This window comes from Oncorhynchus kisutch, linkage group LG15 (assembly GCF_002021735.2).
Source record: "Oncorhynchus kisutch isolate 150728-3 linkage group LG15, Okis_V2, whole genome shotgun sequence".
Lineage (NCBI taxonomy): Eukaryota > Metazoa > Chordata > Actinopteri > Salmoniformes > Salmonidae > Oncorhynchus > Oncorhynchus kisutch.
Window position 1 is genome coordinate 59300201 of NC_034188.2, and position 138485 is coordinate 59438685.

Sequence of the window (138485 nt, forward strand, 5' to 3'; positions counted from 1 at the left end):
TTAGATTTGGGGTCATGCTCAGGTAAAACAATTTGGCTAATCTATACTTGCATATTTCCAAGTCCTATTCTTGAAGATCAAGGGGTATAACATTTATTGGAATGACTGGAATTCTGATAGACTTTGGTTTTTAATGTAAAGATATAATTTAATCATATTGTTATTATTATATGTAGTAGAAAGCAATGGGTTAGAAGAAGCCTACATAACCAACTCTTAAAGTAAAATTTAACATCCATATATGGACAGCTATATAAACTTGAACATTGATTTATCCGGGAATATGTTGTTAAATTGGTAACGTACATTTCTAAAAGTTACTGAATGTAATCAGATTACGTTATTGAGTTTGGGTCATCCAAAAGTCCCGTTACTGATTAGTTACTAGTTACTTGTCCGAAATGGTAAAGGATTACATTTATAAAGTGACGTACCCAACCCTGCGGATTGACCGTGCAATTTGATATGTGCACTAATTTAGCGATGTCATCATATTCCCAAAAGTTTATAGTTTAAAGTAGACAAACAGTCATTAGCACCCTTTCTACTTTTTGCGTTACAAAATTTGGGAGGCGCATGGCATGGTGGTGCTCGATTTGGCCTCTGCAAGCCTCCGGATGCGCCACGATTACATCACACCCTCCATTTGCAGCCTCCGGATCTTTATTGTTTAAAGCATAAATTGGGTTTAGCAGCAATGCGACCGAGTGTCGGAGGTGCCCCTCATGAATAGGCTACATCTGTCGGTACAAAGTATCTATTCTAAGTTCAAGTCATGACTGAATAGCCTACAGAAGGCGACATTTCAGAGGTAAGATATAGCCACACTTCATCTTTAAGAATACTGTCCAGTTGACAAGTTAAATCTAAATGGTTTATGATTGAAACCACTTCCTGGTTGTGCCCTAACTGACGGGCATTTACCTCAAAGAACTGAGAACTGAGAAAATACGAGGTCAAATAATGACTTTAGTGAGCTTCAGGTCTGAGTTCCCGAGTAGGAATTTCGAGTTGGATGACTGTTTCAAATCGATTTCAGAGTTTTGAGCTCCCAGTTGTTCTGAACACGGCATTAAACACGTGTGGAACAAAACACACATGTAGCCTGAGAGTAGGCCAATTGGGTCGTTTTATTAAGACAATTTACATTGATTCAATGATAATGACAATAATATGAGTGTATGATAAACATGTTAGGTTCTGTTTACTGAGTTGGCAGCGTTTCCTATCACTAAAAGTAGGGCTATGTGAATGATCGGATCTGCCAATGGATCTTAATGATGGATCAAAGATGATAGCTCTAGGGTCCTTGCAATATAGGATCATTCAAACTTCAAATGTGGTACGGTAAATGTAGGGGTAAGGTAATTGCGCAAACTGTAGTCCTGGAATGGCGATTACAGTGCACAAAACATTAGGAACACCTTCCTGATATTGAGTTGCACCCCTCACCCGGTCAGTCTATGTCAAGAAAAGGGAAGATATTCCTCAGTGCAGCTCGATTCATGGCATAATCAAGTGAAATGTCTCCCTCTGGTGTTTGAAAGAAAATCCCACATCTGCATTGGTATGAGTAGAGGCTATTCTAATTAGTAGTGTTTTATTGAATGTAAATTATATAAGCTATATTATAGTATTTTAAAGGCTACTTGAGTAGGCTTTCTAACTAGCCTACTTATATATCTATATATATATGAAGGGCACATGGCCAGTGAGTGAAATAATTAATGTATGACAATATTTGTCATAAATTTAGGCCTCATAACATATTTTTGCCTCTAGTGACGTTCAAGCTTGATCCGGAGAAGATGGCAAGCAGCTCCGAATGTAAGTGTGTTGAGTTTGCGGTAGTAGACAAGGAGGACATCTTTTTTCAAGGTAAAGTGGTGCTTTAAAAGGTTGACTGAACTTTGTTTTTTTATGTCCACACGTGTAAACTACCAATTTAAATTCTTATTATTTTAAAATGTGAATAATGTTCAAAGCTTTGTCAGAGATGTCACCCTCTGCTCCTTGTGTCTTTGTGTTTTCTTCATGTTATCTGTGTGGACTGATTCCCTGTAAAGTTGAACACGACGGTAATATACATTTCTAACAATTACTATTACAAGTTACGTAGATGTGGCTCGTCTTACCTAGACCATGTGCTATTTAGTTCCAGCTGAAAACATAGAATGTTAAAGTAACTGTCCAGTGAAAATCTCACATTCTGTTGGCTCATACCCAAATAATGTTGTTGACTCATGCTATACTCATGTTTGTGGCCAAAGCATACATTGGAGAAAAAACACTTCAAAAACCACACCTCAAACTTTTATCTCAAACAGAACATTTAAAAAATGCCTTCTATTTCCTCATAGAGGATGATGCCATCAGAGATGCTGTATATAATGACGAGATGGTCTTGTCGCCACCCTAACAATGGGAGTCATTGTCCTAAAGGTGGGAAGGCAGGCGGTCTGCTTATCGCTGTATTCCCACGTGGACAGATTTTGACGGGAGTGACTCTTTTCGCTTAGCCTCTTCCTCTCTGATGTCATCCTACTGAGGACCGGTATATGCCCATACCATTCTGTTGTTGGTGTACGCCCACACCATTCCAACACAGATACGTTGCTTTTTAATATACTTTAAATAGTTTTTCTTTCAAATAATATTAATGAACTCGTATTGTAATTAATTCTAGGTCATATTTCATATAAATCTGAAAACACTGGACAATTACTTTAAAACATGTACACCGAACACCTTAATATTGAGTTGCACCCCCATTTTGCCCTCAAAACAGCCTCAATTTGTCGGGTCATGGACTCTACAAGGTGTCGAAAGCATCCCTGTGGAACGCTTGACTCCAATGCTTCCCACAGTTGTCGAGTCGGCTGGATGTCTTTTGCAGTTCTTGACACAAACCGGTGCGCCTGGCACCTATTACCATACCCCGTTCAAAGCCACTTAAATCGTTTGTCTTGCCCATTCACCCACTGAATGGCACACATACACAATCCATGTCTCAATTGTCTCAAGGCTTAAAAAACCTTCTTTAACCTGTCTCCTCCCCTTCATCTACACTGATTTTTGAAGTTGATTTAACAAGTGACATCAATGAGGGGGTCATAGCTTTCACCTGGATTCACCTGGTTAGTATGTTTTGTATACTCTGTGTATATCACACTGTCAAATGTTTTTTGTTGGGTTCACACATTCCCTTCTCGTCTGCAGATTTAGAGTCGGATGATTTTCAAAAGGAGACTAGAAAATGCTTCCAAAAAATGATCCAAATCAAGAACAACCGATTCCTGGTTGTAGATGAAGACGTTCTCAAGTTTAAAGAGCGGAATAAGGAGCAATGCAAAGCAGGTAAATGTACCTAGTGAACCCAATTTGCCGGGGTTAAAGTTATCCATCACTGTGAAGGATTTCTGTCATATGGAATTGGCCACTCACGGTTTAATACATGTACAAAATGATGAGAGTGGAGTCTTGAATCTCGCTCATTTCAAATCTGCGGTGTTGCTCGTGGCAACTTCCTTTCGCTGAGTCTACCTCTAAGTTTAAGTCATGGGATTTTGGGGGGGGCTTTAACCCCTGAATCTGTGTCCAGTAAACTGTCCCTCAAAGTATAATACAGAGATTAGGCTACTGATGCGCTTGCTGCATATCACAACCCCGTGCATCAGGGAAGATCAGGTGACATCCATATGACTAAAACGTGCAAAAGTACTTTACGCATATTTGCTGCAAGACATATTTCCCTCTGTTGGCTGCATATTTTTTTCTTATCTGGTTTCTAGATGATTGCCGGTTCAATATCCAACAATATAAAAACAATGACATTTCCAAGGCCAGTGGAATTGCTGTTATTCTCTCTGTGACATCACCTTGTAAGCAAACGTACATGGTGTGCTGCAAGAATGGGGACCAAAAAGGAGTTTCTGCTAAACCACTGGTAAGCTTACATCTACGTTACATTTAACGTATGGCTTAATTTCACATTTTACAGCTGAACTTTCCACAAAGCAATAGACACCCTCTGTAGTCTCTTTAGCCTTAGTTTGGGGTTGGGTTCAGCAATCGTTCCAAGAAAAACAAAAATCGGTCTTCTCCTTATGAGATAAGATCAGGAAGTACATTCCCACTTAATAGTTTCTCCCTGCTGAATACAACCCAGGTGTGATTATTACTGTACCTTCATATCAGCTGTTCGCACAAACAAAGGTAACCCCCTCCCTCTTATTTCCCCCCAGGAGCAACCTTTGCCTGACCAAATTGGCTGCTCAAAACATGAGGCTGTGTTCTTCATGGAAGTAATTCCTGGTACATCTCAGTACAGATTTAAGTCATCGCTGCGGACTAGTTCATACTTGAGCTTTGAGGCTGGACCAGATGCAGAGCTCATAAAGTTAGTTCTCAGGGAGGTGCCTCAGGATGTTGTGGATGAGAACACTATTATGCGCTTACAGCCATGTTGAGTTTATGGTTCTTTTGTTAAGCCACTGTAAATACTCAGTGTTTATAGAATAGAAGTTATTGGTCCAGTTTATAAAATTGTTTTTTTGAAATGCTTAAATACCCATTATAGAGTAGTAGTATACACTTAAGTTCGATTGCTTAGTCATTCTGAACAGTTACCAGACGCTGTTTCTACCTGTGCGTAGTCTACCGTCCTCTGTATACGCTCTGTATTAAACTGATTTAATACATAATCAAATCCGTATCCACATTAATTCTGAAGAGGCTTAAGGTGCATTTTTCTTCCCAAAGCGAATTTGTGATTAACAATCTGAACGGATTGGTGATGTATAAATCGACAACAATTAATAAACAGACGACACAGCTGGATTTCCAAAGCCATTTCAGCTTTTAGACATTTGAGTAATATGAGAACAAAGACATATCTTCATCTTTCTTAGATCTTTAACAAGGACAACACTCCCAACAGAACAAAAACAAAGCTCTGCCATTTTGACCAAGTGCATGCGCCCGCTGTTGACTTCACTTAATATTTGATGCTAGCTGTACTCAACTTGACGCTTAGCAGCTGTTCATACATAAACACACTTGATCAGATAAATGGAAAGTGAAATTCCTGCCAACAAGATTGCTAAATACTCAGGCAAGAGTATGATGCCAGGCACAGCTGAGAAAGTAAATTATGCACATTACAAAACCAGGATATTGTCATAGGATAATTATTGACTGACTAATTTAAAACCCGGCCTGGTACAGGAGGAAGTGCAATGGTGTACAGATCAGTATGGCTACTCTTCTACATGCTCCTGGGATGTGATCAGTGAGGTGAAACGTTCAGAACATTGCAGTTAGACATTTAATGAATAGAGCTGTGGTGATGCCCAATTCCACATGACAAATTAAATCAATTACACAAAATGCATCTCTCAATGTTCTATAACGTTGCACCCTTTCTGAACAGACCCCTGAAGTCCAGAACAGTATGGCTATGGGGTTGAAATACTGCCAGTGGTCACATCCATTTGCTCATGTCAATCAAACCAGACCAGCAAGGTCGAACAGACTAAATGTGTGGCACTAAGCTGACTGCAATGGTCTTAAGGGCACTAGCTGGTATTTACAGACTGGTGACAGACACAAAACATACCACAAATAAGAATGCAATGTCTACATAATAAGTTAAGTTAGTACAGAAGAGATGAGAAGTCATTTGCCATACTGGAGCTTAAATTCAGGTCAAATATGTAAATCACTGTGGCTACTTCCCCAGATAATAAGCAACACATAAGTGTTTGGAATATTAGCAGTTGATAACAGGTGTGCACTCAGTGAGAGGAAGCTAGAAATGCATTGAATAAACCTGACAATTCCCTATTCTATCTACATAAGATCATCACATCTGTTCTACAAAATGCATTTCTATCTAAGTGTTCTGTAAAATTGCACCCTCCTTAACAGGCACCAGGTAAATGTTAACCGTATAACATTTAACCAACTGCAGCATGTGTATGCGTGTTTGGTAGGGGTCAGGGGGACTATTTATTTAGTTTAGTCCACATAAATCAATAGGAGCAGATTATTAACATGCCAAAAACAGATCTGTTGATGCCCAACACAAAACCTCCAGAACTTACAAGCAAAAAAAAGTTAATTCCTACCCCCCCAAAAAAAAAATCCTGACTCAACATGATTTACGACACATGTGAATCACTGGTAATATTGTGAAATTATATATTTATAGAAATGTACATATAATCCCTTGAATGTTCACAATCATACCAGAACAAGACGGCTGATATCCCAGTGCCCACGCCACGCCACCCATCCCAAACCTCCAAGCCTCAATCCATTCATTCATTTGCTCCATAAGAGGGCCACCGCTTTGCAAATGCCTACATCGTTGTAGTTGAAGTAGCAGAGACCGGCAAAGGTGACAGTCGACAACAGGAAGAGGCCTGCGTTGACCATCTTGATCTTCGGTTCTCCGTGAACGTAGTCCGTTAAGACTTGTCCAATCCCCCTGGAGAGAGAAGACAATACAAGAAATGGATGAAACTGCTTAAAACCACAATATTACATAATAGCCAGTGATGTATGGCCAAAATAAAAAGGAATAATAGGTGGGTAAACTATAATCGTGGTGAGCAAAGTAACGCTCCATATACCTTCAATGTATTTTTGCGCAAAAGGTGGGTAAACGCTAGGGCAAAATAGAAGTGGCTAAACAGCGTTAACCAATGTTCCCTCTATTATTTTGGGGCACTGAGCAAATTTCAGGTCTGTTGATTGCAAACTTGAACGTGTTTACTGTGAACACAGAGGCTGTAGCTGCTTTAATTTACATTTAGCGGTGGCCAAGTAGGCTACTGTGACTATTTGATCATAATGTAGGCCTACCAGTGTGGCCTACCATCAAAAACAATGGATGAAACAACATTTTAACATTGAAATAGAACCGCTATCACTCAGCCTACAGTAGCAGACAATGTGTGATGTTCAATGTAGACCTACATTCCACGAGACTGTTGAAAAAAAACATGCAGGGCTTGACATGAACCTTTTTTATCCACTTGTCCGTCAGACAAGGAAGTGACTGAAAATGTTGTTTGATGCAAGAAACCACTAAAAAAGGTAAAAAGCATTATTATTCCAATACCATTATTTTAGAGAATCAGACAAATTATGCTATCCTCTGCCTACTTAGCTTATTCAAGCTGGTTTTCAAATACAACACTGCCCCTTTAAGACAAAAAAGCTCCTTATGACTCGTTTTTCAATATATGTCTAGAAATGTACAAGTTTGGTGCTCTTGTAGAAAGCAATCAATCCCCTATTGCTGACTACAAATTATCTATAACTGGGATAACTCACTAACTAGCAAAGGATATGAACAAAATGTGCATATGTGGCTACATGCAGCTCTCGCTCTGATCTCAAAACAAGCACATCTACTCACGACCGCTCATGCTATAAACAAAGTCCAGTTCAAAGTAAATGGCACAGATCCATATGGCAATGGGCTACTTGCATATAGGCCTACTGCAGCTCCAATTGTTTATGCCGCACAGGTCTGTGTAGAGTACGGGCTGAGTAGTGCGTGTCAATGCAATAGAATCTTAATCCGATATGTTCTGTATACAACAATCTCTTGCATAGTTGATTTTGTTTCAGTATGTTGCATTGAAAGTGGCTAATATTGCATTGATTCTATCACAGTTGCCACAGTAAAGGGAAACATTGATAGTGTTAACAGGGAAATCTCTAGAACAGTGGTCACCAACCTTTTCTGAGTCAAGATCACTTTGAGTCAAACTGCAAGACGAGATCTACCGCAGAGATAAAAAAAAAAAAGCTGACTTAAACTTAAGCCTATGCAACATTAACCAATTAAAAACAGTACTGTGGCAATGAGGTTTGTGCAGTAAGCCATCACCACATTGGCTTTTCTTGAATTGCTCTGCCAATGCATTGTTCTTCGGTCATTTAATGTATTTTTATATACAAACATTTGAGGTAGGCAATATGATCACACATGTAATTGATCAATTGTTGTATTACTTGAGGCACAGCTGAGTGAGAATACATTTGAAATGTTTTGCTTATTTTTATTTTCCTGGGCTGTTGGTACCTGCATCTGATGGTCAGTCTCAGTGGAGGAAAAGAGCAGCAGACTAAAGGTCCGCCTCAACATCCCTTCGCTCTCCCTTTCCTCCACTGACCAATGGTATGTCTTCCAGCTGAGTTGAGTGAAGTTTAATCTCGTGCTTCTCTCTGTGGGCTGATATTTCTTCTGCATGCACTCTCGGGGCTACTGAGCGTAGCTTAGAGGGAACATTGGCGTTAACCCTCCACTACACCACTGGTTATAGCCATCCTAACTTCATAGTCATGATGGGACATAGTCCTGACTTCATAATCATTGGCTTCCCCAGGGTAATGTTTTGCAGAGGGAAGTGGACAAATGCATAATCTGAATGACTGAAGACCCACCAAGGAGCCACCAAGTCCTTGAGGAACACACCAATAGCTCAAGGAACCATCATGCAACCTTAGTTAGGCTATTCTTTGTTTAGACTACAGAGTGGGGTGTCTTGTTCTGTTTATGTAGCCCATGTGAAATGGCAAGCGAGTTAGCAGTGTTCAATCAATGACGCCGCTCTGAGACATAGAAGTAGTCGTTTCCCCTGCTCTGTAAGGGCTGCGGCTTTTGTGGAGCGACAGGTAACGATGCTTTGTGGGTGACTGTTGTAAATGTATTCAGAGGGTCCCAGGTTTGAGCCCAGGGCGGGGCAAGGAGAGGGACGGAAGTGTGACAGGTTAAAGGAAATAGTCATAGCCTGTTATACATCAAAAAGTATTAGTAAGTTCATAGTATGTGAGGATCTTAAAACATCTAAGGTTAAAAAGATGCATTCAGTATCAGTTGATAAAGATTGATAACATTCATATAATTGTGTTAAAGTTCAAATCTGTCAAAGGGTACGAATTGTGAGAGTAATGTGTAAATGTTATATTGATTACTTGATTTTGTAGTGCCTAAAAGTGTTAATCTGTGATCTACGAAATGCTCTTAATCTATGAGACGGAGATCGATTGCTCTAGTCTCCACCCATATTCCTGGGGAAAATCGCAGTCTTTTTCTCATTCAACTAAACGTTAAATTGAGAATACAACACCGTATCACTCTCGTGATTATTTCTCCCCTGTTTTCAGGGGCGTAACATTTTTGGAGGCTCCGCTGAGATTGCTGCTCAGATGTCCAGTTTCCACACCCTGGTCGCTGAATTCCGAGCCAGCTAAATCTCCACATAACAACTCAGGCAGGCTGCAGTGAGGAAAGTGTTGCTGTTCGAGGGAAGTTGGAAGTTAGTGGTTAAGTACGTGTCAACTGAGGCCATTGATCGACCATCAGAGACAGTAAGGACCATCTAATTCAGAGTCAACTCCTGCACAGTAAAAGTTCCTCCTGTTCTGTCAACATGACAAGCGCCTTGGAAGAACTACAGGAAGAGGTAGTAGGAGAATTGCACACCCTGACTAAAGACAAATTACTAGAGATATGTGATTTCCTTGAAATATCAGGCGAACAGAGAAGAGATGTTAAAGACAAATCCCGCATATCATTAATGACTCGCATTATGATGTTCCTTGGAAGAGAGGAAGTCGCAGAGTTAGAAGATGGCGGCATGTCGGAATTGTTGCTACTTAAAGACGAAATGACAGAGATGATCAGTGGCAGAGATAACAAAACAGGGCAAATTGACCATGATATTGAACCAGCCGGAACACATCACAGAATAGAAGAACTGAGAACTGTAACCCCACAAAAAGGGGTGGGAATTGAGCAGATTATTGCAGCCAAAGCCAGTGATTCTCTGCGTCAGCCCCAACACCATGCCAATCTTCAGGGGAGCGTGCCTCTCTCACCCAATGCACAGCCCAGCTCATACTGGCGCAAAGAGTTAAAAATTTCTGGTCAGATAGGTGAACCGGGCCAGAAAGAAAAACTGATTTTTTCCAGCCTTGTCCATCAGATTGAAAATGGACTTAACAGAGGATATCCTGAGGTAGAAATAGTAGACGCAGTAGTCAGGGCTATTTCTCCAGGCTCACAGCTACGCAGCTACTTGGAAGGTAAACCCCAGCTAACTCTTCCCACACTTAGATGTATCCTGCGTTCCCACTTCCAAGAGAAGAGTGCAACAGAGCTTTACAAACAGCTAGCTTCAGAAGCACAGCATAGCAAGGAGACCCCTCAAAGTTTCCTGATGCGCGTTTTAGATTTGAGGCAAAAAGTACTGTTTGCATCCCAGGAGTCAGAATCAGGGCTTAAGTATGACCCTGCTCTAGTCCAGAGCATGTGTTTTCACACAGTCCTTACGGGTCTCCAGAGTGACAGTATCAGGCTTGACATGCAGCCTCTCCTGCTAGAGAACAAAACATCAGATGAGGTTTTGCTAGAGAAGCTTAACATTGCTTGTGCTAATGAGATAGAAAGACAAAACAAAAAGCGGTTTAATGCCCCACAGCCTGCTACAACTGTAAGTGTAGTCCAGTTAGAAGATACGCCATCTGCAAAGTGTCCTGTGAAGGAAGCCAAAACTACGATACCCGCAGGACTGTTAACAGAGTTAGCTGAACTTAAGACAGGTGTAGCTTCTCTAAAAGGTCTCAGTGCAGAGATTGCTCAGATTAAAGAGACATTACAGCAGCCTGTTTCAGTCACCGCCTTGTGCCTATGCCCCACCCCCAGTTAGGAGGCCAAATAGGGACCCCCAGCCACCTGTTTCCCAGCAGCAGTATTACAGCAACTACAGTCGGTCCCAAGCACCTGACCCTGCGCAGCATCAATATGCACCTAACCGGTATACCAACCACTCTGCTCAAGCTCCAAGGAGGTGTTTTGTCTGCCAGCAGGCCAGAACAGATGCACGCTGCACACACTGCTTCCGATGTGGGAGTGGAGAACATTTTCAAGCTGGATGTAAAATCCGGGGAGCCAGACCATCAAGGGAGGCCCCTTTAAACGGAAACGGGTTACCGCTGAGGGACGAGTGTTAACCGTAGCTACCAAAAAGTCCCAGGAATGTGCAAATTGTGCCAGAGAAGATTCATTTGAGAACCTGAAACAATGTTCATCATGTAAAGAGACACTGTACTGTTCCAAAGTATGTCAAAACCAACATTGGACTAAACATAAGGAAAAATGCACTCACCTGAAAATTGACTCTAATAGTGAAAGGTTTTCCTGTACAGAGGAAAATGCCCACTCCTTACCATCCCTAGCTCAAGGTTGCCACCCCCGTAAGGTCACCTCGCTAGTAGGCAGACAGTGCCTTATTGAGTGTCACCTGAATCGCCACCACCTCCAAGCTCTATGGGACACAGGCTCTCAGGTATCGGTCATTGATGAACGATGGAAAGAGGAATCTCTCCCAAACGCAAGGCTGAGAGATGTTTCAGAAATTCTGGACTCACCTGATGATCTAAGGTTGACTGCAGCAAATGGGACTGAAATGCCGTACCTGGGATGGATTGAAACAACTTTTCGGCTAGCCTCTGAAACTGACCAAACAAAGGAACTGATCATCCCGGTGCTGGTAATGAAAGGCTGTCACCTATCACATCCCATCATAGGTTTCAATGTTATCGAGCACATCCTGACAATGACCGAAAAGACTAAACGATACAGTACAGTAAAAACAGCTTTCCCAAGCCTCAATAGAAACAAGGTGAGAGCTTTTATACAGGCTGTTAGCGCAGAACAGACAGATGAATACGCAGTGAAAACCAAGAAAGAGAAGGTTGCTGTACCAAAACACAGTAGCATTCAGATTGAGTGCCGTGTAGCTTCCCAGCCTTTCAAAGATGACATGACAATGCTTTTCCAGCCAGACCTGAACCCGCAGTGGCCAGATGACCTTGAGTTCTTTGACACACTAGTCAGAGTCAGGAAAGGTGTTTTTCCAGTTATCCTGCTTGATGTCTCTAACCCCACTGACCATGACATTGCCCTACTAGGACGCACAATAATCGGTACAGTACAAACCATTATGACTGTGTTACCTGCCCAAGTCTTTGAAAAAACTGTCACCTCAGCCACAGTGAATCACACCAGCGTTCGAACCCCATGTACTGCTACTGAACAGTGGGATCCACCAGTAGATTTAACTCACCTAACCGAAGAACAGAGAGAGGTTGTTAGGCAAATGCTTAGAGAAGAGTGTCACTCCTTCTCCAGATCAGACAATGACATTGGCTGCATTGAACGATTGAAAATGACTATTTCTCTAAAGGACTCTGAACCAGTAAAGCGCACATACATGTCAGTGCCCAGGCCACTGTATCAGGAGATGAAGGGTTACATTTATGACCTCATAGTCCAGGGCTGGGTTAGGAAGTCAAACTCTTCATATTCTTCACCTGTCGTGTGCGTTCGTAAGAAGGACGGGACCCTCCGGTTGTGTATAGATTACAGAGACCTGAACAGAAAGACACATCCCGACCGCCAGCCCATCCCTCGGGTCCAAGATATCATGGACAGTTTAGGTGGTAATTCCTGGTTCTCCCTCTTAGATCAGGGAAAAGCGTATCACCAGGGGTTCATCTCTGAAGAAAGCAGACCACTGACAGCATTTGTGACACCGTGGGGACTCTATGAGTGGATACGTATGCCATTCGGCCTCATGAACGCTCCTGCAGCTTTTCAGCGGTGTATGGAGGAGTGTTTGGAAGGGCTCCGGGATAACATCTGCATTCCTTATCTGGACGACACGCTAGTTTTCAGTAAAACATTCGACAGCCATGTGAATGATGTGCGAAAAGTTTTGCAGCGTCTCAGAGAGTATGGCATTAAACTCAAGCCAAGTAAGTGTGATCTCTTTAAACCCCAGGTCCGTTATTTGGGCAGAATAGTGTCTGCAGAGGGCAGCCGAGTTGACCCAGCCGATTTTGAAGCAGTAAGAGCATTGAAAGAAATCAGACCAGAGACTGTGGGCCAGCTCAGAAAAATGCTTGGTTTACTCACTTACTACAGACAGTACATCAGACTTTTCTAGGAGTGCCTAGAAAGCAGATTCAGAGAAATTACCTGACCACCCACGGAAAACAAAAACAAAGAAAGTAAGTCATGTGGTGCCCTCAAACAAGCCAATCCTGTGGACTGACCAGCATCAACAGGCACTTGAACAGCTGATTGAGTGTTTGCTTCACCCACCAGTTTTAGGTTTCCCTGATTTCACTCAGCCATTTGTTGTACACACTGATGCGTCACACCAAGGCTTGGGAGCAGTTCTTTATCAAAAGCAAGAGGGGAAGCTTAGGGTCATTGCTTATGGCTCTCGAACCTTAACAGCAGCTGAGAAGAACTATCACTACCACTCGAGCAAGCTAGAATTTCTAGCTCTAAAATGGGCAATCACTGATAAGTTCCATGACTATTTGTACTATGCTCCGACCTTCACTGTATACAGCGATAACAACCCGCTCTGCTACATTCTGTCTACTGCAAAACTGAACGCAACCACTTCCAGGTGGGTTGCAGACTTGGCTGATTTCCACTTTACAATAAAGTACAGGCCAGGCAGAGAGAACGGTGATGCAGATGCTTTGTCAAGGATGCCACTGGATGTAGAGTCACTGATGAGAGAATGTTCTGAGGAGCTTCCACCAGACACCATCGCCGCCACGATACAAGCAGTTGAGGTACAGAAAGAGGCTGTTGTACCTTGGTCATTTTCAGCTGCATCTATGGCAGTATCAGCTGAAGGTGAGACAACCACTGCAACAACCAGCTCGATCCCAAAAGATGGGATAAGAGAAGCACAAGAATCTGATCCGGTCATCCGTCCTGTGCTCAATTTCAAATTGTCTGGTTCCAAACCGCCAGTTAAAGAGCAAAAGAAATTCAGTCCAAAGACAAAATGCCTATTCAGAGAATGGGACAAATAGACAGTGATGGCATTCTGTACAGAATCACTACAGCCCGCAAGCAGTTAGTTCTACCAGAGCAGTACAAAGGTAAAGTGATGGAAGAGTTGCACAATAACATGGGACACCAAGGTACTGACCGCACTGTATCACTAGTACGTGACCGCTTCTTCTGGCCATATATGCAATCTGACATCGAGCACTATGTGACTAAAACTTGTAGCTGTGTCAAGCAGAAAATGCCAGCCCATGCAACAAGAGCTCCTCTGACAAACATTGTGACAACACAGCCATTTGAACTGGTATGTATTGACTTCCTTCATCTCGACAGATGCAAAGGGGGATATGAGTACATCCTCGTGATTGTTGATCATTTTACACGGTTCACTCAAGCCTACGCCACCACATCAAAGTCAGGTAAAACTGCTGCAAATCTCATCTTCAATGACTTTGCCCTGAAGTTTGGGTTCCCGTCCCGCATCCACCATGACCAAGGGGGAGAATTTGAAAATCAGTTGTTCCATCAGTTAAAGAAACTCAGTGGCATGGCGGGGTCCAGGACAACACCCTATCACCCGATGGGAAACGGTCAAGCGGAACGCATCGACAGAACATTGTTGCAAATGTTAAAGACACTAACTGAGACACAAAAGTCAAATTGGAAGGAGTCTCTGAACAAACTGGTTTATGCCTATAACTGCACCCGTTGCGAAGTGACTGGCTATTCACCATTTTATCTTCTGTTTGGGAGATCACCCAGGCTTCCAGTTGATATGCTCTTTGGATTGTGCACAGAGGCAGGTTCCAGTAACCAGCGAGAATACGTGGAGAACTGGAAACGAGGGATGGAAGAAGCATACGCCATTGCAAATGAAAATGCTCAGAAAGCCGCTGAAAGAAGTAAGAAGTACTATGACACTAAAGTTAGGAGTTCAGTGCTACAGCCTGGCGAGCGAGTTCTGATTAAAAACCTGACACCAAGAGGAGGACCAGGAAAACTCCGTAACTATTGGGAAGATACAATTCACACAGTGGTGAGACAAATGGGTTCAGACCTGCCGATTTATGAATTGAGACCAGAAAAGGGTAGGGGACGCTCCAGGGTCCTGCACAGAAATCTGCTCATGTCCTGTGACCACTTACCTTTTGAGACACAACCAGAAATGACCAAAGTGGACAGAAGTCAGAAAACGAGGAGACACCAGCCTGCATCACAGACTCTAGATTCTGATGAAGATAGTGGGGATGAATATGACCTTCATCATGAGCCGCTACAGGTTCCCACATCTCCTACAGTACCTGAGGAGAGGAATGCTGAACCAGCGAGAGAGTGGGAACACAGGCCCCCAACAGTGAAACAGACAGTTGCAGTGCCAGTCCCTGATACGCTACCAGCACAGCTTCTTGTTGAAAAGCGTCTGGAGGAGACAACAACAGTTAAAGACCTGCCTGCTGAGGAGAGTAACTTGCCTGCTGAAAATTTGCCTGATGATCGTCCACCAAGTGCCTTTCCTTCATATACTGATGCTGCTGAACCTGAGGAACCAGCCTACCAGCTGCCACAAAGAGAGAGACACCCTCCAAGACGTATCACCTATGATCAGCTTGGTATCCCTTCCTGCTACAGTATACAGCCACAGCCACAGTTGTTCCCTGTCTACTCTGCACCAGGACTGGTTCCATGGCTGCCATCACTACAGCAATGTTACTTTCAGCCACCTTACATGTATGGGCTTCAGCAAACATGAGACTACAGAGTTGACATGTTTGACCATGGACTACTGTCTGATTTCACAGACTGTCAAAAGAGACAATTTGCAGACTATGCATATAGATCATTAAAATTGATGGACTGTTGATCAATTGTATGAGAAAATACTGCTTATGTTATATAGCTGGTCAACAGATATGGACTGTGAATATAACTTGTTAGTTATATTTGAACTGTGACCCTTGACCTCTGCTCAAGTACTACCTTACAGAAGAGGATTTTCTAGGTCCAGTGCATACGGACTGTTGAAGAAGACAATGTTGGTAATGTTGGGACAACATTTATTGTGTCGGGGAGAGTGTGACAGGTTAAAGGAAATAGTCATAGCCTGTTATACATCAAAAAGTATTAGTAAGTTCATAGTATGTGAGGATCTTAAAACATCTAAGGTTAAAAAGATGCATTCAGTATCAGTTGATAAAGATTGATAACATTCATATAATTGTGTTAAAGTTCAAATCTGTCAAAGGGTACGAATTGTGAGAGTAATGTGTAAATGTTATATTGATTACTTGATTTTGTAGTGCCTAAAAGTGTTAATCTGTGATCTACGAAATGCTCTTAATCTATGAGCCGGAGATCGATTGCTCTGGTCTCCACCCATATTCCTGGGGAAAATCGCGGTCTTTTTCTCATTCAACTAAACGTTAAATTGAGAATACAACACCGTATCACTCTCGTGATTATTTCTCCCCTGTTTTCAGGTACTTTATTGATGAAAAAAATAGTAATTTAAATGTTATAACTCACTAACATGTCAAGAGTGTTTAAGGTGTGTCTTAGTAACGTTTTGAGGAGTTTAGAGTTAAGTTTGAAGAGAGTAATATTAGCCCTGCTCGGTTGAAGTGAAGAATAGCATCGTACTGAGAGTAGCTGCCATTTTATGTCGATTGTGAATGAACATGTACGTTGTTAATAAGATATTTTGCTGTGTTATTTGTATAATGGTTTTTCTGTTGTTTTGTAATGTGTTACTTTTGTGAAATTGATTCAACTAAACGTTAAATTGAGAATACAACACCGTATCACTCTAGTGATTATTTCTCCCGTTTTCAGGGGCGTAACAGAAGCAACACCATTACATTGAGAACAAACAGAACTGGAAGCATTAAGGAATGAGAAAGGGTGAATTCCTTGAATGATGCCTAAAGGGATAAGCCAATGTACAAAGCAGTGGCCTTGGAGGACAGAGTTTCGTAGGCGTACTCATAGTGTTCCTCAGTTAACTGGACAATGGTGCCATTTGATGACTCCAGTTCAAATAGTGGCACTCAAACATTAGCAAGTAAGGCAAGTTCAATAGTACTGAGCTCAGTTTAAAAAATGGCTTCATCATAGTCCAAGGCACTTAACAAAAGTAGCACAAATGGAAAAGCCACTGTGTATTACACATGACCAGCATTCTTATGTGTAATCTTGATGTTTAAAAAAAAATTATCATATGAGTGTGCATTTCAACTCCTCAGCGACAAGTTGGCAACAAGTTTGACAACTGGGAACTAGCTGGTTTTCATTAGAGGGACATGCCTTGAGGATATCCAAGTACCCAAAATGAAAAACTAAGGGGTATTAACACCACACATAACTAGGATTTGTACTTTAAACCTGCCACTTATTTAGTCAGTGGTCTAGCAATGGCATAGTGCTCCAGGGAGACATTTAGCCCACCTCTTCAAAAATCTAAAAGCTCTCGTAAATGAAATTAAAATAAATCCTAAGAACAAAACAGTTTTTGCATGAGCAGAAATGTAGTGGACATAGACTTGGTTGGTTATCCCAACCACTTGCCTACTCTATTCTATTCACCATTGTCCTTCATAAAAGCTTCCGACTAGTCACAACCCAAGTCATTTTCTCAAGCTGAAAAACTATGGTCTGAGCTCATTCGGAACACGTACAACAATTTTAGTCCGGAAAGGATAGTTTGTGGAAATATGAAAGTAAAAATGTTTAAGCAGAATAAGGAAGTGAGACAACTGGCCAGTGCTCTTTAAACCAACAAATCATTTGAGGGGAAACTCGTCTTACCAGTGGCCATGCAGGGTGAGGGCGGCAGCCAGCGAGTAGTCAACAGCAGGTCCGGGGAAGTAGTAGGCAGCAGGCCCCATGGCCAGCAGCAGTACGCTCACCACACGCTCTCCTGTCCAATGCAGGGAGGCAGCTTTGGACACTGAGGCGGCTGCAAAAGGGCAAATACAAAACATCCAATCATACATCCACATGCAGAACTAACCTCTTGTGGAGAGAGGGGGTCATCATTTAAAGACTCATCATTGAAAACAGTGTATTTACATGTATTTTATAACCCTTTAGCCAGATAGAGATTTATAGTTGGCCTGACATGTTTTTTGCACATAGAAGCAATTACGTTTGTCTATTAGCCTACGGATTTTTGTTGTTGCGTTTAACAATTATCCCAGTCAGTTTGTAACGGAGGTTTATATCTGAGGTTTTAATTTACAAACATGCTCCAGTGGAGGCTGCTGAGGGGAGGACGGCTCATAATAATGACCGCAAAGGAGCAAATGGAATGGCATCAAACACATGGTTGTATGATGTACTTGATACCATTCCACTGATTCCGCTCCAGCCATTACCGTGAGCCCGTCCTCCCCAATTAAGATGCCACCAACCTCCTGTGGCCCGCTATCATAAGTTGTTGCTTAGGTTCTCAAGTTTCATGGTTCACTAGATATCACAGTTCAAACATCATGCCACATGTTGGCTAACCTTGTTCTGAGAAAATAATCCAAATGGATTATCCTTGATGTTTCTACAACTTCATTTGAGTCCACCTGTGGTAAATTCAATTGATTGGACATGATTTGGAAAGGCACACATCTGTCTATATAAGGTCCCACAGTTTACTGTGCATGTCAGAACAAAAACCAAGCCATGAGGTCGAAGGAATTGTCCGTAGAGATCTGAGACAGGATTGTGTCGAGGCACAGATTTGGGGAAGGGTACCAAAACAATTCTGCTGCATTGCAGGTCTCCAAGAACACGGAGGCCTCCATCATTCTTAAATGGAAGAAGTTTGGAACCACCAAGACTCTTCCTAGAGCTGGCCTTTCGGCCAAACTGAGCAATCCGGGGAGAAGAAGAACATAAGAATTTGTTCTTGACTGAATTGCCTAGTTAAATAAAAAGGGCCTTTGTCAGGGAGGTGACCAAGAACCCAATGGTCACTTTGACAGAGCTCCAGAGTTCCTCAGTCGAGATGGGAGAACCTTCCAGAAAGACACCCATCTCTGCAGAACTCCACCAATCAGGCCTTTATGGTAGAGTGGCCATGACAGCCAGCTTGGAGTTTGACAAAAGGCACTTTAAGGACTCTGACCATAAGCAACATCATTCTCTGAACGAGATTCTCTTTGGCCTGAATGCCAAGCGTCACGTCTGGAGGAAACCAGGCACCACTCATCACCTGGCCAATACCATCCCTACGGTGAAGCATGGTGGTGGCAGCATCATGCTGTGGGGATGTTTTTCAACTGCAGGGATTGGGAGACTAGTCAGGATCGAGGGAAAAATGAACAGAGAATAGTACACAGAGATCCTTGATGAAAACCTGCTCCAGAGAGCTCAGGACCTCAGACTGGGGAACTCCCCAAATAAAGGTGTGCCAAACTTTTAGCGTCATTCCCAAGAAGACTTGAAGCTGGAATCACAGTCAAAGGTGCCTCAACAAAGTGCTGAGTAAAGGGTCTGAATACTTATGGAAATGTTTTATCAATTTGCAAAAATATATTAGCCTGTTTTTGCTTTGCCATTATGGGGAGGGGGGGGGGGGGAAGAACTATTTAATACATTTTAGAATAAGGCTATAATGTAACAAAATGTGGGAAAAGTAAAGGGGTCTGAATACTTAACGAATGGACTGTATGTACCAAATACACAAACAACATGTCAGTGGGGACATCACTAACCGGCTCCCTGCCAATAAATGACTTAACCCCCTCTCTCAAATCCTTCTCCCATGAGACAGCATACAAGAGCTCAGCATACAAGAGAGAGCAAAATAAATACTTGAATCGCCTTAGTTGTAGGGCTGTAGGCTCTAATACTTATAATATAGGCCTACCACTATCCCCCTCCATAACAAGTATCCTAGCCTGAACATTGATTACTTTAAGAAGTCACAAAAATCACAAACATACAATTATTATTAATCTTTGAGTGCCACAGGCAAACTTTAGGCTATCGGCAAAGCTCTTATATTGTGGAAACAAACCATAGAGAGATGAGGATCCGTGAATCGTAGCAGTCAACGGGTAGGGACAGTCCTGGTCCTTTTGCTGTGCAACCAGGGTTCGAGAGAGGAGAGAGCTACGATAAAACAGAGCTGTGGGGAGAAGACGAGAAATCAGTGTCATGAACAATATTTCAACTAAATCACAATATTTACTGTTCAATTATAAGTATGGTTTTAAATTATGGCAAAGCAACGTAAACCAATACAGCTTAGGCTATACTTTAATGTAGACAGTTGTTCACACGTCTCGGTTCCAAAATGTGAATATTATTACACATAGGCCTTTATAAATCAGAGGAGGCGTCTTTCTTTCCTCAAACTGTAAGGAGTATCATGAATAAACCATTCCATTATTGTAGTTGTCAGCAATCACAGGTAGCCTATCTGGTTTATACGTTTTTTAGGGTAACTTGTTTGTGTGAATTGTGTGTCTTGGGAGTTGTTAAAAGTAGTATAAGTACAACTAGAGGTCAAATATGGTAATGTCAGATATTCGACGAACTGAAGTATAGGCAGCCAAAGACCATATACTGTAGGAGTATGGATGAATTGGATTCATGCCACAGTATGTGGGATTGATAAGGGAAGAATAGCCTAACATGTATATAGAATATTTTGAAAAGTGATAGATTATGTTGAGATGGCCTTAATTCATAACAAGCATGAGGCCTAAAACTGATACGAAGAGTTTAGAATCGAGGTTGATCATTTTAGCTGCTTCAGGCTATTTTACAGGATGCGGAAACAGATCCGATTCAATGCAGTGACGCCAATAATTGACTCCAGTGACAGCTCGCGCAGGAAGCCTAGCGGTTAAGATCGTTGGGCCAGTGACCAAAAGATCCCCGAGCCGACTAGGTGAATTTGAAAAGTCGTACCATGCTCATCCATCAGCTAAACATTACGTTAGCTGGCTAGCTACTAGCACATTACAATGTGTAACGTCACTTTTGGCAACAATCAGTAATAACAACAATCTGAAATACACACATGTGGAATTAACATACAGTTACACACAAAGACACTTACGTTTGACACCTCTGTGACAGACAGAACTTATCCTGACGATGGCCGCCATGACAATTAACCAACCAAGGTCACACAACTTACCCGGATGTAGTTGCTGTTTTGTCCACTGCTGATGAGGAGTATTTGAGCACAGGGTGATAGTCGACTGTGGATGCTTTTTCTTGTTACTCTCATGTGCCACATAAACTGCATTTTAATGCAAACAATGATGCAATGTTTGATTGATCTTGGTTTAATAGGCTATTTCCAATAATAAAGTATAAGAAACATACATCAATTTTGAGCAAACGTTAGGGGCAATGTTGATCTGCAAAAATAGAAGACTGCACATTGCTATATGTTACCAAATGTATTATAACAATTTCGGTAAATGGGATGGGGCTAGAGAAATTTAACCACTCTCAAATTCATAGACAGAGATATGGTAGCAAGGAATGACCATCCATGATTTCAAAGGTATAGTTTTAACTATGTTTTGAGGCTATAGTGTCTGATTACATTTACTTTGTTTACAAACATTGGAGTAAAACAAGCTCATATTTTGGGTTCTGATGGGGTACAACAGTTGAACTAAGCTAATGAGGTATTTATAAATTACATTCTTAAAAAATCTATTGGTACACCGCAGTACATCATTAAATTATAAATCAAAAAATGGATATAACAACTGCAGATTACCCTTTTAATCTGAATAGATAGCAGTGATTATATTAAAGGGATAGTTAACCCAAATTAAACAATGGCATATTGGTTTCCTTACAATTTAAGCAGTCTATGGACAAGGTACGACGGCAATCAATGCTTTGGTTGTGTTTACCTGGCTACTGTTTCAATAAAAAATAAAAATAAAGCATTTGTGGCACAAATCCAAAGGAAGTCAATGGTACCTATTTTTGCATTTCCGTCCTTCATTTCCGTCCTTCATAAATCATCTATAAGTGACTTCATTGAGTTACACAATCCATTTTGTGATACTTTAGGTTGGTGCGTGAAAATTCAGTGGTGTAAATACTTAAGTAAAAATACTTTAAAGTACTACTTAGGAAGTTTTTTTTTGGTATCTGTATTTTACTTTCTTATTTATATTTTTGACTACTTTTACTTCACTACATTCATAAAGGAAATAATGTACTTTTTACACCCATACATTTTCCCTGACACCCAAAAGTATGTAGCAGGACAGGAAACTGGTCCAATTCATGCACTTATCAAGAGAACATCCCTGGTCATCCCTACCGCCTCTGATCTGGCGGACTCACTAAACACACATGCTTCGTTTGTAAAATGAGATCTGAGTGTTGTAGTGTGTCCCTGGCTTATGTAAATACATTTTAAACAACCAGAAAATTGTGCGATTTGGTTTGCTTAACATAAGGAATTTGATACTTAAGTATATTTAGAACTAAATACTTTTAGACTTTTACTCAAGTAGTATTTTAATGGGTGACTTTCACTTTTACTTGAGTAATTTTCTATGAAGGTATCTTTACTTTTACTCAAGAATGACAATTGGGTACTTTTTTCCACCACTGTGAAAATGCGAATATATTGTAGGTTCCATTGACTTGCATTGAATTTGTGCCTCAAATGCCATATCTTGTCCAAATACTGCTTACAGTGTAAGGAAACCAATATATAATTTGGGTGAACTTTCCCCTGAACAGAATCTATCCATTAGATTGCATGTGTGTATCCTATTATTAAAACGTTCACATTGTTTTATTAATGGTGCAATATGCAGAAAATGCTCCGCCATTTCCTGTTTGAATAGTTCCCCTAATTTCATGTGACAAAAACAAGCAAGTATAGTGTAGAGAATCATTGTACCATCTAAACAGCTGTGAAATATATTTTCCATATCCAAAAATATTGTATTTTCAGCTGGTTGAATCTGGTGTATAAAACCAAACGTAAAATAGCAAAAACAAAACTTTAGAAGGGGAAGCATAGGAATATCGCACACAGAACAGATATACCGCTTCTTAGACTTGCGTTCAATGAGAATTATATATCTATAACTCACAATTCTATGTGAATTTGGTCAAGTAGCCCAAAAGGTTAGATATTGTGGCTTTAGAAAAAATGGGTTGGCCTTACATAAAATAGAGGCTGAACATTGAAAATATTGGAGAGTCATGACTCATGTGTTAGTCAATTATCTTCGTAATAGAGCAAACCCACAACAAACCACTGAGCAACAAACGCATAAGCCTACAGAGAAGGTCATTATCAGCTCTACCGGTTGAATTAACCCGACTGTAACCAATCCTAGGTACTGTAATGGACGGCTTTGATTTAAATTCGTCAGAAAAGGCTGATGCTTCAGAGCTCCAAAGGATGATCGCAATTGAACAACAGAAAGCGCAGTTTCAGGCCCAGGTAGATAGCTTCGCTCCATACATCAGAAGTTATGCTACGAAGTTAGCTATCCAACTAAAGCTAGGTACATTAACTATTCTGAACTGTATCTTGCATTTGATTTTTTATTATACAATTAAATGTGTTCTCAGAATGGACAAACCGGATTGCGAGTTGATTACGGAATCTTCTATTTATGTTTTGAGTTTTGAGATCTCCACATGGAAGTTGACTTAGCTGATTCATTGCTTCTTTTGACTAACCGGTTCACGCAGATGGTGCAGAATGGTACCCATTGATGGGAGCTGGACAATGAGAAATAGGCTATAATGTTTTTATTTTGTAAGAGAACTGTGCATTATGTTTTCCCTTATGCATCGAACCCATAACAGCATTGCCTAAAATGATGATATGCCACAGTACAATTATTCAACAGGTAGGCCTAAATTGGACATGCTAGAGAATCAAAGTATTTGGTTGCAATACAGCTTTATTCAAGTTAAAAATAACTTTAATAAAGTTAGGCCCAAGAACTACACCTACACAGTGCTACTCATAACATCTCTATAACATCTGTGTGACAACATCATTTGACATAGTTATTTTGTACAATACTGTAGGCTATTTAACAAAGTTGCCATTTTAAAACAGTACACACAAAAATAACAGGTTCGAAAGGGAAAAAAAGTATGAACATTGTGCCCTGAAGAGGACTTGTAAAATAGGCCAGTAAACATTTTCAGTTCTGCTGAACATTTCGTCAACACTCCTCTCATCATGTTGTGCCATTCATATTGAGTAGAGCAGAACACATGAATACTACCGAATGCATCATCAGACAGTACTAATAATGTTTTATCAAAATAAATCGTTTTTGGTTTGGCCATTGGATTTCGTCATTTAGTTTGTCAACATTCAACCTCTCAAGCTATTCAAAATAAAAATGTATGTGCCCAGGCCCCAGATGTCTATCCTTCCAGGTTACTGATGTTCCTGGCTGCCCTTAGTGCAGAATTCATGGCAGTCTCAATCCAAGCATGAGGTAGTGCCGTGTGCTCCCCAGCAAAGTGGACCCTGCTCTCATTCCTGAACAGGTCCGAGGCGTAGTCCGTCTGCTGGTAAGGTGTGTAAAGGGCAAAAGCCCCCAGGCTGAAGGGATCCAGCCCCCACTTCTTCACCAACCCTCCAGTGCAGAGAGGTCGTATAGCCTCCCCATGGATCTTAACCAGGTCATCCATCACCAAGGCCTTCAGTTCATACTCGCTGACCCCCTGGAACAGAGTGGAGTCATCGGAACAGGTGTAGGATGCAAGGAGAGCCCCCCCAGCCGTGCCTGGGAAGCTGTGGCTAGGGTAGTAGATGAAACGAGAGGGGAGATCCGTGATGCTTTTCCCCCCTTTGATACCATCCTTTTCCCAGAATCTCTCACTGAAGCTGAGGACCACCTTGGTGGAGCTGGCGTAGTGCACGGACCGCAGGGCCTCCATCTTCTGGGGTGACAGCGGGGGTTCCATGAAGAGGGTGGCCTTTGCTGTAGCTGTCACCAGGGCATAGTCGACTGTGAGGTTGGTCAGAGAGGATGGATCATGCCAGTCCTGGTAGGATACGGTCACATTGCTGCTGGTTTGACTGATGAGTCGGACCTTGGAGTTGAGAAGGATAGTGCAGTTGAGGGCCTGGTAAAATGCCCTCTGTAAATGGTCAAACCCATCAGTGATCTCGTAATAGCTGAAAAACAGAACATTCCACTTCTTTAATACACTACTTAACAAACACTAGATGTAGGACGGGGTGTCTAATTTGATTGTACATGCATAGTGGTGTTCTTACACAGTGTTGTCATTGATATCCGACTGAATATACAGCATCTCAGTAAGTGATGCGTAGAAGAGGCTGTTCTCATTCAGGATATCTCCAATCATGCGCAGGGCACCACGACTCAGGTTCCCCTCATTCACTAGATACTCCTGTCAGAAAACACTCATTAAAATGGCTGAATAAAGATATTTAGATACATTTGTTCCCATTTCTAGTAAGGAAAGTGGCAAAGTGCCTACCAATTTAGAGTCTGACAATAATCCTGCATCTTGTCTGATGGTTACCTATAAGCAACCAAGTGTTTTCTTACCTTAACTGAGTACGAGTCATATTTTCTCAACATGGCCTCGCAGCCAGCTGTCTTCATATCATCCCTTATCTACAACAAATCATTTATATAAACATTTGTTATAACTGTTATGTGACACATACCTGTATATAACAACATTTAACATTACACAGTGTTCCACCACAGGAGTCTAAACATGCTGATCAGACCACGTGCGTCCATATGCGCCGTCTAATTTAAACATTGGGTTGTTATTTTACCTGAAATGCACAAGGTTCCTCTACTCCCGACAATTAATCCACAGATAAAAGCGTAAACAGTTTGTTTCTAGTAATCTCTCCTCCTTCCAGGCTTCTTCTTTGGACTTTATATTGCGGTTGGCAACCAACTTTATGGTGCATTACCACCACCGACTGGAGTGTGGACCTCAGTTCATCTTTCAATCACCCACGTGGGTATATGCTCCTAAAAACCAATGAGGAGATGGGAGAGGCGGAACTTGCAGCGCGTCAAGTGCCACAAATAGAACCAAGTTCTATTTTAGTGCCTGGCTACACAGATGTTCTTTGACGTGCGCAAGCTGTGTGGGTGCAATGATTGAATAATGTGTACATTTATTTTGCAACACGAATGGTGGGAGCCCCCCCTCTCTTTGCACACACCTTCCACAGGGCCAAGTCAAAGAGCTGACCAGCCGATTTTCCCCTTTCCTTGTCAGTCAAGGGATAGTTCAGCACATCTGGGTTCTCTTTAACTCTGTATGTTTTCTGCAGCAACCCGTTCACATGGTAATATGTGTTGATGTCATCCTGGATAAATGGATTCAGTCCAAGGCCCATTTTTGATGAAAATGATAAAATAATTCTGTTGAATTAAAAATGCCATAGTTAACATTGTATTGATGGTTAAAGTACACTTGCTATCATTCTTATGCAACTCTATAGGACATGCACCAGTATCTGATAATGATTCATTTGAGATAGGATGCTTGACCTCTTTTGAACAATAACATGTGAAGACAGGGGATAAGAGGTAGCTACTTATTTCATGTGATAGGACAACAGGCCTTACTCACTTGTGAAAGCTAGTGATCCTCATAGCACCCAGCTCTGCATACCATCCCTCTCTTCTATTTCTGTAGGTCTCCACCCGTCCTCCAATTCGATCACTTGCCTCTATTAAAGTCACCTTGTCCAAAAAAACAAACGCTATCAGTTTCCCCATTTTACTCTGTAGGTCTATTGTTAGTCATAACCAGATAATTATAATACTGACACTAAATTCCTTTCTCACTATGTCAATCATAAGTAAATTAGCATATGTCAATGATATTAATTGTGTTGACATTGATACAGTAAATTATACAAAAGATACCGTACCTTGTGCCCTGGCGTCCTCCAGAAACTTTGCTGCAGTCAGTCCAGCAATACCACCACCGATGATGGCAATATGATGGGGTGTCTTTGTGAAGGGAAGACCTCTGTCCACAATTTCAAGGAGTTCGGCATAGTCTGAATCTTGCAGGCACTCAAAAAGAGGATCCTCAATGTATCCATTGACACTGAAAACTATGATCACACCTATAGCGACAGGAACTAGAAAAGAGCAAAAGTAAATGTTTAATGGGCCTTTATGCTTACAATATAAAAAAAACATGTACAAATTTATTTTTAAAAGGGCTACAGAGGGATATGTTATTAAAGTAGATGCAACATACATGAATGGCATACAATCTGCTGGGCTATTCTTATTTCCACCCAAAATCACAAAACAAGACCGAGAATGACTTTTAGAATGTTCCTGAACATCCCCTCCACTACTTTCCAATGATTTGTAGGAATTCAACAACACATTTTTACAAAAGCAGAAGCTATTGTTTTGCAATTATACATAGAGGATCACATGTTTATTTGTATTTGCATTGCCCCATAAGGTGACGCAATACTTGTTATTTTGATTGTAGAGTCAATGTATGTCTGGACTCCCTGAAACAATGCATTTTTACAAATTCTTCAAATAAACAAAAATATAGGCTATGAACTTTGAACACAAGTCAACTTGTCATTATAACTAAGCTAAAGTAAGATGTGTTTAATAAAAAGGAAAATACTTACAATATTTGCACAACGCCACATAGGGTATCATCTTGACTCCTAAGCCCAGAGTCCTTGCTTTCCCTTTTCTAGTGATGCTCACGCCCACCGGAGAAATAGAAACCTAAAGCAAAACGTGGAGGCACGTACTGTAGCCTAGATAATGTGATTGACTTTGTTTTACTAATATTATATATGTTATATAATATTGAACCCCACCAATATTAAGTTACACTTTTGTTTTCGTTGCTTATTAAATTAAGAACATTAACATTAATTTGCGAATCATGCATATCATAACGACTTACCTTAAAACACCTATATATGAATAAATCATTAGGTCTACAGACAAACTGAGATACAGGTAGGCTACCTTCATTGGAGACCACTCACCTTCATCAAACTTATCAAAAGCGATATGCATGAATGAAACAAATATCTGTGAGCTATATAGTTTAGCTATATTACTTAGCCTAAATATTTTCTAGTATTCTTACAAGTTGGCGTCTCACCATGAAAGACTGGAAATCACACATGGTATGTGTGAAATTGCACCCAACGTATGTTAATGAGTGACCTATGTGGGCTCCTGAGGTCGAAAATAAATATTTTCCGACACCGGCTCGAGATTCAACCACACTGAACAAATTAGATTAGTGAGGTTTACTATTCACCAGCATACCTCATTTCCCCCTTCCCACCAACATAATATATGTTTTATAGTGCATCATTTTTAGTGTCACCTGAAGTGCACCTTGCCAGAACGTCTACTCACCTTAGTGTGATGTCAAATGATAAGCCTGTCTTCGTTTATAGTGCAGGAGGAGTGCAATCGAAAGTAAACGTGAAGGTTTCAAAAGGGTTACATCATTGGAATTCCTTTGTTTCCGTTAATTGAGAATTGGATACATATCAAAAGCCGCTTGATAAAAGCCTTTCAATTCATGTGATGTAAACAGGCAGCAACACATTAACTGTAATGCAATGGATGTGCTCCACAATGCACCTTTCACCATGCATAATAACCTGATTGCTATATTACTCTTTATAACAAAAATGATAAACAGAAAAAGAACAAGACGAAAGTAAATGTTTCCTACTTCCTTGACTGCATTAATGATGCATCCCAATGGCACCCTATTCTATACATTGCGCTTTGAGTCCTGGTCAAAAGTAGTGCACACAAGTTCCATCCGAAATTTGACTTTAACCCAACCCTTCCGAAAGACACATATACAGGTTTTGGAGAGGTGCGGGGGGCTGCTACCGTGGGCAACGGGAAGCTGTTGTTGCCTTGGTCAAGGGTACAACGGCAGGCAATGGCATTTAGGATTTGATACCAGCAACCCTCCAGTTGCCAACTCACTTCCCCCAATATTTTTCCCGTCGGTATGGATGCAAAGACTGACCATCCATTATATCAAAATTATAGTTTTAATATGTTTTGAGGCTATACAGGGTTTGTTTACATTTACATTGTTTATAAACATTTCTGTAAAACACGCTTATATTTGGGGTTTTGATAGGGTACAATAATTGAACTAAGCGCATTAGGCCTTTATAAGTTATATTCTTCAAGAATCAATGCGTTTATTTCCAGTGGTGTAAAGTTAAGTAAAAATACTTTAAAGTACTACTTAAGTAGTTTTTGGTGGCATCTGTACTTTACTATTTATATTTTTGACTACTTTTACTTCACTAGATTTCTATAAAAAATAATACACTTTTTACTCCATACATTTTCCAAGACACCCAAAAGTACTTGTTACATTTTGAAAGAATCCAAGTCCACTTCCTGCACTTATCAAGAGAAAATCCCTGGTCATCCCTACTGCCTCTGATCTGGTGGACTCACTAAACACAAATTAATGCTTAGTTTGTAAATTATATCTTAGTGTTGGAGTGTACCCCTGGATATCCACCAATATATATACACATATTTATTTTATGTTTTATTATTGTGCCATCAGGTTTGCTTAAAATAAGGAATTTGAAATTATTTATACTTTTACTTTTGATACTTAAGTATATTTTAGCAATTGCATTAACTTTTGAGACTTAAGTATTTAAATATAATTAAATGATTAAATTAAATGAACTTAGAAAAACATCAGCCACTTTTTGCATTAGACTTTTACTCAAGTAGTATATTACTAGGTGACTTCCACTTTTGCTTTAGTCATTGTATCTTTACTTTTACTCAAGTATGACAATTGAGTACTTTTCCCACCACTGTTTATATCATTCATTTCTAAGTTCACAAATTGATGTAGCCTTCAAGGATTCTAGATTTAAGCATTTCCTACGCTACATTGTGCCACATTGACGTTCTTTGTGGCATATTTTTTTCAGGTTATCTGAGCAGCCGCTGAACACTAGAATAGATTCTTTCAACAGCCAAAGTAGAGCCACATGCCAAAGTAGAGTCAAATCAAATCCAATGTATTCATCACATACACCGTTTACAGCAGGTATAAAAGGTGCAGCGAAATGCTTATGTGCTAGCTCCCTCAACAATGCAGTACATTAATCAATAATAATGATGAAAATAGAAAAGTAAAAATAACATGTAGTGGAAGTAATAGAATATGTAGTGTGCTGTATTTACACTGTATTTACACATAGAAATTGGGTAGTGGAATCAATAGTATATATCAGAACAGCACTGTTGATCTACAGTTGAAGTCGGAAGTTTACATACACTAAGTTGACTGTGCCTTTATTAAACAGCTTGGAAAATTCCAGAAAATTATGTCATGGCTTTAGAAGCTTCCGATAGGCTAATTTACATAATTTGAGTCAATTGGAGGTGTACCTGTGGATGTAGTTCAAGGCCTACCTTCAAACTCAGTGCCTCTTTGCTTGACATCATGGGAAAATCAAAAGAAATCAGCCAAGACCTCAGAAAAAAAATTGTAGACCTCCACAAGTCTGGTTCATCCTTGGGAGCAATTTCCAAATGCCTGAAGGTACCACGTTCATCTGTACAAACAATAGGACGTAAGTATAAACACCATGGGACCACGCAGCCGTCACACCGCACAGGAAGGAGACTTGTTCTAAAAAATCCAGACTACGGTTTGCAACTGCACACGGAGACAAAGATCGTACTTTTTGGAGAAATGTCCTTTGGTCTGATGAAACAAAAATAAAACTGTTTGGCCATAATGACCATCGTTATGTTTGGTGAAAAAGGGGGAAGCTTGCAAGCCGAAGAACACCATCCCAACCGTGAAGCACGGGGGTGGCAGCATCATGTTGTGGGGGTGCTTTGCTGCAGGAGGGACTGGTGCACTTCACAAAATAGATGGCATCATGACAATGGAAAATTATGGGGATATATTGAAGCAACATCTCAAAACATCAGTCAGGAAGATAAAGCTTGGACGCAAATGGGTCTTCCAAATGGACAATGGCCCCAAGCACACTTCTAAAGTTGTGGCAAAATGGCTTAAGACACCAAAGTCAAGGTATTGGAGTGGCCATCACAAAGCCCTGACCTCAATCCTACCGAAAATGTGTGGGCAGAACTGAAAAAGCGTGTGCGAGCAAGGAGGCCTACAAACCTGACCCAGTTACACCAGCTCTTTATTTATTAATTAATTTCACCTTTATTTAACCAGGTAAGCTAGTTGAGAACAAGTTCTCATTTACAACTGTGACCTGGCCAAGATAAAGCAAAGCAGTGCGACATAAACAACAACACAGAGTTACACATGGAATAAACAAGCATACAATCAATAACACAATAGAAAAATAAAGAATGTCTATGTACAGTGTGTGCAAGTGGTGTGAGGAGGTAGGCAATAAATAGGCCATAGTAGCAAAGTAATTACAATTTAGCAGATTAACACTGGAGTGATAAATGAGCAGATGATGATGTGCAAGTAGAGATACGGGTGTGCAAATGAGCAGAAAAGTAAATAAAAACAATATGGGAATGAGGTAGGTAGATTGGGTGGGCTATTTACAGATAAACTATGTACAGCTGCAGCGATCGTTTAGCTGCTCAGATAGCTGATGTTTAAAGTTAGTGAGGGAAATATACGTCTCCAGCTTCAGCGATTTTTGCAATTCTTTCCAGTCACTGGCAGCAGAGAACTGGAAGGAAAGGCGGCCAAAGGAGGTGTTGGCTTTGGGGATGACCAGTGAGATATACCTGCTGGAGCGCGTGCTACGGGTGGCTGTTGTTATCGTGACCAGTAAGCTGAGATAAGGCTGAGCTTTACCTAGCATAGACTTGTAGATGTCCTGGAGCCAGTGGGTCTGGCGACGAATATGTAGCGAGGGCCAGCCGACAAGAGCATACAGGTCGCAGTGGTGTTTGGTATAAGGGGCTTTGATAACAAAACGTATGGCACTGTGATAGACTGTATCCAGTTTGCTGAGTAGAGTGTTGGAGGCTATTTTGTAGATGACATCGCCGAAGTCGAGGTAGGATAGTCAGTTTTACTGGGGTAAGTTTGGCTGCATGAGTGAAGGAGGCTTTGTTGCGAAATAGAAAGCCAATTCTAGATTTGATTTTGGATTGGAGATGGTTAATAGTCTGGAAGGAGAGTTTACAGTCTAGCCAGACACCTAGGTATTTGTAGTTGTCCACATATTCTAGGTCAGAACCGTCCAGGGTAGTGATGCTAGTCGGGCGGGCGGGTGCGGGCAACGAACGTTTGAAAAGCATGCATTTGGCTTTACTAGCGTTTAAGAGCAGTTGGAGGCCACGGAAGGAGTGTTGTATGGCATTGAAGCTCGTTTGGAGGTTAGTTAACACAGTGTCCAAAGAAGGGCCCGATGTATACAGAATGGTGTTGTCTGCGAAGAGGTGGATAAGGGAATCACCCGCAGCAAGAGCTATATCATTGATATATACAGAGAAAATAGTCGGCCTGAGAATTGAACCCTGTGGTACCCCCAGAGAGACTGCCAGAGGTCCGGACAACAGGCCATCTTCACCCTAGACCACAATATGTCACCTTTGTTTAAAAAAAATCTTGAATGAAATGAGAATTTATTGGCTAACCTTGACATCAATAATTCGTTTTTATCTTTAACCCTACTCTGTAAGTATAGCAAAAACCTTGAGCAACATTTTTTTTGCAGCAGTTTGCTTCTCACTCGTTTTTAGATAATGTCAGGCCCTTCTAGCTGGTCCATTTAGAAAGGTTGTGTCTACGTGGAGTACACCTACGACTGGAAGTGACTTTTCGTAGCAGGTTATGAGAGGATTTTAGCTAACTCTAACCAATGACCCTGTATCATGGGTATGACAATTACTTTATACTGTTCTAATTAAGTTGGTAACCAGTTTATAATAGCAATAAGGCACTTCGGGGGTTTGTGGTATATGGCCAATATACCACTGCTAAGGGCTGTGTCTTAAGAACAGCCCTAGTCGTGGTATATTTGCCATAAACCACACTTCATCTTGCATTTTTCCTTAATCATAGTAGTCAAATCAAGTTAAATCGACATGCATTGATGGAAAATGATCTGGCGAGTTTAGTAAAAGGAAATTATATTTGATATTTTCTTGCGATATATTCTGAAACTCTGAATAATCATTATTTTGATGGAAAACTGAATTTTGCATCTTAGTCCACGTAGTTACAAATTACATCGATATTCCTTCTTTATTCGCTCCATAACGTTATTGAAAAAGGAGTTCATTGGATAAATTTGGCAACACCTCTCTTACTGCGCCCCAAGAAATGTGTCAGTTGAAGCATCATTGTCTAGAAATACTAGCTAGACCTGGCAACCCTGGTCAAGGGATACAGGAAGTAAATAAACTAATGCCCGAGCTGTCAAAAAAAGACAAGACGTTGCCTGCTTCTTGCAAGTGATACAGTTGCCATGACCGCTTGTATAATTTTACTTGTCGTACTTTCAGAAACATACAGCTAGCTACATTGACTAAGGTAAATTCAGCTTGGGTAATTTAGCCTAAAGTAATGGTCGTGGGGCGGCAGGGTAGCCTAGTGGTTAGAGCGTTGGACTAGTAACCGAAAGGTTGCAAGTTCAAATCCCCGTGCTGACAAGGTACAAATCTGTCGTTCTGCCCCTGAACAGGCAGTTAACCCACTGTTCCTAGGCCGTCATTGGAAATAAGAATTTGTTCTTAACTGACTTGCCTAGTTAAATAAAGGTAAATTAAAATGGAATGCTTGGCTAGCAGCTATTAACGTTAGTTATAGCAAGCTAACGAAAGGAAAGGCAACCCGACATCATATCAATAATGTAATATAACATATGATCAGTTCATTGTAAAGTCAATGTGTCATTACAAAATCGTTAGATGAAACAGTTTCACTTTTACATAGCAACAAGCTAGCTTAGTACAGTACCTAGCTAACGTTAACTAGCTAGCTAGGTCCACTCCACTGCTGCTAGCCTGAGCTACTCAGCTAACTTAGCACCGGTAGCTAGCTAGCCAGGTTGCAGGGAAGAAATTAGTTTATCACAGAGAATAATTAACTAGCTGTCTATTCACATATGTGCTGCCAGCTAAATCATGTGAAATAAATGTCACGTTACTTATAAGATTTTTTTTTTTACACTGAATATAAAAGTCATATGAAGAGCCATGACTCACACTCAGTCGGAGACTTTTGGTCCAATTCAGTAGACCACGCCGGAGCCAACTGGGCTTTGGAGCTCTTCTGACATGGCTGATTCTCTTCCATTGACTGTTAAATGTATGGCTGCTGTGTGTCTTCACAAGCCTCCTGAGGGGCTGGCTGGGATCTCAGGCTGTGCTGGACTCCAACAGCGCTGTTCACCAGGAGAGGTTCATCACATTGGAAAGGATCCCTCCTTCGCCTGAGAGTGAGCGGCAGCTAGACCACTATATACAGACCACTGTGCACAAGATCATCCAAGACTTCCTCCTGGTACTGCATAGTGTCCTCAGAGTGGGACTTTCAGGTTGAGGTGCAAAGTGCCATGTACTCCATGGCAATGGCTCTGAAGTGTCGGTCAAGAAGAGTGGACCGTAAGGTCCTGGCTCAGGGGGTTTTGGACCTGTGTGGCGGCCACCTTCAGAGTTACCTGAGAGCCAAAGATGTCATGGCCTAGCTGAAGAAGCAACCGGATGGAGAGAACAGCCTCTGGAAAGCATACTCCCGGGTCTGCACACCTCACCTTGCTGTGAAGAGCTCGGCCATGGAGGTGAACTACACCAGGGCTGTTGTTGACCTGCTGCTGCATGTCCTTGTCCCTCTGCCTCACCTGGAAACCCGAACTGGAAGGTTTGTGGTCGGAGAGCTCATCACATGCAATGTCCTTCTCCCCTTCTTTACGAAACTATCGGATCCTGGCTGAACCTGTTAATCTTTGCAAGCCCCCTCTGCAGACCTCCTCCCCTATGGTGCCCCTGCCCCCCTTCAGCTTCAAGCCCCTCAGCAGCCGCGAAATCCCGATCATCATCCAGAACCTCCACATCCCCGGGACCATCATGGCCAAGGAGCACCGTCACACCGGCTCGCACACTCTCTACACGGTCAAGGTGAGTTATTATTGCAAGGTGACTCTGTTTGTTGTTTGATGTATGGAGAACATGACATGTTTTTGGTTTGAAAAGGCTAGGTTACATATGTATCTTCATATAGGCTACTGAAACATAACTTGTCTTTCAGGATGAAACAGCAATGGACTCTGATAACCCAGGGTCTATCCAGCCAGTTGCCTATCACACTGTCAACCGGCGATATAGTGAGTTTCTCAACCTACAGACCCGCTTGGAGGAGAAATCAGACTTGCGAAAACTCCTCAAAAGTAAGTATTGTTATCTGAACAATGACAGGCGTTTTAGTTCCATGTGTCATGTGGAACTAGACTGGGTGTCTTTCGTACAGCTTCTAACTGATCTTATTAACATGGTTTAGATGTGAAAGCACCAAAGAAAATATTTCCAGACTTGTCGACCAAGTGGAACGGGGGTATCCAGGAGTCATCAGGCCAGGTAGTCCTGAGTAATAATCCTAGGGCTCAGGTCCTCCGGGAGAGGAGAGAAAGAGAGAGAAAATTAGAGGGAGCATACTTATAATTCACACAGGACACCGGATAAGACAGGAGAATTACACCAGATATAACAGACTGACCCTAGCCAACCGGCACATAGACTATTGCAGCATAGATACTGGAGGCTGAGATGGGTGGGTCGGGGGACACTGTGGCCCTGTCCGACGATACCCCCGGACAGGGCCAACCAGGCAGGATGTAACCCCACCCACTTTGCCAAAGCACAGACCCCACACCACTAGAGGGATACAAAGTTACTACCCAGAGACACAGCTGAGTATAACCCACGAAGATCTCTTCCAACGCACAGGAAGATCACGTCTGTGACTCAACCCACTCAAGTGGGTCCCTCTCCTAGGGATGACATGGAAGTGCACTAGTAAACCAGTGACTCAGCCCCCCCCATAATAGGGTCAGAGGCAGAGAATCCCGGTAGAGAAAGGGGAGCCGGCCAGGCAGAGACAGCATACCAGACTGTTATATGAAGGGAGGGCCAGACATTCAAATGACCATTTCCTATTTTACTGGCCACATTCTGTTTGGTGGCTGGGTGTAAGCCTATAATTTCGAAATCAAAGAATCTATTTCTGGAACTTGACAGTAAATCTGTCATTTTAGTGATGCCATTTCATCAAGAATATGCATTACGAAGTTGAGACAGCACTTGCTCAAGGATTCAGTAGTTGAGTTGGCAGACTAAAGGCGTCCAAATACATAAGTTCAGTTTGCTCTGTAGTTAATTTGGATGTTTTTGGAGTGGAGGTCTTAGTCGTGCTATTTGACATCTAACTAAGATGTTTGAATGCAGTATTTCTCAAGTGAAAAGATGTGCATGAAAAGTAGTCGTCTGTCGTTGAATGACAACACTTCATTGAAGAATCCCTACTGTTGACCAATCACCAACAAAGGGACATAGACTTCGGCTCCCAAACTTCGACAAGCCTCAAGAAAACATTTTGTGTGCTCAAACAGTAAAAAAAAACTCCTGCCGAACACCAAACGAACCAAAACGTCGCAAAATGTTGTCATAATATATGCACAAACTGTTTTGACTGGGAAGCATGCATTAAAGCTTTAGAGATGGACTTGATCTTTTGCTACATAAACTGACGAAGCAGATGCTGGTTTACCAAGGCGGTAAACCAAAAGTAATCAGATTAAATTACAAATTTTGACAATTATTTGACTAATTACTTTAATTGTGGTGTAATCTGTAATTACATGTTTCAAGTAATTTGTCCAAACCTGAATATATAGACCTGTGTTTCCATGACATAGACTGACCAGGTGAAAGCTATGATCTCTTATTAATGTCACCCATTAAATCCACTTCAATCAGTGTAGATGAAGGGGAGGAGATGGGTTTAAGAAGGATTTGTAAGCCTTGAGACAACTGAGACATGAATTGTGTATGCGATCCACCAGGGGGTGAGGTGCCTTTTGAATGAAGTATGGTAGTAAGTGCCAGGGCGCACCGGTTTGAGTGTGTCAAGAACTGCAACACTGCTGGGTTTTGTGGGAATCATTGGAGTCAACATGGGCCAGCATCCCTGTGGAGCAATTTCCACACCTTGTAGAGTCCATGCACCGACGATATGAGGCTGTTCTGAGGGCAAAATGGAAGGTGTTCATTGTGTTTTGTACACGCAGAATATGTATAACTGAGCAACAGGACAAGTACATTAGATTAGAGTGTCTAGTTTGAGAAACACAAGTCCTCAACTGGCAGCTTCATTAAATAGTACCCGCAAAAAACAGTCTCAACGTCAACAGTGAAGAGGCGACTTCGGGATGCTGGCCTTCTAGGCAGAGTAACTCTGTCCAGTGTCTGTGTTCTTTTGCCCATCTTTTCTTTTTATTGGCCACTCTGAGATATGGCTTTATCTTTGCAACTCTGCCTAGAAGGCCAGCATCCCGGAGTCGCCTATTCACCGTTTCTTTCAAAAGTGACCCCAAACTTTTGAGCACAAGTGTGTATATATATACAGTTGAAGTCGGAAATTTACATACACCTTAGCCAAATACATTTAAACTAAGTTTTTCACAATTCCTGACATTTAATCCTAGTAAAACGTCCCTGTCTTAGGTCAGTAAGGATCACCACTTTATTTTAAGAATGTGAAATGTCAGAATAATAGTAGAGAGAATGATTTATTTCAGCTTTTATTTCTTTCATCACATTCCCAGTGGGTCAGAAGTTTACATACACTCATTTAGTATTTGGTAGCATTGCCTTTAAATTGTTTAACTTGGGTCAAATGTTTCGGGTAGCCTTCCACAAGCTTCCCACAATAAGTTGGGTGAATTTTGGCCCATTCCTCCTGACAGAGCGGGTGTAACTGAGTCAGGTTTGTAGGCCTCCTTGCTCACACGCGCTTTTTTCAGTTCGGCCCACAGATTTTCTATATGATTGAGGTCAGGGTTTTGTGATAGCCACTCCAATACCATGACTTTGTTGTCCTTAAACCATTTTGCCACAACTTTGGAAGTATGCGTAGGGTCAATGTGCATTTGGAAGACCCATTTGCGACCAAGCTTTAACTTCCTGACTGATGTCTTGAGATGTTGCTTCAATATAGCCACATAATTTTCCATTGTCATGATGCCATCTATTTTGTGAAGTGCACCAGTCCCTCCTGCAGCAAAGCACCCCCACAACATGATGCTACCATCCCTGTGCTTCACGGTTGGGTCATTATGGCCAAACAGTTATATTTTTGTTTCATCAGACCAGAGGACATTTCTCCAAAAAGTACAATCTTTGTCCCCATATGCAGTTGCAAACCGTAGTCTGGCTTTTTTTTATGGTGGTTTTGGAGCAGTGGCTTCTTCCTTGCTGAGCAGCCTTTCAGGTTATGTTGATATAGGACTCATTTGACTGTGGATATAGATACTTTAGTACCTGTTTCCCCCAGCATCTTCACAAGGTCCTTTGCTGTTGTTCTGGGATTGATTTGCACTTTTCGCACCAAAGTACATTAATCTCCAGGAGACAGAACGGATCTCCTTCCTGAGCGATATGACAGCTGCGTGGTCCCATGGTGTTTATAATTGCGTACTATTGTTTGTACAAATGAACGTGGTACCTTCAGGCATTTGGAAATTGCTCCCAAGGATGAACCAGACTTGTCGAGGTCTACAATTTTTTTTCTGAGGTCTTGGCTGATTTCTTTTGATTTTCCCATGATGTCGAGCAAAGAGGAATTGAGTTTGATGGTAGACCTTGAAATATATCCACAGGTACACCTCCTATTGACTCAAATTATGTCAATTAGCCTATCAGAAGCTTTTAAAGCCATGATATAGTTTTCTGGAATTTTCCAAGCTGTTTAAAGGCACAGTCAACTTAGTGTATGTACTTCTGACCCATTGGAATTGTGATACAGTGAATTATAAGTGAAATAATCTGTCAAATAAATTGTTGTAAAATTGACTTGTGTCATGCACATATCCTAACCGACTTGCTAAAACTATAGTTTGTTAACAAGAAATTTGTGGAGTAGTTGAAAAACAAGTTTTAATGACTCCAACCTAAGTGTATGTAAACTTCCGACTTCAACTGTATACACACGCACAGTACCAGTAAAACGTTTGGACACAGCCTACTCATTCCAGGGTTTTTCTTTATATTACTATTTTCTACATTGTAAAATAATAGTGAAGACATCAAAACTATGAAATAACACATATGGAATCATGTAGTAACCAAAAAAGTGTTAAACAAAGTAGCCACCTTTTTCCTTGATGACAGCTTTGCACACTCTTGGCATTCTCTCAACCAGCTTCATGAGGTAGTCACCTGGAATGCATTTCAATTAACAGGTGTGCCTTGTTAAAAGTTAATTTGTGTAATTTCTTTCCTTAATGCGTTTGAGCCAATCAGTTGTGTTTTGACAAGGTATCTGGTATACAGAAGATTTCCCTATTTGGTAAAAGACCAAGTCCATATTATGACAAGAACAGCTCAAATAAGCAAAGAGAAACGATAGTCCATCATTACTTTAAGACATGAAGGTCAGTCAATGCAGAAAATGTCAAGAACTTTGAACGTTTCTTCAAGTGCATTCACAAAAACCATCAAGCGCTATGATGAAACTGGTTCTCACAAGGACTGCCACAGGAAAGGAAGACCCAGAGTTACCTCTGCTGCAGAGGATACGTTCATTAGAGTTAATTGCACCTTACATTGCAGCCCAAATAAATGCTTCACAGAGTTCAAGTAACAGACACATCTCAACATCAACTGTTCAGAAGAGATTGCGTGAATCAGGCCTTTATGGTCGAATTGCTGCAAAGAAACCACTACTGAAGGACACCAATAATAAGAAGAGACTTGCTTGGGCCAAGAAACACAAGCAATGGACATTAAACCGATGGAAATCTGTCCTTTTGGTCTGACAAGTCCAGATTTTTGAGATTTTTGAGATTTTTGGTTCCACCCGCCATAGCTTTGTGAGACGCAGAGTAGGTGAACGGATGATCTCCATGCTCAGCAAATGTGGGAACTGCTTCAAGACTGTTGGAAAAGCATTCCAGGTGAAGCTGGTTGAGACAATGCTAAGAGTGTGGAACTAAAATTAAATATATTTTGATTTGTTTAACAGTTTTTTGCTTACTACATGATTCCATATGTGTTATTTCATCGTTTTGATGTCTTCACTATTATTCTACAAAGTAGAAAATAGTTGAAAATAAAGAAAAACCCTTGAATGAGTAGATGTGTCCAAACTTTTGACTGGTATTGTATATATATACACAATATTTAATGATGAAATTCACTTGACATTTATGTGAAATGGGTTGTGAAATGCATTGTTATAGAAATAAAGTTTGATTCCATTCAAACGATTGTGTTACCTGCTTTTGTGTCTGTTTTCAGGTCCTGGCTAAGGTTCTCCAGTAAATCACCCCAGTCCTTAATGTCTCTGACATGAGGTCTAAAGTGCTATACTGCTTTGATGAGGGGAGCACAGTAAGTACTGTGCTTTGCTGTGGTCTCTTGACTACAGTGATGCCTGTCGCATTCAATTCTGTTATCAGTATTTTTACTCCTTAAACCCATGAATGTTTATGTCATGCTTCTCTTTTTGCAGGGGTTTAACAGCTTGTCAGTAGCTGGTCTAGAGGCCTTCATCAAGGAGCGGGAACTTGCGGTGATGCAGAGGCTGAGAGGGAAGGCAGTCCAGGCCTCAGAGGAGAAGTGGGAGGCCCACAGAATAATCTACCAGGTACATCCATTCAAGATTCTGGTAAGGACTGCAAGAAATGTGGATTGTTTTAGTAGTGGTGGATGGCTAAACTTACATGACCACTCACAATATTGTTAATTGGCCCATCAGTTCAAAACAGGAACTAAGTTCTTACATCAATCTTGGCTCGTGATAGTGGATGTTTGCGTCATGACTGCTTCCTGTTCTTCCCGACAGTGTCTGTCTGTGAGTCATTTATTGTGAAATGCTGTTTTTTTACTGTACTTTTTCATAAAACCAGGATTTGCTACTTTTCTTACTTAGTTTAAGTTCCGTGACTGGTCCTGTCTATGAATGTGTAGTGTTTTGGAAGGGGAACAGCACAGAAGGTTAAGGTCCTCTAACTGGTAAGATATTTTATGTCTCCAATCCAGTGAATGGGTGATCCCATTGACTTCATATGGAAACAATCTCCCAAGACTTGACATTGGAATGAATATGTCCCTTTTATTTGAATCCAAATAGCTGGGGCTTCATGTTTAAAGTCTGCTCATTGTCTTGTCTGAAGGAGACGTGTTTCAGATGTGGGCCAGACTTTGATGGTGAGCTGTCTGGCTCCCTCTCGCTGACCAGACAGGTCTGAAACATCCTGTTCCAGATCTCTCCTGAACATTTCAAGGGTGAAAGGTAAACAACCTGAATGCTGTGACCAGCATACTCCTGAAGTACTATAATGTCACCACTAGAGGGAAGTCTTGGCAAACATTTGATGGGGGTATTTAAAAGAGAAAATCTTTTATTGTCTATGCTGAGAAATCTTTCCAGGAGCAAGAGGTTACAGGTTGTGTCAATGTTTGACATTGTGCGGATCATAGGTTTTTCTTTTTTGACAGATTCCCTCTGACAATTTTTTTTCAATAATGTTGAAGCCATACAATAGATATCTAACACTTACATGAGGCTTTATTGTTTTGAGATTTTCAAATTTCATAGCCAGAATGCTAGCCACAATGCTATTTAGTATTTTAAATGATTTTACTTTGGACCACTGCTAATGCATGGTAAATAGTGATACATAAACAAGGCTTCGAGCCTATGGTTTTAAATGTGCTTGTTTTAAGCATGTATGCTACTTAGTAATGTGCGTGTCATTTACTTGTGTGTGTGTCATTTACTTGTGTGTTTTGTGGCACTGTCCACAGTGGTGGAGACGGCCCTAGCTGACTTGGCCCTAGCTGACTTGGCCCTAGCTGACTTGGCCCTAGACATCATGTGTCTGCTGATGAAGGACCAGTGGAGCTGGCTGTGCACCGACAACATCCCGGAAGACTATCCTATCCGGCTGCTGTTTGGAACCCTCATGGAACCCTCATTGACAGGTACTGTACTAAGGTCTATGGCATGGACCATAGAAATATAATTATTACTCTACTCCATTCTATTTCTATGGCATGGACAGCCATAGAACACATCTGTCACCACTCACCAGTCAACACTGACCTCCCATATCTTGTACACTGTATATCAGAACATATGGAAATTAGGAACCTAATCATTTTGAAATGTGATATTTTCAGAACATTGACAGTGTAGGTGGATTTAATTTAGATTTACTGTGCACCCAAACTCGTATTATAATTAAGCAATTAGGAAAAGGCTTATGTGGATACAGTATTGTTCCAGTATTATTTTGTCCAACAACTAAGGTATCTTACATATCTCAAGGAGTTTATAAAAGGGGCCAATGTGGTTGTTGTGGTGGTTTCTGCTGAATAACTGGAAACTGTTCGTCTATTGTGCAAGAGCACAATCTCTGTCCTTGTAAAGAATTTGCACCTGAGCGATGTTATGTACTTGGCTGTAAGGAACGTCTGGTCAGTAGTTGATGCCAGAGCATGTGAGCGGAGTTGAGCGGTCGGAAATCCCACTCATCGCTCACGGGGAAAACCGCTCCTCGCTTCACAGGAAGAAAAACTGCCAAACTGCTCCATTCATTAAAATCACAATTGAAACAACAATATTTCTGTGCCGACCTGGACCTATCATTTGGTTGTGAAGTATTGAAACCAAACCATCAGATCAGAATGAACAACAATAATAGGTGACAGTAAAAAGCACTCATAATTTTAAATAGGCTAAATGTTGCTTTAAACAACAACACTCTAAGTAGGTCAGGAGCCAGACAAAGAAGGAACCAAAGAAGGAACCAAAATGATTATTATGACTATTATTATTATTTCAATTATTTCAAGGCTATAGCCTACAAATAAATACATGGTGGAGCATTGGCGAGTGCAACACACTAGGCTGGCATGAACATTAAGCGCTCAGCATTTAAACAACATTTTGGTGTATTTATCTATAAATTGAGCATATGTGAATCAAAAAATGCCTTATTAGGCCTTTGAAATCACTTTTAGAAACACTAGTTTGGCCAGAGTCTTTGGCTGATGCGATGGTGCCTGGTGAGCAGGCCAGCAGTGGAGAATATCCCCTCCACACTTGCAGAGCCACGGTGGACGCTAACACCCTTCGGGCCTCTCTTGACAGGCTGGGCAGAGATGCAGAGTTGTCATTTTTGTATTTTTTTTATACTCTAGGTAGGCCTAAAGATTTTTAGGCAAAATAACCTCATCAAAACCGAAAGCCCCTTGCAAGAGGTAATATGTCAGCAGGCCTATTGGGCCAAAATCAATGATAGCCTATTGAATAGATAATTGAACGAAAAGGATAAAACTTTTAAGAGATATGATTTTTTTTGTTTAAATACACTACCGTTCAAAAGTTTGGGCTCACTTAGAAATGTCCTTGTTTTTAAGGAAAAACAAAAAAAAATTGTCCATTAAAATAACATCAAATTGATCAGAAATATAGTGTAGACAGTTTATTTATTTATTTTTTAAATGTATTTTTCTCCCCAATTTCGTGGTATCTAATTGGTAGTAGTTACAGTCTTGTCTCATCGCTGCAACTCCCGTACAGAATCGGAAGAGGCGAAGGTCGAGAGCCATGTGTCCCCTGAAACACAACCCAACCAAGCCCTACTACTTCTTTACACAATGCCCATCCAACCCGGAAGCCAGCCGCACCAATGTGTCGCTGACACCTGGCGACCGTGTCAGGGTGAACTGCGCCCGGCCCGCCACAGGAGTCGCTAGTGAACGATGAGACAAGGATATCCCTGCTGGCCAAACCTTCCCTTAACCGGACGATGCTGGGCCAATTGTGTGCCGCCCCATGGGCCTCCCGGTTGCGGCCGGCTCGACAGATCCTGGACGCGAACCCAGAATCTCTAGTGGCGATGCACTGCGATGCAGTGCCTTAGACCTCTGCGCCACTCGGGAGGCCAGTGAAGACATTGTTAATGTTGTAAATGACTATTGTAGCTGGAAACGGCAGATTTTTTGGGGAATATCTACATAGGCGTACAGAGGCCCATTATGAGCAACCATCACTCCTGTGTTCCAATGGCATGTTGTGTTAGCTAATCCAAGTTTATCATTTTAAAAGAATAATTGATTATTAGAAAACCCTTTTGCAACAGCTAAAAACTGTTGTTCTGTTTAAAGAAGCAATGAAACTGTCCTTTAGACTAGTTGAGTATCTGGAGCGTCAGCATTTGTGGGTTTGATTACAGGCTCAAAATGGCCAGAAACAAAGATCTTTCTTCTGAAACTCATCGGTCTATTCTTGTTCTGAGAAATGAAGGCTATTCCGTGCGAGAAATTGCCAAGGAATTGAAGATCTCGTACAACGCTGTGTACTACTCCCTTCACAGAACTGCGCAAACTGGCTCTAACCAGAATAGAAAGAGGAATGGGAGGCCTCAGTGCACAACTGAGCAAGAGGACAAGTACATTAGAATGTCTAGTTTGAGAAACACTGGCACCTTCATTCACTAGTACCCACAAAACACCCGTCTCAACATCAACAGTGAAGAGGCGACTCCGGGATGCTGGCCTTCTAGGCAGAGTTGCGAAGCAAAAGCCATATCTTAGAGTGGCCAATAAAAATAAAAGATTAAGATGGGCAAAAGAACACAGACACTGGACAGAGGAAGATTGGAATAGCCTGGTTCCTTTCTAGGTTTCTTCCTAGGTTTTGGCCTTTCTATGTAGTTTTTCCTAGCCACTGTGCTTCTACACCTGCATTGCTTGCTGTTTGGGGTTTTAGGCTGGGTTTTTGTACATCACTTTGAAATATCAGCTGATGTAAGAAGGGCTATATAAACACATTTGATTTGATTGGAAAAAAGTGTTATGGACAGTCTAATCTAAGTTTGAGGTGTTCGGAACACAAAGAAGAACATTCGTGAGATAGAAAAAATGAAAAGATGCTGGAGGAGTGACTCCATCTGTCAAGTATGGTGGAGGCAATGTGATGGTCTAGGGGTGCTTTGGTGGTGGTGAAGTGGGAGATTTGTACAGGGTAAAAGGGATCTTGAAGAAGGAAGGCTATCACTCCATTTTGCGACGCCTTGCCATACCCTGTGGACGGCTCTTAATTTGAACCAATTTCCTCTTACAACAGGACAATGACCCAAAGCACAGCTCCAAACTATGCAATAACTATTTAGGGAAGAAGCAGTCAGCTGATATTCTGTCTATAATGGAGTGGCCAGCACAGTCACCGGATCTCAACCCTATTGAGCTGTTGTGGGAGCAGCTTGACCGTATGGTACGTAAGAGGTGCCCATCAAGCCAATCCAACTTGTGGGAGGTGCTTCAGGAAGCATGGGGTGAAATCTCTTCAGATTACCTCAACAAATTGACAACTAGAATACCACTGTAATTGCTGCAAATGGAGGATTCTTTGACGAAAGCAAGGTTTGAAGGACACAATAATTATTTCAATTAAAAATAATTATTTATAACCTTGTCAACGTCTTGACTATATTTCCTATTCGTTTTGCAACTAATTTCATGTATGTTTTCATTGAAAACAAGGACATTTCTAAGTGACGCCAAAATTTTGAATGGTAGTGTGTACTTTGCTACAATGACACACTTAGCTAGCTACCCACCTCATTCCTTTCTGTTAGCATGTGCACATAGTAAGTACATCATCATGCTCTCGGGATACGTGTCTTTTCAGTTGTGGACACTACATCACCGCACGCCCTCTCTTGCTCTTGGTCCTCCTGATCTTTGTAAGTCACATTGATTTTGCACCTGTGTGTTTTATCAGTTTCTTTATGAAAATATTTAGCGAACTACATGACAGTAGCTAAAGCAAGGGGCTATAGCAGCACACAAGTACACTACAAATGCATGCTGGGCCGGGAATGCCCTGAGCTGGTGAGGTGAGCTCTACTGGGTACGCTCCACGCCTCACTCCACTCCAGCTCCGCTTACATTCTCTGGTTGGTGCACATATGGGACAGGTATGTTGGCTCTTTGGAGGGTAATCGTTATTTTGGCGTTCTAGTAGCCTGTTACTGTGCATGCCTCGATGTGTGTCACAGTCATTTATTTGGCAGGATAGTCTCAAGCAGAGGGAGATTTTTCTCCAATGACCTTTTGCCTCTCCCCACTGTCCGAGTCTGACATGCTCTCACTCAGGGCCCGCTCTCTCTCTCTCTCTCTCTCTCGCACGCGCACACACACACACACACACACACACACACACACACACACACACACACACACACACACACACACACACACACACACACACACACACACACACACACACACACACACACACACACACACACACACACACACACACACACAGAGTTATAAACGTGTCTGTCATGGTCCCTTCAAATGGCTTCACAATACCATCTGTCAGGAGCTCGTGTTGTAAAAGAATGTTATTCCTTTTGCTCTGAGCCAGATGTTTTCTTCACATTTCGCAGAATCCTATTATTTATTTCACATTGCAAGTTTACAGTGATTTGGAAGAAAAGTAAATATGTTATATTTAATCACTTTGGAAATCAATTCTTTCCAAGTTTCCTCAACCTGCTACTTTATAACCGTCCACTGTGCCTCTGTACCTACAGTAGGCCTATGTTATGCGATTAGTTGCTTCTGTTTCCATTTTTTAGGGGGGAAACTGATTTTGAAACAGTATGTTCTTCTCTGCTGTGATTAATAGGCCTACCAACGTATCCTAAAACTTGATAGACCTAATGATAGTAACTTGATAATGCATTTAATCTGTATTGACATTTATTTATGGAGTCTGTGGATTATTAGAAGCAGTGTTGATAACTTTTCCAGCATTCACAAAGCGTTTCAGAGTAGGAGAGCTGATCTAGGATCAGATCCGACCTGCCTATATAAAGTGCATTCGGAAAGTATTCAGAACCCTTGACTTTTTCCACATTTTGTTATGTTAAAGCCTTATTCTAGAATGTATTAAATAGTTTTCCCCCCCATCAATCCACACACAATACCCCATTATGACAAAGCAAAACCAGGTTTTTATAAATGTTTACAAAGTTATTAAAAATAAAAAACTGAAATATTATATTTACATAAATATTCAGACCCTTTACTCAGTACTTTGTTGAAGCACCTTTTGCAGCGATTACAGCCTCGAGTCTTCTTGGATATGACGCTATAAGCTTGGCACACCTGTATTTGGGGAATCTCAGTCTTCTAAGCAGATCCTCTCAAGCTCTGTCAGGTTGGATGTGGTGTGTCGCTGCACAGCTATTTTCAGGTCTCTCCAGAGATGTTCGATGTAGTTCAAGTCCGGGCTGGCTAGGCCAGGACATTCAGAGACTTGTCCCGAATCCACTTCTGCGTTGTCTTGGCTGTGTGCTTAGGGTCGTTGTCCTGTTGAAAGGTGAACCTTTGCCCCAGTAAAGTCCTGAGCGATCTGGAGCAGGATTTCATCAAGGATCTCTCTGTGCTTTGCTCCGTTCATCTTTCCCTTGATCCTGACTAGTCTCCCAGTCCCTGCCACTGAAAAACATCCCCACAGCATGATGCTGCCACCACCACCATGTTTCACCGTAGGTATGGTGCCAGGTTTCCTCCAGACGTGATGCTTGGCATTCAGGCTAAAGAGCAAAAACTGATCCTATATCAGTATTAACACTCCCACTCTGGGATCAAGCCTAAAGGATGGTGTATAAAAGCTTGACCTAGTTCCATTCAAATAAATATTGGTGATGCTGTGATAATGCTTAGGCTAATTTGTTTTCCTAATGAGATTTTCTCCTCAATGACTCTTGCCGCTCAGACGACTTTTACAAGGGTTTCCGTTCGACGAGAGCTTCGGAAAATATCTTATCACAGGGGCCCCATGGGCTTTGATGTGTGAGCTGAGCATCAACCAGACTGGGATGTGATTGGCCACGAGCTAAATACAGCATTCAAAGACCAATCCTGTTTATGAAGTAGAAGCTTCCTCCTTTCATTCCAGTTCTATGAGTAAAAACTGTGATTCTCTTTAAGATTAAAATAAGGATTTTGATTAATATAATGATAGTTGATAAAGGTATATTTTTTCGGTTATTGAAATTTTGAATTTAGACTCATTAAGCATATTTTCTTGAATGGAAAGTAAGGTTCTTCTGGTGTCATAAAGGTACCTCTGACTCTTGAATTTGATATGTTTCGGTGGCTTCCCTTCTCTGAGAATGCCTTCAGCAACAACTTCACAGAAGTCTGGTCATAGACAAGTATAGCTGACCCTGTACCAGTAAACCCAACATGCGTACAATGTTCTCGGGTTTGTGTGATCTAAGTCACCTAACCCTCCCTAAAGACAGAGGGCCCTGTATTAGTGGCCCCTGTGTTGTTGGTCCCCACTATTTAAAGCATCAGTCTGTCAGCAGAGACCGTCTGCAGAGACCGCACTGTGGCAACCAGTCCTCTCTTCATCTTTTCACACGTTGCTCAGCTATGCTAACTCTACCCTAACAGACAGGCCCTAAGGACCCCCATGCCTCTGGAGATGTCAGTAGAGGCAAACACATTTGGTTTAAATTATCTCACACTTTAAATTCTCTAACACAAGGGAAAGGATTGGCCTCAAGGTTAGCTATTCTAAACAGTTACTAGGCCTATAGCTTTGGCAACTGTTGACTACTGTCTGTATCTGTTCAGGTTTTCAAGACCCTACCGTATTTGATTAAAGATTCACAGTACTTCTCAGTGCAGTGCATCGATGACTTCATTTCAGTAGGAGTATTTGAGTTGTTTAATTACATTTACAATATGAAAACGCCAAGAACGCCACCTATTTAATATGACATAAGCGTTTAGTAAAATGCAAAGGAGATGCAGGCTATGGAAACCCGGTCCATGCCAGTAAACGGCACCGCTTGCATGTCTGCTCTGCTTTAATCAAGAACCACGAGTGATGGAGCCGGCCTCCAACACACAACGTCTGGGTCTGTGTGAAGAATTTGGCTGGAGACTTGCTCTCGTAAATGGGGTACAAGGCATTGGTTAGGGAGATGCATACTTTTATAGACTGGAAACTGGGACAATCATAGATGAAAATATTCACCCTTAGACAGAAGTCTGGAAAATCCACTCGAGGCCAGATTTGTGTCTTTTGTTTGTACATGAGGCATGCACAATCTTCAGAGGAACGGCATCGAAGGAATGACTGAAAACCTTCTCATTGAATAATATTCCTCATATACTGTCCAGTACAGTTGGTAAGAGTGTGGTGCTAGCAACGCCAAGGTCATAGGTTAAATTCTTGCAGGGATCACAAAACACACACATGACATTAAGTGCATACATTTTGTAAGTATTTTTGATTAAAATCATCCTCTTAGTGAGATGTTATATATACTGTATAACCTCACACAGGGAACAGCAGCAACATTTTCTTTAGGCTTTGTGAATGACAGCAATTTCATATGCGCAGATATGTCCTTCACACAAACACTCCTCTAAGAAAAGTGAGTAATGACATAAGCTTTAAATATAACACATTTCCCCGTAAGGTGGTCTCACAGGGTGATGATATGCTTGTTTTTGTTATGTGCAGTATCCTTCAGTCATCAGAGTACTCAAGGGACCATCTTAAGCCAAGGGAATCTGAGATCTGTTTTGCATGACATTGCTCTCAAATTTGTCCAGTTGCATTCCCAAGGTGAGAAGAGGTGTTGACAAATAGGTGTCGGTGTCCTCTCCACTTCCTTCTTTGCATCATATCGCTTGTACTGTTTTCCCATTCTATTTCATTTCCACCCTTTAGCCCCTGTCTTGTCAGTTCAATAAAATTATAGTTTCCTCTTTTTGGTCATTCTGGATCCTACTTCTGACACCTGTAGTTTTAGTTTCGTTTGTGAGACACGGGACTGTTGTCCCAGCATTGAATGTCAGTCTTATTGGCCATGACATAACAGTGATTAAAGAAGTGATGATTAAACCTCCTAGTAGTCAAGTTGGATGAAGTAGCTTAACTTTGGTGCAACCTTTTGCCTGAGCTGAGCATAGTTGATAACATATTCCAGTGTGGAACATTTGCTCTCCCAAGTCCAGAAAATACGTCATTCAGTATTTGGGTAATGCATCGACAGCGTCACCAGCAAGCCAAGTATGACCCTTGACAGAATAGACAAAGTACAGGTGTTCCCTGCGGGAGTAGCACCTGATATACCATACAAGTCCGTCAGCACACTACCTTCTTTCTCAGGGCTTTGAATGGAGCACTTGTTCGTGGTGGAGGTGTGGCGGCTAATCGCTCTGCTGTACGTTTCACATCTTTAACCCTGTTGAGCTTCGCTCCCCTCCCCTCCCTCCCCCTCTGCCTCGCTGCACCTGTCGTGCAATGACACAATTCTTTATTTTTATTCCTTGATTGGAATATGAATACTTTTCATAAACAATGTGAGCCGGGGGCCTCGGAGCCCGATGACAGCTTGATGAAGGAAGTGTAGACTGTGCGTTTTAAACTTGTCAACGGGAGCGTCCCCCCTCTCCCCTGTTCCCTTTAGCCGTTGTTAATATCTGCCCTGGGACCAGCCGTGGCACTGCAGCCGTGGAGCTTTGCTTTCAGCCACGGTGATAGCATGTGGTTTGGCTTTAATTAAAGGAGTTTCAGTCTCTGCTTAATTTAGCAATGACCGCACATGTTCAGGGATGCAATGAGCCTTTGAACTCTCTGGTCAGACTTCCAGATTTAACGATGTCGTTGGCCTAATATGTAATGATAACTTTAAAATAGCAGTGTTGGTGTATTTTCAACACGCTAAACACACACTCACACATTATAATGATCACACTGCATTCTCTTATTTGTTCAATTGGAAAAGGCACGTTTAAGTGCCCTTATTTTCACAATGACACAATGCAGCGCTAGAGACAAATATGATCATTTCGGTAGGCTAATTGCATCTATATATTTCTGGATCCGGCTCTACTTGTTTATGCGTCTTCGACTCAGCCTGGCCTTCTTATTCCACTCCCTCCTCCTGCCTTTAAAGACAGTGTCTGCACTCTGCTGAGGACGAGTCTGAGCACAGCTTGTACAGCCCGGCTCTCCAGCTCTGCTGCCATGTGTGGAGCAGATCCATGCGGTGAGATGTTTAACCATGTCAAATGGGTCATTTGCACTGTAGTGTACAGCAGGGCTCCCCGCCATGTTGAATCCACAGCCAACATCCATTTTCGGAGAGGAACGATGGAATGAAGAATGGTGGACAGGCCCGAAACGTTACAGATGTGTATTACTGTTACCCAATAGTTTGTTTGAATTATTTTTATTGAGAACTTAAAAAAACACCAGCTGTTTCATGGCAATGTTTTTCTGTTGATGTCCTGGCTTGGATTCCGCCTTGTCCCAGAAGACACTTTTTCTTCCTCTCAACTAAAATGTTTCATTAGCCGTTGTCTTTTTGGGGAGGTGTCAAAGCTGATTTTTTTTCATCAGGAGTTAACAAAGTATGAGGCCTTGTTGTTCTTTAATGGTGAAAGCTTTTCATTGACAGCCAGGACGAGTTCAGCTGTTCAGCCTAAATGATTGGCCCCAAAATAGACTTCCCTCTGAGATGGTGGTTTCTAACAGTGGTGCTGGTTATTTTCATTGCACAGAGGGTCTTTCTGTTCTTCGTACTCTGTGAGTTATGAGTTGTTCACCCAGCTGTGAAGGAGCGGTGGAGGAAGACCCCATTGCAGGCGCCCAGCTTTTGTTTGAGTCCACTGCACTGGTGGTCAGGCCATTCGTTTCCAGCAGATTTGGCATAGCAGGGATGGAAAAGAGCCCTGTTATGTAACCCTATCACTCGTTGTTCTGTTGAGGAGGTGTGACCTCCTGAACAGCCTGTTGTAACACGGCATCCTCTTCAACGGTGTGATCAGAATGAGACCAAAATAATGAGCAATATCAGTGTTGAACTAGTACCCAATGGGAAGGCCATTGATGGAGGGAAGGTTCCTCGTGACTATGTTGCAATCAAGTCACCCACCACTGCTTAACATCTTGGCTGGAGGAAAGTGTACGGACACCCTCTATGGGTTCTAGTGATCTGCCAGGCAAGGATCAGGTCTTGGTGAGGTTTTTTTCTGCCAAAGCAAACGTTATGAAATGCATTGTTCTATCAAAACTGTATTCCCCCTAGTGCAGTCAGCTAGCTGTGTCTGGAGGATACTTGCAATTTATAACATGCTTATATCGAACATATTGACTTCTGTTGGTTTTTGGTTCAAAAGTGCGAAAGTTAGCTGTTGGGGACAATGGCTAGGTAAGCAAATCCAAAGTGTGGATTGCGGTCTCATCTCGTCCTTCTTTCAGCGTCAGGAAACAAATATGCCATTGTCATTTTCTAATTTGAGTGATGTATCCCTTTAAGCTGGACCATTTAGTGGCATTCACCCCTGTGCTCCTGACATTGGACATCAAGGACATAATGGAGTCAACTCTGGTCAACACGGTCAGCCCAAAAGGGTCACGGGGAGACATTGTTTGATTCCTGAAAAGTACACAACCAGCAACACGATCTGTGGCTGGGTAAAATTAGCCCTGATAAGCGATAAACGCACTTGTCATAAACAGTCAGTGACATGAAGTCAGCGGTAGGCTAATGCCTCTGTTCATACTTCAGCTATCCTTTTTCTTCCAACTGAGCTGCATGGGGACGACGTGCTCTGTTACAACAAACCAGAGGCATAGTTCTGTGACCTTCGGGTTCAGAAAAGTTGTTTGGTAATTTTAGTTCAAATGGAGGTCCTATCAATGCTCCTTTGACCAAAAATAGTAGTGTTCAGCTTAAAGCAATGCAGCCTAATGTCAACAAAACGTGAATAGTTTCAGGCCCAACTTGACAGTCTTTTATGCATACTAGCCTGACTAGTCACCAGTATTCATCATTACTGATTCCGGCCAAGTATTCAATCTATATTCCCTTTAACTGTTGAATAAATTAGTTAAATTCCTAAGTTTAAGGTATTTTGATTGGGGCGCCTCTGGGCACTGATTGTAATTGCCTTCACTGGTATTTCAGTTACGATGTACAACAATGTGTTAGTTAAAGCTCAGTAAAAGAGAGCCATGTGTATTGAAATGGTGGATTACCTCAGTAGGTTAAGCCAGGGTTTCCCATAATCTCCCCTGGGCCCCCCTGGGTGCACGTTTTGGTTTTGCCCTAGCATTACACAGCTGATTCAAATAATCAAAGCTTGATGATGGTGAGTTGGTAATTTGAATCAGCTGTGTCGTGCTAGGGCAAAAAACAGTTTATTAGAAAATGTTGGTAATTAAAGCTAAAAAAAACAGAAATACCTTATTTACTTAAGTACTCAGACCCTTTGCTATGATACTCGAAATTGAGCTCAGGTGCATCTTGTTTCCGTTCATCATCCTTGAGATGTTTCTATAACTTGATTGGAGTCCACCTGTGGTAAATATAATTGATTGGACATGATTTGGAAAGACACACACCTGTCTATGTAATGTCCCACAGTTGACAGTGTCAGTGCAAGAGCCAAGGTATGAGGTTGAAGGAATTGTCCGTAGAGCTCTGAGACAGGATTGTATCGAGGCACAGATCTGGGAATGGGTACCAAAACATTCCTGCAGCATTGAAGGTCCCCAAGAACACAGTGGCATCCATCATTCTTAAATGGAAGGAGTTTGGAACTACTAAGACTCTTCCTAGAGCTGGAGTTTGCCAAAAGTCACCTAAAAGACTACCAGACCCATGAGAAACAAGATTCTCTGGTCTGATGAAACCAATATTGAACTATTTGTCCTGAATGCCAAGTGTCACATCTGGAGGAAACCTGGCACCGTCCCTACGGTGAAGCATGGTGGTGGCAGCATCACCTTCCAACAGGACAATGACCCTAAGCACACAGCCAAGATGATGCAGGAGTGGCTTCGGGATAAGTCTCTGAATGTCCTTGAGTGGCCAAGCCAGAGTCCGGACTTGAACCTGATCATCTCTGGAGAGACCTGAAAAAAGCTGTGCAGCATCCAACCTAACAGAGCTTGAGAGGATCTGCAGAGAAGAATGGGAAAAACTCCCCAAAAACAGGTGTGCCAAGTTTGTAGCGTCATACCCAAGAAGACTTGAGGCTGTAATCGCTGCCAAAGGTACTTCAACAAAGATTTTTATTTTTCCTTTATTTTACTAGGCAAGTCAGTTAAGAACAAATTCTTATTTTCAATGACGGTCTAGGAACAGTGGGTTAACTGCCTGTTCAGGGGCAGAACGACAGATTTGTACCTTGTCAGCTCGGGGATTTGAACTTGCAACCTTCCGGTTACTAGTCCAACGCTCTAACCACTAGGCTACCCTGCCGCCCCTAGTACTGAGTAATGGGTCTGAATAATTCTGTAAATGTGATATTTTTATACAAATAGAATAAGACTGTAACCTAATAAAATGTGGAAAAAGTCCAGAGGTCTGAATACTTTCCGAATGCACTGTATTTATAGTTGCCCTGCCATAAAGTGTTTATGGCCTGACAGTTTGATTAGGCTATGTTTCTGAAAAAGTCACTCGGGTTGATACATTTTTCTATGGCCAACATCCAGTGTAATTGCAGAGAGCAAAATTCAAAAATACTCAATTCAAATATTTAACATTCTTGAAAATATATGTGTTATACATCAAAATAAAGCTTAACTTCTTGTTAATCCAGCCGCCGTGTCAGATTTCAAAAAGGCTTTACGGCGAAAGCCATTGAGGACAGCGCCCCACATACAATCACATGAAAATCATATTTCAAACAGGCAGGTGCGACACAAAAGTCAGAAATAGCGATATAAAAAATGTCATACCTTTGATGTTCTTCTTGTTTTGGCACTCCAAAAGGTCCCAGTTACATCACAAATGGTCCTTTTGTTCGATAATGTCATTCTTTATATACATAAAAACGTAGTTTAGCTGGTGCGCTTCAGTCAATAATCCACCCATTTTCCCTCCATCAAAATGCATACAAAATGAATCCCAAACGTTACCAATAAACTTTCCCAAACAATTCAAACAGCGTTTATAATCGAACCTTAGGTATCCTAATACGCAAATAAACTCTAAAATTTAAGACGGAGAATCATTATTGTCTTTACCGGAGAAAAATACCAAAGAACGCTTTCTTCCACGTGCTTGGCCACACTACAGCCAAAATGGGGGCCACCCAGAAAAACTACAATTTCAGGGTCATAAAAAAAAAAAAAACTGCCTGAAACTGTTTCTAAAGACTGTTGACATCTAGTGAAAGCCCTAGGAACTGCAATCTGGGAGGACTTGGACTTGTAATTAAAGTAATAGTCATTGAAAAAAATGGTAAGCTAAAAAAATTGTTTCTTGGGATGGTTTGTCCTCTGGGTTTCGACTGCCAAATCAGTTCTGTTATACTCACAGACATTATTTTAACAGTTTTAGAAACTTTTGAGTGTTTTCTGTCCAAATCTACCAATTATATAAATATCCTAGCGTCTGGGCCTGAGTAACAGGCAGTTTACTTTGGGCACGCTTTTCATCCGGATGTCAAAATACTGCCCCCTACCCCAGAGAGGTTAACACCTTGGATTTGATTATAGTTGTCTGCTGAGCTTTGAGGTACTATTTATTACTAAAAAAGATTGCAGTTTTGAAACCTCAGTAAAAGTGCAGTAACTGCAGTCGACTGTGGTATTATAGACGCAGTTTAACTGCATTTATACTGCACTGTAACTGCAGTTATACTACACTCCGACTGCAATGCACTCTGACAGCAATCTTTTTTCGTAAGGGTGGGATTTTGGCGAGTACAGCTCCTCTCCATCACCCTTTCTCCCTCTCGGTCCGTGCTTATCATGGGCTGGCGGTTGCTCATGGCTCCTGGTATTCTTCTCGTCGTGTGCCGCTCCGACCGCAAGGAAATTCCGCCGGGTGATTTTCTTTTCAGGATGACATGTCACCTGCTGCCGTAAATTGCTCTTTCCTGGCAAGCCCCAACCCACAAGAGTAATTACTAACAGAGAGGAATACTGTCTGGCAGGTTCCCCCTCTCATTTCTCGTGTGAGAGACGTATTCCACCCAGACTGACTGGTCTGCTACTATGTCTTCTATAACTGTCTCATAGGCTGCATATATTCAATCACTCTCGTTTACTAATATCTATGGCAGTGAAGAGTTTGCAAATGAAAACGATGAAACAAGCTATTGGCAAAGTAACTCATCCGATCCATGTATGGTAATTGAGTGTTAGGATTTGGGTACTGGCTTGGCACCTATTGGAATGTTAGGTGTATAACTTTTTCCTTATACTTTCTTTGATTTTCACCCCATACTGTAGCAGTATCCAATCTTTATCAACTTTTTCTTAGTAATTTAGTAGTATATTTTAGATGGACTGTCATGAGAAAATTACTCTGGTGCTTCTAATGGTAGCTATAATGCCATAGTTCTCCAGACCACAATCGTTGGTATAGAATTACATGCCATTTGTCACCAGAAATTTGTTCAAGGGAGTCTGCCGTATGCACAAGTGAATCAAAGAGGACAATTAGCAGGAAAAGGGCGATTTTGAGATGGACGCTGGATAAATACATGTCCTGGATGTGATGTCCTGGGATACATGTCCTTACTGTCCTGGATGCGATGCACTAGACTGTGAAATCAGCCTTTCTGCAAACCTGCCCCAGCCACACACGTGATCTGGTCTTACTATATTTGTGAGGACTTTTTGGGGACCAACAATTAATTCCCATCAAAATCCCAAATCTGCTTGGAGTCTGGAGGCTGTCTGGAGGTCTCAGTCTGCCAGACACCTTTTGGATGCTAACCGGCTCAGCAGAGGTTTCAGTGGAACGTGTTAGCACAAGACCTGCATTCAAATAGTATTTGAAATCTTTCCAATACGTAAGCCATGTTTGATTGAGCTCGCCTGGCGGAATGGGACCAATGAAATAGTCCTGAGAGTGCAAACCCCACCCATCTGGCACATTCCAGGCAGGCTTAAGAAAACAGTCAACGTATTTGCAATATTTCAAATACTATTTGAACCCAGGTATGAGAAGCACTAGCTCACTGATGCGGCGCTCTCCTCACATACCCAGGCATGCCAGAATGATTAGGACACCAGACACCATACAAGGTTTTCAGAATAAAGACCACAGTGGAGATGGATCTATTTGAAGAGAAATGCACCCCAGACGATCACACTCCTCCGTTCTTACTAGGAAATTGGCTGTATTGAGTGGGGCTTGATTATCATGTGTTATTAACACTTCATTACAAAAACATTGGCTTATTTGGCCAACTACTCATTTTGTCCCATCCAAATGGCTTCCCACTCTTGGTGGTTCCCTGTAAGCACAGCTCAAGTCTGGCTCATGGTTATTTTAATATCAACTCTGGAAGTGCATTCCATGAACAATCACAGTGGAGACTGCCATTATAATCTATTTAAGAAACTTAAAGAACTCTGGCAACAAGATGACTATAGTATTTTAATAGCCAGAACCATCAATTTATAGTCTATGGTTCAGTAATGAAAGTAATTTACAAAGGCTTCTGAATCTTTATTAGCATGTTGTTCTACCATCTTTTTCTTGTTCATTTGGTCTTCTAACCTCTCTTGACCACTTGTGTGCAAAGAACAGAGGGAGATTGTTACGGGATTTTGGATAGCATTGTGTGAGTTTTAATTAAATGCTCTCACTGTCTCTACTACACAATTCAGATTGAACGCAATTTGAAAAGCTTGCCTAATAGACCTACATAGAAGCACAGCATAGTGTGTTCTGTTGAGGTCAATAGAGGTTATTTGAGGTGGTCACCAAGCTATCAGTCTCCCTCTGATGAGCACACTTTGCCGGCAGGCCAATGTGCCACCACACGTGTTCACAGAACTTCACACACAATATTCATCCCCGGTTTTTAACAGTCTCATGAGTCTCCCTCCAAGGCATTGTCGGATCCAGAGGAGATTCATAGTATTTCCCCCCCCCCCAGCCCCTTTTGTGGGAGCTGCAGTGAACCCAGTAGTGTGTGTCTATAGTATGCCTGCAGTGCTAAAGACACTGTTCATAATGGCGCCACAGGCCCCAGCACTGCCACTGAATAGCCCCCACTCTGCTGTGTCATTATTTGTCAGCCCCCAACCTCTATCCCTTATGAGGTTCTGCTGGGCCTGTAATTAACATGAGTCATTCAGCGTCATTCCTGTAAGTCCTTTCCAATTTATCGACATTCAAGACGTTGGGTCATAAGAAAAAATGTGTGCTCTTTCCTGAGAGCTCTCAAGTGAAGTGGGGGTGAGGGGCAACATCCTGGCTGTTTATAAGTTGGAAATTATGCCTTCTTGTGCCCCTGTCCCACACACCCATCTTCACACAGAACTATCAGCCTTAGCTTTGCCTCTCTCTATGTCCATCTGTCTCTTTCACTCTCTCTCACCCCCCCAGGCTCTGGACACACAGACAGTTAAGGACTTTCCTCACAGCAGACATCCACCAGGACTCGACAGACAGACCTCTCAAGAGCCCCTCGATGATGCGCCTTATTGCTCACAGGCCATCTGCCCAATGTTCTCCTCTTCGGAGATGTAAACTCTGGCTTGACTTTGATTAAGCCTGAGATTTCTCCTCTCGTACTTTACACAAACCTCTGATGTAGCCCTTGGACTTGAGGGCCGAGACTAATTGAGACCCAGAGTAAAAATGTCTTTGCTTCACATCGATGTGCAGAGATGTTATCGGGGTTCAAATGCAGCCGCAGCGCCTCCTACTGAAGTAGAGGTGGTTTTGAGATCCAGAGTAAACAATGTCTTGGCTTCACATCGATGTGCAGAGATGTTATCAGAGTTCGAATGAAGCCGCAGTGCCTCTGACTCAAGTAGAGGTGGTTTTACCGGTGTTGAGGAAGGAAGGCATCACGCAGATGAGATGACATCCGTCTGTCGGAAGACATTTCTGTTCCTTTTTATCCGATCTCAAGATCCTAAATTGTTTCTTTTTGTTCCAAATAGACGTTTTGTGGATGTGTCATTAGCGCTCTGATACATGGAGAATGGCATTGTGTTTCAGGTGTTTGGCAGTTAGCGGTGGCCTAGCCATACAATTTTCAATTGTCTTTGGACAGAGGAGTAGCATTCATTTTGTTGTTGCACGATAAGGTAGTCCCTTTGGTCAGAAATAATCCCCAGCTGTCCTCCTCTCCAGCCAGTGTTGTTGGTCTGTACCTGAAGGCCATGTTCATTCATGAGGCTAGCTCTCATCTGACAGAGTTTGCAGCACAGCACATCTGGAGCCACTTTGGGGATGCAGCCGGCGGATAAAGACGGCGCTCTCGTGTAACCGACCGTATTGTAAATACGTGTTTATTTGTTTGTCTTTCAATCTTTATTACATCCGTGTGGTTGTGTTTAGTTTTGACAAAAAAACAAGTCCTCCCTTACAGGGAAACTTCGGGATTGAACTCGTGGATACTATTTTTACGTCTGTGTTCAGTATAAAGGAAGGTAGAGGTAGTTTTGTGAGCCAATGCTAACTAGTGTTACCCATAGACTTCCAGTCATTGCGCTATCTACTAACATGCTAGCAGATACCCATATACTTTAAGTCATTGTGCTAATGCTAGTTAGGAACTTCCTTCAAACTGCATGCAGAGACTGCAGAGACATAAAAATGGTATCCACAAGTTCACCTTACTCTGGGGAAATAGATAGGCTTATTGTGAAAATCCCAAAATACCCCTTCAAGTCCCTTGGAATCTTTCCCTGAACCTTGTTGTAGGTGGTTGAGGAGAAAAATGCTCTTGTTGTGTATGACAGGCTTTAGTATTGTTGATACAAATGAGTACTGTGAGCTAAAGCGGACACGTTGCACTGAGGAGGAACACTTTGTCTCAGTCCAGTGTGCCTCTGGGTTTGTGGAACAGTCTGTTAACATGTAATGAGTTGTTTAAAGGCTGGCTGCAGACCTCTATTCACAGTTTGATTATTCTGCTAGCTAAATAGATTGATATAATTCAGCTTTTTGGCTGCCTAGGCATCTTGCTCTGTTTGGCACCAGCATTGTCGGAATTCAACTAGCAGTTGGCCTTTTTTTCTATATTTCCCTGTGCACTTACACTGTACATCTGCATACACTAACACCTGCCATGCTTAAAATCCATCATTCTGACTTTTGTTGGATGTTTTGGTTCTGGTAATTAACTCAACACAATTTTGAATCTTGAGTGAAGTGGAAATGTATCAGATATGGCTTAGGTCATAGAGACCATTTAAGCGTTGTCGTAATTTAAACTGAAGTGTGATGCAGGATTTGGACGGGGTGTTTCATCCAACGTCTATTTTTAAAATAGTACGCTAATTCAGCTGTGCTGGAGTCTGACCTTAGAGAAAGTAGTCGTTTCATTTCCCCCATTTCTTTGAGCTCTGTAAAAACACTTTCATGTCCTCCTCCACATTATTGTTTGAAAAAGCGTTTATACCATTGGCTGCCGAGTGCCAAGTCCTTGTGTTATTTTCACCCAAGGTTTCAGAATAATAACTACAGTTTATGTGATTGGCACCGGAGGGTTTTACATGGATCACATGGAATGAGTGCTAAAGCCTGAACCCAGACAGGCCTCACATTTTAAACTGGTTTGACAGGCTCGCAGCCCACAGTCATGGCAGAATATCCCTAACAATTAAGCACAGGTTCTTCATTCTCAAGTGTTGTAGTGCATTCTTCATGATGGACTTCTAAATCCTTAAGTCCATTTTGATAATCGTCTGTCACATGTGTCAAACTCATTCCATGGTCTGCGGGTTTTCGCTCCTCCCTTGTACTTGATTGATGAATTAAGGTCACTAATTAGTAAGGAACTCACCTCACATGGTTGTCCGTGTCTTAATTGAATGGAAAAGAACAGAAACAAGCAGACACTAGGCCCTCCATGGAACGAGTTTGACACCTCTGGTCTACATAAAAAAACAAGAAGATGCCTTTCCATACGTTTCATCAACCCTGTGTGTATCAAGGTATTACATGTAGGTGAGAGAGTGGTCTACTGCGTCTTCAACTATCATGTCACTTAGAAGCAGCTGGGGAGTTCCAACAAGGGCTCCAGTGAGAAGAAATGACAATCAACTAGCAGAGCCAATATGCTCCAAATCTGCTGATATTAAGGGGTTCTTCCCAGCATGTGCATCACGGTCTGTCTCTGTCTGTCACAGACGATGAATTAACTGCCTTTCTCACTCCCCTTTCCATTGCCTACCCGAACAACACCACGTCTCTGTCTGTCACAGACGATGAATTAACTGTCTTTCTCACTCTCCTTTCCATTGCCTACCCGAACAACACCATGTCTCGGGCTGTCACTTTTTCCGAGCGAATTTCACATGTCAATTAGGCACTTTTCCAAATGGAATATAGTTATCACGTTGATGTTTTTGCAGTGTCAGAAGAAATCAAAGCACTTTGAAACGGGGTTGTTTAAACATGGCTGGCTGCGGGAGAGCGTAGTAACCCTTTTTTTCCATTCTTCCTGAGGTGGAGAAATGTATTCCCTGCTAATGCTGCGTGTCCCTGTCAAAGCCGCTGCCAGTCAAAATGGGCTGCACTTCATAAACTGAACACCGGGTCAGTAGTACGAAATAAAATGTACTACTGTTGATTCCAAACAACTCGCTTTTTAGTTCCATCACCTTACATTAGCTGTGGTCCAACGACAGCCCTTAAATGGTTTGTCTGGACAAAAGTGCAGCTTTTGTCTTCTTGTTATCCCAGAGACGCCAGCATTCCATCCACCGATGCTAATGTTGAGAGGCTGGTTAGCTATTGCACTTTGTGTTGCATAATTTTCATCAATGATACTGTAATATGTACTGTACAATATAACGGATTTAGATAGTATGTGGTGGTGGGAAATCACGGGTGCCATCCATCGATATATCAAGATGCCTGATCTTTTCCAGAGTCAACATCGCCCACTGTGAAACATACCATTCTTTAGTAGGCTTACTTCTTAGGTTGGTTTCCCTACATCGTTACTCACAGCAGAAGACCTTCACCGGGTGCACCAAGTTAGGGCGACGTTATTTCAATGTGAACATGACGTACTCTGATGCTGACTGTGAAAGACATCACAGCGTATCAAAGAGTGCAAGGCCCTGCTGGGAGTGTTTCCAGGGCCTCCGTGTTTCCTGATGAAATAGTGCAGTCGGGCTGCTATAAACCTCCCTAGTGACTGGGTAGGAGGAGCTGGAGTGACTGCTGCTTCCCCAAGACATAAACCACGGCCGCGTGCATGTCAGACCAGACCAGACCAGCCCTCCCAGGACATTATAGACGGGGGAGACTTGGGAGGTTCCCAATGCTTTAAGAAGGATCTGCCGAAAAGTCCAAAGATTTTCCCCAAATTAGTGAAAAAAGAAAGCACTTTTTAAATGTTTGTCTGGAAGAGAGTATGTTTGGTCTCGGCACCTTGTGCTCATGTGCTTGTGTTTTCGACTCGTCTCTGTCGTCGTAAGCAACCATTATTTAGGCTAATGCACTTGTCTCCGGTTGGTATGCGGCATTGAACGGACACTCATTGTCCACATTCGGAATTTTTAATGAGCAGAGTAAACTTCAGAGGCATGAAGAGTAGGAGATCCGTGGCAAAAAAAAATCACGGTCCACTTCCCAGAATTCATAGCTGCTCTGTGAGACATGGCAGTTTCTTCAGTCAAGCACAAGTATTGAGCTCAATATGCATCAAATTTTAGGACGGAATCCATTTGACTTGTATTACATAAGTTGTATTTTCTCATTAGAACTCCTAGTCATTGTTATTTGTTAGTTGAACTCCGAAGTAGACTCTCATTGGAACCTATTTTTAATATGAACTTATCTTCTCTCTCCCTCCAAGGCATACAACATACTGTATGTGCAAAGATAATAATTGCTCACATCAATCTTGAGAGAGGTTCTTAGCAGGCAATCCTTCATAGGCTTTTTTATAGTAACATTTTCTCACAGTCCCACATCGTGGTTCCACACAGATGTCATCATGTATTGGTTTGGTAAGCCAGCCTCGCTGTTATGAAACATACTAACAATGACAGGGTATAAGATAGTCAAAACAAAAACAAGATCCATGTTTTCTCAGAACTGTCCATGTCCCTCAGCAGTGTAATGAAAAAACCTGTAATGAAATAACTAAATTAAGGGCCTTGAAATGTGCCATGAACCATATTTTTGTGGATTTTACAGTATTATGTAACATCTGCAGAGTGTTATTCATTGATTTTGATCAAGTCTCTCATCCAATTGAATAGAGTCTGGATACAAACTATTTTTGTGTACACTGTTTGCGGAAGCCCTACTCAAGAGACCAACAGCAAATCTTCTCTCCCTGTGTGTGTATGACTGTAAACACACCGATCATTTTACAAGCATGGCACGTTCTTTAGACAACTTTTGTTTAGTTGATTAATACCATCTACTGCATTTCTGTAAGGCTATTGGAATGTAGTATGGCCATTTACCTTGTGCTCAAAATACCTCTGCACATGTGGATGGGGATTGTTGCGTTCTGTGCCTTTATGCTATAAGTCAGTGTGGAGTGGACCCTATTGTTTGTGTGTGTGTCATACTGTCTCTTCAATGTATTTTTTGCGAACAGGTTTTAATCTTGTTGGGCGTAAAATGTCCTCTCCATGTGACAGCATCGTCATACACACGTCTTCATTTAGAAGTGGACGGTTTACCTTGTCAGAAGTAAATTGTAGGGATGCACGATATATCGGTGAATATATCGGAATCGGCCGATATTAGCTAAAAATGCCAACATCGGTATTGGCCCGATGTCTAGTTTAACGCCGATGTTAAAAACCGATGTCAAAGCTACCGTGTATATAATGTAGGTACATAACGTAATGATGCCACGTAAAATTTAGCGCTACACATGCAACACAGCATTCCTAACCTAGCCCACAATGTCTGCTGCGTGGATCAAGCAGTCATTTGAAAGAGTAACAACATTTCATAGAGAAATTTCATCCATTAAAGCCAAGATAATGGAATTCATTGCCCTTGACAATCAACTGTTCTCTGTCGTGGGTGATGTTGGCTTTCGCCAACTGGTCAAGCACCGGTACACACTACCAAGTGCGCTATTTTTCAGATGTTGCCCTATCGGAGTTACACAGTAATAGTGCCACTGCTATTAGCTTCACGACATTCATACTATGGAACATCGTTTGGGTTTTTTCGTGTAGAAAAAGATACAGTAGCACTGTCAAAGTTGTACCAAAAAAGTATGCAAACACCGGCCACGAACGATGTGTTTACAATAATATTTGTTTGACCGCAACTTCTGGGGTAGCTAGCTAGCTTTAGCATGGTACCTAGCTAGCACCAATACAACCAGCATGAAAACAATGACCAGTAGAAACTGCAGTCATTTTCATTATTCTTAGCAATGATTTAGGAATCCTTGTAAGTATTAGCTAGGTTGCCACTTGTTGTTCGGCTAATTGAAATTGAACTTCAGTTCATGAAAATAAATAGCTAGCCAGTTACTTAACCCTGTTGCCCAAAACTAACGTTATAAGCAGCCAGCTAGCTTCATCTGGCTAGTGAGGGTCGACCGGCCCGGGTTATGTGTGAAGCTAGCCACAATAAGGATTAGTCGAATTTGCAGTTTTCCTTCAAAATAAAAGTGTCATTGACAGTGATGCAAATGAATACAAATAGTAGAATTATGCCATACTTTTATCTTGAAGGCTAACCGCAAAGTCCAATATTGTGGCTAATCCTTATTGTGGCTAGCTTCACATAGATGGGTCCGACCACCATTAATCAAATAAGAACTGTCTTATAAATTAGGGTTATTTTAGATGATGACCCCTAACTATATAGTTAGCTAGCTACTGAAACAGATTGTTTTGTGTTTTTTGACGTGTATCTTTTTTGACACGCAAAGACCCAAATGGCGTTCCATAGAAATCCTGGTGGAAAATGAAATGACTGAACAAATGAACAACGAAACAGCACAGCAAGAAAGTGAAAGAAATAGGTTTTGATTATGTTTTACTGGTTATGGGGACATATGTAAATGCCAACAAAATAACGTGTGTGTGTGTATATACACAGTGGGGCAAAAAAGTATATAGTCAGCCACCAATTGTGCAAGTTCTCCCACTTAAAAAGATGAGAGAGACCTGTAATTTTCATCATAGGTGCACTTCAACTATGACAGACAAAATAAATAAAAAAATCCAGAAAATCACATTGTAGGATTTGTTATGAATTTATTTGCAAATTATGGTGGAAAATAAGTATTTGGTCACCTACAAACAAGCAAGATTTCTGGCTCTCACAGACTTGTAACTTCTTCTTTAAGAGACTCCTCTGTCCTCCACTCGTTACCTGTATTAACGGCACCTGTTTGAACTTGTTATCAGTATAAAAGACACCTGTCCACAACCTCAAACAGTCACACTCCACACTCCACTATGGCCAAGACCAAAGAGCTGTCAAAGGACACCAGAAACAAAATTGTAGACCTGCACCAGGCTGGGAAGACTGAATCTGCAATAGGTAAGCAGCTTGGTTTGAAGAAATCAACTGTGGGAGCAATTATTAGAAAATGGAAGACATACAAGACCACTGATAATCTCCCTCAATATGGGGCTCCACGCAAGATCTCACCCCGTGGGGTCAAAATGATCACAAGAACGGTGAGCAAAAATCCCAGAACCACACGGGGGGACCTAGTGAATGACTTGCAGAGAGCTAGGACCAAAGTAACAAAGCCTACCATCAGTAACACACTACGTCGCCAGGGACTCAAATCCTGCAGTGCCAGACGTGCCAGTACATGTCCAGACCCGTCTGAAGTTTGCTAGAGAGCATTTGGATGATCCAGAAGAAGATTGGGAGAATGTCATGTGGTCAGATGAAACCAAAATATAACTTTTTGGTAAAAACTCTACTCGTCGTGTTTGGAGGACAAAGAAATGCTGAGTTGCATCCAAAGAACACCATACCTACTGTGAAGCATGGGGGTGGAAACATCATGCTTTGGGGCTGTTTTTCTGCAAAGGGACCAGGACGACTGATCCGTGTAAAGGAAAGAATGAATGGGGCCATGTATCGTGAGATTTTGAGTGAAAACCTCCTTCCATCAGCAAGGGCATTGAAGATGAAACGTGGCTGGGTCTTTCAGCATGACAATGATCCCAAACACACCACCCGGGGAACGAAGCATTTCAAGGTCCTGGAGTGGCCTAGCCAGTCTCCAGATCTCAACCCCATAGAAAATCTTTGGAGGGAGTTGAAAGTCCGTGTTGCCCAGCAACAGCCCCAAAACATCACTGCTCTAGAGGAGATCTGCATGGAGGAATGTGGCAAAATACCAGCAACAGTGTGTGAAAACCTTGTGAAGACTTACAGAAAATGTTTGACCTCTGTCATTGCCAACAAAGGGTATATAACAAAGTATTGAGATAAACTTTTGTTATTGACCAAATACTTATTTTCCACCAAAATTTGCAAATAAATTCATTAAAAATCCTATAATGTGATTTACTAGATTTTTTGGATTCGAACCAGGGACTGTAGTGGCGCCTCTTGCACCGAGATGCAGTGCCTTAGACCGCTGCGTCCGTGTGTGTTAAGTATTTAACTGTACTGGAATGCATAAATTATGCATAATATTGGTTATCGGTATTGTTCTTGGGGGGGAGGGGTCAAGTAAAATATTGGGTATTGGGCTAAATGTAGTATCGGTGTATCACTAGTAAGTTGATATTTCAACTAAAGTTACTGTGATGACATTTATGACGGATGTCAAGGTCCTGGGCTGGCGTGGTTACGCTTGTTCTGTGAGGCCTGTTGGATGTACTGCCAATTCTTTAAAACAACATTGGAGGCGGATTATGGTAGAGAAATTAACATTTAATTCTCTGGCAAAGGCTCTGTTGGACATTCCTGCAGTCAGTATGCCAATTATATGGTCCCTCAAAACTTGAGACATCTGTGGCATTGTGTTGTGACAAAACTGCACATTTTAGAGTGGCCTTTTTATTGTGCCCAGCACAAGGTGCACCTGTGTAATGACCATGCTGTGTAATCATCTTCTTGATATGGAACACCTATCAGGTGGATGGATGATCTCTGCAAAGGAGAAATGCTCACTATCAGGGATGTAAACAAATTTGTACACAACATTTAAGAGAAATAAGCATTTTATGCATATGGAACATTTCTGGGATTTTTTATTTCAGCTCATGAAAAATGGGACCAACACTTTACATGTGTTTATATTTTTGTTCAATATATCTACAGTATGTTGTCCTGATCACATCCCTGATGTGAGCGTGGCCAACCTGACCTGTACCCTGCGAGTCCTGCAGGAGGTGTGGCATGGGGGCAGCCTACCAGCCCAGCACAGCCACCAACAGAAGGAGGACACCAAGCAGCAATCCATGCACTGCCTCATGAAACTACTACCAGGCAAGTGATTTCTAATAACGAAGAGGCAGGCTCATGTTCATTAGGCACCAAATGGAAGAAAATGGACTGAAACCAGGAGGGATTATGGACATGTTCAATAAGAAATGCTAATTTTAGTTTTTACGTTCAAATGTACTATTTTATGAACATTACAAATAAACAGGACCCAGGAGTTTATCCTGACCTTGTGACCTGACCATGAAAAATAACTTTGGTCCATTACAGCAAATGATCAGGAAAAAACCCTGGCCCATACTCGCTCATTCCTATCTACCTCTGCAAACATACAATTAATTTGTATTACGGTGGTTTATATTGCTTATGTGCAATACAATGGCATTTCATGTCAATTCAATTTTGTAAACTAATTATTGATTTTTCTAAGAAGCCATTTCAGGGACTGCTGGTCTTACTTTATCCAACTAGCTATGTTTTTAGTTAATATATTTTTGGTGACCTTGGCTGTTCTGATTTCTCTGTGGAGTCCAATATGGCCTCTCAGTTCTATATTTGTACTCTTCTGTGTTTACAGATCTGCTCTCAGAAGTGTTGTGCTCGGACAAATACAGACTAAGCCGGCAGACTGCACTGGAATCTCTGCAGAACCCTTACATAAACAGGTGACCACACACACAAAAAACAAAGTCATATACACTACGTCACTTGCCTGTCTGTCTGGCTATGATTTAAAGAGCCTGACATCATGGTCTTACAATAGATTATGAAGGAACATGGCATGAGGAGTTGATAAAGGGTTCTAAAGCTAAGTGATGAGCTGGTTGTGAATCAGTGGGCATCAGCCAAGCTTTATAGCGTGTTCCATATGATATACCTCTTTCCAGACACGTTTCCATTGGGTCAAGCTGATGATTTATACATTGCCAGCCCTTTGTTCTTAAGATGCATCAGTTTTGATTATAGCGGCATGCATCACCCTAATCTTCTTATTGAAATGTTCAAATAAGGTGTGTGCGCGTAAGGTACAGTATAATATATTTACGACTCAACTAAGTCCCTGTAGTGTTTGAGACATGCTGTTAAAATCACGAGAGTTGTCTCAGGAATTTTCTTCACTGGAACGAAGAACACGGCCAATTGTAAGGATTCCATTGCTGAAGTAATTTGGCTCGTTGAACCTCGTAGGAGCTTAGGTTTTGGTCCTCTTCGGCTGTATGCTTTCGCCTAAATCATGCCTTGATGTGAATGGGGGATTTTTTTTTGTTGCAGAAATATCAGGTTGTGATTTGGCCCATTGTAAAACTCGCAAGCCCCAAATTATGAAGTTTTCAACATTTTAAACAAACTTAAAATGTCCACCTGTAACTGTCGATAGTTAAATGGTGGATTCTTTTGGAGGAAATGTTGGAGAGTTGATTTCTGGGAGACCCCTGACCTTTAACCTGTGACTGTTACCCTGTACAGACACTTGGTCTATTGTATCTGGGACCTTTTCCTCAAGTTCCTCATCCCTGAAACATCTGAGGAAAACTTTCAGAAAACCCTGCTGCAAAGTCTCTCCAAAAATGCAGAGAAACTACCACCATGAAAGTCGTGGGAGCAATACTGGTGTACACATGCACACACACACGTTTAACAACTGTCAGTGATTAGACCTCGATGAAAGTCCAGCCTAATGTATCTGTAACGGCTTTCATCCTGGGAAGGAGAGGACCAAAGCGCAGCGTGGTGAGTGTTCATCTTATTTAATAATAAATACAAACTGAACACTTCAAATACAAAATAACAAATGTGGCAAAACCGAAACAGTCCTAACTGGTGCAGAAAACACAAAGACAGGAAACAACCACCCACAAATCCCAACACAAAACAGGCTACCTAAATATGGCTCCCAATCAGAGACAACGACTAACACCTGCCTCTGATTGAGAACCATATCAGGCCAAACACAGAAACAGACAAACTAGACATCCAACAAAGAATGCCCACTCAGATCACACCCTGACCAAACAAAACATAGAAACATACAAAGCAAACTATGGTCAGTATCTGGATAAATTCCATTATTCATGTGTCCCCACCTTTAACTCTGACATTTTGGACCCGAGGTCATCCGGGTCTGTCTCTGATTTAGTCCATAACATTTGTGGGTCTCAAACATCGGCCACACATCCGGAGCAGCTTTGATTACCCAACACCTGTTTTCTGTTTGATCAGAATACGTGTCTGATCTCCAAAAGCCCAAACACACGCACGTGTGGGAAAAGCTGCCTTCCCAAACTTCCCAAATCCATCCTTTTTCCTGCTTCCTAAAGCCTCCAGCTTTGGACCAAACTCATTTCAGATTTACTCCACACCAACATGATCCCTTGTGGTCTTTCTATATTCTATTGGAGAAGCCCAATTAGATTGTTTCCCCACATCAGGCTTACTATGTCGTGCTTTGCCCTTTCGGGATGACTTGCCTATGTGTTCCCTGTTATATGCCGCTATTCCTTTTGATCCCTTGGCCCTACACCAAGCTGCACATGTGCTGTGTTGCATTCATCCTCTACTCCCTTACTCCTGAGGCCTGGCTCGTACTGATATGGTCCATGGACATGTTTCTGTTGAAATGGTCACTCACACGTTTTGAACTTATGATGAAGGCCACTGCATTTTAAAGCACTTGATAGCCACTTTTCCCATGGGTCGGACATGGTTGTTTTAAATAATATACTCTACAAGTACATGCCATTTTCAGTGGTCTCTCTGCTCCTTTTTAAAATTATGATATATTTTATGAGTACCACCAACACAGTGAATGGGAAAATGGATTCAAAGGGAACTCCCTCAACTGGTGATTTGCTGAATGTGCTGGAGGGCTGTGATTGGTTAATGGCCTATAATGTAAATGTTGATGTATAGCATTTATCATTTCTTTGAAAGTAGTAGAGCCCACTCTGGAAATGTGATGTTTTCAAAGAGTATATTGTTTCAAACAATATGTTTAAAAATAAGCTAAATCAAAAAGGGCACTTTTGAGATATTAATGTGAAAAAATGTATTTCAGATTATAGCCATAATGAATATTTCAGAGGAGTATAATGACACCATGATGTCTGTACCATGTACCGTTTACGGATCATAGGGTCTTACAGGAGGCATGTATAGGTAGGTCTAAAAAAGGGCCTAAAATTGCCACTTTTCTCAAAAAGCATGTTACACATCCTTCCTCCCAATTAAGTTTTTATGCGAGAATTGCCAGAACAATCTGAGATGCCCCAAATATTTTTGGGCCATGCTGATGTGTAATCGCCTATCTATACCTAACCTATGTCTTTGAAACTGGCACAAAGACTTCTCAGCATTGCATGAAACAAGATGTTCACCGTGTTTAACAATCCCCACTCTTACTGATGCTTATTAATGCCTTTAAATGTGTACGGTAGGTCTGATGCCAGGTAAAGCTCATGCAGGCAGCATAGTAGCATACATCTCATGTCAGAGGTCCAATACGTCCAACACAATCTGCTGCACTCAACTTTGTCTTAAAATAATATATGTCATTCTTTATTTCTGTATTCTTGTGAACGTAATTGACTTATTTGATTGTGTCTATAACTTATTTGTTTGATTGTAATAATGCTTTCGGTGAAAATGTATATTGATCAAAAATAATGAGAGGGATACCAGTAGTACAGAAGAGAAGGATATGAATACCTGTAGGAAATGCTTTTAAATTGCCTTAAACATGGCTGGAAGAGGTCTCGTCTGTCTTTACTATGGAGTCTGTGGACATGCCTTTTGTAGATCGTGTCATAAAGTACTAGCAAACCCCAGTGACAAGGTGTGTTCTGATGTTGTGTACTGTGATGTTTATTCCCTCCTGAACACATTCCTAGCTGTCACCTCTGTTCCTGTTGAATCCTTTGTGATGAACATTAGGGTTAGCTTGCATTCTGCAAGACCATTGTGCTGTCCTCAAATGTATCCCGTCACATGAAATGGTCAACACGTAACTCATTTAACACAATTCGGAGTGCTTTTCTCACACGGAACACACTGCAAATCTGAAAGTTTGTTACGTGGCTTTTGTTACAAGTTGTTTGAGTACTGAATTTTTGTTGTTGTTGTGTTAAATGATATTATGTCCTCTGTATGGTGCCATTTATAGACACAATAATATGTTTACCCTCACGATAAAAATAAGTTGTCAGTGATTAACTAACTTACAGAAGAGGTATTGTTTGTCATTTGTTTGGTTTCTCGTCAGAAGGGTTCTGCTTGCAATGGCTACTAGTCTCGCCGTTTCTCAGTAACTTCCCTTTTGTCAACACCAAAGCTCTTTCTCAACTGTATTTTCTCGATTCCTCTTGTCCTCTCTCCTTGCCTCCTCAAAACACATTGGAGGAGAAGGTCAGAGGGGAGGGAGCTAGGAATCGAGAAAATACAATTTACCACGTGTCTGATTTGACATTACAATCCCAATTCAGTTTACACCCGTCAGACTTTGGGTGCCATTTGACATATTAATGCTTTGAATGTGACTCTTTGTAACTCTGTCAGTGTGGTATAACTGGACTCACAGGGTTTTACATTTGCTGGTGTTGATAATTTCCAAAACCAATAAAATGACCAAAATTTGATTAGTGTACATCATTTGTCATTCAAATATTATCAAACTAGGCTTTTAAATGTATACGTTTGATGACGAGCCTTATGACGAGTCTTATTACATGGCTAGTTACATGTTATGTCTCTCTACATAGCAGATTTGCCTCAATGACACAAAATGGTTGTTAATAGTTTGAATCATTATGAGTAGACTTTTATAAGGTGGTCACGCATGTTTATGACAACAACTCTACAATGCATTTAAACCACATCCCAATGCATTCTATGTCTTAGTGTCAGCTAAAGTGTTATCAACATTTAACATGGATGCAAACGTATTTTCTCCAGACCATAACAGCGAGGTCATTGAGGCTGAGGGCCAGTAGTTTCTTTTGATTTGAGCATTTCATTGGCTAAATCATTTACAACTCATAGCCATATAGCCAGCATGGCCCCATTAAGAAGAGCCAGAATGTGTTCATGACTAGAACATAGGTAATCCATCTTCTTTAGGCAATGGCCCAGAGCTGCAACATCAAACACAGTCATCGCCTCTCTACCTGAGAGCTCTATTGGCCTTTGTCTCTCTGTGTTGCTCAAACGAGAGGCTATACCATAAATTAACACAGGTGTGAAGAGAGAAAACACTGTCTGCAAGGCGTCCATGCCCTGATCCCGATGACGCCGTCTTTTAACCAAAGCCGTATGGTGAGTCAAGGAGGAGCACCTGTTGACTGGAGAACACTGGTATTCTGTGCAGGGTCTGCTTTGCCCATAGCACTACTAGTTTATATTTACGTGTTATCAAGGAACATTGAATCAGAACACACCAATCTGGTCTGTGTTCATTAGGGCATGCATCTGAAACAGTTTTTTAAAGTTTCGCAACGGAAATAAAAATGAGTGGCTTACAGTTCATTTATTTAGCAGACACTCTTCAGTCCAGGTAGTCCCTCCCAGTTTCAGCCTACTCTTATGTTTGGTGCTAGATGAACATGACCCTGGTCTTCTTAGCATTGGTCCCTTGTTGAAGTTACAAAACCAATTGCATGCAACCACCAACCAATGAGAGCCAAATATTTTGCTGTCTCCAAAGGGGTGGGACATTCTAATGTTCATGGCCTACTCTGGAGTCTAAAAGCCCAATGTAATATTATACTAGACACAACATTGGGTGAACGTTGCACGCACTGTAGGGATGATAGTGGCCAAAGCAATATATTTATTGATTCATCTAATGAAACAATCCCTCTAGGGTGTGGGTCTCGCAGCCTCAGCATGTTCTCATGTTCTCCAGTGATCTCTTACGAAACGATAGCTGTAACAAACATGCACACAGCCACACAAACGCACGCACACACACTGCTTTGTGGCCCGCTGTGAGAAGGAGAATTTAACTTTGCATATACAGTGGGGCAAAAAAGTATTTAGTTAGCCACCAATTGTGCAAGTTCTCCCACTTACAAATATGAGAGAGACCTGTAATTTTCATCATAGGTGCACTTCAACTATGACAGACAAAATAAATAAAAAAATCCTGAAAATCACATTGTAGGATTTTTAATAAATGTATTTGCAAATTATGGTGGAAAATAAGTATTTGGTCACCTACAAACAAGCAAGATTTCTGGCTCTCACAGACCTGTAACTTCTTCTTTAAGAGCCTCCTCTGTCCTCCACTCGTTACCTGTATTAACGGCACCTGTTTGAACTTGTTATCAGTATAAAAGACACCTGTCCACAACCTCAAACAGTCACACACACTCCACTTTGGCCAAGACCAAAGAGCTGTCAAAGGACACCAGAAACAAAATTGTAGACCTGTACCAGGCTGGGAAGACTGAATCTGCAATAGATAAGCAGCTTGGTTTGAAGAAATCAACTGTGGGAGCAATTATTAGGAAATGGAAGACATACAAGACCACTGATAATCTCCCTCGATATGGGGCTCCACGCAAGATCTCACCCCGTGGGGTCAAAATGATCACAAGAACGGTGAGCAAAAATCCCAGATCCACACGGGGGGACCTAGTGAATGACTTGCAGAGAGCTAGGACCAAAGTAACAAAGCCTACCATCAGTAACACACTACGTCGCCAGGGACTCAAATCCTGCAGTGCCAGACGTGTCCCCCTGCTTAAGCCAGTACATGTCCAGGCCCGTCTGAAGTTTGCTAGAGAGCATTTGGATGATCCAGAAGAAGATTGGGAGAATGTCATATGGTCAGATGAAACCAAAATATAACTTTTTGGTAAAAACTCAAAGAATGCTGAGTTGCATCCAAAGAACACCATACCTACTGTGAAGCATGGGGGTGGAAACATCATGCTTTGGGGCTGTTTTTCTGCAAAGGGACCAGGACGACTGATCCGTGTAAAGGAAAGAATGAATGGGGCCATGTATCGTGAGATTTTGAGTGAAAACTTCCTTCCATCAGCAAGGGCATTGAAGATGAAACATGGCTGGGCCTTTCAGCATGACAATGATCCCAAACACACCACCCGGGCAACGAAGCATTTCAAGGTCCTGGAGTGGCCTAGCCAGTCTCCAGATCTCAACCCCATAGAAAATCTTTGGAGGGAGTTGAAAGTCTGTGTTGCCCAGCAACAGCCCCAAAACATCACTGCTCTAGAGGAGAACTGCATGGAGGAATGGGCCAAAATACCAGCAACAGTGTGTGAAAACCTTGTGAAGACTTACAGAAAACATTTGACCTCTGTCATTGCCAACAAAGGGTATATAACAAAGTATTGAGATAAACTTTTGTTATTGACCAAATACTTATTTTCCACCATAATTTGCAAATAAATTCATAAAAAATCCTACAATGTGATTTTCTGGATTTTCTTTCTCATTTTGTCTGTCATAGTTGAAGTGTACCTATGATGAAAATTACAGGCCTCTCTCATCTTTTTAAGTGGGAGAAATTGCACAATTGGTGGCTGACTAAATACTTTCTTGCCCCACTGTACATGTGAAACCAAAAATCCCAATAATTCAACGTTTTGTCTTATAGATCAGTTTGAAAAAAAATGATAATAATCTGCCGAAGCGCCTTGCCAAGTTCCCCACTGTGCCCTGAAGACAGATGGTTCTCTTCCAATGGCAACAAGTAAAATGGATGAAACCTGTAGACCTCCCATAATTGAAATCAGAACAGACCCTTGGAAGAGATTGTTCTGTTCTTGCTTGCATAATACCAAACTGTTTTATACCGAATGGCATTATATGACAATGAAGTATAATCCAATGGCGATAAACGATTAACTCTTAAAATCTAGTCAAACCTGATAACGAACAGGGTCATTGTCACATGGTCTTTTAGGTACCTCCTTTGGAGTGCCCAATATGACAAATCAGACAATTATTTCATTAATTAATGATCTTTTCTCAAAGTACACATACTAAACATGATCGTCAAATCCAAGCCCCCCTTTTTTTATTGACAACCTGTGAACCGGTGAATTGTTTTACATGGCAGGGGTAGACCAAGCAGCCGCGTCTAGGGACATGCTGTAATGCTGCCAGTCAGAGAGGCCCCTTAGAGACCCTGCTGCTCTCTGACCATCGTTCTATGTGAGAGAGAGCCCATAATAACCATGGTGATGACTACCCCCAACTCCCCACACCTCCAGCTTCACCCAAGACCATCATCATCATCATCACTGCGTCTGTTATCCAACATGGAGATGATCTAAATGATTGTTTATCATGAAAATCTCCCATCCAACCAAGGGCAAATGTTTAGATAGATTTTCTCTGTCAATGTTTCCATGAAGTGCCTGGGATCCACATCAACTGATCTATATCGTGTTTCCACTGTTTTTTCTCTCTCCCTCTACTCTCGTGAACGTTTCAGTGACAGCTTTGATTAGAATGAATGCTTACGTAACAGCTGGGTGAAGTGGAGATGATAAAAGGGGAATCATTTTGCCTGACTAGGCTATACACAATAGTTCTGGTCTGGAACTGTGGTTAAGAGGGCGGTTTTCTGAACCATTAAGGCTTGGCCTGCCTCCTTAAACATACACAGAGGCTATCTAGTGGTATATCACACTCTATACATACTATACACACAAGGGGAAGTGGTATGCATAGAAATAGGATTACCAGAAGGGACAACGACCCTTAGACCACAACAATTTGACTGGAACACTCATGGGTACACTCAGTATGACAGACCTGGTATTCTGATGCATAATTATATTTCTATAGGGGTACGTACATCACAAAACTCAAAGCTCCCATGCAAAGATCTGACGCAAATGGGTGGGCAAGCCCCTACACAATAGTCATGGACAGACAAAGCTGCTTAGTGTAGCCTAGCTACCCTTGACAATGCCTGCCCCTCATACAAACATAACAATCTGTGTATGTGTGTGTGTCAGCCCATCTAACAAACAATGTGAACTATGTTAAGGTTTACGTGTAGTTATAAAGATGTCATATTAACATTCAGCTCTGTAAATATTTGCTACAGTATGATGAATGAGTGAGCTTGAGATCCCGGTATGCTCTCTGTCTTATGCAAGGTGGCAGTCATTTGAATGGGATTGTTCCTTCAGAGGCCCTGTTATATTGAATAGGCCAGCTATTCCTGGAGAGATATGCTGGCTGTGTCCCAAATGGCACATAGTTCACTACTTTTGACCGGCGCTGAGTATCTTCTTTTATCAATCTGTGGGGGGTTCTGTGATGTGGCTGTGAGCCAGGGAACAGTTTGACTATCTACAGTACGTATAGTACATGCCTCTGCAGGCTACACTTCACGACTGCACTTTTCCACATCTCCCACTCTTTAGAAGGAATTTGTAAAATTGTGCCTCGTTTAATCAGAAACCGAGTGCAATAGAGGAGATTGATTTTGCGTTGTCTCATGTGCACTGGTTGCAGAGAATCATAAGTGTGTCTCAAATGACACCATATTCCCTATTTAGTGCGCTACTTTTTTAACCAGGGCCTGTTAGGACACAGCCTCAGTGTTGGGGTGAAAGGAGATACTTATGGATACACCATAACCTCACATTTACAGACTGTCAGGACTGGGTCGCTGTGGCAACTGAGAGGGTAAAAGCTTTTAGCTGTCAGAGACTTATATGACAGTAAAATGTAGGCCCCAGGAAGCAGGCTTTCAGGCCAACCTATCTTCACACACATATCCAGAGCAAAGCCTGTGGTTGCTGGGGTGAAGCCCCCCCCCCCCCCCCCCGCCCGCCCGCACCACAATACAGAAGCTTATTCTTCACAGGAGAGTGGAACAAGTGAATCGATGAAGTTCCCTTACTGTGGAGGGACATTGAGAAGGAAAGTAAGGATATTGAAAATTGTCAGGTTTGCGCTATGCAGAAAGCTGGAACATTTGGGAGAGAAAATATGTCTGTTTCCCAGCATGGGATAACTTCCTTGAGAGAGGGAACAAACAAAGGAGAGAGGAGAGAGAAAAAATAAACAATTTAGAGAGGAGAGGATATAGAATAGTATGTCTCCATTTTGACTTTGAAATATACAGTGTATATTTTTAGGATTAATTCACTCAGTTCCAAAGGTGACTTTTATGTTATTTCACCCGTTAGCTATTTCCCCAAGAGAGCAAACAGTAAGTTGAAAAATAAAGAATAATTCAGACTACACAACTTTTTGAGTGGCGCAACACAATTTGATCATCCGTACAGTTAGTTGCTCAGGTTCTGGGTGTGACTAGGCCATAGCATTGATGCAAGGCATGCATGCATGGATAGGGCTCTCCAGATGGATGGCGCCCACAGGTATTTGTTGTTGGCGCACAGCATCGAGTTTTAATAGAGTAAATAAAAGAAAGACTTGTTTAAGATCAGCAGGAACCCCACCAGTCTTCATGTCCTCATTTACATCGAAAACATATGTTTCCAGTGAAAGTTACGCAATCTCTAGACTTTGAATCTCCAACAGTATTTGACACGCTTTGGGTTTTTGGCAGTGTTGAAAGGCACATTGTGCCTGTTTTCTTTTGTTTTCTTTTATGTAGAAACACGTGCCTGGCAGAAATTCCTGCTGGGACTGAAAAAGAAGGAAGTTCAAGTTGAGTCTTTTAAGCCTGCTTAGGTTACTAGTAATACCACAAATGTGGACTTATTTGTAACCTATATGTTTTCTGTATAATGTGTCTCACATTGCGGCTATTATTTTAACCTCTCTCCTGTTCATTGTTATAGTGACTTTATACATAGAATCCATGAGCATGATATATGCTATATTATAAACTGGGTGGTTCGAGCCTTGAATGCTGATTGGCTGACAGCCGTGGTATATCAGACCGTATACCAAGGGTATGACAAAACATACATTTTTACTGCTCTAATTACATTGATAATCAGTTTATAATAGCAATAATGCACCTCTGGGGTTAGTAATATATGGCCAATATACCACGGCTAAGGATTGTTCTTAAGCACAACACTACGCTGAGTGCCTGGGCACAGCCCTTAGCCCTGGTATATTGGCCATATACCACCCCCCCCCCCCCCGGGCCTTTTTGCTTAAATATAAACATGTATACATAGTTTACCATATACATTACCTTTAATCCTACACCTTATTCTCAAAATGATTTCATTTTTACATGACTCCACTGTGTCACATCTGCTGTATACTGTACCACACCTCTCCTACTAAATGTTATTGAAATGTTGATGAAACACACTATACCATTAGTTCAAACTATAAACTTCAGTCATCCATGAGACTGTGTCTTTATTGAGCCACACACTCTGACTGGTATGATTCCTGGCTGTGTGTGTGTTCAGTACAGTATGTGACAGCACTAGAGGGTGAGGAGGGTCACTTTGCTGTACAACATTGCCCTCTGGTGCTTATCATGTTCCTGCCATATGGTCAAGGTACAGTATGTCGCTGGCTTCTCAAGGACAAACACCCTGCTCTATATCCGTAGCAGCTACACAAATAGTATCCAGTGTATCTTTTCCAATGTCAGTGTCGATATTCAGGTTAAACTGTGCAAATAATTTCCATTGCAACTAGAAAATACAGAAGGGTCATTCTCTGTACTGTACTGGATTGATAGTTATCTGGATAATTAATGAAACACTAGTTCTCCCCTGGTATCACACAAGTTTAAGCAACAACTTAAACTTTTTACATAAAAAGAAATGACTTATGCCCATCTTTATGTTCATATCATTTTTCTTGGTTGTAAGTGAGCACATTTGCCCCTAGGTGGAGCTTTAGCCAAATTAGTTGAGTTTTAGTGCAAATCCACAGGATTGATGTATCAACCACAGGGAGGCATTATCATAAAACATTGGGATCCACCTGTTACCGTAACTTCTTATCTCTTCTATTAGTCACCTCCTTTTAGAACGTTTTTACATACTCTTAATCGATTCCCCTCCTTGGGCCTACAAATACTTTTGTAGTAGTACATGACAGTTGTACAAGTGAAATGTTTCTTCCACATTAACCCAGCCCCTCTGAATCAGAGAGGTGCGGGGGGCTGCCATAATCGACATCCACAGCACCCGGGGGTTAACTTCCTGGCTCAGAACAACAGATGTTTACCTTGTCAGCTCAGCGATTTGATCCAGCAACCTTTCGGTTACTGGCCCAACGCTCTAACCACTAGGCTACCTGTAGTAGTACAACTCATTTAGTAGTTTCTAGTTTCTGCATGTGCAGTCAGATAAGCATCACTGTACTCTGTATGTTGTACTTTGTTTGATGATGAGAAAGGGCTGACCATACGATGCGAGGAATACAGTCGTTTCGTTCAGAGGATTCAGATGTAAATATCAGTTTGACAGTGTCGCAATGCGGCTGGAAGTCATAGACTGAGAAAATGCTCTCACTCACAGCTGTGACCAAAATCGTGTCTCTTTTTTTCCTATAATTGACGGCACCTGTCTTTTCGAATGGACTATGTTTGTTTTGATTGCGCCAACAAAATGAGAGCTCCGATGACTGTGGTATTGAAAATGCCCTCAGCAATTTCAATATTTCTTCATAACAGATCATTAGATGGTAATTTAGTTTCTGTCCTTAGGTTAGTCTGAACATTGTTATGTTATAATCAACAGTGGCGTTCTGGTATGGAATCTATCACTATTGCTGCCAAATCTAACAGGTGCATAGAATGCAACGAATGTCGGACAAAGCCTCAAACATGTCACAGATCTTGGTGCTAATGATCATACAGCTCATTAGTCATACCATGCTGTAACAAAAACATACTGCTCTCCTGAATAACCTAAGTATCTGACTCATTTCATCCATCTTTGTATTTGTGGTTGCACTTTACACGTGGGATTCTTTTTAGCCCAGTGTGCAGCTGTACTCAAGTTTGTTTTCTTTCACATTAAATCAACAGTTTCCTCTGGTAAAGTTGCTTCCCACTGGGCACAGACGTCAATTCAACATCTATTCCACATGGGTTCAAAGTCATTTAATTGAAATGACGTGGAAACAACGTTGATTCAACCAGTGTGTGCCCTGTGGGTTGTTTGCTCAAGGACATTTGAAATCTAACATGGCTGCCAATCAAAATTATAATACATACAGTATACAATAGTCAAGACATTCCAGAAACTCACAATCAATGTTAACTTTATGCGCAGCACAGTACAACACAGTGGAAGAATACAGTGTCAGAATTCTGTGACTGTGCTCGTGCAGGTATCTGTGGGTCTGTTTTTGGCTGTCATCGGAGGTAGTTGCCTGTGTTGGAAGAATGTGTCCTCTAACTTACAAGTTTAGTGTTCACTATTGCTAGCTAGAGATGCAATACAACAGAACTTTCCATGTGTTACAATTTTATAGGTCAGATTGAATACAGCTGGAAGTGACATAATATAGCCTGATGTTTGCACATTTGTGTGACAACTTCCATTGAGGGTATTATCCAGTTGTACCTGTCTATACTATTGTGCCCGTGAGTTGTTGATTTATGATACCATGTTAATATACTGTAGCTCCTCATGATGTTTCAGCTGTTGCTCTTTAGTCAGTTAAAGAGAAAAGCATCAGACATGATTGGAATCTTGGGCGGAAAAGGATAAAATCTCTGTTCATCATACTCCTCAAATGGTCATCTCAATTCAAGTTAATTTGTCTTAGAGAAGACTCGTTAATTTAATCTCTGTTCCATCTCTTTATTGCTCGTAAGGGACCTTAAGGATAAAAAAACTCTGACATTAATGATTCAGAATTGACATTCATTTCACAAAATTGAGTTACCTCTGCTCCATCGTGCAGCTCCTCCCCAAGTCAAGGTATCAGAGCAGGGGTAATAGGAGAAGGTGTCACGTCCTGACCTTAGTTCCTTTTTATGTCTCTATTTTAGGTTGGTCAGGGCGTGAGTTGGGGTGAGGATTCTATGTTTTGTTCTATGTTTGTATTTCTATGTGTTTGGCCTGGTATGGTTCCCAATCAGAGGTAGCTGTCAATCGTTGTCTCTGATTGAGAACCATACTTAGGCAGCCTGTTTTCGCCCTGGAGTTGTGGGTAGGTGTTTTCTGTCTCTGTCTCAGACAGGACTGTTTCGTTTGTTCCGTTTTGTTCTAGTGTTCAGTGTAATTAAAAGATCATGAACACGTACCACGCTGCACCTTGGTCCTCTCCTTCTCCTTCCAACAGCCGTTACAGAAGTCAAAGAAGGGGTTAACTCATGTATGAATGGTGCCATTACCGTGACCCCAAATGACTGTGACCCCAGAGCCAACCGAAGGAAAGAAAAGGGGACTTATTTGGATATAATTTGTTCCTATTAAAATGGCTCTTTTATAGGAAGACCTGATGGCTATCAGATAGACTTCTTAGATGGCAGCTGATTGTACGGTGCTTCTGATTGGTCGATGATCAAAGCCTGAACCTTGTTTGACCCTGTCAGGCTGCAGCTTGATCTGCAGCAAAGATTTACATACGGCCATTTAAAAGAAGATTGAGCAGAGCATTACTTGTTATCTGTCAACGGACGACAACAGCAAATACTGCACAGTGCTGTCATGAGTTTATTGCCAAGTGAACTCCCATTGGCATATCCTCAAGCTAACGCTAAATCCTTTGTTTCTGTGCTTGGTCCAGAGTTGTTATAGAACAATAGCAAAGATGTGCCTTCTTTATAAGTAAGTGGCATTTTGTACAATTTATACTTTGTTGTGAGTTGCATGACAAGGGGGATTTTTTTTATTTAGAAGTTAATCAATTTAACTTAGTAGAAGGTAGAAATCGTCCCCCTCAGATGGAGTGAATCAAATTGCATGCTTCCACTTTTTGTCAGCAGTGATGAATTGATTTAATAAAATAGGATTTGGTTTTGGCAGTTCAAAAGCTGTAGCGAGACACTTTATTGCATCTGCCTTTCCTCTGGTGACGGATGGTCTAATCAAACCTGACCTGCTGCATTGAAATACACTCTACTTCCCATATCATCCTACAAAGTAACCCGAAGTAAACATTCACCCAAAACATCATTCATTATTTACCCCAAATGCAACGATACATAACCTGGTCCCAGATCTGTTTGTGTTGTCTTGTCAACTCCTATGGCCATTGATTACACCAGGAGTTGGAAAGACAGCAGAAACAAATCTGGGACCAGGCAAAATGATACCCACTTCCAAAGGGTACATCACTGTATGGCTATAGTCTCACCACTGACAAGACCATCTGCAAGAGTGGTGTTGCTGCTTCTCAGGAGTCTGCTATGTGTTTGTTGAATTCCCGATTAATGGCACTCTCTTGTCTTTCAGCTGCAGCGGCTGTCTTTTTCAATCATCCTTCTCTAACAGACAGGTCAGGAAAGGCTCAGCTGGCCTTGGAGTTTCAATCACAGAAAATAATTGGAAATATTGGGTCCCTATTTAAGATGTTAAAGTTAGATTGAGTGAGACCAATGATTTAAATATACACTAGATGACTGATAGGGGGTGCTGTGTTGAAGCCACCGTGCCTCCATCTTGGCACTCCCACCATTGTAAAAATATTTTGGAAGCTATAGAAATGTATGTATTAATGTCTACATTTGTTTTCGTTTTTGCCACATTTATTCTACTACAGACACCATATTGCATACTTTTAAATTATATTATGTGATCTAAAAAAAAAGTAAATTGTACTTTAAAAAGTACAATTTAAATAAAATTCTAAAGTACTATGTTACTATCCCCACTACAACAAAATATTACTTAAATACATGTCATTTTGTACTTGAAACTTTTAATTGAAATACTGTAGAATTCCATTAATTCTTATAGAGGACTGCTCCTACTGGGGAGTGCCAATATGGCCGACCGGTGGCTTCAAAGCCTCTCAATGGCCAATACATAGGATCAACAATCCAGGGTTTATATACATCATGGGTCGAGACAGTTGAGTAACAGACCCTTAGAAAACAATTACTAGACGGAACAAAGCCCCTCAGACTGTGGTAATTTTCCAAGAGGACTTATGGTTATTCTATTTTTATCAACAGACCATCCATTCTAGGCAGTACTCCATTCTCTTTCCCCCACAGTTTGGAACTCAGGTTGAATGAAGGCAGTTGTCTAACGTAATATCTGTTATACATCTCTGGATCCATAATGTGGAGGGATTCATATTTCAGTTGAAATCAACCTGATTATCCACATAATAGTTTCCAAGTATGTGCTTATGCAAAATAAACAATTGAGTTTTTCTCTTCCCCCTGGATTGTTTCCCATCCATTAACTGAAAACAAAGCCTGAACAGAAACCTAATTTACTTCTTTCCCTCTTTTATTCTCTGGAGAAATACTTTGGTGGCAGTTACCCAAAGTAGTACCGCAGACAACATGAGCAAAGCCGTTACGAACTCTGTATATACCTTGCCAGTATTATTACACTCAATATACTTGTAATCAGATGAGACTTGGAGTTGTACTGTAATCATGATCGTAGATAATCGTTAAAATCTCAGAAGTGCAAGACGTCAGGAATAAACACAATGTTGACAGCTTGGAAGTTGGACCATACATCAATAATACTAGCTTGACTTGTCCAGCATGTTTCAGCATGTCACGCCCTGGTCGAAGTATTTTGTGTTTATCTTCATTTATTTGGTCAGGCCAGGGTGTGGCATGGGTTTTTGTATGTGGTGTGTATGTATTGGGATTGTAGCTTAGTGGGGTGTTCTAGTTAAGTCTATGGCTGTTTGAAGTGGTTCTCAATCAGAGGCAGGTGTTTATCGTTGTCTCTGATTGGGAACCATATTTAGGCAGCCATATTCTTTGAGTGTTTCGTGGGTGATTGTCCTTAGTGTCCTTGTTCCTGTCTCTGTGTTAGTTTACACACGTTCTTTGTTTTGTAGTGTTTATAATTGATTCGTGTTTTACGTTTGTTTATTAAACATGGATCGCAATCTACACGCTGCATTTTGGTCCGACTCTCCTTCACCACAAGAGAACCGTTACAGAATCACCCACCACAACAGGACCAAGCAGCGTGTCAACAGGCAGGAGCCGCAGGAGAGGCAATAGAGGCAGCAGCAGCAGGAGCAGCAGCAGCTGCAGTGGGAGAGGCTGCACCACCTGGAGAAATGGACATGGGAGGACGAACTGGACGGTAAAGGACCCTGGGCTCAGCCTGGAGAATATCGCCGCCCCTGGAGGCGGCGAAAGCTGAGAGGCACAGGTATGAGGAGGCAGCACGGCGAAGCGGATGGAAGCCCGAGAGTCAGCCCCAAAAATGTCTTGGGGGGGGGGGGGGCTCACAGGGAGCATGGTGACGCTAGGTAGGAGACCTACGCCAACTTCCTGTGGTTACCGGGGGGCTAGAGAGACCGGGCAGGCACCGTGTTATGCAGTGGTGCGCACAGTGTTCCCAGTGCGGTTGCATAGCCCGGTGCGGTATATTCCAGCTCCGCGTATCGGCCGGGCTAGAGTGGGCATCGAGCCATGCAAGGTTGGGCAGGCTCGGTGCTCAAGAGCTCCAGTGCGCCTGTACGGTCCGGTCTATCCAGTACCACCTTCACACACCAGCCCTCCGGTGGCAGCTCCCCGCACCAGGCTTCCTGTGCGTGTTCTCGGTCCAGTACCACCAGTGCCAGCACCACGCATCAGGCCTACAGTGCGCCTCGCCTCTCCAGCGCTGTCGGAGTCTCCTGCCTATCTAGCGCTGTCAGAGCCTTTCTCCTCTCCTGCGCTGCCGGAGTCTCCCGCCTGTTCAGCGCAGCTAGAGCCTTCTTCCTCTACAGCGCTGCTGGAGTCTCCTGCCTGTTCAGCGCAGCCAGAGCTGCCAGCCTGCATAGAGCAGCCAGAGCTGCCAGCCTGCATGGAGCAGCCACAGCTGTCAGTCTGCATGAAGCAGCCAGAGCTGCCAGTCTGCATGGAGCAGCCAGAGCTGCCAGTCTGCATGGAGCAGCCAGAGCTGTCAGTCTGCATGAAGCTGCCAGAGCTGCCAGTCTGCATGGAGCAGCCAGAGCTATCAGTCTGCATGGAGCAGCCAGAGCTGTCAGTCTGCATGGAGCAGCCAGAGCTGTCAGTCTGCAAGGAGCTGCCAGTCTGCAAGGAGCTGCCAGTCTGCACGGAGCTGCCAGTCTGCAAGGAGCTGTCAGTCTGCAAGGAGCTGCCAGTCTGTAAGGAGCTGCCAGTCTGCACGGAGCTGCCAGTCTGCAGGGAGCTGCCAGTCTGCAAGGAGCTGCCAGTCTGCAAGGAGCTGCCAGTCTGTAAGGAGCTGCCAATCTGCAAGGAGCTGCCAGTCTGCAAGGAGCTGCCAGTCTGCACGGAACCTCCAGAGCTGCCAGTCTGTAAGAAGCCGCCAGAGCTGTCAGCCTATATGGAGCAGCCAGAGCCGCCAGTCAGCGCGGAGCAGCCAGAGCCGCCAGTCAGCATGGAGCAGCCAGATCCGTCAGTCTGCCAGGATCTGCCAGTCAGCCAGACTCTTCCAGATCTGCCAGTCAGCCAGACTCTTCCAGATCTGCCAGTCAGCCAGATTCTTCCAGATCTGCCAGTCAGCCAGACTCTTCCAGATCTGCCAGTCAGCCAGACTCTTCCAGATCCGCCAGTCAACCAGACTCTTCCAGATCCACCAGTCAACCAGACTCTTCCAGATCCGCCAGTCAACCAGACTCTTCCAGATCCGCCAGTCAGCCGGGATCTGCCAGAACTGCCAGTCGGCCAGGATCTGCCAGTCGGCCAGGATCCGCCAGTCGGCCAGGATCCGCCAGTCAGCCAGGATCCGCCAGTCAGCCAGGATCTGCCAGTCAGCCAGGATCTGCCGAAACCACCAGCCAGCCAGGATCTGGTAGATCCATCAACCTGCCTGAGCTTCCTCTCACTCCTGAGCTTCCTCTCACTCCTGAGCTTCCTCTCACTCCTGAGCTTCCTCTCACTCCTGAGCTTCCTCTCACTCCTGAGCTTCCCCTCAGTCCCGAGCTGCCTCAGTCCCGAGCTGCCCCTCAGTCCCGATCTGCTCCTCAGTCCAGTGGGGTTCTGGGTGAGGACTACTAGGCCATGGTCGGCGGCGAGGGTGGACTATCCAGGGACGCGAGGAGAGGGGACTAAGACATTGATTGAGTGGGGTCCACGTCCCGCGCCGGAGCCGCCACCATGGACAGATGCCCACCCGGACCCTCCCTATTGTTTTGAGGTGCGTTCGGGAGTCCGCACCTTAGGGGGGGGGGGGGGGGGGGGTTCTGTCACGCCCTGGTCGAAGTATTTTGTGTTTATCTTCATTTATTTGGTCAGGCCAGGGTGTGGCATGGGTTTTTGTATGTGGTGTGTATGTATTGGGATTGTAGCTTAGTGGGGTGTTCTAGTTAAGTCTATGGCTGTCTGAAGTGGTTCTCAATCAGAGGCAGGTATTTATCGTTGTCTCTGATTGGGAACCATATTTAGGCAGCCATATTCTTTGAGTTTTTCGTGGGTGATTGTCCTTAGTGTCCTTGTTCCTGTCTTTGTTAGTTTACACAAGTATAGGCTGTTTCGGTTTTCGTTACGTTCATTACGTTCTTTGTTTTGTAGTGTTTATAATTTATTTGTGTTTTACGTTTGTTTATTAAACATGGATCGCAATCTACACGCTGCATTTTGGTCCGACTCTCCTTCACCACAAGAGAACCGTTACACAGCAGTCAAAAGCCAGTTATATTCTCTATGGGGAATATAAGAGGAGGGGCAGATGTTTCAGTGATTACTGAAAAATGTCTCATCTTCTTTGGCACACCTACAGGGGAAGTTTGGTCAACAAGCCATAGTAGCCCTCTGATGTCATAGAGCATAGTTGTCTCCCTCCTCTGATGGATGTCTCATGTCTGTGTTTCTTGTCCTGCTGTCTGTCCAGATGGGAGTCTTTCCATCTACTGTGAGTGTTGATGTGTGTCCTCTTCCTCACTTCTCCCTCCTCTCTCTCGCAATACCAGAAGAGAGAATTCCAGGTCACGTTCTCAGAGCATGCGCAGACCAGCTGGCAAGTGTCTTCATTGACATTTTCAATCTCTCCTTGTTGCAGTCTGTAAACCCAACATGTTTCAAGGTGACCACCATTGTCCCTGTTCCTGATAACCCCAAGGAAACTTCCTAAATGAGTATCGCCCTGTAGCACTCACATCTGTAATTATGAAGTGCTTTGAGAGGCTGGTCATGACATACATCAACACCATCATCCCAGACACCCTGCACCCACTCCAATTTGCATACAGATCCACAGATGATGCAATCTCAATTGCACTTCACACTGCCCACTCCCACCTGGACAAGAGGGGAAATTACTATGTGAGAATGCTGTTGATTGACTGCAGCTCAGCTTTCAACACCATTGTCCCTGACAAGCTCATCACCAAGCTCCGGACCCTGGGACTGAACACCTACCTCTGGAACTGGATTCCAGGTGGTGAGGGTAGGCAACAACACCTCCGTCACGCTGACCCTCAAGACGGGGGCCCCTCATGGGTGAATGCTTAGTCCCCTCCTGTAATCCCTGTTCACCCATGACTGCATGACCACGCATGACTGCAACACCATCATCAAGTTTGCTGATGAGATGATGGTGGTAGGCCTGATCACCGGTGAAGATGAGACAGCCTACAGGGAGGAGGTCAGAGACTGTGTGGTGCCAGGACAACAACCTCTCCTTCAACGTCAGCAAGACAAAGGAGATGATCGTGGACTATAGGAGAAAGAGGGGAAAGCACACCCACACCGACATCGACTGGGTTGTAGAGGAGAGGGTCAAGAGCATGAAGTTCCTTGCTGTCCACCTGCACAGTCGTGGAGAGGGCATGACACTGACTTTTCCCCCTCAGGAGGCTGAAAATATTTGTCATGGGCCCTCTGATCCTCAAAAGGTTCTACAGCTGCACCATCGAGAACATCTTGACTGGCTGCATCACCGCTTGGTATGGCAAATGCATTGCCCTTGACCGCAAAGCCTTACAGAGGGTGGTGTGGACAGCCCAGTACATCACTGGGGCAGAGCTCCCTGCCATCCAGGACCTCTATATCAGGCAGTGTGAATGGAAAGCCCAAAAAATTGTTAAAGACTCCAGCCCCCCAAGTCAATCTGCTACAGTCCGGCAAATGGTACCGGAGCATCGGCTCTTGGACCAACTGGCTCCATGACAGCTTCTAACCCCAAACCTAAGACTGCTAAATAGCCATAAGATGGCTAAATAGGTCATTAAATGGTCTCCCAGACTATTTGCATTGACCCTATCTTGCACTGACTCTATGCTAACTCACATGACTATATACAGTATACACACTATATACGCACTCACACTACACACTTTCACATACACTACATATGCACACACACACACGCGCATACTGACACAACACACACGTGTACACACACACACACGTACACACACACACACACACACACACACACACACACACCATCTGCTGCTGCTACTCTGTTCTTTATTCTTGCTCTTATTATTATCTATCCTGATGCCTCGTCACTTTACCCTGCCTTCATGTACATATCTACCTCAAATACCTCATACCCCTGCACATAGATCTGGTACTGGTACTCCCTGTATATAGCTACACATAGATCTGGTACTGGTACTCCCTGTATATAGCTACACATAGATCTGGTACTGGTACTCCCTGTATATAGCTACACATTGATCTGGTACTGGTACTCCCTGTATATAGCTCCATCATAGATCTGGTACTGGTACTCCCTGTATATAGCTCCACATAGATCTGGTACTGGTACTCCCTGTATATAGCTCCACATAGATCTGGTACTGGTACTCCCTGTATATAGCTCCACATAGATCTGGTACTGGTACTCCCTGTATATAGCTCCACATAGATCTGGTACTGGTACTCCCTGTATATAGCTCCACATTGATCTGATACTGGTACTCCCTGTATATAGCTCCACATAGATATGGTACTGGTACTCCCTGTATATAGCTCCACATTGATCTGATACTGGTACTCCCTGTATATAGCTCCACATAGATCTGGTACTGGTACTCCCTGTATATAGCTCCACATTGATCTGATACTGGTACTCCCTGTATATAGCTCCACATAGATCTGGTACTGGTACTCCCTGTATATAGCTCCACATAGATCTGGTACTGGTACTCCTTGTATATAGCTCCATTCTTGTGTATTTTATTCCTCTTGTGCTACAATTTTATTATTACAGTTTTTAACAAAGGCTTACACAAGATTTCTGAAACTATGGCTCCTTTTCTCTTGAATCTACACACAAAACCCAAAACACACACACAACATGCAAAACGTCACACATCTCGAATGATTAGCTCTTATACACGCCAACTACACACGGATGTGACAAATGTAAAACACTACTATCTTGTGTCTTTTGCATGTTCAGTGTGCAGTGGAGTCCATGGCAGTTTGTCATAACACTCACACATGCATGTATGTGCACAAATATATACAGTATGTATGCATGTTCAGTATATTTTTACACTATAAACAGAAATGCAAGGGGGAAATTTTTTTATTTCTTTCTCAAAACATTGCATTTTCATCCAGATTTCGGGATGAACAGTAACAGACAAAACAAATACAGTAGAATATAAACAAATAGGCTTGTTACTGTAAAGAAAAAAACTATTAGAGTGCATCCTGTCTCCTGTTTGGGTCTGGCCATAGCAGCTCATCAACATCACAAGCAATGTTTTCTCTGGCTAAACAGCGGGGGAAGTAGCGTCTGGAGAGGCGTATCCAGCCCTGTCAAGCCCCCTCGTCTGTCACCACAGGCCTCCTCATCGTCCCCCCTCTTACTCTCACTCCTCTGACTCTCTCTCCAAAATTGGCCTCCATTGTTGTCCAAACCAAAAAAGCCAACCTGAAGCCTATTTATAGTGCTTAAGCTCTGATTTCTAAGTCAAGAAATTAGCTATATGTGTTTTCACACATGAACACTGGGTGTAGGTAATCGGTAAATGAGTGTGGCATTTTGAATGACAGTGTTTTCCAAACTAAACACAAGACCTGTTAGTTTTGAATGACGTGTCTAATGTAGAGAACTGTTTAGTGTTTTGCAAAAAGTGTGTTTTACAATTGCAAACTGAGTGTAAAGCAAATAATGTGCATGCAGTTTTGGTCTGAAGATCAGGTACACGAGTTAATGTTTTCACTGAGTGTGCCTCAAGTACCACTTTTAGTGTGTAAGCGATTCATATTTTTTTTTTACAATATTTTGTTTTACTCTGCATTGTTGGGAAGGGCTCTTAAGCAAGCGTTTCACGATTATGTCTACACCTGTTGTATCTGGCGCATGTGATAAATACAATTTGATCTCTCCCTCTCTCCCTCCTACTAATCCTGAGTGGCTTAAACAGATGCAGCTCCATCACAGCTCTGCATATCACATTGTTGGCCAGTGAGGCAATCAGGCACAGAGAGACAGTTTTCGGTGGGAAAGTGAACCGATCCGTTCACAGACGCATTAGACACATCAACAATGGCAGTCATGTGAACGCTTCGGCACATTTTGAGACGTGTGAGTGAAAAGGAGCAAAAAAGAAAACAATAACAAAATGTATCAACATCATCTATGGTTTGATTTGAGGTGCTTGTTTGAGTTGGAGGAGAGCTGAAAAGCTGTTGATGTACAGTTTATTGCACAGTTAATCATGTACAGTTTATTGTACAGTAGATGAAGTATGTGTGCTTGAGAGATTGTTATGGTGACAGCTCTAGTCTCGTAAACAGTGCAGCTGATCCATTCACTGTGTAAACAGCTTATAACGACACGAGGCGAGACCCAGCTGCAGATGGTTCGAGTCTCTGATATTTATTGAACAACGAGGGGAGGCAAGAGGCAGGTTGAGGACAGACAAAAGTTCATAACCAGGTCAGAGTCCAAACGGTACAGGGCGGTAGGCAGGTTCGAGGTCAGGGGCAGGCAAAAGATCAGAACCGGGAGGACTAGAAAAGAGAGACTAGGAAAAACAAGAGCTTTGAAAAACGCTGGTTGACTTGGCAAGATGAACTGGCAACAGAAAAACAGAGAACACAGGTATAAATACACAGGGTAATCGGGAAGATGGGTGAGACGTGGAGGGGGGTGGAGACAATTACAAGGACAGGTGAAACAGATCAGGGTGTGACAGTATGCCCCCTCTAGGGGCGTCAACTAGCGTCCTACCTGTGCGCATACCTGGTTTACCGCGATGGAAATCGGCGATGAGAGCCAGGTCCAGGATGTCCTTAGCGGGGACCCAGCACCTCTCCTCTTGGCCATAACCCTCCCAGGCAACCAGGTACTGGAAACACCTGCCCCGTGATCGAACACTCAGGAGGCGTTTCACAGTGTACACCGGATGGCCATCGATGACATGGGGAGGGCCTGGAAACAGAAGACAAAGGGCTGTGAGACAAGGGCTTAATCCTGGACACATGAAAAGAAGGGTGTATGCGGAGGGTATGGGGTAACAGAATACGAACAGCAGTGGGACTAAGGACTCTAGAGATGGGGAAGGGACCAATGAAATCGGGGGGAAAGTTTGCGGAAGTCCATCTGGAGGGGCAGGTCCTGTGTTGATAGCCATACCCTCTGCCCAAGACGATAGTGGGGAGCCGGAGTCCGGCGGCGGTCCACTTGTCGACGATACCTGGAGTTGGTCTTGAGAAGAGCCGCCCGAGCCACTACTGTCAGGATGACGCTGTTGCCATCAGACGGAGGAAGCCCAGTGACAAAATCCAGGGATATATGGGACCAAGGGCAATGAGGAACGGGCAGTGGCTGAAGAATGCCTCACGGAGCTTGCCGCAGAGTTTTATTCTGGGTACATACCGTGCATGCGGTGACGAAGGCAGAGCCGTCAGGAACCATAGTGGGCCACCAGAGGCGTTGTCAGAGGAAGGCCAGGGTTCATTGGGAGCCAGGATGACATGTAAGCCTGGAGGAATGAGCCCAATCCAGGACCTGGACCTGGGCCGAATCAGGGACAAACATCCGGTTAGCAGGGCCTCCTCCAGCATCCGGTTGGAACCATTGTGCCTTTCAGACCAGGGTCTCAACACCCCAAACAACTGAAGCCGCAAGGCATGAGGTAGGGAGGATGGTCTCAGAGTCAGAGGGTGTAGCATTGGAAATGTATAGGCGAGAGAGAGCGTCTGGCTTCACATTCTTAGACCCTGGGCGGTAGGAGATGGTGAAGTTGAACCTGGTGAATAACAGAGCCCAACGGGTCTGCCTAGAGTTAAGGTGCTTGGCAGTGTGGAGCTATTCCAAATTCTTATGGTCTGTCCAAACCAAAAATGTATGTTCTGCTCCTTACAGCCAGTGCCTCCACTCCTCCAGCACCATCTTGACCGCCAGAAGTTCCCGGATACCTATGTCGTAGTTTCTCTCAGAGGAGTTGAGACGATGGGACAGGAAGGCACAGGAATGGAGCCTTTGGTCATGGGAAGATTGCTGGGACAGGATGGCCCCCACTCCAAAGTCAGAAGCATTGACCTCAACCACAAACTGACGGGACGTGTCCGGATGGACGAGGATTGGGGCAGTAGTGAACCAATGCTTCAGATCCACAAAGCCCTGTAAACAGCTGGGGACCATGTGAAAGGTACCTTGGGAGAAGTTAGTGCAGAGAGGGGAGCCGCCTGGGTGCTGTAGCCCTGGATGAAGCGACGGTAGAAATGAGCAAACCCCAGGAAATGTTGCACTTGCGCTCTGGATGTGGGTTGTGGCCAATCCACCGCCACTCTCATTTTCAAGATCCATCTGGACAATTCCTTCAGTGATGACGTTTCCCAGAAAGGAGATAGTAGAGTGGTGAAACCCGCACTTCGTCACCTTCACAAACAACTGGTTCTCGAGGAGGCGCTGAAGGACGTGTTCTTGGGCAGCCCGGGAGAAGACAAGGATGTCATCGAGGTAGACGAACACAAAACGATTCAGCATGTCACGGAGCACATCGTTGACCAGGGCCTGGAAAACAGCAGGAGTGTTGGTGAGCCCAAATGTTATGACCAGATACTGAAAGCCTTCTTCCACTCGCCCCGCCTCGCGTATCCGAACAAGTTCGTAGGCATTCCGAAGGTCCAACTTAGAAAAAATGGTAGCCCCCTGGAGAGGTTCGAAAGCAGAGGAGAGGAATGGCAGGGGGTAATGATTCTTAATCGTGATGTCATTGAGGCCCCGGTAGTCGATGCATGGACACAGGGCCTTGTCCTTCTTTTCCACAAAGAAAAACATGCTCCAGCAGGGGATGCAGAAGGGTGAATGCTCCCAGCAGCCAGAGAGTCCTCAATGTACTCCTCCATGGCCTTGGCCGGATAGGGAATATAGCCGAGCTCGAGGCGGTGTGGTGTCCGGGAGGAGGTCAATGGCACAATCGTAGGGACGATGTGGAGGAAGAGAGGTAGCAAGAGCATTATTGAATACCTCCAGGAGATCATGGTACTCTGCAGGAACAGTAGAGAAATCCGATGCTTTACTTATACCCAGAGGAGGATGTCTCGGGGGCGGCCGTGCTGCTTTAAGGCAGTGGGAGTGACAGAACGGGCTCCAACCCAGGGTTGAACCCGGGGTCCAGTCAATAACGGGATTGTGTTTTAGGAGCCAAAAAACTCCCAACACTACAGGGACGGGAGGGGATTCAATGAGGAGAAGCTGTGTAGACTCACTGTGATTGCCAAATAACCTCCGATTAATGGGAACTGTGCGTGACTCTTCCAATGGAGCGGCCGATCAGTGCCCTAGTGTCCTTAGGAATGGAGAGGAGTTGATTGGGGATACCTAGTTCCGATGCAAGTTTTATGGATGCTACCCTTGTATCTGCCCCAGAGTCAATGAACACCCGGTGAGACTTAGACTGGTCTCTCCACAGCAGGATCACAAAAAAAGGAGCACAGGTAATGGTAATTAGAGAATTCCCAGTTGGAGCTCAGCCTACGTGAACGTTCCCTAGGCAATAATCTAGTTCTGCCCAGTTGCATAGGCTCCAGTGTGTTCAACTCACCCATCGCCGATGATTCTCGAGGGAACTTGGGTGGCTTCGGATCTTGTCAGAAATGCAGCCTTCGGGGACTTCCGGATTCCTTCGGAGGTGAGCAAGCAGCAGTGGATGAACGAGTGCGACCGAGACCTCTCACTCCTGCATTACCGTAGACACCCATCAATCCTAATGGTAAGGGTGATGAGGGAATCGAGGTCCAAAGGTAACTCCCGAGCTGCTAGCTTGTCTTTTATCTCCTCTAATAGTCTGTGAAGGAAAGTATCGAACAGGACTTCCGGATTCCAGACACTCTCAGTTGCCAATGTGTGAAAATCTACCACACTACGGGAGTTCTGATGTAATTTCAGTAGTTTTCGGGCCGCCTCTCTACCGAGCACCTTCCTCACCTCCACCATGAAATCTTTCAGATAATAGCAAACGGCGGATTGTTGCTCCCAAACGGCCGTAGCCCAGGAGAGCGCCCTTCCGGAAATTAGCGTAATAAGATACGCTAACCTCGACAGATCCGTAGGGGACTAAAATACGGGAGCACTGGGAAAGAAACTCCCAGCATTTTCCAGAATCCTCAGCATATCGCTCCGGACGAGGTAAGCGGGGTTCTCCGGGAGCCGGGGTAGGCTGAACAAACCCACCACTGGTAGGGGTGTTACTGAGCAACTGGGAGGTATCAGATGTGGCATGCTGCCTGAGAGACAATTCACAGAACTGCTCCATTAATGCCTTGAACCCCTGGTCGGGGCATTCTGCCAGAGATTGGAACCCTTCCATAAGGTTCTGAAGTAGCTCCTCGTGTTTTTTAATGGTGACGGAGCTGGTCTGAGTCTGCTGGGTCAGTCATGGCCAGTTTGTACTATAACGACACAAGGTGAGACCCAGATGCAGACACAGGAGGCAGATGGTTCGAGTCTCTGATATTTATTGAACAACGAGGGGCAGGCAAGACGCAGGTCAAGGACAGGCAAGAGTTCATAACAGGTCAGAGTCCAAACGGTACAGGGCGGCAGGCAGGCTTTAGGTCAGGGGCAGGCAGAATGGTCAGGCAGGTGGACTCAGTGTCAGGGCAGGCAAAGGTCAGAACTGGGAGGACTAGAGAAGAGAGACTATGAAAAACAGGAGCTTTGAAAAACGCTGGTTGACTTGGCAAGACAAGACGAATTGGCAGCAGACAAACAGATAACACATCTATAAATACATTGAGGGTAATAGGGAAGATGGGTGACACCTGGAGGGGGGTGGAGACATTCACAAGGACAGGTGAAACAGATCAGGGAGTGACACAGCTAATCCTGCTGTTGTTCATGATGGGGTCAGTAATGCAGGGAATGACGTAAAAGTTTAGAGAAAGAGTTCAATTCTTGTTACACTTGAGAATGACAGGGTAACAGACTGGTTAGACAGTTACTTGCAAGGTTACAGATGCTGTTTTTCTTGTCAGTCCTGTAGAATAAGACCTTAAAATAACCATTAATAATCGTCCATATTCATCAGAAAATATGGCAAAAGCTTTTTTTGTAGTCATACAAAAAAAAGCCTAGATATTAGCTTGGGGAGCTAATAAACACTCTTCAAAAATAAAAAAAGCTTGAATCCTGTATTTCCAGCATGTGTCCAGCATTTTTGCTTGCATCTGTCAAGTATTTGGACTCCATTGTGTGCTGATTTACTCCAATATTCATGACATGTAACTCTGTTGTGTCTCCAGGCCATATTTGCAGTGTTTTTCCTTGGCAGTTGAATCGTGACTATACAGGACCAAGACGCTCTGGATCATTTGGCTGCCCAATCTGATGAGGTGATGCTCTAACTTCTCCACCAAGTCTGTTGACCTAATGCTACAAGGCTCTCGCAAGCTACTTCACCATAAACATCACATACTGTAGCTGCCATAGCTTTAGGAAGCATATGCTTCCTCCCAATCGCTTTCCAATCTAAGCAGAGGATATTGATTCAAAAGTCATATCATGGACTTTTCCTATATCAGGATGACATTGCTGTGTTATCATTGGTGGACGGAATAGGAAATGAAGAGGCTACTTACAACATCTATACCCATTTACAACTATACTATGGTCTCGGAATCAGCTGTTCTATTAGAGAGTGATTGGTTTTGGAACACCGTGCAGCAACAGGCGGTGCCTATGCCCATGTGCCAGCTCAGCATTTAGACAGCCGTTCCCATTGGTATTATTATTTAAGATGGAGCTAGGGATTTGGGCACTGGGCTGATGTCAGCCTGGCCAATCAAAATTCATTATCCTGTGTTTTTAATAGGGTAGTTATTGTTTCAACTGATTGTCCCTTTAAGGTGAGCAAATTGGCATGAGTATTAATATGACAGTATAATAGTATTTGACCCATTTATGGCAAATGGAATTACGATAATGGACTTTTTGTCTGTGTTGAACATTGTAGATATGGCAATCTATAGCTCAGCTGCCACAGCTGCATATTATTTTTATTTATTTATTTTTTTATTTTACCTTTATTTAACCAGGTAGGCAAGTTGAGAACAAGTTCTCATTTACAATTGCGACCTGGCCAAGATAAAGCAAAGCAGTTCGACAGATAAAACGACACAGAGTTACACATGGAGTAAAAACAAACATACAGTCAATAATGCAGTATAAACAAGTCTATATACAATGTGAGCAAATGAGGTGAGAAGGGAGGTAAAGGCAAAAAAAGGCCATGATGGCAAAGTAAATACAATATAGCAAGTAAAATACTGGAATGGTAGTTTTGCAATGGAAGAATGTGCAAAGTAGAAATAAAAAAATAATGGGGTGCAAAGGAGCAAAATAAATAAATAAATAAAAATTAAATACAGTTGGGAAAGAGGTAGTTGTTTGGGCTAAATTTTAGGTGGGCTATGTACAGGTGCAGTAATCTGTGAGCTGCTCTGACAGTTGGTGCTTAAAGCTAGTGAGGGAGATAAGTGTTTCCAGTTTCAGAGATTTTTGTAGTTCGTTCCAGTCATTGGCAGCAGAGAACTGGAAGGAGAGGCGGCCAAAGAAAGAATTGGTCTTGGGGGTGACTAGAGAGATATACCTGCTGGAGCGTGTGCTACAGGTGGGAGATGCTATGGTGACCAGCGAGCTGAGATAAGGGGGGACTTTACCTAGCAGGGTCTTGTAGATGACATGGAGCCAGTGGGTTTGGCGACGAGTATGAAGCGAGGGCCAGCCAACGAGAGCGTACAGGTCGCAATGGTGGGTAGTATATGGGGCTTTGGTGATAAAACGGATTGCACTGTGATAGACTGCATCCAATTTGTTGAGTAGGGTATTGGAGGCTATTTTGTAAATGACATCGCCAAAGTCGAGGATTGGTAGGATGGTCAGTTTTACAAGGGTATGTTTGGCAGCATGAGTGAAGGATGCTTTGTTGCGAAATAGGAAGCCAATTCTAGATTTAACTTTGGATTGGAGATGTTTGATATGGGTCTGGAAGGAGAGTTTACAGTCTAACCAGACACCTAAGTATTTGTAGTTGTCCACGTATTCTAAGTCAGAGCCGTCCAGAGTAGTGATGTTGGACAGGCGGGTAGGTGCAGGTAGCGATCGGTTGAAGAGCATGCATTTAGTTTTACTTGTATTTAAGAGCAATTGGAGGCCACGGAAGGAGAGTTGTATGGCATTGAAGCTTGCCTGGAGGGTTGTTAACACAGTGTCCAAAGAAGGGCCGGAAGTATACAGAATGGTGTCGTCTGCGTAGAGGTGGATCAGGGACTCACCAGCAGCAAGAGCGACCTCATTGATGTATACAGAGAAGAGAGTCGGTCCAAGAATTGAACCCTGTGGCACCCCCATAGAGACTGCCAGAGGTCCGGACAGCAGACCCTCCGACTTGACACACTGAACTCTATCAGAGAAGTAGTTGGTGAACCAGGCGAGGCAATCATTTGAGAAACCAAGGCTGTCGAGTCTGCCGATGAGGATATGGTGATTGACAGAGTCGAAAGCCTTGGCCAGATCAATGAATACGGCTGCACAGTAATGTTTCTTATCGATGGCGGTTAAGATATCGTTTAGGACCTTGAGCGTGGCTGAGGTGCACCCATGACCAGCTCTGAAACCAGATTGCATAGCAGAGAAGGTATGGTGAGATTCGAAATGGTCGGTAATCTGTTTGTTGACTTGGCTTTCGAAGACCTTAGAAAGGCACGGTAGGATAGATATAGGTCTGTAGCAGTTTGGGTCAAGAGTGTCCCCCCCTTTGAAGAGGGGGATGACCGCAGCTGCTTTCCAATCTTTGGGAATCTCAGACGACACGAAAGAGAGGTTGAACAGGCTAGTAATAGGGGTGGCAACAATTTCGGCAGATAATTTTAGAAAGAAAGGGTCCAGATTGTCTAGCCCGGCTGATTTGTAGGGGTCCAGATTTTGCAGCTCTTTCAGAACATCAGCTGAATGGATTTGGGAGAAGGAGAAATGGGGAAGGCTTGGGCGAGTTGCTGTTGGGGGTGCAGTGCTGTTGTCCGGGGTAGGAGTAGCCAGGTGGAAAGCATGGCCAGCCGTAGAAAAATGCTTATTGAAATTCTCAATTATGGTGGATTTATCAGTGGTGACAGTGTTTCCTATCTTCAGTGCAGTGGGCAGCTGGGAGGAGGTGTTCTTATTCTCCATGGACTTTACAGTGTCCCAGAACTTTTTTGAGTTAGTGTTGCAGGAAGCAAATTTCTGCTTGAAAAAGCTAGCCTTGGCTTTTCTAACTGCCTGTGTATAATGATTTCTAGCTTCCCTGAACAGCTGCATATCACGGGGGCTGTTCGATGCTAATGCAGAACGCCATAGGATGTTTTTGTGTTGGTTAAGGGCAGTCAGGTCTGGGGAGAACCAAGGGCTATATCTGTTCCTGGTTCTAAATTTCTTGAATGGGGCATGTTTATTTAAGATGGTTAGGAAGGCATTTTTAAAAAATATCCAGGCATCCTCTACTGACGGGATGAGATCAATATCCTTCCAGGATACCCCGGCCAGGTCGATTAGAAAGGCCTGCTCGCAGAAGTGTTTCAGGGAGCGTTTTACAGTGATGAGTGGAGGTCGTTTGACCGCTGACCCATTACGGATGCAGGCAATGAGGCAGTGATCGCTGAGATCTTGGTTGAAGACAGCAGAGGTGTATTTAGAGGGGAAGTTGGTTAGGATGATATCTATGAGGGTGCCCGTGTTTAAGGTTTTGGGGAGGTACCTGGTAGGTTCATTGATTATTTGTGTGAGATTGAGGGCATCAAGTTTAGATTGTAGGATGGCTGGGGTGTTAAGCATGTTCCAGTTTAGGTCGCCTAGCAGCACGAACTCTGAAGATAGATGGGGGGCAATCAGTTCACATATGGTGTCCAGAGCACAGCTGGGGGCAGAGGGTGGTCTATAGCAGGCGGCAACGGTGAGAGACTTGTTTTTAGAGAGGTGGATTTTTAAAAGTAGAAGTTCAAATTGTTTGGGTACAGACCTGGATAGTAGGACAGAACTCTGCAGGCTATCTTTGCAGTAGATTGCAACACCGCCCCCTTTGGCAGTTCTATCTTGTCTGAAAATGTTGTAGTTTGGAATTAAAACTTCAGAATTTTTGGTGGTCTTCCTAAGCCAGGATTCAGACACAGCTAGAACATCCGGGTTGGCAGAGTGTGCTAAAGCAGTGAATAGAACAAACTTAGGGAGGAGGCTTCTAATGTTAACATGCATGAAACCAAGGCTATTACGGTTACAGAAGTCGTCAAAAGAGAGCGCCTGGGGAATAGGAGTGGAGCTAGGCACTGCAGGGCCTGGATTCACCTCTACATCGCCAGAGGAACATAGGAGGAGTAGAATAAGGGTACGGCTAAAAGCTATGAGAATTGGTCGTCTAGAACGTCTGGAACATAGAGTAAAAGGAGGTTTCTGGGGGCGATAAAATAGCATCAAGGTATAATGTACAGACAAATGTATGGCAGGATGTGAATACAGTGGAGGTAAACCTAGGTATTGAGTGATGAAGAGAGAGATATTGTCTCTAGAAACATCGTTGAAACCAGGAGATGTCATTGCATGTGTGGGTGGTGGAACTAATAGGTTGGATAAGGTATAGTGAGCAGGACTAGAGGCTCTACAGTGAAATAAGCCAATAAACACTAACCAGAACAGAAATGGACAAGACATATTGACATTAAGGATAGGCATGCTTAGTCGAGTGATCAAAAGGGTCCGGTGAGTGGAGAGGTTGGTTGGTGATTTAGACAGCTAGCCAGGGCATCGGTAGCAAGCTAGCATAGGATGGAGGTCTGTTAGCCACCCCTTACGTTCCGTCAGTAGATTAGTGGGGTTCCGTGTGGTAGAGGGGATTAATCCAAATCACACAAACAACAACAAAAATAAAAACAATAGATATAGTTATAGAGGCCCAAGAAGAAAATATAATAATAATAATTTAAAAAATAATTTAAAAAAAATAATAATAAAAAAATTGTCCGATTGTCTATTCAGATAGCAGCCGGTAAGACAGCTAACGGTTAGCAGGCCGCAGATGGGCGTTCAGGTAACGTCGCGACGGAGGAGCCGGCCGAATAACTCCTTCGGGTAGATAACGTCGGCAGTCCAGTTGTGAAGGCCCGGTGGGGCTCCGCGAAGGCAGTAAAACGGGTCCGGATAGGTGACTGCAGCCCAGGTGTGATTGATGGAACTCAGGAGTGATTGACGGAGCTTGCTAGCTCCGATGGTCACACGGATAGCAGCTAGCTAGCTGTGAGATCCGGGTATGAATGTCCAGGGACATGGAGAGAAAAATTGGTCCGGTATGTTCCGTTCCGAGCCGCGCTGCGCCGTACAGAACTGGCGATAGATTTTCGAGCTAAAGGATAGCTGATGACCACAAAACGATTTGCCAGTAAAGGAGCTAACTAGCTTCTGAACTAGCTTCTGGATTAGCTTCTGGCTAGTTTCAGGCTAGCTTCTTGGAGTTTCTGGCTAGCTTCTTGGAGGATTACAGATCTGAGGTAAATAATACTTTTTTATAAATATACATTGGTGAGGCGGGTTGCAGGAGAGTGTTTTGAAGATGAGTTGATGGAAAATAAAAATAAAATGTATGTGAAAAAGTTGTAAATATATATATATACAGGACACGACAAGACGAGGACAAAAGACGTCTGAACTGCTATGCCACCTTGGAGACATCAGCCTAAGTGTATTGTTTAAATAATAAAGCGTCACTCCGCCCCGTTTCGGTGGGGCTGGAGAAATGTAACCGCTCTCAAATGAGTTAACAGAGCTATGGATGTAAGGACTGACCATCCAATATATCAAAGTTATAGTGTTAACCATGTTTTGAGGCTACATTGTTTACATGTACTTTGTTCACAAACATTGGAGTTAATCAAGTTTATATTTGGGGTTTTGATAGGTACAACAGCTGATCTAAGCTCATGAGGCAAGTTATTCTTCAAGAATCAATGGGTGCATGTCATTCATTTAAAAGTTAAACAATTGATGTATCAATTGCAGATTGTTATGTTTCACTATATTGGATCACTCCAATATATTGGTAACACTCTGCGGCGGAGGGATACATCCGAGGTGAGGATTTACAGATTTACTCCTGTGTACACCTGTGTCACGGCTGGGATCCGCCCCTATATATAGACCCCACTGCCGCAACATGTTCTTTCATTTTCTCGGCGGACGTCCGTATGGTTTGAGGTACAAACTTTCTGAAGTGCGCTTGGTAAGTCACTGGTAAGTGTAATATCTTGCTTGGAAGTATACTCACTGGCAGTTTGCAGCCTGGAGCAGCCCCTCCTCGTGAGTGCTCCACTCGCTGCACACGGTTGATCTGTATCTTCCGCCCGTGGTTTGTCGTGCTTGTGTTTCGTTAGCGGTACACTACGACTCTGTGTGCATTAATTTATTGGTGGCTTTTGCTACCACAAACCGTCATTTACCTTACACAACTTGTCGACGGGCTCGATCTATGTGTGTGTTGTGAATTGCTTAACATGCTGCTCCCCGCGCCTCTCTGTTAATTATCTTGCAGTGTTTTTTCTTATTCTTTCCCCTGCAGAGTGTGAGTATCGTGGAAAACTACGTTGAGACATTAACTTTGGGGTTCGTTAACAGGCGGTACTCTATATGGTGCTGTTTGTTCTGCTTGGATATTAAACCAGTAGGTAATATTGCAGTTGGCGTAAAACCAAAACCAAATAAATCAAATCCGTTACCTGGTTGCTGTATTTTTGTCTGTCTGTTTTTCCCACAGGGGTCTTCCACATTTTTTGCAGAGGTACTGGGTAATTTATCCCTCACTGGGTTCCTATTCCTCCAAGCGGGTCACGACATAGCTCTCCCAGGGTGTCGGACCCTTGCTCTGTGGCCGTGTTGGCTTGGCTGAGTTTATGGCTTCCCTTTGTGACAGGTATGATGGTGGCATCCCCCTGGGGATCCGCATACCCCGTGTATGCACTGCCTGGGTTTGAGCCACACCACAGAGGGTGGTGGAGCGCCCTACTGGATGCATGTTTTGTGTGGTGTTCTCAGAACGCCTGCACCTGGCATGATTGGAGGCCATGTGCGAGTGGGTTGGCCAGGCTCAGGCTGGGGACGCGGCCGAAGATCTCCTCACTCCTGGACAAGGGTGCCATCCGCAGGATCAAGACATCAGAATGACTAGGTAGGTTCTACTCCACTTATTTTATACTTCCAAAAAGAGATGGAGGGTTTCAACCGATTCTGGACCTCCGCAACCTCAATGTGTACTTGAAGGTACTGAGTTTCCACATGCTGTCCCCCAGTCTCGTGTTGCAGGCCGTGTCCTGGGACCAGTGAGTTGAGGCGCTGGACCTGAGGGATGCGTACTTCCATGTTCCTGTTCACCCAGCTCATTGGCAGTCCCTCAGATTCACTTTAGAAGGGATGGCTTATGAATTCATGGTCCTTCCCTTCGCCCTCTCCTTGGCACCCCACACTTTCACAAAGTGCATGGACGCTGTCCTGGCACCTCTCTCATCCATAGGATTGTTGAACCTCAATTACCTGGACGATTGGCTGATTTGTGCCCCAACCAGGACCCAGGTCATTAATGTAAATGACAAGAAGAGTTATCTGATGCCCACCCAGAGGGTGGCCTCATTGGCATGGAACTGGACTCAGTCCTCAAGAGAGCATACCTTCCCACCAGAAGGGTTCAGGCGATCCATCTTGCCTCAACCACTTTCGGGGGGGGGGGGGGGGGCGGGTAGTATCCGCCCTGACCTGCCATCGCCTGTTGGGCTTGCTTACGGCGGCCTCGTTGCTGATTCCCCTGGGCCTGCTCCATCAACGGCCTCTTCAGCGGTGGCATTGTTTAGCTGGCGTTGTTGCTCTTCTCTCAGGTGGGGTGGAGATGCTGAGGATGTGCCGCCATGGCTGGTCAGCACAGATGCCTCCCAGATTGGCTGGGGGTGGGTGTGACCAAGGGCAGTTCAGCCAGCGGTTGTTTGCTACCCCCTTGGAGCGGCAGGCACATCAATACACTAGAGCTCTGAGCTGTACTGCTGGCCCTGCGGTCCTTCCACATCTGAAAGGAAGACATGTCCTGGTGAGAATGGACAACACCACAGTGGTGGCTTACATCAACCATCAGGGTGGACTGAGATCCCACCGCCTCAATCTTATAGCACGGGAGCTCCTTCTCTGGGCTCAGGGCTGTCTAGTGTCGCGGATTTGCTCTTGAGGAAGGGCCTGCCACCTGGGGACTGGAGCCTACATCCCCAGGTGGAGCAGCACTTGTGGGACAAGTTCGGGAACAGCGCAGGTGGACCTGTTGCCTCCGTGGACAATGCACACTGCCCCCTGTGGTACTCAATGTCAGAGCCACCAGGGCCTCTGGACTTGAATGCTTTGGCTCACGATTGGCTAGGGCTGGAGCTTTACGCATTCCCCACTTCCCAACCTGATCAAGGCTATGCTGAACAGGACCAGGATGGCAGAACATCTTCTGGTGGCCCCATACTGGCCCAGACAACCCTGATTCAGCCTTCTCCTGTCCCTGTTGTCCCCGACCAGCTCTTTGTCTGCTATGGTGAGAGAGTCCTGGGGGCTGGGCTATCAAAGCAGAGGCGCTCTCACTGGATCTTGGACACGATTACGACAGCATACTGCCTGGCTGGCATGCCAGTGCTGGAATCTGTGGTGGCACATTCAACACGAGGTGGGTCTGCGTCCTGGGCTCTACTGAGAGAAGTGCCCCTCGCTGAGATCTGTGCTGCGTCCAGCTGTGCTTCCTCTTGCACCTTTGCTAGGTACTATCGGGTAAACGCGGCACCTCACTCTGCAGTTGGTTCAGCGGTCCTGGGCGTCGCCTCCCCTTCTGGGGACTGTGCCAGGACCCCCTTCTACATTGACGGCCCCTGCGTCTCTGGCCCACGCTGGGACTTCGCCGCTGGCTGGCAGGGGCCCTCTAGCACCGACTAATCTGATACGTATATACTAATATATTGGAGTGATCCAATATAGTGAAACATAAAAGGTTATGTATGTAACCACGGTTATGTGAGCTATATGGATCACTCCAATCCTCTACGGTGCTAAAGGCGCCTCAACGTGTGTCACGGCCATGGAATCTATATACTGTATAGGGGCGGACCCCAGCCGTGACACAGGTGTACATGGGAGTAAATCTGTAAATCCTCACCTCGGATGAATCCCTCCGCCACGGAGTGATACCAATATATTGGAGTGATCCATATTGCTCACATAACCGTGGTTACATAGGTAACTTTTGTTTTCAATAGTTAGCAATGCTCTCTTACACAGGTTCTGGGACAGTCTTTTCTTACGGCATCTTTCAACATTTTATTTGAGTGGCCATAGCAATCTCCAGAGATCTAGAGAGGATTTAAAACCAGAGAGATCTTTTAAACCAGAGAGGGTTTTAAAAACAGACCACAGAGATAAGCAGCCTAGACCGCCCTCTTAACCAAGACATTTATGGCCCATGTATTTATTTGTATTTGTATTTATTATGGATCCCCATTAGCAGCTACTCTTCCTGGGGTCCAGCATAATTAAGGCAGTTATACATCTGTATACCTTTCTTTCATTGAGGATGTGTTGAGTACATCAGAATTCAACCAATTCTGCATACGTTTGTTTTATAATAAAATGCTATTTCATTTTCAACATCTCCCCATATACTGTATACTTCTCAATCTGACCGTTATGCTTCTCTCACGACAGAAACATGACATGAGATTTAACATTAGAATAGCACTCCATTGCTCTATTTAAATTGAAATATGTAGTGTGCTCAACATTTTTTATCATTTACATTACACTTGTCAGTGTCATGGTATGAAAATGTCCTTATGCAAAGCTTGTCTTATTCAGTTTTACTGAAAGCTCTTCAGCTTGTGATGAAAAGTATAGTTTCCTCTTTGGTTGAGCCAGAAGGTTAGTTAACTGATGGGGTCTAACCCAGCTGAGCTGAGCTCTCTATTCCACCTGGATCCAAGCCAAATGGACGAAAAGCAAATGTTCCCAGTGGGAAAAGACTGGAGTTTTTCCCTCTCATAACACTCCTTAAGAGTGCAGGATTTTTAAAATCAGCTGCACCTGCTGTGGGCCCTCAGCTGCATGGTGGGAAAATGCTGGTATATTTGCTCAGTGTCCCTAGAGGACTTAAAGGTTAAGGACTTAAGGTAAGGTCAGTTATTATGATATTGATTTCCAATCAGAAGAGAGGTACTTTCCAGAGGAAAAACACAAAGCAGAACATGTGAAGCATGGATCATTTCAATGTATGAGGGAATATCACAGTGGACAAGTCTAGGCATGTGCGTGTCCCATGCTGCATATGAGATTGAAATATTTTCATTGTGTGATTTTCAATAGTGCTAGTTAATATACTGTAGTTCAGTAGTAGTTCAAGAATAATCTCTCTTTCTCTCAAGCCACAAAAGCCACAAGTCCTTGAATATGAACATATTATCAGTGTCATTCATGGTCAAAAGGAGAGATTAATATGGGACGACACACCGCCATCCCCTTAACTGGATTATGTGATTGTTTCTTGTAGTATTTCTCTCAGCAGATTAACATTCATCTTCTGTTTCAATAGATTGTCACTGTATTTAATATCAATATAATCCCCAGAATTTGACTTTTGTTAGTGTAACTGATGTGAAATGGCTAGCTAGTTAGCGGTGGTGTGCGCTAATAGCATTTCAAATCGGTGAAGTCACTCGCTCGGAGACCTTGAAGTAGTTGTACCCCTTGCTCTGCAAGGGCCGCGGCTTTTGTGGAGCGATGGGTAACAATGCCTCGTGGGTGTCTGTTGTTGATGTGTGCAGAGGGTCCCTGGTTCAATACTGTTACATTAGTACTTTATTAGTACTAATGGTTAGAGCGTTGGACTAGTAACCGGAAGGTTGCAAGTTCAAACCCCCGAGCTGACAAGGTACAAATCTGTCGTTCTGCCCCTGAACAGGCAGTTAACCCACTGTTTCTAGGCCGTCATTGAAAATAAGAATTTGTTCTTAACTGACTTGCCTAGTTAAATAAAGGTAAAATTCCAACAACAAAAACATTTAAAATGTGGCTTTATAGCCGCTTATCAACTCTTATATAGGAGAATAAGTGTAAGTCATCTCCCAGCTCATACAAATGTAGCTACATGACATAACATTCAATATTGGCAGTAGTAATCAGGTTATCTTGACACAACATATACAGTGCATTCGGAAAGTATTCAGACCCCATGACTTTTTATACATTTTGTTATGTTACAACCTTATTCTAAAAATGATTCAATTGTTATTCTTTGCTCATCATTATGCACACAATACCCCATAATGACAAAGAAAATACAGGGTTTTATAAATATCACATTTACATAAGTATTCAGACTCATTACTCAGTACTTTGTTGAAGCACCTTTGGCAGCGATTACAGCCTCGAGTCTTATTGGGCATGACGCTACAAGCTTGGCACACCTGTATTTGGGGAGTTTCTCCCATTCTTCTCTGCAGGTCCTCTCAAGCTCTGTCAGGTTGGATGGGGAGCTTCACGGCACAGCTATTTTCAGGTCTCTCCAGAGCTGTTCGATCAGGTTCGGGCTCTGGCTGGGCAACTCAAGGACATTCAGAGACTTGTCCTGAAGCCACTCCTGCATTGTCTTGGCTGTGTGTTTAGGGTCTTTGTCCTGTTGGAATGTGAACCTTCACCCCAGTCTGAGGTCCTGAGCGCTCTGTTCATATTTCCCTCGATCCTACTAGTCTCCCAGTCCCTGCCGCTGAAAAACATCCCCACATCATGATGCTGCCACCACCATGCTTCACCGTAGGGATGGTGCCAGGTTTCCTCCAGATGTGACACTTGGCATTTAGGCCAAGGAGTTCAATCATGATTTTATCATACCAGAGAATCTTGTTTCTCATGATCTGAGAGTCTTTAGGTACCTGTTGGTAAACTCCAAGTGGGCTTTCATGTGCCTTTTACTTAGGAATGGTTTCTGTCTGGCCACTCTACCATAAAGGCCTGATTGGTAGAGTGCTGCAGAGATGGTTGTCCTTCTGAAAGGCTTGGTTGTTGCTTTGACATGCATTGTGAACTGCTGGACCGTATATAAACAGGTGTGTGCCTTTCCAAATCAAGTCCAATCAATTGAATTTACCACAAGTTGTAACGATTGTCTTTAGTGGAAGAAGGTGAGGACCAAAGCGCAGCGTGGTACGTGTTCATATTTCCTTTAATAACCTGAACACTAAATACAAAGGAAAAAGAGGATAAATGAAAACCGAAACAGTCCCGTATGGTGCAAACACTGAAATGGAAAACAACTACCCACAACCCATAGCGGGAAAACAGGATGCCTAAGTATGGTTCTCAATCAGAGACAACGATTGGCAGCTGCCTCTGATTGGTAACCATACCAGGCCAAACACCTAGAAATATAACACACAGAACAAAACATAGAATGCCCATCCCAACTCATGCCCTGACCAAACTAAAATAGAGACATAAAAATGGAACTAAGGTCAGGACGTGACACAGGTAGTCTCCAATCAAGTTGTAGATACATCTCAAGGGTGATCAATGGAAACAGGATGCATCTGAGCTCAATTCCGAGTCACATAGGAAAGGGTCTGAATACTTATGTAAATAAGGCATTTTTATTTTCGATTTGTTATAAATTTACAACAATTTCTAAAAACCTATTTTCACTTTGTCGTTATGGGGTATTGTGTAGAATGATGATTTTTATTTATTTAATACATTTTATAATAAGGCTGTAACGTAACAAAACGTGAAAAAGGTCAAGGGATCTGAATACTTTCCAAAGGCCCTGTACCTTAAATGCTGACACCAGCCTGTTTGGCCATTCTCTGCTGACTGCCTTCCAACCCAACCTCCAACCAGATCACTGATTAGACTGTTAATATTGTCTGTCCCTGTTGGGCTCTTTAGATGCATGTACAGTTTCATCTGAAGGATGAGATTATTCAGTATTTAGTCACCTTTCCCCTGACTGATCAGACTCTGTGGGAGCATGCAGCAGGAAGTGTGCTAAGGTCTTGAGCTGCCAATTTCGTTCTAAGTCACTGATGCCTGGGAAGGATTACTCATTGTCTCCTTTAGCCCTTGACGTATTGGAAATGACATAAGATGTGATCACTACGTAGGAGAAGCAACAGATTTTGTATGGGGGTGACTCAACTGTGGTTATGTTATAAATACTGGAATGCAAAGCTGCTGTGGAATATTGCCCTCCATAATTAGAAAATATAACCCTAGCCAGCCAAACTGGTTGCAATGACGTCACTAAGACGGCCTTTGTGACATCCAGGTCTTGTTGTATACTAGTTGTGAAAGGAAGTTTTGTCAACGTCTTTTTAGCGACCAGAAAAATGTCTTTATATCTGGTCTGACAACCTAACAACCAAAACATAACTTGAAAAAATGTTTACAAAAAAAATATGATGTTTTTTTGACATCAAGTTCCACTGGGAAAATCTGAGGCTAAATAATGGAATGATAATAATGACGTCGGTTTGTGTTGATTGGGCAAACAAGAGCCTTTGACCTCATGACCCTACATGTTTGCTGTTAATGAGACACTCTCTTTTCTACACTGTTTCAGGGTAATCAAATTTCCACTAAATCCTGTGTGCAGATATTTTTTCGCCTGGGACACAGAAAGGGGACATTGTCTTTTTTTTGTGGGAAATCGTGGGTGGGTGACGTCTGAGGGAGAGTAAAACCCAACCAGGCGTGAGCTGTTGCTTTTGGCCGGTCGAGAAAAATACTGCAATGAGGCGGCTGGGCTGGAGCATTGAGCATGTCCCCGCACCTGTGTCCACTCCTGATTGACAGCACGCAACTCCCGGTCATTCTGCTCAGTGACAGCAGTGACCTCACTTGCAATGACATCATGGGATTGTCTGTGTCAGACAGATGGTAGCGTGGTTGGTTTGCACAGCTGCAGAACCCCATAGGGACTCTTTACACCAGCACATCACGTCTCTCTTACACCAAAGTCCACAGCTCAACTCAGATTCCTTAATACTGCAGGGACCTCATCTCCAGTGGATCTGATGTCTCTGTTGTTGACGCAAACACTGCAAAGTGCTTGGCACCGTTGTATTGTATATTTGATCATTTCATGTATGAGTAATTTTCCGTGGCTAATTCTAAAGACATCACAATGCTTCTTTGAGTGAGAGCACTCATAATTAAGAGTAATTTGTGTCTGGCACAATTTGAGATTGAGTGATATTTCCATTCAGATATGCATGACCGCATGATGAAGCTATGTACTGTGTACTCCTGGATTTGATATGGCTTTTTAATGGTGGGTGTTGATATACAGAGAAAGGCTTGGGTTTCCTTAGTCTTCCACACCTTCTCCCTCAGTGCTAATATTTTACGTGTGGACAAGGTGTGGTTGCCATGTGCAAAAATATACGTATTTAGATAGGTTTAAATTGTTTAACTTTTTCTCAATCAGATTTTTCACTAAACTAAATAGGAAACGAAGCACATATTTGATGTGTTTCAATCAGTGAAGGCTCCACTTGGGAAAAATAGGGGCGGTCCTCCTCAAACATTTTTCAAACATTAAAAACAATTAAAAAATATATAAAAAATGTAATTGTCGTTGTTTCTCACATGTCCTCCCATTAGCTTACCAGCCACGACTCGTTTCTATAAACAAATGCTCACACGCAGTAATTTTTATTCTCAATGTGTTGTACATGTTCCTCTCCATCCATCACGTTCACAGAGTCTTACCATCCATCACCTTCATTAGTCTTACCGAGGGGTTACCCCACAGCTAGTGACCATGTCCTCATTTGTCAGTCACCCCATGACAATATACTTCTGCATTACCTTCATTTATCACGTCAGCCACAACAGCTCATCAAAGAAAACAGCTTCAGCTAACATCCTGAAAATGCCCTGACTTATGACACTTTTACATGATTGATTCATTTGAAGGGGGTGAGCACCAAGACCCTTGAGGATACGCAGTGGAAACACACTGGTTGTGTCAACATTGTTTCCACGTCATTGAAAATAAATGACATTGAACCAATGTGGAATACACATTGAATTGACGTCTGTGCCAAATGGGGACACTCTTAGAATGGCAGGAATGACAACAAACAGTACAATTGGTGTTTTCTCAACAGAGCACACCTGCTCTTGGAACAGTTCTTCAACAGTGCTCTTCTTAGACAACTGCAAGCTATTGTTCAACTACAAGCTATTGTTCAACTACAAGCTATTGTTCAACTACAAGCTATTGTATTAAATGACAGAGGTTTTGGTTCTCGTGACATAGAAAAAAAGAACCACAAAAATGCCACAAGGTTGAGATCATTTTGAAAAGATTCAGGCAAGGTTGGCAGGTGGCTGTTTATTTTTCAACATGAAAAGAGGGAGAGATATGTGAGTTCATTTCATGTACTCTGTAATATGGTTTCATTATTTTTTTAAGTAAAAAAAAACATATTTTACTGCCATTTTGTCACCTCAGCAACAAGTGCGAAGATGGTCAAAAACAATTTACTCAAGAGTGCAAATTACATTCAATTTACATTTATAAATGTCCAGTAGTAACATGTCAAGGTTATACTCTGAAAGCTGTGAGTAAAAAAGCAGGTGTGTGCAAGGCAGCTGATCTATCCTACTAACTGAATTCTCCACAGTTCCCCTCTGAAGACATTCCCTTTCAGCAGAAGTGTCCAACCTCTAGAATGGTGAGTAGCCATGACATTTACAACACACTGTAGGGGAAATAAGTCTGCCCTAACCAGGCATCCATAGCTCCAGCCTTTAAGCTTATAGAGATTCAGATGAATTCTCTCTGCATTGTTCAAGCCATTTGTTTCATGTTTGTTACTGGGCCACTGCACTAGGGTGTGTGGTGCTTAGCTCTGATGGAGGTGAGACAGTGAGAACATTGGCAGGCTTTGAAGCTGGCTGGGGAAATGGTCAACAACCCATAAAATATGTTCCTTCAGGAGTAGCACATGGTACTTTGAGTATCGGAAGGAAAAGTCAAGGTCACCTCCAGGGACGGTCAATGAATGTCTCCTAGTGGTACACTGTATAATTTAGATGAAGATGAATGTCTTCCCTTAATGATGTTTTTGCATGCTTATGATAGGGTTTCTGGAACAGTGACCCAGAAATACCACACCCCAATGATATAAATGTGGATACTTTTTCTCTCTCTTGTGGAAACACATGTTCATTGGGGTCATTGAGGGTCATGACACTCTGAAATTGTTTTCACAGACCCTGGAATGTCATCCAATTTCTTCAGGAGGTTGAAGGTTGGAGTAACAGAATGAAAGTTTTATACTAAATCACCAATGACAGGTACTCTATATAACCTGATAACATAGGTCAGCGGTTTTGTTTGTTGCGAAGCTATCTACTGTGGATAATGGTTTTTGACACAAATTACAACATTTGAGGCTTAGGGAAGCCCTCCTTAACCTTTTTATAGGGGCTATTTAGATGCTTGAAAAGCATCATCTTCTATGTAGTATGACTTTGCTTTGTGAAGATTTGTGAAGCAGAAGTGCTAATGAAAACTTTACAAATAACCTGTGATTTATGAAGTTATTGTGAGACCCCAAGTTCTTCACTCCTTCTCCATGCACGTTGAGTGGGACCAACGTGATATTTGCTGATTTCCCCACTGTTTTAAAGTCACACAGTGGCTTGCTGACCTCTCATTCCATAGAGCCTATTCTGTTTGAGAGAGTTTGCCTAGTCGCTGCTTTTGACTGATCCTTATCAGTTGACAGGAACAAAACAAGAGGGTGCTCAGGTCTGAGAGTGCTCTCCAAAAATGTGGGGGGAAGAAATGTCTGGGTATTCACTTCGGACATGAATTCTTAGCATTTATGGTCATCTGTTTTCAGAAGAATGTGTTTCTTTCAGTTCAAAGAAATGAGAATGTTTCAATTCAAAGACATGTAGCCATGTTGGGTTTGAGAGTTTTTTGTAAGTCTGGGTTATTGTGGCTCTTGATTTTGGATGTTAAACACAATTACTTTCTAAGAGTGACTTGTGGAGTAACTAAAAGACTACAGCTTATTGAACCTTATACGAGAATATATTTTCTAACTTATCTGTGGATGTGTGCAGCAGCGAAAACATTTGTGAATAACATAGTTGAGTGTGGTTTGAGTAAATAACGTCACACGAAGTGAATGTGCATGACATAACTTCATTTGTGAGTTTACATGGCCATCAGGTGTTAATTTAATTAGTCAAAGAGGCAGCTCAAATGTGCCAAGCATTCCATTTGTGAGTGTGTCAGTGCTCTCGCTAATACCAGGCCACAGATACTTTAAACTTTTGTTTTTAGGTTATCTCACCCCTAAATGTGACAAGCATGCCTATTTTGTATCCTTTTCTATGCCCCAAAGCTGTTCACAAAGAGAGAAGCAACCTAGAGTCAGAATTCAAGACAGAGTTCCAATGGCCAATGGCATTTTGACGTCTTGTTGTTCATGTGAGCAAGGTCGTGAGTAGTTGGAAGACAGGGTCTAAAATAGCATGTTATTTTTAGAAAAAACTTAGTCATGGACATGAACTTTACTGTCAAATAAGACTATTTGTTCATTCTAAAAGTTACCCAAGGGTATAATGTCTCATTGTTTCAACCAAAGGTCATTATTAAATTAGAGTGGCTATTTAAAATGGATGTAACAAGCCTTAAACTATTAATAATTCATTCATGTTTAACAAATAAAGTAGGGACTGCTGAATAGTTCAAGACTGAGAAAGTGAAAATTTTTGTATTTTGAAAAGTCAAAACGAGAACTGTAAACAGTAAAATAAATGAAGGTATATGTTGAATAATCTCATACACAAATGGTTGGCACATTTAATTTAACTGATTCACACTAATAATTTCAATTTGATACCATCAAATTTCAATTGATTTGATTTACACAATTCAATCACACGTGTGGATGGATACACTGCACATCATTGAGGATAACCCAAAGTTTAACAACTTGGTCCTTTTAAATTAACTCAATTATTTACTTAGTCTCAAGTGTATATATACACATTATTTAATTATACCTGTCTTCAATGTGGTTGGGAAATGGTGAGAAAATGCCAATATTTTCAGAGATTTGATACTTGATACTTTGAACAGCTGCAAAGTGGAGGGTTTTAATGGATTGACAAGGCAGCAGCATCTGGTAGGTTTATCACATGATGTGACATCATTTACCATAAAGGAATCAGGGGCCACTGGGACACATTCCTGGTATGGTTCTGTTGTCCATTAATATCAGACATGAGAATATCATATATATTGGACACTTCAGCGATGATGGACGTCTGTTTCAGCTTTGGGATTTGCTGGTGCGTCTTCGCACAAGCGGGATATGACTTTAACTTGGTGCCTGAACACTTGAACAAAACAGTAAGCTACAGTATCAACATAGAACCAGAGGCAGCATTTTATCCAAAAACTTTCCTACATCGTGTAGCGTTGCAATTTCTGAGGCCTGATAATGGTGTATCTGGATTTTTTTGGGCCAATCTAAGTACAGTGCCTTTGGAAAGTATTCAGACCCATTGACTTTTTCCACATTTTGGTAGGTTACAGCCAAAAATTGATTAAATAGTCCCCCCCCCCCATCAGTCTACAGACAATACCTCATGATGACAAAGCAAAAACACAATTCTATACATTTTTGCTCTTTTATAAAAATGTAAAACTGAAATATTACATTTAAATAAGTATTCAGACCCTTTACTCAGTACTTTGTTGAAGCACCTTTGGCAGCGATTAAAGCCTTGAGTCTTCTTGTGTATGACGCTACAAGCTTGGCACACCTGTATTTGGGGAGTTTCTCCCATTCTTTCCTGCAGATCCTCACAAGCTCTGTCAGGTTGGATGGGGAGCGTTACTGCACAGCTATTTTCAGGTCTCTCCAGAGATGTTCGATCGGGTTAAGTCCGGGCTTTGGCTGGGCCACTCAAGGACATTCAGTGACTTGTCCCGAAGCCACTCCTGTGTTGTCTTGGCATCGACCTGTTGGAATGTGAACCTTCACACCAGTCAGGTCCTGAGCGCTCTGGAGCAGGTTTTATCAAGGATCTCTCTGTACTTTGCTTCGTCAATCTTTCCCTCGATCCTGACTCGTCTCCCAGTCCCTGCCCCTGAAAAACATCACCACAGCATGATGCTACCACCACCGTGCTTCACCGTAGGGATGGTGCCAGGTTTCCTCCAGAAGTGACGCTTGACATTCAGGCCAAAGAGTTCAATCTTGGTTTTATCAGACCAGAGAATCTTGTTTCTCACGGTCTGAGAGTCTTTAGGTGCCTTTTGGGAAATTTCAAGCGGGCTGTCTTGTGCCTTTTACTTTGGAGTGGCTTCCGTCTTGCCACTCTACCATATAGGCCTGATTGGTGGAGTGCTGCAGAGATGGTTGTCCTTCTGGAAGGTTCTCCCATCTCCACGGAGGAACTCTAGAGCTCTGTCAGAGTGACCATTGGGTTCTTGGTCACCTCACTGACCAAGGCCATTCTTCCCTGATTGCTCAGTTTGGCCGGGCGGCCAGCTCTAGGAAGAGTCTCGGTGGTGCCAAGCTTTTCCCATTTAAGATAGATGTAGGCCACTGTGTTCTTGGATACTTTTTTGGTACCGTTCCCCAGATCTGTGCTTTGACACAATGCTGTCTCGGAGACAATCCCTTCGACCTCATGGCTTGGTTTTTGCTCTGACATGTACTGTCAACTGTGGGACCTTACATAGACAGGTGTGTGCCTTTCCAAATCATGTCCAATCAATTGAATTTACTACAGGTGCACTCCAATCAAGTTGTAGAAACATCTCAAAGATAATCAATGAAAACAGGATGCATCTGAGCAAAATTTCGAGACTCACAAAAAAGGGTCTGAATACCTATGTAAATAAGGTATTTCTTAAAGTCTGTTTTTGCTTTGTTATTATAGGGTATTGTGTGTAGATTGCTGAGGATTTGTATTTATTTAATCCATTTTAGAATAAGGCTGTAACGTAACAAAATGTGGAAAAAGTCAAGGGGTCTGAATACTTTCCGAAGGCACTGTAAGTAGTTAATTTGCTGTGGTTCTCTTTCAATCCAAAATATTTTCATATTATCTTGTGAAGTTTGATGGTCTCAGTGTTTTTCTTCTGTCAAGTCCTCATTTCAGCAGAAAACTGACAGCTTTGGTGGATGCAAAATGTTCAAGTGCTTCAATAAATAAAAGAAATAAAAATGCAAAGTATGTGATATGTTGACCTCCAGCTAAACAATACTTGGCAATGAAAGAAAAATGTGCTCCTACGTACGAGTGGAAACAGTAAAATACTTTAAAGTACTACTTAAGTATTTTGGGGTGGTATCTGTACTTTACTTTATATTTTTGACAGCTTTTACTGTTATTCTACTACATTTGTAAAGAACATATGCACTTTTTACTCTTTACATTTTCCCTGACACCAAAAAGTACTTGCAACATTTTGAATGCTTAGAAGGACAGAAAAATTGTCTAATTCATGCACCTATCAAGAGAGTACTGCCTCTGATCTGGCTGACTCACTAAACACAAATGCTTTGTTTGTAAATTATGTCTGAGTGTTGAAGTGTACCCCAGTTTATCCATATAAAAAAGAAGAATTGGGCCACCTGGTTTGCTTAATATAATGAAATTATTTATACTTTTACTTTTGATATTTAAGTATATTTTAGCAATTACATTTACTTTTGATACTTAAGTATATTTAAAACCAAATACTTAGATGTTTAATCAAGTAGTATTTTGCTAGGTGACTTTCACTTGAGTCATTTTCTTTTAATGAATCTTTACTTCTACTTAAGTATGACATTGGGTACTTTTTCCATCACTGAGAATATCACCCACTAAGTTCTCAAATACACAATGATGGATGGAGGACCTATGTGAAAACATCATCCTCTGCATCACAGATCCTGATATCTATCTGGTGGGAAACACCCATTTTGCCAGAACCCACTCCCCTCCCTTGATGAATAGTTCACTTTCAGCCGTTCTAGAAAAGATGTCTGAAAACTCCTCTTCAGTGTGTCTGGCAGACAGCCACTCAGGCCCCTCCAGGTCCACCCAGGAAACATACTGTAGGAGGGGGGAACCTGAGTGGTGTGTGGAACAAACATTTATCATGGAACAAGAAGTGGACCATCTGAATGCTCTGCGTGTACTCCATGGTTGAGGAACTGATATATATTTTTTTCATTTGACTTTATGAAGGCATTTATGTGACTTGCAGCAATGAAACCTTAACTTGTTTTTAATGATGCAAAACATTTGGTTAAATTTGTACAAATCATACTTTGAATTGAGCACCCTATCACCACAATTAACCCTTCGAGTAAAACTGAAAGACATTGTCTTAATGCTATTCAAAAGGATACCCTTCGTTTACATTGAAAATATTCAAGTTACCTTTTAACACCTTTGTCACAATAGCTGCAATGTCTCTCATAACTTAGTCCATGCACTTATAGGGGTTAGAGGTGAGTACATTTTTACATACTCTTAGCCATGATGACATTGAAATCATAATTCAATTTACACATGCCATCATATGTGATTCCCTTTCACTACCCCCATTATGTGCTGGCAAGAGATTATATTGGGGCCTCTTGGATTGGTAACCATGCAGTTCTACCTCATAGAGAAAGCCCATATACACTGAGTGTACAATACATTGGGAACACCTTCCTAATATTGAGTTGCACTCCCTTTTTCCCTCAGAACAGCCTCAAGTCATCGGGGGATGGACTCTACAAGGTGTCAAAAGCGTTCCAGAGGAATGCTGGCCCATGTTGACTCCAATGCTTCCCACAGTTGTGTCAAGTTGTCTGGATGTCCTTTGGATGATGGACCATTCTTGATACACATGGAAAACTGTTGAGCGTGAAAAACCCAGCAGCGTTGCAGTTCTTGACACAATCAAACCGGTGCACCTGGCACCTACTACCATACCCTGTTCAAAGGCACTTAAATCTGTTGTCTTGTTCATTCACCCTTTGAATGGTACACATACAAAATCCAAGTCTCAATTGTCTCAAGGCTTAAAAACAATTCTTTAACCTCTCTCCTCCCCTTCATCTACACCAGTGGTCACCAATTGGTTGATCAAAATCTTATCTCCATGGCATTCCTAGTCACTCACCAAACATTTATGTAAAAAACAACGATAAAGCCTTGCGTTCCTTTTTTTTTTTTTTTTTTTCTCCCGCTGTTGGCGGTAGGTGCAACCGATTCAGCGTAGAGTAGCCGATGTCTTCCCAATTTTAACCATTTCATGTGTCTTAAGGTACAAACTCTGCCTTCCCGGCAGGCCCGGAGAGCAAATCTATAGGCCTACTGCTGGCCAATCGGATGGCTCAGATTACCGTGTCTGCAATGGAGTAGTTGATGCTGTGAGATTTCAAAACCTTTAAAACCATGACTAGAGAGACTGTCAACTAATAGAGCAAAGAGCGTCTGTTTTTATTAGTGAGTTCTAGTTTACAGTTCTTACTCAGCACTGTCAACACTCTATTCAACACTTTTATAAGCCATAAAATGCATGTTCTCCCGACTTCCACTCGTGCTACAACCAGCACTGCAGCTGCAATGAATGAGTCGTAAAGTATATTGATAGGCTTGTGTTATTATTAGCAGCATGGGTATTTTTTAATATCAAGGAATACTTTAATAGAAGTTACAAAATGAATTTGTGCATGAGGCAGAAATAATGGGGTGCTACTCGAGTTACGCTGGAAGATTATGTCCCTTATTGGTCAGTGTCTGCGGAGGAAAGTGAGAGCGGAGATACGTTTAGAGGCAGACCATAAGTCTGCTACCCTCTCCCTCCACTGACCATCAGATGTATGTACTGGGCCTATACCCTACTGCACAAACCTCATTGCTACAGTACTGCTTTTAATATGTTCGTGTTGCATAGACTTAAGTTTTTGAGCGGTAGATCTCGGCTTGCATTGTGACTCAAAGTGATCTTGACTCAGAAAAGGCCGGTGACCACTGATTGAAGTGGATTTAGCAAGTGACATCGATAAGGGATCATAGCTTTCACCTGGATTGACCTGGTCAGTCTATGTCGTGGAAAGGGTTCCTAACGTTTTGTACACTCAGTGTATATGTGATTCCAAGGCATACATTTAGAGAGCTAATGTAAGCTGTTCCTCGCTATGTTTCTACAATTGAATCAATGTAAACAATTCTCATCCCTAAACGTGTTTTTTTAGCCAAATAGAATTATGTTCCTGCCCTCCCCAAATTACAAGATGACCTGTTTTAAATGGCCCATGGTGGTCTGTAGAGGAAGGGTCATCTCATCTCCTTTGTCATTTCTCTTGTAGCTGCCGGAATTCTAGCTTGGCTGAATTGACTTGGCAGTGTCAAGCACCATAGAGTGCAGCTTTGTACGTCTCATCCAATTCTCTGCTACCCTTCAGTCACGCACCCCTAACAGGCTAACAGCTGACTACACCACAGAATGATTTCTCAGAACAGCTAAATAGACTGGCATGCAATGGGCAGGAGTGAAATCATTGTATTTCACTGAGCAGAGCAGAAGAGTTGGCATGACCGTGTTTTTCTGGGTTTGGTGGAAAACAACTCCAACTAGTAAGCATAAGCATCTGTTTCCTGATAAAAGTTTGTAGCCTCAGTTGGATCTTTGCTATTTTGAATAATACATTTTGACTCGTACTGTTACAATGTTTGAAAGAGAGAGAGAGAGAGAGAGATTTTAAGTGAATATGAATGTGGCTGTATTTAAATCTGAATGGAGAGAGAGTGCATTATCTTCACATTTTGGTAGTCATGTTGGCTTTGATGGTGTCTATTTTATAAAAAGATCACCAGTATTTAGTCTTTTATGTGTTTTATATTATCACACATTGTATGTTGGAGGAAAATCAAACTTTCGTTGCATGCTGATTGTTGTTCAACAGAGCACTTTTAATACTTTGGGGAAAAAGGGCATTTGAATGTTAACAGAGCCTAACCCTCAAGTATATTATCCAATGGGAAAGGAATAGGAAAGGTCTCTCACATCAGCTTGGAGAGTCATATCAAACACAAGGGATCTGTTATTAGATCACATTTGAGCAATGAATATTGGCTGGGTGTAACCCAATCAATTGGGTAAGAACATATTACTATAATTTGATACATTTGATTTAATTCACCGGATGAAATAGTACATTCTGCAGCTTGTCACAGTTATTGAATGAGACATTTTAATTGCATTCTAAGCTATTACACAGGAAATACTCACAGTAAAACCACAGCGTGAACATGGAATACTAAGGACGGGCCATTTTGTAGAATACCTACTTCATCTGGTCATCATACTTTTTTTTCGGTTAAATAGACTTTTGTTGTAAAAGTGATGTAGTATGACACAGAATTATGCGAGCCTCTAAAATGTCTTCAGACATACATATGGTACATTTCTTGCATGTCTTAGTGTAGCATTTCTAGTGCACTCAGGTTAAACCCTTCGACAATGGATAGCAGATAGTTCCAATATCAACCACGGAAAGTAATGGAAATTGACACGTGGGGCAATCAAAAGTATTAAAATTACATGTAATTATATTACTACTGTGTTGCAATGCAGTTAAACACATTTTTATTATAAGGCTATGTGGGTGTTTTTTTTACACATCTAGTTCATAGGTGATCATATTCAATTAGTTAATGCCCCACTACATTTACTCATGACCTCATCCACAACTGCAAAATGGGAAAGGCTTTATGTTGGCAGTGAGTGTATTATGACCTAATAACTCATATTTTCCTTGTGCCTGTAAACCTAATTTTGAAGGTTAAACATGTTTACCTAAAATACAGTGTTACTAAAGTTTATTTTGGGGAGTCATTAACTGTTTTTTAGATTTGAATTCAGGATCTCCAACACATCATTTTCTGGTTGTACATACGGTGCATTCGGAAAGTATTCAGACCCTTGACTTTTTCCACATTTTGTTACGTTACAGCCTTATTCTAAAATGTATTAAATTATCTATAAACAGTACACCATAATGACAAAGTGAAAACAGCTTTGTAAAAAAACAGAAATTCCTTATTTATATAAGAATTCTGTCCCTTTGCAATGAGACTCGAAATTGAGTTCAGGTACATCCTATTTCCATTGATCATTGTGGTAAATTACATTTATTGGACATGATTTGGAAAGGCACACAGCTGTCTATCTAAGGACCCACAGTTGACAGTGCATGTCAGAGCAAAAACCAAGCCATGAGGTCAAAGGAATTGTCAGTAGAGCTCCGAGATAAGATTGTGTCGAGGCACAGATCTGGGGAAGGGTACCAAAACATTTCTGCAACATTGAAGGTCCCCAAGAACACAGTGGCCTCCATTATTCTTAAATGGAAGACGTTTGGAACCACCAAGACTCTTCCTAGAGCTGGTTGCTCGGCTAAACTGAGTAATCGGGGGAGAAGGGCTTTGGTCAGGGAGGTGACCAAGAACCTGATGGTCACTCTGACAGAGCTCCAGAGTTCCTCTGTGGAGATGCAAGAACCTTCCAGAAGGACAACCATCTCTGCAGCACTCCAGCAATCAGGCCTTTATGGTAGAGTGGCCAGACGGAAGCCACTCCTCAGTAAAAGCCACATGACAGCCTGCTTGGAATTTGCCAAAAGGCACCTAAAGGACTCTCAGACCATGAGAAACAAGATTCTCTGGTCGGATGAAACCAAGATTGAACTATTTGGCCTAAATGCCAAGCGTCACATCTGGAAGAAACCTGGCACCATCCCTATGGTGAAGCATGGTGGTGGCAGCATCATTATGTGGGGATGTTTTTCAGCAGCAGGGACTGGGAGACTAGTCAGGATCGAGGGAAAGATGAACATAGAAAAGTCCAGAGAGACTGTTGATTGAAACCTGCTCCAGAACTCTCAGGACCTCAGACTGGGGTGAAGGTTCACTTTTCAACAGGACAACGACCCTAAGCACACAGCCAAGACAACGCAGGAGTGGCTTCAGGACAAGTCTCTGAATGTCCTTGAGTGGCCCAGCCAGAACCCGGTATTAAACCGATCTAACATCTCTGGAGAGATCTGAAAACAGCTGTGCAACGACGCTCCCCATCCAACCTGACAGAGCTTGAGAGGATCTGTAGGGAAGACTGGGCGAAACTCCTGAAGTCCAGGTGTGCCAAGCTTGTAGCGTCCTACCCAAGAAGACTCAAGGCTTTAATTGCTGCCAAAGGGTCTGAGTACTTGTAAATGAATACATGTAAATGTAATATTCACTTTTTCTATTTTTAATAAATTAGCAAAAATGTCTAAAAACCTGTTTTTGCTTGATCATGATGGGGTATTGTGTGTAGATTGATGAGGGGAAAAAACAATTCAGTCCATTTTAGAAAAAGTCTGTAGCATAACAAAATGTGGAAAAAGTCAAGGGGTCTGTATGCAATACTTTTGACAGGTATATGGGGATGTAGGTTATAGTACACTGTATTGCAGTCTAATTTCTGTATGGAACATTGTTTGGCTCGGACAGTGGATCTGGTACATGTTCGCAGAGGAGAGAGGAAGTGGAAAATAATTGATAAGAAAAACAGAGTTACAGTACAAGCTGGGAGTTTCAAGTAAACAAAGTCTGTGTGTCACATGTGAATCTGTGAGTGTATCAGTGGAGTATAGCAAGTGAGGGCTTAACAATTCCTTGAATCCTCGTTTACTTTGTACAAATTCCAATTTTAATGAAATCATCTTCAAAGACCTCTGATTTCTTTCAAAACACATTTCAGGTTCCTATATTTAAAATAAACAGCTCGGCAGGTTTGATACATCACTTGGGCATCATGGAACATTGAACATTTCTCAGTATTGTCTTGGCTCCAAAATGTTGATTGAGCCTCCCGTAGGATAGTTTTATTTACGTGAATGTTTTTAACAGTCTGGCCACCAGTGACCTAGCCGGCATGTACACCCCAGTACGTCATTTCACAGTACAGTAAGATTTCACCCGTCTGAAACACTCCCTCTGGAGCCGCTCCAGGACACAATTTCTCACTCTCAGGACTGTCATTTTGAGGAATGTAAGTTGAAGCTTTTCAAACTAATGGGATGGAACATCCCAAACTTGTCCACACTCAGGTAACACTCAAATACAATAACAGAGTTTTGTCATTGATGTATGGGCCAAGTGTTGCTGTATGATCTCCGTTCGAGATTATCCTAACAACGGAACATTAAAAACTGTAATATCTTATATTTCACCGAGTCGTGGCTGAACAACGACACAGATCATATAGAGCTGGCTGGGTTTTTCGTGCATCGGCAGGACAGAACAGAACAGCTACGTCTGGTAAGATGAGAGGTGGGTATCTATTTGTCAATAAAAGCTGGTGCGCGATGCCTAATAATAAAGAAGTCTCGAGGTATTGCTTGCCTGAGGTAGAGTACCTCATTATAAGTTCTTGACCACACTACCTACCAAGAGAGTTTCATCTATATTATTCGTAGTCGTCTATTTACCACCACAAACCGATGTTGGAACTAAGACCGCACTCAACGAGCTGTATAAGGCCATATCAAATCAAATTTGCCATAAGCAAACAAGAAAATGCTCATCCAGAAGCGGTGCTCCTAGTGACCGGGGACTTTAATTTCTACCAGCATGTCACATGTGCAACCAGAGGAAAGAAAACTCTAGACCACCTTTACTCCACACACAGAGACACACACAAAGCCCTCCCTCGCAATGCATTTGGCAAATCTGACCATAATTATATGCTCCTGATTCCTGCTTACAAGCAAAAACTAAAGCTGTAAGTACGAGTGACTCGTGCAATACAGAAGTGGTCAGATGATGCAAATGCTATGCTACAGGACTGTTTTGCTAGCACAGACTGGAATATGTTCCGGGATTCATCCAATGGCATTGTGGAGTATACCACCTCAATCACCGGCTTCATCAAAAAGTACATTGACCCATACTTATTTTCCACCATAATTTGCAAATAAATTCATAAAAAATCCTAAAATGTGATTTTCTGGATTTTTTTTCTCATTTTGTCTGTCATAGTTGAAGTGTACCTATGATGAAAATTACAGGCCTCTCTCACCTTTTTAAGTCGGAGAACTTGCACAATTGGTGGCTGACTAAATACTTTTTTGCCCCACTGTATATGATTGTTTCTCCCTCGAGAAACACTTGCTTCATAAATGCACATGAGAACTATGCACATTTCTCCCGAACAATATGAGAGAAATCGGACTCTTGCGCTTACATGTCAGGACTGTTCTCTTGGTACTTAACCATGTCTCTGGACTTCATACATCTCCTGAAATATGTGGCGTTAAAGACTCTGGTGACTATGGATTCTCCTTCAAGTTCTGTCTGTAACTCCAAATGTTGTAACACTCGATCTAGACTTGCCATTATCTTGCTGCTTCTTTTGTCTGGAAATGTCCAGTCTAATCCAGGTTCTGACATTCTTACCCCTGCCAAATTAAGTTGTTAGAGTGGCCTGAAATCTTTGCATATGAATGTAAGAAGTCTTCTGCCGAAGCTTGATTTTGTGAATATATGGATAAAAACTTCCGACCCGGATGTATTTATGCTTTCTGATGTATTTATGCTTTCTGAAACGTGGCTTAAAAAATATATTACAGACAAAAATATTGGCATAAATGGTTGCAATGTTTTTCGTACAGATCGTAAATCTAAGGGTGGTGGTGTTGCTGTATATGTAAAAGACAAGTTCTCGGTGGTCGTTCTGACTTCTGTTACTAAACCTAAGCAATTTGAATATCCGTCTTTGAACCTAAACCTTGGCTCATCTTTAAATATTGTTGTATCTTGTTGTTATAGACCTCCATCTGCTACTGTTGGCTCTCTGGATTGTATTTTCAAATTGTTATCACAGAATGTCAATTCTGAGTTTGTCCTGATGGATGATCTGAATCAGGACTGGCTAACATCTAGCTCTGATCAATTTAAAATTCTGTGCAATATCTACAATCCCACTCAGATTGTCAACAGTGTAACTAGGTTGAATATAAAATATCCTCTGAAATCCTCTTTGATTGATTTGATCTTAACCAATACTCCTCATCATTTTAATGCTTCTGGAATGCATGGAATGCAATCAGGTTTTTAGGTCTGGCCACAGCACTGTTTCAGCAACATTGAATGTTTTAAATGACAGGGGAGGGTCCGGGTGGGCATCTAGCCTTGATGGCGGCTCCGGTGTGGGACGTAGACCCCGCTCCGCTCGCGGATCCGCCAGCTTCGGTGGCGACTCTGGTGCAGGGATCGTCGCCGGAAGCTACGGACCGTGGATCGTCGCCGGAGGATCCGGACCGTGGATCGTCGCCGGAAGCTCCGGACCTTGGATTGTCGCCGGAGGAACCAAACCGTGGATCGTCGCAGGGGACTCCGGACCATAGATCGTTGCCGGAGGAACCGGGCCGTGGATCGTTGCAGGAAGCTCCGGCCTGTGGATCGTCGCCGGATGCTCCGGCCCGTGGATCGTTGCCGGGGACTCCGGACTGGGAACCCTCGCAGGAGGCTCTGGGCCATGGATCCTCACTGGAGGCTCCTGGCCATGGATCATCACTGGAGGCTCCGGGCCATGGATCATCACTGGAGGCTCTGCGCCCTGGATCATCACTGGAGGCTCCGGACTGGGAACCGTCGCTGGAGGCCTGGTGCGTGGAGCTGGCACAACGTGTCCTGGACAGATGACAACCTTCGCACGGCAAGTGCGGGGAGCTGGCACAGGAGGTACCGGGCTGTGGAGGCGCACTGGAGACACGGTGCGTAGAACCGGCACACATTGTACCGGAACGATAACACGCTCCTCAAAGCGAGTGTTGAGAGCTGGCACAGGACGTACTGGGCTGTGGAGCCGCATTGGAGACCTGGTGTGTGGAGCCGGCACAGATCGTACCGGACAGATGACACGCTCCTCAGGACGAATACGGGAAGCTGACACAGGTGGCATCAGACGGATAACACGCTCCTCAGGGCGAATGTCTTGCCTCTCCAGCCAAACGTCCTCCGCTTCACTCTCTTCACATTTCGCCAACCACTCATCGAAGGTCTCTATCTCACCCCTCCGTTCACTCTCTCTCTCTCAATCTATCCAACTCTTCCTCCATGGTCTCTGACTCACCCCTCAGTGTTGCCGACCACCCCGTGTGCGCCCCCCCAAAAAAATGTTTTGAGGCTGTTTCTTGGGCCTACGTCGTGGCCGCGAACCCCAGTGCCTTCACTGTACCTCCTTCGCTGCTTCCGCCTGCTTCCATGGCAGTCTTTTGTCTCCTGCAATTTCGTTCCAAATCCAGGATGTCCTCCACTCCTGGCTTTCCTCCCAGGCCCAGAATCCCTGCTCCTCCTGGGCACGCTGCTTGGTCCGTCTTTTTTAGTCAGGTCAGTAAATAAATATCAATTAAGGTCCCATTCTGATTTGCTTCTAACAGTACCAAAAATTAGAACAGGTCATGGTAGAAATAGTTTTAGTTACTTAGCACCGTGGTCCTGGAATTCTCTCCTGAACATTTTAAAATGTGATGATCTAGTTTTGTGGAGTCTAAACACTTGATCGATATATATATATCATAGAAGAGTGTATTTGTTTTCAGGCCAGCTGTTTTTAGTCAAGATGTTTGTGTTTTCAATGTAATATGTAATTGTTGTACTGTATGTGTGTTTATAGTTTTGTTTAATGTTGTGTTAGTGTATGTAAGTTGTTTTGTCTGAAACGTTGTTCCTCCTGCTGCTATTGGACCAGGTCTCTCTTGGAAAAGAGATATTATTTCAATGAGAAAAAACATGTATAAATAAAGGTAAAATAAAATAGTTTTTAAAAACACTGTGGCCTCTCAGGGGTGTATGCTTTGTCCTCCTGCACATCTCCCTCAATGTGATCAAGACAAAGGTGCTGATTGTGGACTACAGGAATAGGAGGGCTGAACAGGCCCCCATTAACATTGACAGGGCTGTAGTGGAGCGGGTCGAGAGTTTCAAGTTCTTTGTTGTCCACAGCACCAACAAACTATCATGGTCCAAACACACCAAGACAGCCGTGAAGAGGGCACGACAACAGCTTTTCCCCCCCAGGAGACTGAAAAGATTTGTCATGGGTCCCCATATCCTCAAACGGTTCTACAGCTGCACCATCGAGAGCATCCTGGCTGGTTGCATAACCGCCTGGTATGGCAACTGCTTGGCATCTGACCGTAAGGTGCTACAGAGGGTGGTGCGTACGGCCTAGTTCATGACTTGGGCCAAGCTTCCTGTCATCCAGGACCAATATACTAGGCAGTGTCAGAGGAAGGCCCAAAAAATTGTCAAATACTCCAGTCACCCAAGTCATAGACACTTCTCTCTGCTAACGCATGACAAGCGATACCGGAGGACCATGATTAGGTCCAAAAGGCTCCCTCTGGGATAGGCGGGACGGTAGCGTCCCACTTGCCCAATAGCCAGGGAAAATGCAGAGCGGCAAATTCAAATACAATACTATAAAACTCAAACTTTCATTAAATCACACATGTAAGACACCAAATTAAAGCTACACTCGTTGTGAATCCAGCCGATATGTCAGATTTCAAAAAGGCATTTCGGTGAAAGCATAAGATGCTATTATCTGATGATAGCACAACAGTAAACAAAGAGAGAGTAGCATATTTCCACCCTGCAGGCGCGACACAAAACGCAGAAATAAAATATAAATCATGCCTTACCTTTGACGAGTTTCTTTTCTCCAATATGTCCCATAAACATCACAAATGGTCCTTTTGTTCGATTCATTCCGTCGATATGTCCATTTATTTAGCGCGTTTGATCCAGAAAAACACACCTTCCAACTTGTGCAATGTCACCACAAAATATCTCAAAAGTTACCTGTAAACTTTGCCAAAACATTTCAAACTACTTTTGCAATACAACTTTAGGTATTTTAAAACATAAATAATCGATCAAATTGAAGACGGGATAATCTGTGTTCAATACAAAAAGAAAACAAACTGACGCTACTTTTCGAGTCATGCGCCTCTCTCAAAAAGTCCACTTCAAGTGACACTCATTCAAGATGGCCGTACTTCTTCATTACACAAAGGAATAACCTCAACCAATTTCTAAAGACTGGTGACATCCATTGGAAGCAGTAGGAACTGTAAACAAGTCCCTTAGAAATCTGTTTTCCTAATGAAAACCCATTGAATAGACAGTGACCTAAAAATAAAGAATTCTTAATGGTTTGTCCTTGGGGTTTTGCCTGCTACATAGATTCTGTTATACTCACAGACATGATTCAAACAGTTTTAGAAACGTCAGGGTGTTTCCTATCCAAATCTACTAATAATATCCATATCTTATATTCTGGGGATGAGTAGTAGTAAGTTGGATTTGGGCACCTTATTTATCCAAAAGTGAAAATGCTGCCCCCTATCCTGAAGAAGTTGTTTAACAGATTCCACCCCCAAGACATAAGACTGCTGAACAATTCATCAAATGGCCACTCGGACTATTTACATTGATATCCCCCCTTTGTTTTTACACTTTATTTATTATCTATGCATAGTCACTTTACACCTACCTACATGTACAAATGACCTTGACTAACCTGTATCCCTGCACATTGACTCAGTACCGGTACCCCCTGCATATAGCCTCATTATTGTTATTTTATTGTGTCACTTTTTATTTATATTTTTACTTTAGTTTATTTAGTAAACATTTACTCAACTCTATTTCTTGAACTGCATTGTTGGTTAAGGGCTTGTAAGTAAGCATTTCACGGTAAGGTCTACACCTGTTGGTTAAGGGCTTGTAAGTAAGCATTTCACGGTAAGGCCCATGTGACAATTAAAAATTGATTTGATTTGATCTTAGCCAAGATTTTGAAAGCAACGACCATGGTTAGGCAATAGTTTTTTATGTAAATTTGTCAATAATTATACCTGTTGTATTCGTCGCATGTGACAAATTTTATATTCTCATAACCATACTGTACCAAACAATTCTCCTGGAATTTGTGTTGCAATGTGCTTCTGTAAACATGGTTCTGGTTTTGATGTTGGGCTTGGATGAATTCAGGACTTCAAACCTAGAGACTAAAGCCTTGTAGCATTATAGAACCATAGCGGGGCAATAGAGACTAACACAACTCTTGTCTTGGTTAATCAGTGAGGTTGTGTATTCTCTAGCCGTTCTTTAACAAACTGTTTGAAACTAAAGCCTTTTTTCTCTTTCTTCCTCTCAGCCTCAGTGGGATTCTGAGCGCTCAGTGTTGACTGAACACCAAAGGTACGCTGAGGCTTGCAATTGGGATCAATCTCACACAATCTCTCATTGTCTGTTCTGTTTAAGAATTTGCCTCAAGCTATGATTTATTTTACCTTCCTTTAGCCTCCCACTTCTGGCAGTACAAAAAAAAAACTACAAAAATCTCTGAAACTGGAAACACTTATCTCCCTCACTAGCTTTAAGCACCAACTGTCAGAGCAGCTCACAGATTACTGCACCTGTACATAGCCCACCTATAATTTAGCCCAAACAACTACCTCTTTCCCAACTGTATTTAATTTTAATTAATTTATTTATTTTGCTCCTTTGCACCCCATTATTTTTTATTTCTACTTTGCACATTCTTCCATTGCAAAACTACCATTCCAGTATTTTACTTGCTATATTGTATTTACTTTGCCATCATGGCCTTTTTTGCCTTTACCTCCCTTCTCACCTCATTTGCTCACATTGTATATAGACTTGTTTATACTGCATTATTGACTGTATGTTTGTTTTTACTCCATGTGTAACTCTGTGTCGTTTTATCTGTCGAACTGCTTTGCTTTATCTTGGCCAGGTCGCAATTGTAAATGAGAACTTGTTCTCAACTTGCCTACCTGGTTAAATAAAGGTAAAATAAATAAATAAAAAAAGTAGAAGTAGTGTCTCCGTGTTACCATAGGGAGATTTGTTGGAAGAGGTTCTCTTCGACATGGAATCCCTGGTCGCTTTAATAATGGAACACTAATCACTATAATCATGTTTACATACTGCTTTACTCATCTCACATGTATATACTGTATTCTATTCTACTGTATTTTAGTTAATCCCACTCCGACATTGCATGTCCTAATATTTATATATTTCTTAATTCCATTATTTTAGATTGGTGTGTATTGTTGTGAATTGTTAGATATTGCTGCACTGTTATAGCTACGAACACAACCATTTCGCTACACCCACAATAACAGTTGCTAAATATGTGCATGTGACCAATAACCTTTGATTAGATTGTATATTACCCCCAAGACTGACTGAATGTGCTTGGTATTGTAATTGGGTAACACTTCAGTACTGCAACAGTTTTGAATTAACATGTTATGAGATAGTTGCCTGGCTACCCAGACTCCTTTCTCTCGCAAAACGCCATGCCACACCCACAAACATTAGTTTACTCTCTGCAATGAGTCTGGATCTGAGTACCTCCCCTGCACTGAATTGCGAACACATTCAGCGATGTCTGATAGGTAAAGAAAACTATGGGTTGGGCCAGAGCCAAAACACACGTGGGTAAAGTGGCAGTTTGAAAATTCATCATTGGCTTTGATGCTCTGATTGGTTAGACTATCCAATCGCTGATGAATTTGTTTTGTACAACGCCCCTCGTGGCCCTTGTCACCACAAACAACTTCAATGATGGCAGTCTCAAACTAAAGTACGTAGAGAGCAACAGAGCAGTGGAAGAATTTAGTGTGAGTCGTCAGGCTAGTTACATAGTACTGTACTTTAGTTGAGGACAGTCCCTATTCCATTGATATATAATTACAAAAACCACTCAACTTAATTACTATGTAATTATATTGCAATTGCCAAAGTACATGCATGTACTATCATGTATAATATAATGTTTACCAGTTGATTAGAGTAGGTCAATTTGTTATATTCAATTTTTACTGAGAAAAGAAATTACCTACTGTACTTTACAATAATTCCACTCACAAATGAGGAGCTGAACTATCGTCGTAACATAGTTGCCACAACAGGGCTCACATTTCACAGGTTAGTTGTGTTGTGCTTTAGTGCACCTCTGGCACATAAGGGGCAGGTGTTAGCAATAACACCTGATCGCTCAGCTCTCCCCTGCTGTTTATAAACTGAACTGGTTATGCCATGCATTAGTGCATACCCAATTATAAATTAATGTTTGGGTTTAAGGCTTGTAATGGGAACCAGGTGGGGTCACGCATGCATGGTTGGATAATGTCCAGACACAAAGGCCACATTCTCGTCTGCACAAGTTCGAGGAAGTCATACTCACATGAAACGTGAATTGTGGAGGATTTCCAAGACATTGACCTGAGAAGCGATATAAAAATATATAAACAAACTTTATTTGCCACATGCGCCGAATAGTGGAGACCTTACCGTGAAATGCTTACTTACAAGCCCTTAACCAACAGTGCAGTTCAAGGAGAGTTAAGAAAATATTTACCAAATAAACTAAAGTAAAAAAAAAAGAAAAGTTACACAATAACATAACAACAACGAGGCTATATACAGGGGGTACCGGTACAGAGTCAGTGTGTGGGGGTACAGGTTAGAGGTCATTTGTACATGTAGGTATGGTTGCAGTGACTAAACGGTGAACTAACATAATTTAACACAGGAAATATATTTCTATACTGTATTTCTTATTCCATCTGATGAAGTGACTGACACTCCTTTGCTCTTGGGCAGAACCTTGTTGGAACCTTATGGTATGCAACATAAGACCACACAGGCATACTGGTATGATGTCATTGGTGTCTAGCTTATTTGGAGCACATGTGCGGCAAAAATAGTACTCCTACAGTCTAATAACTATTCATATTTTTGACCCCTAGAAGTTTACATGCAAAATGTATAAAATACTGCATGTGACAATATTACAGTGTATTCATAATGACTTGATCATTAAAGTCTTTATTGTCACGTCTACTCTCACTCCTCCCCTCCGGTGTTCGACGTCGCCGGTTTACTAACCACCGGTCCTGGGAATCATCATTACGCACACTTGGCTTTCATCATTATGCGCACCTGTGCATCATCATCAAGCACACCTGTTCTCCATTACCTCACTCATTACCTCCCCTTTATCTGGCACTCCTTTAGGTTCCTTCCCCAGGCAGTATTGTTTCTATTTGTTCATGTCTAGACGCTACGCCTACATTGTATCATTCCATGTTTGTTGTTATATTAAACTTACCACCTGCTTCTCGACTACCAGCGTCTATGTTACAGAATACTGTCTCACCAAATGGAAGAAGCTGGAAATCAGGACATCTCCCAGACAGTTGACAAACAGGGATACCTACTTCGTAAACACCACGACCAGCTGGCTCAAGTGGGGACGGCCATGGAAAAGGTTCTTCGCATTGTTCAACGTCTCCAACATGCCCGAGAGGCGTTGCCTTCCACTAGGGGAGGAGACCCTTCCACCAGTCAACCGAGCGAGCCAGCTCATCATTCAGCAGTCTGCCCAGGTCAGAGTTGCAAAGAAAAAGCCATGCCTCAGACTGGCCAATAAAAAGAAAAGATTAAGATGGACAAAAGAACACAGACACTGGACAGAGGAACTCTGCCTAGAAGGCCATCATCCCAGAGTTGACGTAGAGACTGGTGTTTTGAGGGTACCATTTAATGAAGCTGCCAGTTGAGGACTTGTGAGGTGTCTGTTTCTCAAACTAGACACTCTAATGTACTTGTCCTCTTGTTCAGTTGTGCACCGGGGCCTCCCACTCCTCTTTCTATGCTGGGTTAGAGCCAGTTTGCGCTGTTCTATGAAGGGAGTAGTACACAGCATTGTACGAGATCTTCAGTTCCTTGGCAATTTCTCACATGGAATAGCCTTCATTTGTCAGAACAAGAATAGACTGAGTTTCAGAAGAAAGTTATTTGTTTCTGGCCATTTTGAGCCTGTAATCGGACCCACAAATGCTGATGCTTCAGATGATCAACTAGTCTAAAGAAGGCCAGTTTTATTGCTTCTTTAATTAGCTCAACAGTATTCAGCTGTGCTAACATAGTTGCAAAATGGTTTTCCAATGATCAATTATCCTTTTAAAATGATAAACTTGGATTAGCTGACATAATGTGCCGTTGGAACACAGGAGTGATGGTTGCTGATAATGGGCCTCTGTACACCAATGTAGATATTCCATAGAAAATCTGCTGTTTCCAGCTACAAAAGTCATTACTTTGCCACCATGGCCTATTTATTACCTTACCTCCCTTATCCTACCTCATTTGCACACACTGTATATAGACTTTTTCTACTGTATTATTGACTGTATGTTTGTTTATTCCATGTGTAACTCTGTTGTTGTATGTGTCGAACTGCTTTGCTTTATCTTGGCCAGGTTGCAGTTGTAAAATTTACACCAATAACAATGTCTACACTTTATTTCTGATCAATTTTATGTTATTTTAATGGACAAATGGGCGTTTCTTAAAAAAAAGGACATTTCTAAGTGACCCCAAACTTTTGAATGGTAGTTTATATTTCTGTCCTAAAATGTTTGTTTTTACGGGGCACATGCCCCCAGCCCCTCTCCCCCTTCCCCGTCAGTTTCAATGGGCATGACGCCTCTGCTAATGAGGAGCTGCTACAGCTCATTTCCTTGTTGTGTAATCACATTCAAACTGATTCATGGCTTTTTAACCTCCTTCCATGCCTTGGCATGAGTGGTGTTATGCCCCCACTTACACTGCATTCGGAAAATATTCAGATTGTTACATTACAGCCTTATTTTAAAATTGATTACATTGTTCCCCCCCCCCCCCCCCAGTCTACACACAATACCACATAATGACAAAGCAAAAACTGGATTTTAGAAATTGCAGCAAATTTGTAAAAAATAAAAACCTGAAATATCACATTTACATAAGATCCCGTTACTCTGTACTTTGTTGAAGCACCTTCGGTTGCAATTACAGTCTTGGGTATGACACTACAAGCTTGGCACACCTGTATTTGGGGTGTTTCTCCCATTTAATCTTTGTAGATCCTCTCAAGCTCTGACAGGTTGGATGGGGAGCTTCGCTGCGCAGATATTTTCAGTTCTCTCCAGAGATGATCGATTGGGTTCAAGAGCGCTCTGGAGCAGGTTTTCATCAAGGACATTGCTCCATTCATCTTTGCCTCAATCCTGATTAGTCTGCCAGTTCCTGCCGCGGAAAAATATCTCCACAGCATAATGCTGCCACCACCATGCTTCATCGTAGGGATGGTGCCAGGTTTCCTCCAGAAGTGACGTTTGGCATTCATGATCTTATAGTCTTTACGTGCCTTTTGGAAAAAGTAAAGGTTTCTGAATGCACTGTAAATACAAAATATCTGACATTGTATTCCCAGTTCCACTTTGTTGTGCTTTTAAATGGTTTGAAACTGCAGTGATAATACATTTAGGATGACAACTAAACCAAAAATCTGAGCATAGTGATCACACTTCTGGAATTCAACAAACATCTGGCTGGCTTTTTGAGGGGGTGAATAAAGGTTGAGTCTCAACCAAGTATTACCCAGATTTCCATGTTGAAATGACGTGGTCTGCCCAGTGGGTTATTGCGAGTTGCAATTGTTACTTGCAGGTATGTTAACACACACCCTTGTGATTTTCACAGCACATGATCTTGAGTGCCCATTGTAATGACAGCTCTTGACTGTTATTGTAGAGAACTTAAGTGGTGCTTGCAGGCATGTAAAAAGCTTGTTGGATAACACAAGCACACGTCTGTCAAACTCTTGCATTAACATCACTTTGTTGGTCAACATTTGTTTGATTTAACATGTTGATGAAAAGACATTGTGATTGTAGGGATCTTTGTATGCGGTAGCCTTTGATGAGGCACAATGATGGGTTAGATGCTTAGTAGAATACAGAATGCCACCATAATAGATTCCCAGAACTGTATTTTCTAATGCCACATCTACATTCCTACTGAAACAGTGTATTCAGGGTGTGTCCAGAGAGTTTTTCACATTTTGAGTGAAGCACAAATGCCGGTGAGCAGTCCTGGGTTCAAATACTATTTGTAATAGTTGAGTTTGCAGTGCAATACAACCCCAAAAAATGGTTGTATTTGAAAGATTTGAAATAGTCTTTGAACCCGGGTCTGCTGGGGTTCACAGCATTGTCTCAGGTTGGACCAGATCTGAAGTATGTAGGTAATCCATCAAGATCTGTCCGGACATGGCTGCATTTCCACGACTAACGTGTTGTGCATGTGGAATCTCAGGATGATGAATGAAGCCCACTGGAAACAGTGAGACAGCAGGAGACTCTACTCCTCTCACGCCCTCTCTCCCCCTAATCTCTACTTCTCACAGGATTGTAGTAACTCCCCTCTCTCGTCTGGTTTTTGTCTTGTATCTGTGCAGGTTATTGTAAACATTTGCTCAAGAGAAACTTTTGAGAAACTCTTGTGCTTTTGACGTATTGATTTTCTTGTTTTTAGCCTAGATTTATATATTTACAAATGTCAAGCACATAGGCCTATAGAATATATCAGTTTGCTCGTACCGATATATGACTACCCTACAGTCCTATTAGGAATGTCTCTCCACAAACAACTAGGTAACTCCTCATGTCCCATATAAACAGAGCAGAGGTTGGACATGCTTACAGAACCAAAGGGCTGAAACACTAAGCATTGGCAACGGTAATGATGATGTTAAGGGCACCACTGGGACTCCCTTTCAGGACATGAGTCATTTGCCCTGTCACTCCTGGATTAGGCAGCCTGAGAAATGCCTCCCCTATGGGTCTAATGGAACTATATACCCATTTCGACCAATTAATCTAATGCATTGTTGGACAGAGACTGCCAATGAGGGCAGATTGATAAATTATTATCTCACTCTAGTGGGTTAATGGAGGGGGCCCCAAGTTCTTTAACTCAAATTGAATTGCCTGGCTCGACATCACATATTTGGAAAATTTGAGCTATTGTTAGGGATGTAAAAGTGAATAGTATGAATTATGTTTCGTAATGTGTTTTTGTGGTCTTATTGGCTTGCTAGTATCTGGCATGGTCTTTCTGTTATTTTGCTCTTATGCGACACCAGTATTGACAGTTTTGTATGATAGAGGATTGCTATCTTACTTGAGAGCCTATGTTTTTCTCCTGTGGGCCGATGGAGAGAAGGAAGTTAGGGTTTCACGGTCTAGAGAGAACAAGCTTGTCAAAACTGTGAAGCAGCTGAGGGAATAGGGAGTAACCAGAGCCCTTTGCACTTCCGCTGTAGCGTCCATCACACCCACAGCTCAGGAGACACGGCTTGGAAGCCAACCATCCCCTGCCACTCTTAGCTCTGTCTGTGCAGCAGCTTTCAAACTGTGGAGTAAAGACCCCACTGAGGCAACCAGAGAGAATGCACACACACACACATCAAATCAAATTGTATTTGTAACATGCACCGAATACAACTGATGTAGACTTTACTGTGAAATGCTTGCTCACGAGCCCTTCCCAACGATGCAGAGTTAAACATTTATAATATTAAAATAAAATAGAAACACAAGGTGTAAAATAAAATACCCAGAGTGCACCAGTACCAGATCCAGGGGCTCAACTTTGGTTTTAGATGTGGCGGGGACATAACTTGGTGGCTGGTATGAGGGTCCTCCCATTTTTGGGGGGCATCTAATGCTAATTTCCTGCATTACTACACAATCTAATATGACCCATGGCCCTTCTAGCCGTCTCTATTTAGAGCAACATAAAGTAACCAAAAATGCCCACAGTCAAGCTAGGTAAGAGATCATTATTAAATATGTTTAAGTGATTGATAACACTGAACGAGATCAATGATAATTCAATAATGAATATTGTTTTGCACCTTTAACCAACAGCCTAACAAATGAACTCTTACAAATAAAGTAAAGACTAAACTTTTGATTGTCTTTAATTAATAATGAAAGACAATCCAATTTCAGCCAGACCGCCCAGCAAGCCCGAGCTGCCTACACGCCCAACCCCACCAGTCTAGTCAATAACTCAACTCCCTCCCCAACACAACTTACTTCCAATCTTTCTTTTTATGTCTCAAGGAAAGGTTTGGAAAACATTTATTTGTATTTTTTTAAACACACACACATTAACACACAGAAACAGTACACCCTCCATATAATTAATATCATAGGCCTAATAGTACTGTTGAGCTCTTGTTACTTGCACACAATATAGCTGGGTCAACCCGTCCTGTCCCTAGGGGTCCACGGTCCTGCAGAGCCCCATCCCAACACACCCCACTCAGCTTTAGGATCTTAGTGAAACATTAATTAATGGTTTCAGGTGTGTTAGGCCACGGACAGAGTGTCATCCAACAGTATGCCAGACCCCCAGGGTCAGGACTGAGCAGCCCAGCAGCTAGGGATTGCCTAAAAAGGTATGTCCCCTGATGTGGTTATGTTTTCAATACAGTCATTTTGTTGTACTGTATTCCATATCCAGACCTTATGAAAGTTGCACAGTATACCCTTAATCTTGTAAAACATCTAATCTAGTGATACAATGTACATAACTTGACATTTCTTCCATCCATTTTGGGAGTATATGTCACGACTTCCGCCGAAGTCGGCTCCTCCTTGTTCGGGCGGCATTCAGCGATCGACGTCACCGGCTTTCTAGCCATCGCCGCTCCATTTTTCATATATCCATTTGTCTTGTCTTGTTTTCATGCACACCTGGTTTGCATTTCCCCAATCAATCGACTTGTATTTAACCCTCTGTTTCCCATCATGTTTTGTGTGCAATTATTTTCATGTTATGTTGTGGTTGTTAAGCGCTTTACTTTATTGTTCCGTTTTTTTTGAGCACGTTTGTTTTTGTTGTGCTCCCGGTTTGGAACTATAATAAAGTGCTCTTTATTTAATCATACTCTCCTCTCCTGCACCTGACTTCGCCTTTATACACAGCCTGACAGTATAAACAACTTTCCAATTATTGCCAATGCATTTCTTACCCGCTAGGTTAGTTTTTTCTGATAACAGTCTCCAGTCCACATTTCCAAGCAAACAAAAACAGGGAGAAGGGAGAATCTGTAGAATTCAGCCAGCCTTCACAAGACCATAACATATGCAAATATGTCCCTTTTTGTGTTTTACACCTCCAGCAGAATAATTACATTTATGTGTGCATGATTCCATTTCATTGGTATATAGTGAATCATGCACACATAAATGCATGGATGGTCTTAAACTTCAGTAATTTATGTTTGAGATTATCTGAACATGACAGGATATTCAAACATCTGTACCGTTCATCATCAATAGCTTCTCCTAGGTCTTCCTCACATTTTGTTTTACATGTGTGTCATTGTGAAAAGCATCTATCAACCCTTGATACAGTTTGGAAATCAACTTTAGAGGTTTGTCAGACTGCCTTGAAATAGTTTAAATCT

General features: G+C 42.5%; 3 protein-coding genes and 2 pseudogenes across 5 annotated transcripts; 2 read left to right on the forward strand and 3 right to left on the reverse strand.

Moving 5' to 3' along the window:
* Nucleotides 1-479: 479 nt before the first annotated feature.
* On the forward strand, nt 480-4708 carry LOC109905603 (uncharacterized). Of its 3 annotated transcripts, none has more exons than XM_031790672.1 (6): nt 492-811; nt 1783-1827; nt 2067-2078; nt 3220-3357; nt 3792-3946; nt 4245-4708. In XM_031790672.1, the coding sequence occupies exons 2-6, from the start codon at nt 1809-1811 to the stop codon at nt 4467-4469; spliced, it is 549 nt and encodes a 182-aa protein (XP_031646532.1). In that variant the 5' UTR covers nt 492-811; nt 1783-1808; the 3' UTR covers nt 4470-4708. The 3 variants fall into 3 exon arrangements, with proteins under 3 accessions (XP_031646531.1, XP_031646532.1, XP_020358658.1); XM_020503069.2 differs by having other exon boundaries at nt 503-811; nt 1783-1878; XM_031790671.1 differs by having other exon boundaries at nt 480-811; nt 1783-2078.
* A 127-nt stretch (nt 4709-4835) lies between these two features.
* LOC109905604 (succinate dehydrogenase [ubiquinone] cytochrome b small subunit B, mitochondrial-like) lies at nt 4836-21061 on the reverse strand. The gene is made up of 4 exons (XM_020503070.2): nt 20955-21061; nt 19905-20015; nt 17699-17849; nt 4836-6490 (listed from the first exon to the last, which is right to left on the reverse strand). Exons 1-4 carry the CDS (start codon nt 21001-21003, stop codon nt 6325-6327), a joined length of 477 nt encoding a protein of 158 aa, XP_020358659.1. The 5' UTR covers nt 21004-21061; the 3' UTR covers nt 4836-6324.
* Nucleotides 21062-23632: 2571 nt separating this feature from the next.
* Nucleotides 23633-25724, reverse strand: LOC116353633 (L-amino-acid oxidase-like). Its single transcript, XM_031790670.1, has 3 exons — nt 25441-25724; nt 25143-25279; nt 23633-25040 (listed from the first exon to the last, which is right to left on the reverse strand). Exons 1-3 carry the CDS (start codon nt 25495-25497, stop codon nt 24281-24283), a joined length of 954 nt encoding a protein of 317 aa, XP_031646530.1. The 5' UTR covers nt 25498-25724; the 3' UTR covers nt 23633-24280.
* Nucleotides 25725-25822: 98 nt separating this feature from the next.
* Nucleotides 25823-29117, reverse strand: LOC109905605 (L-amino-acid oxidase-like; annotated as a pseudogene).
* Nucleotides 29118-32753: 3636 nt separating this feature from the next.
* On the forward strand, nt 32754-72148 carry LOC109904801 (sorting nexin-19-like; annotated as a pseudogene).
* The last annotated feature ends 66337 nt before the right edge of the window (nt 72149-138485 follow it).

Coding starts and splice junctions, on each gene's coding strand:
- LOC109905603 (XM_031790671.1), top strand. CDS start 1,976: ATGTTCAAAGCTTTGTCAGAGATGTCACCCTCTGCTCCTTGTGTCTTT. Junction 2,079..3,219: donor CTGTAAAGTTGAACACGACG/GTAATATACATT, acceptor TCTCGTCTGCAG/ATTTAGAGTCGGATGATTTT. Junction 3,947..4,244: donor GAGTTTCTGCTAAACCACTG/GTAAGCTTACAT, acceptor ATTTCCCCCCAG/GAGCAACCTTTGCCTGACCA.
- LOC109905604 (XM_020503070.2), bottom strand. CDS start 21,003: ATGGCGGCCATCGTCAGGATAAGTTCTGTCTGTCACAGAGGTGTCAAA. Junction 20,016..20,954: donor CTGTCACAGAGGTGTCAAAC/GTAAGTGTCTTT, acceptor TTCTCCCCACAG/CTCTGTTTTATCGTAGCTCT. Junction 6,491..17,698: donor CTCACCCTGCATGGCCACTG/GTAAGACGAGTT, acceptor TTCTCTCTCCAG/GGGGATTGGACAAGTCTTAA.
- LOC116353633 (XM_031790670.1), bottom strand. CDS start 25,497: ATGAAGACAGCTGGCTGCGAGGCCATGTTGAGAAAATATGACTCGTAC. Junction 25,280..25,440: donor ATGACTCGTACTCAGTTAAG/GTAAGAAAACAC, acceptor GTTTTCTGACAG/GAGTATCTAGTGAATGAGGG. Junction 25,041..25,142: donor GATATCAATGACAACACTGT/GTAAGAACACCA, acceptor TCTGTTTTTCAG/CTATTACGAGATCACTGATG.